This window comes from Schistocerca piceifrons, chromosome 2 (genome assembly GCF_021461385.2).
Source record: "Schistocerca piceifrons isolate TAMUIC-IGC-003096 chromosome 2, iqSchPice1.1, whole genome shotgun sequence".
In the NCBI taxonomy this organism is placed as follows: domain Eukaryota; kingdom Metazoa; phylum Arthropoda; class Insecta; order Orthoptera; family Acrididae; genus Schistocerca; species Schistocerca piceifrons.
This window is the reverse complement of record NC_060139.1, coordinates 142,583,719-142,727,897: the sequence shown is the minus strand read 5'-3', so window position 1 is coordinate 142,727,897 and position 144,179 is coordinate 142,583,719. Positions and strand designations below refer to the sequence as shown.

At 41.7% G+C, this 144,179-nt stretch overlaps 1 protein-coding gene across 1 annotated transcript; it reads right to left on the bottom strand.

Annotated features, from left to right (window-relative positions):
• Positions 1-52,122: 52,122 nt before the first annotated feature.
• Positions 52,123-143,867, bottom strand: LOC124775200 (glutamate receptor 1-like). Its single transcript, XM_047250039.1, has 7 exons — positions 143,476-143,867; positions 130,970-131,261; positions 124,710-125,052; positions 107,200-107,410; positions 101,162-101,373; positions 93,416-93,603; positions 52,123-52,398 (listed from the first exon to the last, which is right to left on the bottom strand). Exons 1-7 carry the CDS (start codon positions 143,865-143,867, stop codon positions 52,123-52,125), a joined length of 1,914 nt encoding a protein of 637 aa, XP_047105995.1.
• Positions 143,868-144,179: the final 312 nt, after the last annotated feature.

Sequence of the window (144,179 nt, the reverse complement as noted above, 5' to 3'; positions counted from 1 at the left end):
AACTGTCTCAATTCTGAGTGGTTAACCACACTCGCTGCCAGTCGTAATGCTCGCTCGTGATCATACTCGCGCCAAAACTGACCTTCACCAATTCTTAGATACAGACGCATCTACGTCATTCTGATATACAAATAATAAAGTAATGTTTAATAAATGAAAACGAAAAGGCAATAAATCTAGAAATATCCTTTAGATACAGATAATACTCAAGCTGACATTCTGTCTGCTCTGTTACAATAGCAGTCACACCTAGACATATGTCATCAGCAAAGTGGGTAAATTCCCTATGAACATTTTCCCACGACAGGCTTGCGTAACTCTTGCAGGATACTTAAGACGGTATATAATGCAACATTAAAATTTGAGGAATGTTCCGTGTACACGCTCTCATTCACTCACATACACCCCCACAAAAGTCTTAGACACGAATAATGGTTTTGTCTGATTTTTATATAACAAAAACGAAAAATAGTTAAAGTTTTAATATGAAAATCTCAATTAATTAATTGTGCACCCTGCGAGTTCTGTTTATGTTTTTAGATAATACCAAAGGATAAATTATTGTATTCCCTAACTGAATTTAGTTTCCTAAGTGTCAGTTTTTGACTTTTTTTAGCAATTCTTTCTTATCTCTGCAACTGTGATAGTTATGAAGCTGAAATTTGGGTACAATCTTCTCCTGAAAGTCAAATGGTAGTGTACTGATTCGGAAAATGAATGAATAATATTTAATATTATTTATTTAGATTCTTATAGGTGGTGAATGTTCACATCCAGTAAGAGACATTGGATAGCTTTCCCACGGCAAATAGTGACGGATGAGGGTGTGTCTCCCGGTTAGGCCGACAGACGCCAACCCCTGAAGTTACATGCAACTAGCTATCCTAAAACAAACGTTCGTTCGGAACAACTTGCGACGCTACAGAGGGTGCCACAACACAATTTTTCAGGAACATGTTAAGTGGTCGATAAGAAATGACCGAGTGGACAATAGCTATCTGCACACAAATCGTAAAGGACAACCTGAGGGGAAGTCAAAAGTGAAGCCGAAAGAATCGTCAAAAGCATACAAACGAACAAACGAAACCTAAATTGCGAACTTGGAGATTAACGTAGAACAATTGCGTCACAGTGTGCGAATAGTAACGTAGGGAACCGGAAAGCTGCAGAAATACGTATTAACTCAAGTGGGCAAAGAGTAAGCCCTTACTTTCCTTTCTTGTTAAATCACATGCCGTCCGTTCCGCCCGTTGTGTCGCCATGAAATCTAATAACTCTGACTGGCCAGCTCTGGTGCATTCATCTGAGATTCGGTGTCCGAATCTATCGGGAATATTAAATCCCTCCTGACTTTAATAGGCATGTGTCATAGGAAATTACCTTACCTGTGCTTCGCCAATCAGGGCAAGGGGGAACATTGTAGGGGTAGCCCTGTCAGTGGCTTCAACGCCATCTCAATTTCTGCTGTTTCCCCTCCTGCGGCGTCTTGTTCATCCGTTGGCCCATTGTTGCTGCTCAGGCATTGCGACCGCAGTTTTGCAGGAAGTGACTCAATCTCAATAAGTTGCCAGCCTTGCGCAAGATCGATCTTCGGCTGCTGCCTCTGCTGACAGTGGTGACGTAGCCACAAATTGCAACTGTGTTGCGGCCATGTTCGGCCTGTGAACTTAGGAGCACTGGGAGTCAGCGGGGATGGCCTGGATGGTGGGGCAAGAGGTCCCTTGCGCTAGCTCGAGGAGTGGGGATGGCTCATGAAAATGGGCGCAATTGTTATCGTTGACGGAGCGGGTGCTATTGCCAAGCTGTAACGGCATTTAATGCCCTTGGTGGCGGAGAAAGGTGCCAACTGCCCTATCCGGCTTTCAGCCAAATGTGTGAATCCAAATGATGGCTCCCTGCTGATAGCAGGGCTCAGGGACTGGGAGGAAGGACACAACAGATCTTGCTGTGTGTATGGGTGGCGACCATCCAGCACTTCAGCTGGGTCTTATCCACTGACTGTGACGGACTGATAGGTCCCGAGGAATGCTCTTAAGACCACATCAGTGGTTATCGACGCAAGTGGCTTCCTCCTCTGTGCTGTGTAGTTTCTGTCTAACCACTCCATTTCAGAGTTAGAAACTGGGTGGAAAGCTAATGCGGTCAGGTGCTGTATTTCATGTATTGGCAGAGAGCATCAAATTCTGTTGAAACACACTGGAGTCTTTGTCAGGTATTAAGGCATGGAGGCTCCCTCAACGTTGAAAATGGTTGCGAGTGCTCTGATCATGGTGTGTACAGATGTTCAGGAGGAGACGTCATGTATAAAAAAATGCAGATTGCACCAACCTCCTGAAACCATACTTCACCTTGAAAAAGCGTCTCCCAAACATACTTATGTTAAGGCCACTGGGAAAAAAGCTTTTCTGGGATGGCTTGGTTGCAAGCGCAAACCTGACGTGTGCACTCTGTATGTTCCAGTGTACCGTCTATCCCACGCCAATACAAGTAACTCCAAGCTACAACTTTCGTCCTATGCTTCCCCCATCAGGTTATAAATATAAAAGCATGGGCACCACCAGAGAATGGGGGTCGAATAATGATGTGGCATGCAGACAATAATACTGCTTCCTCAACAACATCCTGCCTACTTCATAGAAAAATAACATTGGAATGCTGGGTCTGTTCTCTTATGGAGGCTCTCTGGCCAATCACTTTGCACTGCGTACATGAGTCAATGAAGCAGACAGTCCTGGCTAGTAGCCAGAGACATTTCGCGATCAGTGACTGGGAAATCTTACAAAGAGTGACATATAGCCTCGCCTAGGACAAATGGACAGACTCAACGTTAAAAACAATGCGTAATTGTGATAAAGCCTTTGCGTTTACATGCTGTGCACAGGACGAAAATGAATACGATAATGATAACTCCTCAACAACTGAGGCCAATGCTGCGAACGCTGCACCGTTTTGTCTGGAAGATAAGATCATGGACCAATACATGGGGTTTTAGGTTTGTCGGTAACAGCTAGAACTTATTCCCAAATAGAAAAACGAGGAATTTTTTAATGCAATACACAATGGCTAACGCCTCGTTTTCAATTTGCGAATAATTTTGCTGTGCCTGTGAGAGTGTTTTAGAGGCAAGAGCAGTTGTTAGCTCTGTACCATTAGCGTACGTATGTGAGGGAAGGGCTCTTGAGTTGCAAGGGTCAATAGATATCCTAGTGAGAAAGTCACTAAGCATGGGGTGATACCAGTTTATACTTTTTTTTTCAACTCAAGAATGCTTTGTAACACTGAGGCTAGGAAATGAACTGAACATCTTTCTTCTTCAGATTGTTCAATGAATGTGTGACGTAATTTCCCCAGAAAGTAAAACCTGTGATGGCTTAACGTGGTTTCAGGCTAACATCTTCTCAATTTCATGAACATGCGCTGCCATCTGTGTGATCTCTTTGCTGCTCAACGTAAGCCTCAGATACTGAACAGATGATGCAGAAAACTAGAATTTGTCCAGTTGCAACAGATTCAATTCCTCAGTAATTGCTGAATTATTAAATTTTGATTGCTCTTGCCTAGTAGCACCCAACACCCAAATGTCATCCAAATAGTTCACACAAGTCGGAATATCATGCATATCTTTGGAAAATTCTGATGCTCAGGCAGACTCTTCTACCGACACATTCCTAAAGGTGCATTTACTACCAGGATTATTTGAAAGTCTGCATATAGAGATAACTCCAAGTATGCGTGCTTCAAGTCAATCTTTGAAAATTTCTGCTCCTTTGCTGTCTTTGGTAAATTGTCCTTTGGCCATAAATGTCTGTCTCATTTTCTGCGTTAATCGGGCCGTAAAATATCCGCAAATTCTGAGGGTCCCTTTTGCTTTCTACACGAAGACCAAAAGAACTGTCCACTTGTTACAGTTTAATACATATACCCACTAGGATAATGAACATCCAGTCTCCTAAGGAAGGTAATGATAAAGAAAATTAAGGATATAATCACTGGCGTGGCAACAGAAAGTTGTTACGCTTTTCCACAACACAATAGTTCACGAGAAAATAAATGAATCAGAAGGTCATGAGTTTGCAGTTATTTATTCTCAAATTAAAAATTTTGAAAGTAAAATTAAATGACGGTACTGGCTAAATAAACGTAATTAAGACTTCGTTCTGTAAAAAAAGCTACTTTCGCTAACCTCAGTGTAACGTAATGCAAAATTTATAAAAATGCAAGCAATTTACATTTGATTATTGAAACACTGAATTGAATTCACTATAATAAATGAGCAACTGATTTTACTTTCAATATAACAACAATAATATACATAACAAGTCAGCAGAAGTCACTCGCTAAGGTGAACACAGAATAAATACGAGTAAAATTGCGCACTCTTAATTTGTGCTGTATCTTTGGTTTCTAGTTTTGCCATTGAATGTTTAGTTAACTTTAAGTGAATTAAGTTAATACTCAAAATGGCTAATTAGTGAAGTCTCTGTTAAACAATACAAGAATGAACAGTTTATGAGGCAGCAAAATTTTGACTGAAACTGGTCATCAGCAAACAAACAAAATTGGCAGTAAATAGCTAATCAATTTTCATAATTTTACGACGCTTGCTGATTGCATGTAAAGGAAGGTGACTCTGCTTGGTAATAATGTCTGAGGACAACGACAACACAGGTGTCCTACAAGTTTTAACCACAGCAGGTTATTACTCAAGAATGTAAGTCAGAACTTGTGAAAGGAATACCACTGCGTAATGCCTGTACAGTATTAATTATACTCTGTCAGTTAACAGCCTTACGATGTTGTAGCTGTGCGAACGACGAAGAATGTAGCCGACGACCACGCTGAGCTACTGCAGTTGCTGCTGCAGGTTGAGAATCACGAGTCGTCTCCAGAGCCACGGATAATTATGAGACAGGTAATCATTAGAATTGTAGCTTGCTCCACCTGCCCAGTCCTAAAGTGGTCTCAATCGAATTAGGTGTGCCCGTACTGGCGCGATCGTAGCTGCTCACCACATCTGCGGGAGCTCCCAACAAACACTTCCACACTGTTTCATGACTCTATGCTTCCTCTCTGGTTGTAGAGCAAAGACAAACAACGCCACAGCCACTGCCATTTCGTCGTTTCTATGAATACATTTAAATGAAATTCCCTTGACCATTACCCAGCAATTTACAATATTGACATCATAATTACCATCAATTATATACCTTAAGAAATAAATACACCATTACACCCCTGCGTAGTAAATATGGTTTCTGTAATAAAGCTTACAGATTCAGAATTAGAATTACAGTACGAGTTACTAACTCAAATTAAACGGCGAAATTTATTTGGTTGTGTAGAAGGTATTTTATCCGCATTTTCGATGTGACAACACTATAAAAATTGTATTTCAGTTTACATCTAAGCCTTAAAAAAAATTTATATGTGTAAAGAATGTTTATAGATCTGTGTAAGTAATGCTGTAAAAACTGTACTTTACACTCGGTTAATACTGGTTAAAGAAATGTTACGGACATGTATCAAGAAGTGAAGACGCACTGTACAGCGGCGTTTCTGGACGCGAGTGGAGTGACGTCAGAACGCGCTGCACAGGCACTTTGCTGAAGGCTCTGTGATTAGACGCGCGAGTTAAGTGCTGAGCTAGTGTGACGAAAAGTTTTAATTAGCGGCACGATAGCAACTCATGAGCTCGGGCAAATGAAAAGGCAGCTCCATTCGCATCAAGATCCTGCTCCGCCAGTGGTCATTGCTAAGTAAATGTGTGGTCCCACATTTTCTCTGGAGCTACCGCAGCAGTGTCGACGACAGCTGCTGCTTCATCTCTTCGACAACGAAGGACGTAGGACTGTATTACTTATTTCACCTTTTTAGAACTCTAACGGCATTACTCAATGATACTGGCGAAATTTTACTTCTAATAATAATGACTGCAAAAACTTAGGATCTTTAACCTAATAGTTATCGCAAGTCAATATTACCAAGTGGGTCCCGTGCCAAATTCTGTTACTGAAAAACACCGCATATCGTTTATTTGAAAAGAAAGAAATATATAAAAAAGAATTTGAGTGGCATTCATTTCTATATTTTTCAATAATTTTGGAAACAGAAGTAGAAGTATTTCTCATGCGAAGTATTTTTAATGCGCCTGAGTAACTTCACTGTTGAGATAAATATTGTTTAGAGGCAAAGCTATTCTTTCAGATCAAAAGTAATTTCAACTATCGAAAAGTAAATAAATTCCCGACTTTTCATACTAAAGATTGTATTTAAAAGAACACATTATTCATGCTTGCTAATTTTAGGTAAACTTGTGATGCTGTTTTGTGTGATGACTTGTTGTAGTTGTGTTAATATTCGGTGGTAGTTCTTTCATTTAAGTATTTCTAAAGTCAACTGAAGATTTTTTGTGTTTTATTGCCAATTCTCAAGTTAGCAAAAGTGAGTGAAAGCTACTGTGAGTTGCGAAACTACCTGGCATGAAAGTAGGTAGCCTTCAGTTAGTCAAGTGAGATTTATTTATTCCAAATTCATTTCATTGTGTTTATTAACGAGGGTAGGAATAAAGGAAATCCTTCATCATTATTACTTCTTCACATGTTTTGCTACTGCTAACTTGTGTGTAGCTTTCTATTGCAGCACATATCCAAATTATTCCTTACTGATTGCTGTCCGCAACTTTAATTACTCAGTGCACGGACAGTACCCAACTGGGCTGCTGACCGTTTTCTCCTTTATATGAAAAGTACCGGTAATAGTAAAATTTGTTGTTTTATACCCCTTTTCGTTGGAACAATACGTGAATGATTTCACAATTTTTAATAACTGAACTAAATTTAACTGAAAATAGAGTAGGCGGAATAAGTTGTCCTCAGAGATAGCTTATTGTAAGCTTCTCTCTTGCTAGGTGGTGTTACGTTTTCATCGGAAAGGACAGACATGCCAAATTTACTTCTGTTAGGCACTCACGAACACGATCAATCACATTTCCGCAAAAGGTAGGTACGTGTGGGGGGGACGATATACGTAGCGACGCCGATGTCAATCTTGCGATAGTCTAGTAACCGAATTTTGCACTATGAGGAAATTTCGTGTGGTCATGAAGCCTCTTTTCACTACGAACAAAGAGTCGTGCACGTACTGTTACCGCCAGTGCAGAGAAGATATCACACAGGTGTGGGATGATAAAATTTTGTTTCATTAGCAAAAGAAATTTAAATGATTCAGAATACTGAAAAACGGAATTTGGTCTACTTTAATTATGACCAGGCGGTCGAACAAAGGATGCCGGGTGAGTCGGAATCCATAGCTTAGGAGCGGTCGGCAGCCGTCCCAAACGCTGACACGGGAATGCGAACACTTACGGCAGAGGAATTTCACTCTACTGAATACGCCGCCGAATGCAGTACATTTTTTAAAACTGAACCAGCTGACGATTTATACGAAAAAATAAAAAGGAACCGAAATTAGAGGCACAACAAAGCTCTCTGGGAAAAGTAAATGGATTCCCAAGTATTTCGCTTGTTAAATTGGAGATACAGGAAAAGAAAATAGATGCCCAGAATACATAGGTCAAAAGTGATATGGAGTAAATGGAGACACAATGAAAGAAATTATGTGAATGGATTACTACTATCGATAACAGTGTTATCGCAGTGAACAAGAAAGAACATTCCATAAATAAGGATATGGAAACAATCAATACCGAAATTGGTAGTCTTAAACGCGACATGACGACATGCAGTCGCAAGGTCAGGATGTAAATGGTCGATTTGACTGAGATTAAGATAATGTTGAACCTATTGTCGAAGGCACAGTAGGAATGTTGAGGGATGGATTTAACTAACAGGTAGCTACAGTAAAACAGGGACAAATGAATGAAATCTCAAATTTGACAAATTTTGTATCGACAGATGATACGAAAGTTAAGGAGCAGAGGGGTTTCGCAACACAAAATGTTGGAGGTGGAAGCGTTGGCCACGACCACCACCGAAATAGCGAGTAAAGTCTCGGACCCTCAACTAACAGTTGAGGGTAAATACACTCCTGGAAATGGAAAAAAGAACACATTGACACCGGTGTGTCAGACCCACCATACCTGCTCCGGACACTGTGAGAGGGCTGTACAAGCAATGATCACACGCACGGCACAGCGGACACACCAGGAACCGCGGTGTTGGCCGTCGAATGGCGCTAGCTGCGCAGCATTTGTGCACCGCCGCCGTCAGTGTCAGCCAGTTTGCCGTGGCATACGGAGCTCCATCGCAGTCTTTAACACTGGTAGCATGCCGCGACAGCGTGGACGTGAACCGTATGTGCAGTTGACGGACTTTGAGCGAGGGCGTATAGTGGGCATGCGGGAGGCCGGGTGGACGTACCGCCGAATTGCTCAACACGTGGGGCGTGAGGTCTCCACAGTACATCGATGTTGTCGCCAGTGGTCGGCGGAAGGTGCACGTGCCCGTCGACCTGGGACCGGACCGCAGCGACGCACGGATGCACGCCAAGACCGTAGGATCCTACGCAGTGCCGTAGGGAACCGCACCGCCACTTCCCAGCAAATTAGGGACACTGTTGCTCCTGGGGTATCGGCGAGGACCATTCGCAACCGTCTCCATGAAGCTGGGCTACGGTCCCGCACACCGTTAGGACATCTTCCGCTCACGCCCCAACATCGTGCAGCCCGCCTCCAGTGGTGTCGCGACAGGCGTGAATGGAGGGACGAATGGAGACGTGTCGTCTTCAGCGATGAGAGTCGCTTCTGCCTTGGTGCCAATGATGGTCGTATGCGTGTTTGGCGCCGTGCAGGTGAGCGCCACAATGAGGACTGCATACGACCGAGGCACACAGGGCCAACACCCGGCATCATGGTGTGGGGAGCGATCTCCTACACTGGCCGTACACCACTGGTGATCGTCGAGGGGACACTGAATAGTGCACGGTACATCCAAACCGTCATCGAACCCATCGTTCTACCATTCCTAGACCGGCAAGGGAACTTGCTGTTCCAACAGGACAATGCACGTCCGCATGTATCCCGTGCCACCCAACGTGCTCTAGAAGGTGTAAGTCAACTACCCTGGCCAGCAAGAACTCCGGATCTGTCCCCCATTGAGCATGTTTGGGACTGGATGAAGCGTCGTCTCACGCGGTCTGCACGTCCAGCACGAACGCTGGTCCAACTGAGGCGCCAGGTGGAAATGGCATGGCAAGCCGTTCCACAGGACTACATCCAGCATCTCTACGATCGTCTCCATGGGAGAATAGCAGCCTGCATTGCTGCGAAAGGTGGATATACACTGTACTAGTGCCGACATTGTGCATGCTCTGTTGCCTGTGTCTATGTGCCTGTGGTTCTGTCAGTGTGATCATGTGATGTATCTGACCCCAGGAATGTGTCAATAAAGTTTCCCCTCCTGGGACAATGAATTCACGGTGTTCTTATTTCAATTTCCAGGAGTGTAAATTTTCGTATCCTGTCGTGTACAGAGTACGGATTTATCAGTGAAGGACGAAAGTTTTGACACACTTAGAAAGTCGGGTGGAGTTCACTCAACAGATTTAATTAAAAATTGTGGAAGGGCATTGCCAACAACGTGGCAGACGAAAGATACGCTGATGAGCCCATACATTATCACCACTTTCCAACGCGAGGCTGAATGCCTCCTGGTGGTGTTGCGGGTACGGGACACAGTAAGGAAAGAATGTAATTGGAAGAGAGACGGAGGGGCAGGCTTTAGAAAGCATCGCTCCAGCGAAACGCAACTCGCCCTTTTTTCACATGGTATCCTGCGAACCATGGATGAAGGGTATCAGCCGGATGCCATATTCCTTGACTTGCGGAAAGCGTTTGACTCGGTGCCCCACTGCAGACTCCTAAGGTACTAGCATATGGGATTGGTTCCCAAGAATGTGAGTGGCTCGGAGGCTTCTAAAGTAATAGAACCCAGTACGTTGTCCTCGATGGTGAATGTTCATCGGAGGTGAGTTCAAAATGGTTCAAATGGCTCTGAGCACTGTGGGACCTACCTTCTGAGGTCATCGGTCCCCTAGAACTTAGAACTACTTAAACCTAACTAACCTAAGGACATCACACACAACCATGCCCGAGGCAGGATTCGAACCTGCGACCGTAGCGGTCGCGCGGTTCCAGACTGTAGCGCCTAGAACCGCTCGGCCACCCCGGCCGGCCATCGGAGGTGAGGGTATCATCTGGAGTGCCCAAGGGAAGTGTGGTAGGTCCGCTGTTGTTTTCTATCTACATAAATGATCTTTTGGATAGGGTAGATAGCAATGTGCGGCTGTTTGCTGATGATATCTGTGGTGTACGGGAAGGTGTCATCGTTGAGTGACTGTAGGAGGAAACAAGATGACTTGGAGAGGATTTGTGATTGGTGTAAAGTATGGCAGCTGACTCTAAATATAGATAAATGTAAATTAATGCAGATGAATAGGAAAAAGAACCCTGTAATGCTTGAATACTCCATTAGTAGTGTAGCGCTTGACACAGTCACGTCTATTAAATATTTGGACGTGACATTGCAGAGCGATATGAAGTGGGACAAGCATGTAATGGCAGTTGTGGGGAAGGCGGGTAGTCGTCTTCGGTTCATTGGAAGAATTTTGGGAAGATGTGGTTCATCTGTAAAGGAGACCGCTTATAAAACACTAATACGACCTATTCTTGAGTACTGCCCGAGCGTTTGGGATCCCTATGAGGTCGGATTGAGGGAGGTCATAGAAGCAATTCATAGGCGGGCTTCTAGATTTGTTACTGGTAGGTTTGATCATCACGCGAGTATTATGGAAATGCTTCAGGAACTCGGGTGGGAGTCTCTAGAGGAAAGGAGGCGTTCTTTTCGTGAATCGCTACTGAGGAAACTTAGAGAACCGGCATTTGAGGCAGACGCCGGTACAATTTTACTGCCGCCAACTTATATTTCGCGGAAAGACCACAAAGATAAGATAAGAGAGGTTAGGGCTCGTACAGAGGCATAAAGACAGTCACTTCTCCCTCGTTCTGTTTGGGAGTGGAACAGGGCGAGAAGATGCTAGTTGTGGTACGAGGTGCCCTCCGCCACGCACCGTATGATGGATTGCGGAGTATGTATGTAGATGTAGATTATAGCAAAGATACGGACCGAAAATGTGGATATCCACTGATACAAGCAGTTTTCACAAAGGACGCATTATTGTGGCCATGCGGCTGGATACTAGAATCTCTGAAACGGCAATGCTGTATGAAAGATGGTGAAATAACGAATAGCCATTGTGCTATAAGACGACAATGTCTCATCACAAAACGTAGAGGTCAGCAGATTCCCCACTGTGTAATCCAACTTAGGTAATCCAGCATCGGCTGCAATCTGTCACAGATTTGACGACAGAGTACAATGCTAGTGCAGGCACAGGTATTTCGATGTACACCGTTCAAATGCCATTGTTGGACGTGAAGCTCCACATCAAACGACGTTTTCGAGGTCCTGCGTTGACCTAGCGACGTCATCAGTCATGATTGCAGTGGGCACAGCGTCACTGAGGTTTCATCGTAGATCAACAGAAACGTTTCGCTTGTCGGATGACTCGCATTTCTTGTTACACTAGGTCTCTGGTTGGATCTTTCCACGCCGTCATCCAGGCAAATGGCTGCAGGGAGAAAACACCACGCCACAGTCACAGGCCGGTGAGGGCTTTGTGCTGTGCATTACTCTGAGTCGGGCGTCCATGGGATCTGTATTGGTAATTGAATGCTTCATGAGAGCAATGAACGACATGAACATTGCGGATCACCTGCATCGCCTTCTCTTGTCAGCAGGTCGATAACGTCACAAAATCTCCCCCTATGGCGATGACACCTTCCAGCAGGATAACTGACGGTGCAAGGTCAGAATCTTGGTACAGTGGTTTGAGGGGAATTGTAGTGAACTGACATCGATGTCTCGGCCAGCATATCAGTCAACTCAAGTACACATGTTAATCCAAAAACATTATCGTGGAAGTAGGGGCCAGGAGGTGCTAGTGAAATAACACACACTGCTAAGGTTATCTTTTCATTTTAAAAGGCTTTCTCAATAATAAATTTTTAAGTCTGGCATTAAAAAAAACAATTTCAAAAACAATTTCGAATTTATATATATATATATATATATATATATATATATATATATATATAAAGAACTTTTAAATAGCTGGCAAATTTTCTCTATGTAAAGGATATTGCAAGGTATGACGTTAACAGCTTCCCAATAGTAAGATTTTATGATTTTAACTAGATATATATAAGACAACAATTAAAAGAACTCTTTTAAATAGCTGGCAAATTTTCTCTATGTAAGGATATTGCAAGGTATGACGTTAACAACTTCCCAATGATAAGATTTTAAACTTGTTATATCTATAAGAGAACAATTCCTTCAAATAAACACCTTTAAGTAGATAGTTTGTACTAAGCTAAAATAGTTGTCTCTCGCTGTTTAAATAACTTATATTACACCTGTCAGTTGTAACATGATAAATGTGAATAAGCCAGCACACGAACCTTCACATTAAAGGCAGTTTCCAAAAAAAAAATTCCGTATCTCGGCGAGGGAGTGACACTTGTAAAGGGGCCCAAATCTCAATAGGCGGAATAGTTATTGGTGGTATTGGTGGTCTACAAGGCCACAGCAGATTAGGCCCAAAACTTCCATTACAAGCCACCACCTCCCGTAGTTACCCAAAACCAGAAGATGTAGCAAGGGCGGTGCCTGCACAGACTCCGAACCACAGAGACAGGAGACTCCGGTCCTAAATCATCCAATCGAGGTGTGAATGAAACGGTCTGACCAAGAAGAAATTACCACATTCCTGCGGACAGACAAACGAAAACTGTGGTGGGAAGACCCCAACAAAACCACTGGTGTAGAAACTCATACACTTCACTAGAACTTGAAAAAACCCCTTTTATATATATATAAAAACAGTACTCCACTTCTCACACTCCACAACAGTGCCGGGAACATGTTGCACTTCCAAATGCTCCTCAGAGCCAACCGCTGCCAGTGGTTTCAACGGCCGATAAGAAGACATACGGTCCCACGCGCTGACCACCTGCACCGCGGCTTCTAAGCTTCATAATACACGTATATGCGGGTTAGGCAGACTTAGCACCTGACAGCCAAGAGAAGGCAAGCGATGGGGTCTAGGCTTCGATAATTCCAGAGTGAGTTATCGAGTACTCAAAATCGAATTCTTGAAAAGAATACTGGTCTGACAGAAGCAGGAAAGTGTATCGATGGTCCTTGTAGTGTCAAGATCCTATGACAACAATGAGCGAACCTCAGTACGAGAGTTTTCAGAAAACTGGGTCCACAAGCTGGAGTATTTGCGTGAGCGATGATCAGAATCTGAGATCCTGTGGGAGCTGTGGAAGAAAATTCATGACGCCTCCAAGCGGCGTACTGGCAGTAACTACAGAAAAATTACTGCATTTTGAGGAGAAGTAAAGGACGAAGACAACTGATGGAGTAATCGCGAAAATTTTAGAAATTGCAATCATAATCACGGAGTGGGAAATGACGAAGTACAGTACCAGATAAACTTGGTACGAGGGACATAGAGTGATAATAGAACTAACAGAAACAATCCAAATTATAGCAAAGCCACAGGATCGGTGTTGCCAACACCAATTAAGGAAACCCACTAACAACGTTGGTTAGGGGCTTGACGGGCGTGAGGAGATTTGGCGGCAACGGAAAAATCACAATCTGTATCGCTATGATAAACACAGATGGGAAAATCGGCGATACGAGAAAGATTGCATTAACTCCGACAGTGACGTACATACTGTAACAATTGTTGAGTTAGGAGCAGGTGGTGGAAAAGTGCTTAACTTGCTGAGTAATAGAGAATAAGTAGTACTGGTCGTAAACGAAGAGGCAGACGTTGTTAAGGTAATAGCGGAGCTGCAGGCTCCGGTAAGCAGTGATTCACGGAACAAGGTAAGGAACCAACTGCGAAAAAGCTGTCGTTACTGAGTGCAACAGTGTAAGATAGTACTGAGTGAACAAGAATAAGGGTGGTTTTGGAGTTGTGCTAATTAGGAGAGCTGACAAAAATTGATGCTTCTCTCACACGCAGATACTAGCAAATCTAAGGAATAGTGTTCGGTACAAAAGATACAGGAATGTCCAGAAGAGGGAGACGTTGTGACCAAACGCAGTCTAGTTAATCGTTGCGACTTGAACAGCAATCTGTGTGAGCAGTGGCAAAATGACAAAGCAAACCATGATCCGGAAGCAACGTAGATTGAAACGTTTGTGAGGTAAAGGCAGACGTAGAACAGTCTGACGATAATGGAGCAGGATACGACAGCCCAAAGGGGATGAGACTTTTACCGGCGAGGCACATTTCTCAAAATGAATCGGAAGATGATACCCGTTTTTATCGGCGAGTCACGCTCAGATAGACTGTGACGACCTTGTGTTGAAACAAATACAACAAATTCACGAATTACATGGAATTATTACCTTAAATGTTTACGTTCGATCGGAACATATTCAGAACGAAATGACAGAAATCAAAGATGTAGACGAGACAAGGAGAAAAAAACCACCAGATAAATCTCGTTCGATTCAAATTATTCCTCACTCACTGCTGTTCGCAGATTTTATGACTTACTGAACGGACAGTGTCCAACTGGGCTGCCGAGCGTACCAGAAGTACATACCAGTATCAGTAAAGTTTACTGTTTTGTATCCCGAGGTCCACGATGCTCCTTCTCGTTAAAAAATACTTGAATGGTTGCACGGACAGTGTCCAACTGGGCCGCCGAGCGTACCAGAAGTACATACTAGTATCTGTAAAGTTTACTGTTTTGTATCCCGAGGTCCACGATGCTCCTTCTCGTTAAAAAATACTTGAATGGTTGCACAGTTTTTGGTAACTTAACTACATTTAACAACGTAGAGTAGGCGGAATAGGTAGTCCTCAGAGATAACTTAAAGCAGACCTCTCCCTCACTAATCGGTGTTACAGCTTCCATCAAAACCGCTAGCCCACCCCAATTTTACTCTCTGTTAGGCACATGCGAACGCAGAAGGTGGTTGTGTAAAAGGAGACGTTAGACACTGGCTATCTGAGATCGGCGCAATTATCCTGCAATCTGTTTAACTGGGCATTTATGGTTGGTGCACTGTATGGGGACTGGCTGTGCACGACAAAATTTGGACATAGCGAACCGCTTGAGAGAAATATGTGCTTTAAACTATTTAGCTCGAAACAATGTTGGTTGGAATAACTGTTCATACTTCTCTAGTAACGGTTATAAATATTGGAACGGTACTGAGCCGGATACCACTTTCGTCTCATTAAAGATTTAAAAACCAAATGCAACGAACGCATCTACACCAATAATTTTTACATCACCTGACTACAAACGTATGGCCAACACAGTGATTTGCTGTTCCACATTCTTGTGAATTGACAAAACGAACTGTGGCAATTGCTGTTTACATCACTTTGTGAAAATAGACATGTACAGTTCCGGTATCCTACTTACCCTTTCTTTTGCTGGCTCTATGATACAACATGCAGCGGTGACGCCGGCATACGGAAGTGCGTCGAAACACTGATAGGTTTCGTGCATCATTAGTGTAACTACATCCCCTATATCCAACTGGAACTGGACTGTAATACCATTGATATCCAAGTCAATTAATAATTTACTAGGTACTTGGTCGGGTTCAGCCGAGACTGGGCCGGCCGAAGTGGCCGTGCGGTTAAAGGCGCTGCAGTTTGAACCATCAGTCGAGACTGGAGTTACAGCGAACACTTCTGTTTGGTCAAGTCCTGCTGCCCACAGTGTAACTGCGAACCCCGGCTAATCGGCCTGCAGCGCTGTTTTCCAAGCCAGTCACGCTATTGCTAGGCATCCTTGTATGCGGCTGGAGTAACTCGCGATAAAACGTGTCCACTTGTGACACTAGAGGCGCGTTCAACAGTTAGGACAAAACTTAAGCATCAGTGGGGGTGAGTCCAACAGTGAGGTGGAACTTTTCTTATCATCATAATAGAGTGACCTACGTAGAGACGCCTGGCTAGGTTGCATCTGTTTACTAGGGCCACTGAATCCTATTTGGGAGCAATAGATTTTTCAAATGGTTCAAATGGCTCTGAGCACTATGGGACTCAACAGTTATGGTCATTAGTCCCCTAGAACTTAGAACTACTTAAATCTAACTAACCTAAGGACATCACTCAACACCCAGTCATCACGAGGCAGAGAAAATCCCTGACCCCGCAGGGAATCGAACCCGGGAACCCGGGCGCGGGAAGCGAGAATGCTACCGCACGACCAAGAGCTGCGGACAATAGATTTTTCCCTGAGTGTCATCTAGTGGAGAAATATGACGACGGGGTGTGAAGAACTGAGCTATTTGGCAATTACCAGAAAACGCGGTTGAGCTGCTGCCTGCAACTCAAACCTTTTAGCAATACTTGCAATTGTGCTTAATAGGGGGTGTTGGCCGGACCTCAGTGTCCAAAATTAATTTGATTACTACGATTCCAGTAAAAGAATTAACGAACGAGAACCTACAATTCGTACCTGCCAACTTTCATTTAAGGACGAGGGCTTGTAAAAGCGCCTTGCATGACACGTGAGACTTATCGATATCCACCAGTATTGTTGCTATAATGTGCTCATTCAGCAGACTGCACTGTTCAGTAAATGCCAGGGCTTCAGGGTGAGGGTACAGACACAGATTTCGCACGGTTTCCTAAAGGCTTATGTTGCTGGCCAGTAACAAAGCGCTCAAGACTCTGGCGCCCGTTATGTTACTCACCGTGCAATACAGAATAAATCTACACTGGTAGTTTTCGCACTATGTCGTCGAACGCATGAAACGGCGGGAACTGGGTGAGAAGGTCGCCCCAAAGGTCGTCAACTCGCAGGTTGCATACCCATGTTTTAGACAAGCTCCAAATTCACATTGAGGTCTCCTGCATCTGGTCATGCTGTAGTTGCTGCTGCAACAACTTCTCTTCCTGCTGTGGTTCCTGCAGCGTTATTTGACGCTCCTAAGGCTCCATAAACTCTTGAACCATCGTCACGAGCTATTTCGCACGTGAGAGACAGCCTCGTCTTCACTTTTGTGGCGCACTACCCCAGTAGGGGAGTGCCACGACCTAATATCTCAGGAGGACGTCATGCACACGAAAAAAAAAATACCGGGTTGAAGACCGCCAGCCTTACACAGATCCGAAAGGACAAACCGAGTGGAAGTCAAACGTGAAGTGGAAAGGATTATCGACAGCGAATAAACTAAATCTGCATAGAAAACTGAGGGAATATCGTAGAACAAGCGTGTCACTACGTGAAAACAGTAATATTTTGAAAGTCACTTTCGTTTTGAAGCCAATAATCATCTGACCGGTTTGATAAGCCCGACCATAGATTCATATCTTGTTAGTCCCTTCATTTTAGAGTAGGACTTGCATCCTACGTCCTCAGTTTTTGTTGAATGTACTTAAATTTTTCTCTTCACCTTCATTCTTCACCATCTGCAGCACTGTCTAGTACCAAGGAAACTATTGCGTGATGTCTTAACACTTGACCCATTTCCAGGCCCCTCTTCTTGGCAGTGATTTCCATACGTTCCTGTTTTTAACCACGTCTATGTAGAGCCTTCTCAAACCTTATTTTTTCAGTCCATATAGTTTTCAACAACCTTCTAGAGCACCACATCTCAATCACTTCGATTTTCTCAACTTCTCGTTAAGGATAAAGATCGAAAGAAAAGACTGTGATCACATGTTTCTAATTTAAGTCTTACAGAGATGGCCAAAACTAAAAGCTGGAAGAAAAATGTGGTTGGAAAAATGTTGATTGTAACCATCTATTTCTATCACAGTTAACAGTGCGTGACATACATTAACTTTTCCCGCAATTCTGCGAAGGGAATTATACCTTATGTGGGCCAGTGTAGACGTTTGTTAATCGTAACGAATGAATATGTCTCCCACCGGCTTTCAGTCCATCGTGAATTCGTGCGTTATTAAAGGCGAAAACAATGGCGACTTCTCTCGCACTGGTGTCTGCATAACGGAAGCACGGACACGGACAAGGTATTTCCCAATCGTCTGGACACGCTCTCACCGTTTAATCATAAGCAAGTATGCGTCGCATTTTCTGTTACAACATGCTTTTAAAATTAATGCGGCAACTGCCCACAGTTTATGAACGGGTTCTTCAAATGGGCTTCTGTCATGACTCCTGTCCATTGCTGTCATTCTTCTTTGGTTTAGCCTCTTTGCCACCCACGCCCCACCTTCTTGTACACTGTTGGTTGGTTGGATGGTTGGTTTTTGGGGGAGGAGACCAGACAGCGAGGTCATCGGTCTCACCGGATCAAGGGCGAATGGGGAAGGAAGTCGGCCGTGCCCTTTGAAAGGAACCATCCCGGCATTTCCTTGGAGCGATTTAGGGAAATCACGGAAAACCTACATCAGGATGGCCGGACGCGGAATTGAACCGTCGTCCTCCCGAATGCGAGTCCAGTGTGCTAACCACTGCGCCACCTCGCTCGGTACACTGTTGATAGCTTGGTATGGACGAAGAACTGTCTCATGTACCGGTCCTTTCAGAAATCGGACATTCTCAGTAATCGCATGAATGTTCAGATGTGTTTGACTTCCTAAGGGATCAAACTGCTAAGGTCATCGGTCCCTAGACTACACATCACTTAAACTAACTTACGCTAAGGACAATACACACACCCATGCCCGATGGAGGACTCGAACCTCCTTCAAGAGAAGCCGTGTAATCCGTGACATGGCGCCTCAAACGGCGTGGCCACTCCGCACGGCTAGTAATCGCATAGCTCAGCTTTCAGTGGCGAGTATATTACGTCTGTAGGAAGGACATAAGCAGATATGCTTGAAATGACTCTGAGCACTATGGGACTCAACTGCTGTTGTCATCAGTCCCCTAGAACTTAGAACTACTTAAACCTAACGAGCCTAAGGACATCACACAATCCATGCCCGAGGCAGGATTCGAACCTGCGACCGTAGCGGTCGCGTGGTTCCAGACTATAGCGCCTAGAACCGGCCGGCATAAGCAGACAAAACGTGACCAGATGCTTACTAGTTAGCAAATGGAACTGTCTGAGACAGTTTAATTTATCCTCTCTCGTCATTTCTACTGAAATTGGACACGTATTACGAAGAAATTTATTCAATATTATTACGATATTGCTTACACTCATTCATACACTCGGGTTAACCTACTTTGTTACTAATAGAAATTGAGTTAACTCACTGCGTGTTCATATCACACATCGCTCATACATATCAAGGATATAACTTTCAGCTTAGTTCTGATGAACTCACCGGACGAAATACTGTTCACCCCGTGAAAAAGTGCAAGGAATGTCATACTGTAGAACAGTTGGCAGGCGCTCATGTGAGCCTCCACTGTTGGCGTTACTATGGCACTGAAGTGTTGTGTATGTGGTAGTTCGTTGCATGAAAACAGCTCCACAATCAGTGGAACGATAAAGGGGGTGTAACAGAATGGTAGAAAGAATCTATGTGTTTGAACATATTCATGACTAGGCCATGAGCGAGGTTGCCCAATTTCTTTATGTACTGACCTGGACTGACCAACGTGCCTAGGAGGAATAGTGTCTAGAAGGAATAACTGACCACCAGCTGACATGAATAATGAGCAAGCACTGTGTTTGTAAAAATATATGTGGGAACACGTGAGGCAATACTGACCCTACGACTTATCTTAGAACAAGGATTAAGGAAAGGCAAACCTACGTTTCTAGCATTTGTGGACTCAGAGAAAGCTTTTGACAATTTTGACTGGAATACTCTCTATGAAATTCTGAAGGTAACAGGGGTAAAATACAGGGAGCGAAAGGCTATTTATAATTTGTACAGAGAGCAGCTGGCAGTTAGAAGAGTCGAGGGGCACGAAAGGGAAGCAGTGGTTAGGAAGGGAGTGAGACAGGGTTGTAGCCAATCCCCGATGTTATTCAATCTGTATATTGAGCAAGCAGTAAAGGAAACAAAAGAAAAGTTAGGAGTAGGTATTAAAAGCCCAGGAGAAGAAATATAAACTTTGAGGTTCGCCGATGACATTGTAATTCTGTCTGAGACAGCAAAGGACTTGGAAGAGCAGTTGAACGGAATGGACAGTGTCTTGAAAGGAGGATATAAGATGAACATCAACAAAAGCAAAACGAGGGTATTGGAGTGTAGTCGAGTTGGATCGGGTGATGCTGAGGGAATTAGATTAGGAAATGAGACACTTAAAGTAGTAAAGGAGTTTTGCTATTAGGGGAGCAAAATAACTGATGATGGTCGAAGTAGAGAGGATATAAAATGTAGACTGGCAATGGCAAGGAAAGCGTTTCTGAAGAAGAGAAATTTGTTAACATTGAGTATTGATTTAAGTGTTAGGAAGTCGTTTCTGAAAGTAATTGTAAGAAATGTAGCCACGTATGGAACTGAAACATGGACGATAAATAGTTTGGACAAGAAGATAATAGAAGCTTTCGAAATGTGGTGCTACAGAAGAATGCTGAAGATTAGATGGTTAGATCACATAACTAATGAGGAGCTATTGAATAGAATTGGGGAGAAGTGGAGTTTGTGGCACAACTTGACAAGAAGAAGAGATCAGTTGGTAGGACATGTTCTGAGGCATCAAGGGATCACCAATTTAGTACTGGAGGGCAGTGTGGAGGGTAAAAATCGTAGAGGGAGACCAAGAGATGAGTACACGAAGCAGATTGCAGTAGATACTGGGAGATGAAGAAGCTTGCACAGGATAGAGGAGCATGGAGAGCTGCATCAAACCAGTCTCAGGACTGAAGATCACAACAACAAGAACAATATGTAACGTCCGTCTCCGCAGCGCAGCGGTAGCGTTACCACCTACTACAAAAGGGGGCCCGGGTTCGATTCCCGGCAGGGGACTGGGTGTTGTGTGTCCTTTCTCATCATTGACACGCAAGTAGCCGAAGTGGCGTCAACTAACAAGACTTGCAATACGGTGACCGAACCCCGAAGGAGATATCCCGGACAATAAATGCCATACGATTGTTTCATTTGTAATATGTGACAAGGACTGGAGAAGAGAGTCAATCGTTGCCAACGACGGTTTCAAACCTGACAGGAAATGTTGTTGTCAGTGAATATAGGTCCATTTCAAACGGATTAGGAGCGAAAATTACGAAAGGAACTGCATGAAATGGACGTTTAGGGTCGTGTATCTGTGGGATCCTGCTCACTCGTCTCTTATAAGGTGGCTAGGACTATTAGACAATTAGACAACATACAAGCAAATCATATTATTGGAGTTCATTACAGTAACTGAACTGACGACACTTAACTTTCTACATGATAGGTCGCAAGCCCTTTGCCACATGCAAATAATCAATGTCCTTTGATATATACAATTTCCATGCAAGCTTATCACTCAAGTTCATAAGTCACTGCTATCATTAATACCACTGCGGCTTTTCTATGGTGCCTCTTTTGCTGTCCGGCCGCGGCTAGATGGCGCGTCGCTTTTACTCTCTTCGTGTAGAGGCCGCTCCAGTCGTGGTGACGTTCTAGTCAGCGTGGTATTTGCTGACGTCGTCTCACAGCCCTCTCTGATGTATCGTTCTTGATCTCCTTGCCGGCGCTTGTCTTTACGCCGCAACAGTATCTCGCAGCAATCTATTGCTGAAATCGTCCATACAACACAGATACTGAACAGTAACTGACTGAAGAGAAGTACTGTGGTATGAGAAATCGTGACTTGTCTATTTCGCAGTAACGGAAGAGGCTAAATGCAATGACGGTGTTTAGTCGGCAGTGTAATGAGGGTGTGGTTCAGGTCACAAGTGGTTCTGCAACGTTTCGTGAGCGTTTCCGGTACCTTGGCTTCAGTTTAAATAGTGGAGGCTACCATTAAATACAACCAAGATGTTTATTTCAAAGTGTTTTATGGCCAAGTGATGCCCACACATTCACGTCTTCAGGATAAATTTCTGTAAACGCTCCTGTCCTCCAACACAACAGCCACGTTCGTAGAGTTAAGTTCTAGTTTCCTAGCACACCTCGACTGGCCCGCTCAATCATCATATGTTAATTACATTCAAAATATCTAAAACTAAATCAAACAGCAAATTCAGCAAACCAGTTAATAACCCAGCATTTTGGTAGCTGTAGAATGTCTGATTATCAATGAGTGAACTTATCTGGACACACCTTATCTCAAGGAATTTATATATTCCCCTCCTCGGAAAATTTACTCCGTTATCAAGGCTAGAGGCGGTGTTACACACATTAGAACAATATCCATTGCGAGTTGTAAGGGTACAGACATCGTTATCCTTTCTCAGATGGCGGAAAGCCCTACCCTCCTTAGCAATGACATTATCATTGTTGGACAAGTAACACTCTCTCTCTCCCTCTCCTACCCTTTCCATCTCGTAACAGTATAATATTAGACGAGGTAACCAATCACTTGAATTGCGGAAAAGTCGCAAAAATTTCAAAGGTATGCAGTATTTCTGAAAAAATAATTTCTTAAGATTCATCTGAAGTGGCCTCATGTTCAAACATATTCGGTTCAAATTTTCATATTTTTAAAATTATTTTTCTCTAAAACGCGTAAATTGGTGCCAAAACACACACACACACGTGCCTCTGTATCTCATACATCAAATACTGTATGCATTACACATGTGCTATCTCTCTCCCTACCTCCCTCCCTCCCTCTCACTCTCTCTCTCTCTCTCTCTTTCTCTTTCTCTCTCTTTCTCGCATACTAATCGAGGAGCAGATATCATGTGGGTGTGTGTATCCTTACAAAAGTTTATTTTCTATTATTCTAATACAGGAACACACACAAGCTAACATTTTGCCTCTACGAATACCGTACTGTACTGCCTCATCATTAAATTTCACCTAAGACTTGTGTACACTATATGTCCACATCTGCCTCATCATCATTTCTCTGATTTATAGACCTCTCTGTATTTCCTATTCTCTTCCATCCACTTTTGCCTTTTCATTAAAATTAACCTCATAGTAGTGCTTACTTTGATGAAGCAACAAAATTATAACATATTAAATAGTGAACGAAAGGAAAATCAAACAAAAATGCTATGGATATAAATTTTACCACAAAAATTTGCTTACGTTTTCGAGCAACAATTCATGGGTAACATTGACTTGCAGCACAGATCGTTTGACATGTTATAATGTCAAGGCAGTGGAAACGTATGAGCTTATTATGCAGGGTGACTATAATTAGAGTTCTAGTTTCAAAACGTTGTACAATAAGAGGTACCACTTGACGTCAAATTTGAAAGAACTGTTATGACAGACGAGGAAACGATATGGGAACAAAAAATATTCAAGGAAAATATTATTATTATATGGCGCTCTAAGCAGCAGAATATACAGAATGAAAGACCTAGGCCACATGGCTGCTCCCCAGCTTACATCTGAGATGTTCGGCATGACTGTCTCAAGCTGGATCGCAGGCTGATGTTAAACCTCTTTGGAAGAATGGTGTCTGTGCGCAGTAGCCCTGCAGAAGCTTCGGATGTTCAAGGGTATTAAAAAAGGCGTCGATCCGATGTCTGGCAAGTGTCTCGAGAAAATAATTACTAATCTCGAAAAGACAGGTTCTTTTGAACTGAAATGTAGCAGAGGTAAGAAAACAAATGATCCGATGTCAGTAGAGAATGTGGCCACAGCATTGCAGGAGGGGTCGAGAAGTGGTGTGCAGAGATGCAGTTCATAAGGAATTCACAGGGAGTGCCCGTTCACAAAATCATAAAATTCTACGAAACATCCAGCATTGCTAACCATACAAAATTACCCACACTCAGTAGATGTTTTACGCTGACCTGCCAATATGCCAAACGTTTGAGCTAGAACTTGTTGCTTGCATGGAAGAGGATAATGAATGACCATGAAACAAGCTGTCGGCAGACAAAGCCCATTTCCATCTGCAAGAACATGGAAATACACAGAATTGCAGAATATGGGAAACGGAAAATTCGCTAGCACATCAATCGGTAGAGCTTCGTTCTGCAACGGTAAATGTGTCGTGAGCATTGGTGGCATATTTTATCGTAGGGTTATTTTTCTCAAGGAAGGGTCCCGTTACCTGTGCTGTTACTGGTGAATGCCACAAGAGTGTTTTGCCCACCAACGTCATCCCAACCCTCCAAGGGTATGCATGTGTGGGTAGGATCATTTTTATGCAGGATGGCGCTACTCTGACAGTGAAACAGCTACTACAGAGGCGTTCTGGAAATTTTATGTTTATCAGATGCCATTTCCCTACAGCCGCACCATACAGATCAGCTTATCTTCATCCGTGTGACTTCTGTCTGTGGCCTCCAAGATACTTAAGTCTGCCGTCGAAAATACTGTTTCCCAATTTCAATTTGTGGCAGAAAACATTGGACAACATACTGAGCACATCTGGCACCACGAAAATTAAAAAAATATTTGGCTTTTGCTTTTTATGCGGTTTTTGCCCTCATGGCAAATAAAAACCGATTGATCATTGCTTCCTTGCAATTTTTTGCTTCAAGACACTTAATAATCGGTTTCTCGCATTCGATGTGGTATGGCCCTGTCGTGCAGGATGGACTTATCTAACTAACAGACCCACATTTGTTTAATGGCAAACTTTTACAGTCATGCACAGTGCACAGTATGATTGCTTTAATACGCAGCTCACACCATAGGTGTCGTTCTGCGAGTAATCTTTTACTGTAGCCGAACCCATTTACGTTATGACTCTTACAAAAATATCTAGTGGAAAAATGTTCGCTAAATTTTTCTTTTTCATAACATCTCCCCTTTCCTCGCTAATATTGCATTCATATTCGAGGTCTCTCTGACCAGCGTTTTGAATCACTAACTTTAATTATAATCAACCTATACATTGTACATTGTCTTCAACACTTTTTAGAATATCACCTATTGCAAACAATAGGTTGTTACAATTTGACTAATTATTGGAGGCAACTCCACTATACAACCAAGTTTTCGCTGCTGTATCCTTCTTAAAAAAGGCGAAATGACGCTTCCAGGCATTTTGTGGGAAAATTACCTACAATGTGAATAACATATCCTCAACCTAACAATCAACCTGTTTTTATACTGAAACAAAAACAATTCAGTGTTTTAAATACACCTGCACTTTAGAAGGAACAGAGTTCAGGATTTGTATACCAATACCAATAAATTTTTCATAGCGTGTAATAAAAAGGGGGCGGCGGCGGAGTACTTATGCCCACCACAAAAAGGTAAATATTGTTAACCTTCATTAAGAGCATACTTATTAAGTTGGCACTGATGTACACGTAGGACCCAGAACATAAAAATATCTTTTGGCACAGTCTTAGCAATACCAACGCATTTTCTGTAATGTGTGCACAGAGGGGAGGGGTACTTTAAGAAGAAGCGGAATTCATGCGGCTACACCCCCGAAATTTAAGGAAGCACTTATTGCACCGCGAAAACATGAACATCAAGCATTGCCACATTCGTTGCTACACAAAACATTTCAACAATGTAAAATTAATTTAGGGATGTGTCCACTCTTCGCCTTTAATAGGGTTTGAACTCTGCTGTGAATACTTTAAATGAGCTGTCCGAATGTCTGTAGGGGAAGGGCAGCCCATTCTTCCTCAAGGGCCGAAATGACAGATGTAGTGATGTTGATCGCTGAGATCTGGAGTGAAGTCAACCTAACTCATGCCAAAGGTGTCCCATCAGCTTCACGTCCAGACCCTAGGCGGGCCAGTCAATTTCGGGAATGTTGTGCACAAACCATTGCCTCGCAGACGTTTCTTTATGACATGGTACGTTGTCATGTTGATATAAAGAGTCTCTGAAATCTTGTTTTGATGTAAATAGAACACAATGATTCTGATTCCCGTCCCATTTAGCTTTTCTTAAGATCAGTAGGAGGACTGCACCCTAATCCCGAAAAACATCCCCTTATCGTAATATCGTTATCTTCGTACTTTATTGACTGCAGATAACGGCCATCATACAAAATCATTCCATTATACAGTGACATCCACTGTCCAATGGCATCCCGCTTTACACCACGGCAAGTGTAGCTTAGTATGGACTTCACAATTAACTGGCATACGAGGACCTGCTTAACCTTCGCCGCTCATTCTTTTCAATTTTTTATCCATAATCATTGTGAAAACTGGACTACTTGTAGCACTTTTGAGCTCAGGAATGATTCCTGCTGCTGATTTCATGCAATTCTCTAGATCCAGTGTCAACGGTCCTTCACGAAACTTCTGTTTCAGTACATGAAGTCTAACTGGTACTGTGTGTGGTTGTTGCTCCTTCGTGTTTCACTTCACATCGCGAACAGTAGAACGGGACAGCTTAGAAAGGGTTTAAATACCCTTCTTACTGAGGTTACAAACAGTGATAAGTTCACGTTGGAAGGTACAGTCCAGGCAACTCTGCTCCTAGTGCTTCTCTACTGACAAAGCAGCACTCATCCTTCCCCCCCCCCCCCCCTTACCAGTTTTATACGATAGCCTGAAATGTGCTGCCAAATGCTTTTGGTTAACACATTTTTTGGACAGATAGTTATATATTGGCGTAAGCATACACCTGCTGCACTCACTCATATTATAGCTGAGGATATTGTGTTTTCGCCAGACATGTAATACATCATCTAGGCCACACAAACATCGATGTTTTGGAACTCGTTTTATCCGGTTCCCCTAGATTTCCCCTGGGGTGACAGGCGGCTGACAGTTAACGGTGATTGACGGGCAACTGTACATGAAAGGACTTATCGGTGCTTCTAAGGTTCACTCTCGTCCTAGCGAGAATTAGAGCTGATTAGGGAATAATAAAACTAGCAGACCAGGAACAAAATTCTCGGATAAAAAGAGTGTGTGACAGGGATGTAGTCTTTCACCCATACTGTACTATCTGTACGTCGAAGAAGCATTGATGGAATTAAAAGAAAGGTTTTAGATCGAATTAAAATTCAAGGTTAAAGTATATCAATGACAATACTCGGTGATGGCATTATTATCATCAGTGAACCTGAAGAGGAATTATACGATCTGCTGAACTGAACTCGCTGATGGCATTATTATCATCAGTGAAACTGAAGAAGAATTATGCGATCTGCTGAATGGAATGAACTGTCTAACGATTAGAGTACATGGTTGAGAGTAAATCGACGAGAACAGAAGTAACTCGTGGTAGCAGAAATGAGAACAGCTAGAAACTTCACATTCGGACTGGTTATCATGAAGTAGATGAAGTTAGGGAATTCTGCTACCTAGGCCGCAATATAACCTATGACAGACGCAGCAAGAAGGATATAAAAAGCTGACTAGAACTGGCTAAAAGGGAAGTATACTAATACTAAACATAGGCTTTAATTTAGGGAAGAAATTGCCGGCCGAAGTGGCCGAGCGGTTTTAGGCGCTACAGTCTGGAACCGTGCGACCGCTACGGTCGCAGGTTCGAATCCTGCCTCGGGCATGGATGTGTGTGATGTCCTTGGGCTAGATAGGTTTAAGTAGTTCTATGTTCTAGGCGACTGATGGCCTCTGCAGTTAAGTCCCATAGTGCTCAGAGCCATTTGAACCATTTTTAGGGAAGAAATATCGGAGCAAGTACTTCATGAGTACAGCATTGTGTGGCAGTGAAACATGGCCGGTGGGAAAACCAAAACAGAAGAAAATCGAAGCATTAGAGACGTGGTGCTACAGGAGAATTTGAAAATTAGGTGGACTCTTAACGTAAGGAATTGCAATGTTCTCCAAAGAATCGAAGATTAAAGAGTACATATGAAACACTGACATGAAGTGAAAGAATAACTGTAGAGGAAGACAGAAATTGAAATACACCCAGCAAATAATCGAGGCCATAGGTTACAAGTGCCACACCCTGAAGAGGTGGCCACGGGAGAGGAATTCGCGCTAGAACACATGAAACCAGTCAGAGGACTGGTGAGTCGAAAAGAAACTGAGGGAAGAACTTTGTTATTCTATTAAAAGACACTTACATCGCTGATTGGAACTTATTAATATTCGTGTGTTATGATATGTGCTAAGACAATGAACAATGAAGATTAACTTTTCTAGTCACTGTTAGGCATTGTCTTTCCTGATTCATGTTTTAATTTTTCAATATGTCATTCGTAAAAGAAGTATGTCAGGAAAAAGTACTAATAATAGTTTTTCTTACCTTTGACGCTATGTAATTATGGTATTTTGATTTTGTTGTTCAACAAATCGAGCATTAATATAATTTTGGAAGTACTTTATATACATGTATATATATATATACTTGTACAAGGTACTAATGAATACTAGCACCATAGGTTATGGAAGGAGGAAGGTTGTGTTCAGTGAGAAGGGTGTAGTTTGAATTTCCTCGTTTTCAATAATAATTAATGACTTTCATTAATCATCGTTATGATGAATCAGAAATAACGTCTAATGTTATGAAACAACTTTAATGCACAATACAGTTGTCTAAATGTATCTCATTTGTATTTTGAGATATTAACCATTAAGTACTGAAAGAGGAGACAAGTTTTAAAAAAATGTCCAATTGTGTGTGAAATCTTATGGGACTTAATTGCTAATGTCATCAGTCCCTAAGCTTACACACTACTTAACCTAAATTATCCTAAGGACAAACACACACACCCATGCCCGAGAGTAGACTCGAACCTCTGCAGGGACCAGCCGCACAGTCCATGACTGCAGCGCCCAAGACCACTCGGCTAATCCCACGCGGCAGACAAGTTTTAATTTATAACCATGTGCAGATGAGAATCTTATGAAATACACTGTTAATGATGTTGAAAGCTTTCAGTCCGGGGTGCGATTTTCATAGAATGAATAATGATGCACTACTTCCATGATGTAGCAGTATATCTACATCTACATACATACTCCACAATCCACCATATTGTGCGTGGCGGAGGGTACCTCATACCACAACTAGCATCTTCTCTCCCTGTTCCACTCCCAAACAGAACGAGGGAAAAATTACTGCCTATATGCCTCTGTACGAGCCCTAATCTCTCTTATCTTATCTTTGTGGTCTTTCCGCGAAATATAAGCTGGCGATAGTAAAATTGTACAGCAGTCAGCCTCAAATGCTGGTTCTCTAAATTTCCTCAGTAGGGATTCACTAAAATAACGCCTCCTTTCCTCCAGAGAATCCCACCCGAGTTCCTGAAGCATTTCCGTAACACCCGAGTGATGATCAAACCTACCAGTAACAAATCTAGAAGCCCGCCTCTGAATTTCTTCTATGTCCTCCCTCAATCCGACCAGATAGGGATCCCAAACGCTCGAGCAGTACTCAAGAATAGGTCGTATTAGTGTTTTATAAGCGGTCTCCATTACAGATAAACCACATCTACCCAAAATTCTGCCAATGAACCGAAGACGACTATCCGCCTTCCCCACAACTTCCATTACATGCTTCTCCCATTTCATATACATTTGCAATGTTACTCTCAAATATTTAATGAACGTAACTGTCTCAAGCGCTACACTACTAATGGAGTATTCAAACATTACGGGATTCTTTTTCCTATTGATCTGAATTAATTTACATTTATCTAGAGTTAGCTGCCATTCTTTATACCAATCACAAATCCTGTCCAAGTCATCCTGTATCCTCCTACAGTCATTCAACGACGAAACCTTCCCGTACACCACAGCATCATGAGCAAACAGCCGCACATTGCTATCCACCCTATCCAAAAGATGATTTATGTAGATAGAAAACAACATCGGACCTACCACACTTCCCTGGGGCACTCCAGATGATACCCTCACCTCCGATGAACACTCACCATCGAGGACAACGTACTGGGTTCTATTACTTAAGAGATAGCTTGGAACTGATGTAATGATATTTACATTGAGATGGTATAACTACAGTGTGCTAGGTTTCTTTGTGGAGTGTTTTGCTGATCTTAGCGATGCTGATGATGTTGATAATGAAGTTGATTATTGAGCATCATTGGAGTCTATGAAGTATTACGTAAGGGGTGTGGTGTGGTGGCTAGTGACTAATTCGCTTGGGGCATATGGGAACTGTGTTCATGGAATCATGTGGATCATACATGCAATGAAGTGTAAGTTATCCTGAAGAGTAATTGAATGTGAAGTCAACAAGGATGAAATATTAGAAAATGTAACAGGCACACTAAGGAGACTACCTACACTACACTTGTCTGTCTTCTTTCAGAATACTGCTGCACTGTGTGGGATCCTTACCAGATAGGACTGACTGAGTACATGCAAAAGTTTAAAGAAAGGTAGCACGTTTTGTATTATCGCGAAATATGGGAGAGAGTGTCACAGAAATGATACAGGATTTGGGCTGGACATCATTAAAAGAAAGGCGTTTTTCGTTTCGACGGAATCTTCTCACGAAATTCCAATCACCAACTTTCTCCTCCGAATGCGAAAATATTTTGTTGACACCGACCTACACAGGTAGGAACGATCACCAAGATAAAACAGGGGAAATCAGAGCTCGTACGGAAAGATATAGGTGTTCATTCTTTCCGCGCGCTATACGGGATTGGAGTAATAGAGAATTGTGAAGGTGATTCGATGAACCCTCTGCCAGGCACTTAAATGTGATTTGCAGAGTATTCATGTAGATGTAGAGGTAGAAGTAGATGTAGATATAGATTGTATTTGTGATCGATTCGTTTTGTGAATTGGGGAAGGGTAGAAACGGTTGTTTGAATTCACTGATATTATTTCAGCGACAAATACATAAACAACTAAATATTTAGTTTGCCAATGAGATTTCATTACTGTTCTTTGTAATGTGTACCATACTGTATTATGTGAAAACACACTGAACCATGAAATGAGGCCTACAGTCAATTAAGTTGTGTCTGCTAAGGTAATGGCTTTTGATACGTTGGAGGGTTAACACTTATGTGCAGTATTTGACTTGATTAGTGAAAATATGAACTGTTTATTATTTTTCAGAACTGGTTATAACTTTGGATTACACGTATCTCACGTAGAATTTTTACGGAAATAGCATTTTTCCTGCAGTTTGAATCATATGTTGAAATTGTGTTTTTGAAATAATTTTCAGGTGTAATAATGTCTCTGAACTTTTCACTGCTTACGTAAAACTCGCTCAGAAACCTGTCAAGATATAGTTTTAACTCTACATGTGATAATTTCAAGCGAGAAATTCTTCATCCTCTAATTACTGACCACTGTTATGAAAACTAATTTAATGATGGGTTCTTGTAGACAAGTACACGAGGTAAGGGAAATGTGACATACACTGTGCTTCAACTTGAGATATGTTGGTTTATCATGCAAGATGTGCTGGATGCTACCGTAAGGGATGATGGGCTTGCTGGAAAAATATATCGACAAAACAAAATTGATATTGAGGGAACTGTGATGCTAAGATTAAAAATGTAGAAAGGAATGGAACATGTATTCCATAAGGGAATGGTGAATTGTGTCATTCGTCACATTTTAGCAAGTAATATGAAGTTTTTTTTACTAACGGTACTGTATGAGGGATATATATTACAGTAGCTGTGGAGCTTTATTTCACCTGATTGTTCCTGGATTACAAAATACACATGCATTAACAAAGAATATTTTCCTTTCAGTAAATAATTTATTTCATAAAAACGTTTACTTCCATTTCTTTTCAACTAACCATGGGGCTGTAACACTGACTGGATGACAGAATTTTGATCACATTTCACGTCTGCAAAATTCTTGGGAGATTTCATAAATGGAACTGGCCAGTGACACAGTTTTATTTTATAATATATGGCGTGACACATTTACATACGAACAGTTGTTCAATCAAAATTTTTCTATATCAGTGCAAAGGTATGTGCAGAAGATTTCTTTTGGAAGAAACCCCATTATACTTAAAATGTGTCTAAGTTATTTTGCAGTCTTGGAAACAACGATATGTGCTATTTTTGCTAATACTGACAGCATTAATTATTTTTGTAAAAGTAGCAAAATCTAAGTATGGAACAGTAAATGTACAGCATTCGAAGACAACTTTATCTGATTATAAATTAAGAACTTTGAATAATTAAGTAAATCTTTGTTTACTGTGCATTTGGTCGAAGGCAGTAGCTGTGAGTTGAATATGGACAGGTTGTTTTGGATTTGAGGTGGACCTATTTGCCTGGAACATGTTTGGGGAGAAATTCATTATATAATGAATTTTAATTTTCTGTTCACATTGTTAATATGTAACCACAAATACTATCCAATATTTCTTTTCCTTAAGCTGCAAATATTGCCGAATACACAATGTGAAAACGAGGAAAGTCAAATAAAATACAAAAAAGTGAATGAGACAAGTAAAAACGGACTATTATTAATTTCGAGGTTTCTTGAGCAAGAAACGACTCAATTGTTGTAATAACGTTATTAAATCATATTATATTTATAGTAATACAGAAGAAAATGGTATTGTGATCAGAGCTGGGAGCCAATGATTCGAAATTATTTTGCTTTGATTTAAATACTTAAAGTACACCCAAATCAATATTAAACTCCCAACCAGTATTTCAAGTCAAAGAAACCGTAAATAATTATAATCACATTAAATAAATGATTTCGAAACTTTAGCCAGTGTCTGAGATGGCAATATAGACATTGGGCACCTATTTCAGTTAGCTGTGTTTCTTCGTCCTTGCCACACAGATTTCAGCTTCTTTTTAGTAATTGTATCTGTGACATGTGTATAGCATATTATGGACACTTTCGTAGCTATTGCTGATGTCGTTTTCTGCTTACCAATGAAGTTCCATAAGCTGTGAACGTCCCACACTATTTTTTCCGTTGAAATAATATGTAATTCTAAGACATGGCCGGATTGATAAGTTATGTTTCTGAATTCCAGCAACGAAACAATCAACCATTGCTACATTTCACTTTATTAGCTGTAGATTCTCTCTTTCTGTAGAAAAAAAAGTCTTTATAACTGTTAAAGAAACGAAGCAAAACAAGTTACGGATCCAGCATTTACGATGTGAAGCAGATTATAAATAAACCCTAAATATAGACATATGCCAAGCAATGTTAATTTACTGATGACTCAATATTTAAACTAATGACAGAATTGTAATTTCTTGATTGAATTAGAAAGCGAATATTAAACCTTGTTCTGCTACAGTGAGGTAAATTGAGTATTACGCGCTAAGATTCTTAAGCAATTCTACGTCTTGAAAGGAGAAATAAGAGTTGCTATTTTTTCTTGACTACCTCAAATGTAACCTTCTTTCCAAAGGAAAAGTGAAAAATGTGTCAAGCAAAAGTTTTCCTACAAGTGTCATCCATCTTCCCCCCTAGTCTTTCATGTTTCCAAAGCCTTACATATACGTTCTAGCATCATACTGGTTACGCCACTTAGTATTTTTTGTCAGTCTCATTCTTAGACCTCTGTGTTCACTTTATCCAGCTTGAGCTGCTGCATTCTTACATTTTGTCACTTCCTCAGCTGAATTCAGTATGTCCTAGTCACCCTAGGATTTATACCTGATTTATGTTTTTGCTATGTGTTCCTTTGCTGATATCCCTAGTTAATTTCTAATAGCCATCCTTTCGTCAGTCCATTATTGCCTCATGCTTCCTCTGAAACGATGAAGAACATCTACCCCCTTCAGTTTATCCCTTCAGTTTATCGAGGTCCCATTCCCCTGGTTTCTAAAATTGCTTCACTTGAAATCTGCTGCTAATATGCAATTAATTATGGTCAGAGCACACATCAAATATCTCACAGTTAAACTCTTTTCGGGGATACCTGTCATGTTATTATGAAATCAATCTGAAACCTTCCTGTGTCCCTTGGTCTCTACTGTGTATACACTCACCTTTCACAATTAGTAAATAATGACGATTAAATAACTCTCTGAGCAAAATTAAGTCATATGGCTGTCTCTTTAATTCCAGTTTCCCAATTCCACGCCTTCCAACTAATTTTCCTTCTCTTTCTTTTCCTCCTATCCAACTACAGTCACACATCACAACGAATGCAGTCAGCCACGAAATACCCTCATGTGCCAATCTCTTCATCCCAGACAAGCACTTGCATCAAATGTCCGCAATTATTTGTTGGATGTATTTCTATCTCTTTCATCCCCTACAGCTTTTTATCCACTACTGATCCCTCTAATGTGATGGACTTTATTCCCTGACGTCCTAACACGTATCCTATCATCTTCTTGTCAATGTTCTCCATAAGCGCCTCTCATCGCCGATCTGCGGTGATCCGTTATCACATAGTATCTTGTCAGTCCACCTGATTTTCATCCTTTTTTGTTTCTCCCACAGTACACCATTCACTATCACACAGTGCCCTACTTGCATCGTTCATCATATGTTACATCGTATCCAGTGAAGAGGATTTCCTCTGCTTCATCTCATTCTTCGTCCCTATTTTGATGTTATCACTAATCTAATGTCTGCTACACTTCACTTTCGTCTTTCTTCAATTTTCTCCTAGTCTATATTCTTTGCTCATTAGAATTATCATTCTAACCGACAGGTAATGTAATTCTTCTTCACATTCACTGAAGGTAGCAATGTCATCAACAAATCTTTCATTGAAATCACATCATTATGAATTTTAATTCCACTAATGAACGTGTTTTTTATTTCCATCATTGCTTCTTCGATGTATAGACGGAACAGTGGGAGTAAGAAATGATCAAATTCGTTGCCACGTATTTCAATCAGTTAACGTTGAAGTTGGCTAATCCGAGCGTTGCGCGCTCAAATTCAAGTGGCCTGCAAGTGACAGTAGATTCATAAAGCCGAACGACTGAGTGATATAGAATTCGACATGGGACAGTAATAAGGATCAAATTCGAGCCAAAGACTAGGCGGTCTCGTGCGCTATCATCTAAACTTTGAGATCAACTGATTGTTCAAAAATGGTTCAAATGGCTCTGAGCGCTATGGGACTTAACATCGATGGTCATCAGTCCCCTAGAACTTAGAACTACTTAAACCTAACTAACCTAAGGACAGTACACAACACCCAGTCATCCAACTGATTGTACCTGGCATCGTGAATTTGCCTGTGTGAAATAACCACTGGCTATCTTCAACGCTAACTAACTCCGAAATTTAGAAACGCATCGAATTTCTTCTTAACATTTATATCTCCACACGACCTACCCTAAAACAACTTTACTGTTTCTGACCACTGTCTCTACAGCATGCTCCTATTTTTCTCAAAATTTCGAACATCTATTATTTTACAATATCAAACGGTTTTCCAACTACATCTTGATTTTTCTGAAGTCTTACACAGAGAGGCATTAAGCAGATTGTGCAATAGTTCTCGCACGGTTCTGCTTTGGCTGTCTTAGTAATTGTGTCAGTGATATCTTTTTGAAAGTCTGATGTTATGTCTAGGAGACTTGTGGATTCTACGCAACTTGAATAGTCGCCCTGTTGCCACTTCCCACAAAGATTTCCGACTGTCCCTTGTACCTAAGTTAACTGAAGTCACTCAAAACTATTAAACTGTGACTCTAATACTCGATCTCCATATGTTCCATGTCAGCTGCAATTTCCTTCTCAATCTGGACGTCCAATGCACTGTTTTCATGTAGCCGCTCTCTCGTCTGCACTGAACAGTGGAGTTTCATCTGATGACCTCGCTTTCCATAGCACGGAAGGTCGTCCCTCGAACGACCATTTCTCTTTCGATCTCAAGAAATTTGTCCTGCAGCCATTTTCCCTTGGATTCTTTGCTCTTGTTATTTCCTTCATTCTTAAGTGACGTTGTGTATCTGTATTGTTGCAATTAAAAGAACTTTTTTGTACCTTTTCCTTTTGCCAATCAATATTAGGTTTTCTTTTGTTACCAAAGTATCTACGTAGTTATCTTCTTTATACATATATTTCTCTGTCCGACATCTGTAACTGATCTTTTTGGAGTAGTAAGTTCCTCTCGAACTGAACTGCTTTAACTACCTGAATAATTTCCTTAACCTCATAACTCAATTTTTCAGTTCCTTATCACTTGCGTAACTATTTGGCACCTCAATTCTTACTACGTTGGCGGTGTAGTCATGGTTCCTAATTTGGGTGTGACAAGCCATTCACTATGTGGTACACAGTGGCTTACGCGTATGCTAATTTTCTTATTCATTATGAAACCATCTCCCGCACTAGCCCTATTTGATTTTACGTAGCCAATACTGTAATAACCTGACAATATGTCCTGTTCTTTCTAACACAGACTTCACCAATTCTCACTGTACCTAACTTCAACCTATCTATGTCCCATTTAAAATTCTCTAAGCTACTTGCCCTATTACGGGATCTAAGATTCCACCCTCTGACCAGTAAAGTAACAGTTTAGTTGTTTTGCTGACGAATACATCGTCCTGGACATGCGAATGGGGAATATTTTATCCCCGGATTGGGAGTACGTTACTAAAGAAGATCCCACGGTCGTTCACCCATACAGTAGAGAAACGTGCCCTCGGGAAAAAATAGCGCCTCTGTCCCTTGTACGAATAGACGACCTCATAGAGTGGTCGACGGGAATAGTAGCTATGCCTGTCGTCACCTTCATGAGGTTGCCGTTTAGTACGTTTCATGCGGTATAGTGCCTTGTTGACGGTTCTTTTTAGCAGAAAATTTCTGATTCTTTAACATAACCTGAAATTACCCCGTCAGGGCGAAAATCGTCGTTCGTAAGTTAATAAAGAACATTCTGCAACCTACGACTTTTTCTTTTAGATTGTTGGCTAAGATGGGTTATTTTTGCCCTCTACTGACACGGCTGCTGCCCTTCCTCATGATCCACAGATTGGTCTGGCCTCTTCACACGTGCCCTTCTGTTGTGGTTACACCTACGGTAAGGCAATATGGGTACATGAGGCATGGCCTCCCTTCTGTTGTGGTTACACCAACGGTAAGGCAATATGGGTACATGAGGCACGCAGGCCACGCCACCTCGACAAGGTCCATGATTAATTGGAAGGGTGGGGGGCGGAGAGAAGGAGGAGGCAGAGGGAGGAATGTAGCAGCAAATATTGCATAATTTAAATAAACCTCAAATACTTAAAAAGGCAAATAATTAACGAAAAAGTATTTTACAAATGGAAGTGACCGAAAGATGTTAACCGGTAAATTTATGATTTGTAGAAAAGAAGCTGTATCATCATACACCCTTCTTAAGATCCTTAGGACTTGCACTAAATTGTCAGTACCAGGTATATTTTTCGTGGCGAAGAAGTAACTCTGTTACTTAAAGTCAGGATGTTCAGACTTATGTATGAAACTTTCTATTGCAAAAATCTACACGGCGTCAAGCGAGCCCCTTGTCCATTTAGACCACCGAGGAACTAAATATTACAAAGGAAAAAAATCTTTAAGATAATGCAACTGAATGTGAATTCAGTCAGTGTGCAGGTTTCGAGCATTCTTCCTCTGTGTTACCATACATGACACCTGACTGTTTCCACTGGAACTGGAGTAGCAGGACGTCTGAGAGGCATGTAAGTGTCTTGTTGCATCAGAGCAGATCACAGAAATTCTGGAAATACGAGTACCCACCCACCTGGCGTCTTCAAATGATGTTCTCGTCCCAGCACAGATGTTGAATTCAGGTCGGGGGTCCGGTGCTCTAGAGCTGACCCTAAAACGAAATTGCTGTTAATTGGGCTAAGGTTCCCATGTCACTGGTTGAACATATTGTCGCGAAGATGAAGAAACACGAGTTGTTTCATCTGCAATTCGTTATTCTAAAATTATTAAAAGTGTAATAATACCGGACATTATCAGCTGCAGAGCGATTGTGAATTCAATGCATAGATAGCTTCAGATATGAAGTTATTATTGCCTTGAGCCCATGTACAGTACATACATTGGATTCCTAGTTTCGACAGGGCTAAGCTACCATCTTCAGATCTGCTAGTTACTAAAATTTCAAATGGATTACACCATTGTAGCTGTAATTGTAAATTAACGTTTTTTCGTACGTTCTTTTGGACATATCCTCAGTTTACAGGTTGTGAAATCCGGCAGTGCGATAAAGCTAATGTTTGTTTTTGTACCGACTTAACGAACTGTGAATTTGAACTAAAAAAATAAAAACTAAAATTCCCTTTACGTACGTTATTACGATAAATACACAACTTGCAATAAATGCCTTACCTCATGTAGAAAAGAGAGTAAAATAAAAAATGTAACTGTGTAGTCATCGTACATAGAATCATACAAATATGACACATTAGCAGGTGCCGCATGTGTCTGAGATGACTGCCGGCTACATACTACCGGATACCTGTTGGGCTAATAGAGTAATACAGAGGAGTGCCGTCAAATGGCAGCAGTCTCGTGAATAATAATAAATATTTTCTAGGTTCTTCTCACAATATATATGTACATGCAACAGTATATCGTTACAGAAAACATGGCGTATCAGTGATAGCACTATTACAATAATGGTGGACACTTACGTTTTTCACAAAGAGCACACACATAATACGTTTTCTTATGCAGTTATAATAACATGAGGTCTAGAGCAAGGAGACAATGGAAGATAATTTTCAACAGGTAAATTTTTGTTTATCGAGCACTACGATGTCACTCGAAGTCTAGGTAACAACTGAACACTGTGATTATCGAGAAGTGATACTATACAGCTTTAGAGAGAAACGATGGAATTTGCTGGAATTATAGGGAAATACACAGATCAAGCATTTACAAATATAAGGAATTACAAGTGAGAAGAGTTGCAGTTACAGAACTCCTAACTTACAATATAAGTTTCTATTTCAATAATATAAGGAAAACACAAAATTATCACCAACATTTGGTAAGATATAAGGACATTCTCCAACACAGACTGTAGCTTTTTGTTCACTTAGCTAGATTAAGGCACTTATGGCGGTGGACCTTATAGTTACAGTGTAAGACAATTGTTATCAATAGCAAGTGCCTGACGTATTGGTGAAAAGCAATAAAGTATTATCAGACAGTGATAAGCTATACTAATCAAAAGAATAATGTGCTGTAATTCGAGTATGTATTATGGAAACAAACCATGACCCAAAATATCCTATAAACATTTACGAGCGCTTTTTCTAACCAAGATAGCCAGATTACATGGCATAACTTTGTGAATAGCTTCATTTTATAGCTACACTGACTATTGTTTTACTATTTCTCATCTAGACCTAGAGCACTATATTAAATTTTCCACAGCTTAACTCTAAGGTGTGGAGGATATCCTATGTCATATTTAGTTTCCATGATAGATAGATGAATTACAGGACACCACTGTTTTGATGATTGTGCCTTATCACTGCCTCCACAATACTGTTTCTCACCGAGACGTCGGGCACTGAGAAGATGACAATTTAGCTCTGAGGAAACTAGTAATCCAGTATACCTACATGTGATAAAGACACTGTAATCTTCATATCTGAAGCTTTCTCTACTTTATTAAAAGTGGTTATTAAAATGAAATCTAGAGTGAATGGTGAATAACTTGCTATTGAGATAATGTCATTTATTGTTATCTGTGTGCTGAATTATACTTTTAACGGTAAACCCTGTATCTTCTGTCTTGATAGCCTGTCAGTTAATATGACTGCAAGACTGTCGCTGTTTCCCTGTAACCCTAGTACTAGTTTAAAAATTGTTGTTGGTACCTCACTTCATATTCTTACGTCATACATCAACTAAAGCACGTACTCTCAAGTACAAAGTGAAACCTGTGACTGAAATTTTGGCTTTCAGAACTGCAAGCCTCCCCACTGTAAGATTTCTGAAATTTGAGTAGCCTCACAGACAATTGTAGAGGAATATTGGACGAGGATAAAAACTGTCAGGATGTGCCGTATTAAAACTCTTCCGAGTTTCCCAAAGGATTGACTATTTCCAGCTACAGTGTCCCCCTTCCTCTCGATCTGCATCACCGGATCCCGCAATGCTGAGGACACCGCTTCATTGTCTGTGAAAGAGTTTGGTGTGGAATGGCTGCCTCGTCGACCCATGCACTGCGCTGCTGTGTGTCAGCCTTGTACAGCCGTGGAGTTGTAACGACGTCAGGATGTGCCGGCAGTCGACTCAGTGGTCTCTGTCCCTGCTGCATCAGTGCTGCCCACTAGGAGCTGCAGGGTGGCCCGTGGCATGCTTCTTCGCTGACGTGGCTAGGATCGCAGCAACAACAAGCGCCAGTGATCTGGCCTCAAAAGCTGCAGCCCTTGCCCTGTGATGCCTCTGACGTGTGTTGGGAGCCAACAAGGCTTCCCACAGTAGCAAGCCATGGCGTGGCCCGCCACTGGCTGGTTGCAGACACCGCATTGGCCTCAGAGAGTGGAACCAGCAACCTGCCATGGACTGCAACACTGGGGCCCAATTTGCTGCTGTGCGTAGCCAGTGGTGTGACACACCCTGCTGTCGAGGAGAGCTGTCACACTTGAATGCCTTGTTAGTGAACCGGCGCCTCTTCATACGCAACTGTGAGCCTGTGTTTTGCTAACGCGCTGCTCCGAGTCATGTACTCATAACACCTGGGTTGGGCAACTGGGGCCCTCCTGCCTGTAACTTGCGCCATGCAAACCGCTGCATTTACTCTTTTCAGCAGGTCTACGGCCCTGTTGTCTCCCTTCTACTTTGCGACTGCTGGTAGAGTAACTTACAGACAACAGTCCGGTGTCTGGCTGTAACTTGCGCACACAGAAATATTGAACCAAAGCTAACCTTTTCTCATCTTAAACGGTGGTGTCGCTACACAATGGGCAGTTTAGACATCGAGTTTACATAGATCATTATGACTCAAAATGATTACGAAAACATAAATTTGTTATTGCTGGGGCAAGATTTCTCATACTAGTTTTTAAACATAGTGCAGAATTAGTGCAATTAATTCAATGAAATATAAGTAATGACTAGTTCTAAAATCTCAACAGTCTGAATTTACACAACTGAGCAACATCAAGTTTCCAATTTTGTTTATAGTAATAAATCATGCTAAAGAAAGTCTGGAATGCTTCATAAGCCAGGTCATTCGCATCAAGAAACCTCAACTAATATCTGATCACAATGTGCTTCTGTTGGAATTTTGCCCTCAGTTACAATGATAAACTTAAAACTGAAACAAACATTTTTGTTATTCAGTAAATTAGGCCACTACATGTAGCATTTGATCTCCACCTGTAATACTACAGTGGCGCAGAACTGCCATGGCTTGCGATTACTTGCGTTATTAAGAGGAGTCTCCCACATCAGAGGAACTGTGTTACTTCATTCTGTGATGTTGATCAGCATATGATGTAACAGGTTCCATTACACCTTCTGAAAAAGACAATTTTAAAATTGTCAAAACCTAGGTCATGCAGCTTCTGAAGTTACAACCATGTTTAAAATTTTGAAATCGTTTCCTTGGTTCAGTGCCACCCAGTTACATACGTTCTTTTACCACATTACTCGACATATAAATAATTTTCACAGCATTTACACTCATCAGACTGATGTTCTATCTCAACACTAGAACAGCTATAACGACTTTCCATACACGTGGAAATGAACAAATTCCTTAAATTTCAAAATAATTCGATTGTGGATTAGATGTGCCAGCTATATGCAGACGTGATGCTGCCATTTTTAGCTGTCACACTACATAGACAAATGGCAGAGAGTCTCATATTGCGCCTGGACTGATATCCCTTCACCCCTCTCCGTGTCTCCCCCGCTCCCCCCCCCCCCCCCATCCCCACCACTTCTTGACTACATCTTTTGCATACAGGACAGGTACATCTTTGTTTGAAACAGAAAAATAACATTAATCTTCAAGCTACTATAAATGACAAGAACATGAAATAAATAACAAAAATCCATAGACCACATCATTACGTGAGAAATCCCGGCAAATACATTTTTTATATAATTTTTAATACAAATACTGACAGTGTCTTTCATTTATTTTCTTTTAGTTTGTTGTAAAAGCTGAAACTGTAGTGTTTTTTTTGTGTATGCTACTCCTGTGCTTAAAGCACATTGCTCCGCCCTAAGCTCAGCCAGTGTCGTTTATTCGCCTTGTCAGCAGCTCAGCAGCTCAGCAGGACAGCTAACGCTAATGGCCTACCCTATCTCTGAGTCATGCAGACACACAGGTCTGTCCCTGCACCGAGTGTGCTTTAAATTCTCTTTACAGTCTGCTGCCGTGCTGTTTGCCTTACATTACGTGGCGCCGCTTGGCTGGTCCTCTCTTCTCATACATAAAACACAATGTTAAAAGAGGTAGAAAATTACCGTAATCTTATGGTAACTACTTATAAAGTGTCATGTTTCGATACATATTGGAGTTTTACAGAAATTCTTCTGCCTAGTCTGAAAACATTTTACTTCCACTGTAGCACGTAGTCTTACTATATAGACATACATTTCTGATTCGTAGTTTTTAAGAGAACACTTTGGTCTGTAGGCATGCCATAGAGAAAATGAGTAGAATGCAAATACTAAGTGTTGCTTCCGCTCGATAATCAGACACTCATTCCTGTTGCTGTATTGTTACCCGTCATCTACTGTTACTGTGTCCAAATCTATAATGTAGATGCTGTCTTATCTTTATTTCAAGAAGTGTAAGAAAATGTTTGTGAATCATATTATGTACACACGGATCAGTGTCCTCAGACATCAGCTATTCGCAGACAGAACATACTTTAAAATGTGGCTATAAATTTTTACAAATACAGAAGAAGAATGTGGACTGTTAATGTATCCACATAAGGCAAAACGAGGTAAGTTCCTAAACTCAGATAAATAACAAAATTAATTATTTTTCTTGAAATGTCCCCAGTAACAAACTGCAACACAAAATTAAAATTTGCGAATTTAAACGTATGTGTGGTCCAACTGACGGAACTCTGAGGTAGAAAACCAGATAGGAAACTAAACTGAAGCTTTACAGTACTTGCCAGAACTGTTAACATTACATGGAAGTGGGTTGTACGTAATCTCGGAGGAAGCCATGAGATGAAATTCCTCAGGGCAGTCAAGGGTTGCAGACTGGCAAAGTATGAAACACAGAAATAGGACAAGAGAGTCTAATTTTTGATTTGAAAAGCAAAATTAGAAAAAGATTATCTGTTGTAGCCATTTAGAACTAATTTAGCAGGAACATCTTCCTAGACGTGTCATAAACTACAAGCTTACTGGACACCGAAGTGTTGATATCTGAGGTAAAGCATGGTCTTTGGAACATGCTGCTCAATTTACACGATGAAGTGAAGAAAAAGAAAAATCAGAAGAAGATGTAGATGATGATAATGATGGTGATTACGCTTCCTGAACTTTTCAGCCCGAGAGGCTAATTAATACCTGGCCTTTAAACCTACGCCTATTTAACGGCGTTAACTATCTGCCCAAAGTCTTCTAACACTTCTGACCCATTCACTTGTGTTTTTGTTGTTTGGTCATTGGCTCTTGGTTTTCATCAGTCCCTCTTTCTTCGCTATTAAGAGAATGGGATCACAGCAATTACTTTGTGAAAGTTCAATTAGTTCACATTCTAGTATCTTGTTTATTTCTTGCAAAGGGAATGGGTTACGTTTTAACTCTGAACTTGTCATATAGCTTCACTTGGAAGCGATAATCATAGTTTTTCATACACTATGGTGTCCAGAGGAACGCTTTTTGATGTTTAAGCAGTATCTTCTTCAATTCATGAAGTTCATCTTCACTTAATCTTTCAATACCTCCAATATTTTTTCAAAATATTTACATCCATTCTGACCTCATCAGACTCTGCCAACCTCGCTTGAGGATGAAGTTGTGTATTCCAAATCAAGATTCTAGTACATTTGTTCCCTCGTTATGCTTGTTGTGGCATTGCCGGTACTGACTTGAGCTGACACATTTCATTGCAGTGTAAACACTTTTTCTTCTTCATCTTCCTTTACATTCATTAAACCTTCAACAACATCTAGCATTGCGCTGTTTGCTGTCAGGTAGTCCATACATAATTTTAAATTGACACACAGCCCTGGCACTACCTCAGATTTCACAGGGAACATCGTATCTTGCAGTTTAAGTTAGTAGAGATATCGTTTCTTCAATATCTCACTTCCTATTCAATGAGCTGTAATTACTATGATAATAAGCTGTAACTACTTGCACTGATAAATTATCTTTTATCTTTGCATATAAGTCATTACATGCAGATCGAACCTCACTACAGGACTCGAAGATTGCTATTGTTTTCATATTTTATACGATAGCCTAAGTTGTCTGAAGGCGCACTTACTTTACTTGTTTTGTTTCGTCTTCCATAAGTGATTCCTTTTCAAATCATTTTCATAATAAGCCAGAAATTACACAAGTGCTCTGTTGCGTTCACAGTTGGACTAAGTCTTAGAGTCTTATAATTTTTCTGCATTTCTCTTTCTCTTGTCCGAACGTGCCCCAGAATTTGGCTATTTTCTTATCCTCAGGAGTTTCCGTAATAACTCTCTCTGTTCATGCCCCTCTGAGACGTGCGCCTTCCCTTCTAGACGTTTTACAGGCAATTTTCGTTCAAGCCACAATGCATATTATGCCTGTCAACAAGTGATCCCCTGTTTTACTCGATGTCATTACGCCTCTCTTTTCTCCATCCACTCCTTGTCCACTCTTCCTGCCCTTGTCTGTTGCCCGACAGCGAATCTGCTCAAGTACATCTGTTAAATTACTGACATTATGTTTGTTGATAAGTTTTTACAGCGCTGACACAGTTTCAGTATTATCATAGCAATTAGACTGGATTCCTTGAATGGGTCGGTTAAGGAGATGTTTTTCTCCCTGTTGGAAAAAAATTCTGTAGCTTTCGCAAAGACACCTAACTAAGCTTCGACCTTCGAAAATTTGGCTTTAGACACTGTTGTGTCTTCCGCTAGACCAGTATTGATTCAAAAACGAACCAATGGATTCTTCATATTGAATTATCTCATTTTGAGAAGACCGAAGGAGCACTCTCTTTTATTTGTCAAAAACACTAAGCAGCCTAGATTATACAACCTATGTCGTTGAGTGTTTTCAGCAAGAAGTCTTCATATGCTTTACGTGTAATAGTTCCTTTTCTGGGAAATAATGGAAATTACATTCAAAAATGTAATTTACTCTATCGCTTACTGCTTTCATCTTTTCTTGTCTCTTCCATGTTAATTTCCCTTCTGTCTCGTAATACCATTAGTTACAATCTTGGTCTCTATTTTAGGGAATTTTTCAATATTTACTTCTATTTGGGTCAACTCTACTCACCATTCATTATTCTTTACAACTTGTTTCTACATTGAAATTTTATTCATAAGTTGACATTTTTCGTTTGATACAAATTCTGTTTAGGTGTTTTACTTTTGGTGTTATGATTTACTAGTCACAATAGATTCAGTTTGTGTATCAGAAATTTCTCTAACCTTGGAGTCTTATTAAAGTTTTTAAAGTCTTTTCTCAACTTATTTTCCATTTTTTCTTGATAATCATTCAAAGTTCCAATCAGATCTTTTGTTTTCCCCGTCTTTCTTCCCTAAGGGTTGCTATTTTATTACAAATTGCAATGTCCATTCCATTTTGCCCTGGTAGTAGTTTCATTATCCTTCTTTATTAAGTTTACATAAATCAGTTTTAATACCCATCTGATCTGCTTTGATATCCTACCTGTTGTTTGTTGTTGTGGTCTTCAGTCCAGAGACTGGATTCATGCAGCTCTCCATGCTACTCTATCATTTGCAAGCTTCTTCATCTCCCAGTTCCTACAGCAACCTACATAAGTTCATTTAATTCATCCCTCTGCCCTTTCTTTTAAGTTTTTAAAAGTATTCTTTATTGCCTTCTGGAAATCTTGCAGCGTTTATATTTAGGAAAACTTGATGTATTTCTCCCACAGTTTTATTTCCTCTATTGTCATCCTCATTTGTCAAGGTACCACCAGATACCATACCAGAGCTTTACATAAGCAAATCTTCTGTTGATTGTTTTGAAATGACACATCAGATTCTGCATCACTTTCTCATTCACAACAGTCACGTTAATGTGGTCAGACACGACAGATTTTACATGATCATGAACACTATCAAACTTCTTTATGTTTCATTTGTAGCTGATATGAAGGATAATCGTTACCATAATCAGCTTGCACACATTCCTCCTTCTAAAAAAATGTCTCGTTTCCACATTCACTTGCAATTTTACATTTAAAAAAGCTTTAGAAAAAAATTACACACTTTCCTTAACACAGCAACGATGACTGCATACGCATTAATATTATTCAGGCCACTCACCTCTTACTAACAGTAACTCCATACACTGAACAAGTTTATGCTAGCTTAATTAACAGTTACTCTGGTTTCCAGTTCTCTGTGAGCTGTCACCAAGAGAGTCTCTGCCGCTGTTAGCTGTGTGCTGCCAACCTGGTATTGTACCACTAACATTGCTCAATTTGACTACACCACATCTCTCATTCGCTTTTCCTTGCTAGTGCAGCTGCTTGGACTAGGGGTTTCTTCTTTGTGTAGCCTGCTCTACTGTCTTCTCCTTTGCGTGGTTCCTTCTTGCTTTGAAACCTTCCCAATGTTACAGCTCACGTAATCCATGGACCACACACGCAAACATATATATTACCGTAATACAGTGACATATAGCTGCAGTCTTTAGGCTCTTTTTACACACTGTAAACACAATGATTTAACAGTAATTTGTTTGTAGCAGAATTCTTAAAGTTCTATGTAGATCAAGCCCGATTCTTGACAGTTCAGTACCAACTTTCCTACTGCACACTACTCTCGCTTGTAATTTCAAGTCTGAGTCTTTCAGAAATTCTCTTCATCAAAATAATATAACAACTAGGTATGCTATGAATGGCGGTAAAGAATCCCCAACAAAATGCCACTGAATGTGTTACAGTCTGTGAAAAATTCGACTTGCAGTTCCCTCCTCTGTGTTACCACACATAACGCGTTTCCACTTTTACTGGAATAGCAGGACGATAACGAGCCAGCGGTCTGTTTGTGTTTTGCAGCATCAGAGCAGACTTCTGAAACCCCGAAAACACCTACGTGGCGTCTTCGAATTTTGTTCTAGTTCCTGTAGATAAGTAGAACTCAGGTTGCTGATACGGAGCTCTTAAGATGCCGTTGAAAGGAAAGTGACAATGATTAGCTAAGGATCACCATGCTACTGAATAAAAATCCGGCGTTTGTTGGGTGTCAATGGTTATTTGACCATATTTTCATCAATGAAGCCAAAAACTGATTACGAATGTCGCATGTGAAATAAATCAAATCAAATATATTGTTAAACTTGTAGTAACACATCAAATCATATATCATAGTCTCTGTTACTTTCTGCTTAACATGCAGACTCATCGACAGCGGCCCTATAGAACTGTATTGTAAAGCCCTCATCTAGAAGTGCAGTGAGCAGCCGTAATCACGTTGCTGGTCTTTCGTTTTGTCGAGAAGACGAAGATACGAACTTATTCATCAGCGAGCTGCTATCGTAATGTAAAAGTGGCGGTTACAATGATACCTGAACTAATATGTATAATTCTCTGCTGATAGGACATCTCCGATGGTTATCAATCTTGTATGAACTATATATTAACGAAGATTATAAATCAAAATGTGGGAGTTGGCGCGCAGGCCCAAGGGTAATCCCTAGACTTGCCATGACAAACAATCAGATTATACTGCTGTTAAAGTGGTACAGTGACTGATGATATAGGTATTTGATGCAGCATCTGTAGTCAGAATTTCACCCTATTTTCTTGCATTACACATCAACCAATGCATATTCTCCCTACTACAAAGTGAAGTCTGGAACCGAAGATTGTAACTCCCAGAACCAGGTATGTTAGAATGTTATTAAGCACATTGTAACTGAGTGCCAGACTAATATCCCAGTACACACTAACTGATCTAAGTAAGTCAAAGAATGGGATTTACACCATTCTGTTTTACTATCAATACCAGAGCTAAAAACAAGCTTTACCCGGAAACGAGTTGCTTTATGGCTGAGGTTCTAGCAAGAAAAGAGGCACTGAGATATGCACTGCATACTATCAACAATATCTGAATAATAATAGACTTCCGTAGTTGCCTTGAAATAGTAGAAAATCCATCCTCGAACTTGTAAACGACCTATTAGATCTTCGAGGTGCATGAACTAATTTCTCAGTGTAAGAGCAAAATATAAGAGTGCAAATTCTGTGAGTCGAAGGGCGCTGCGGAATCAGAGATAACGAAATGGTTGGGCGTTTAGGTAGGAGTGGCATCGTGGAATGAACACTTTTCTTTGTAAGTCCGCCTTACATTGACTTCATAAAAACTGTAACTCAGGGGAAATCAGATGATTGTTAATTCTGGCAAACCACTTAGATAATGCAAGGTCTAAAATGGGCACAGATTCGACAAAATTCCCAAAAAAACTTTCAAGCCGACATACATCAATCATAATATGTGAAATGAACATGGGCGTGACCGTGGACATCTCTACACCTTGTTATTGTGAAAGTCGCGCCTCTAGAATAGCAGATCGAAATCACCTTCCGCTCAGGTCTTCTCATTACGCTAGTCAATAGACCGAACCTTATAAGGCAGTCTTCCAGTTGGTAATTCCCCTAAATGCCAGTGCCCGCAGTAATCTACGTCCAAATAGCAAGATCTTTCAAGAGATGTCTGTTATCTCTCAATTCTAAACAGTGCAGACAGGATGATGATGATGATTTGGCCTGTAGAGCGCTGAACGGCGTAGGCGTGGTTGTCAGAGCCTGTTCATATTCACAAACGTTTCACTGGCAGTCTCGAATTCCCTGGCTCGGCCGGGAATCGAACCTAGGACCCTGTGATCAAGGGGCAGCAACTGTAGCCACTAGACCACGAGCGTAAAGATAGAACGCCACAGCAACTGCGATACTTCATTGGCTCCACAGGTGCACTCCAGTAACTGTTGGTAGAATAAGAAATCTTATGCAGACATTTTATAATTGGTTATTTGTTTTTGCCATTTGACTACTGTACAGTCAATTACTTAATTTCAATGATGTATACCAACGAGATTATTACAGTAAAAAATTCTTGGCAGTTGTTAACATCCCCAACCAACTAATAAGAAATTTTACCTAACTTCGGTACTTCATTGGCTCCACAGGTACACACCAGTAACTGTTGCCAGAATAAGAAATCTTATGCAGTCATTTTATAATTGGTTGTTTGTTTTTGCCATTTGACTACTGCACAGTCCATTACTTAATTTCAATGATGATTACCAAAGAGATTATTCCAGTAAAAAATTCTTGGCAGTTGTTGACATCCCCAACCAACTATTAAGAAATTCTACATTTTGGTGTTATTTGTAATGACGATTTTCAATTAAATAATAGTGACAATTATCAAAAATTCGTTATTATCTTAACAAATTATACGATATAGTGAAACGTCTTAAATAACAATGTAATTGGCTAAATAGGTAGGTAGCAAAAAGCTAAATAAATGCAATACGAAAGAGAACACTTGTGCTTTAGATCTGCACTCATAATTAATAGAAATGTGTACACCTGGATTTTAAAAATATTTACTTGTTGGAGTTAATAAAATTCGCTTATGAAATTGTGTCATTGTTTGAAACTGCTTATCGGTATGAGCAGTTATTTACAGTCGTAAGTGCCCTTTGAATCCAGACTTACTGAGACATGGGTCCGTTTTGAATGGAATCACTGTAGACAGAATATCATCTGAAGTAGAACAGGTATCACCAGAGAAGAGGTATCAGATATCAGAATCAAAATATTATTCCTTATAGTTGTTACTCAAATTTTTTAAGTATGCTCAAAATATACTAGCATTTGTATTAAAATGTTTTAGGGCTTAAGTTATTTTCATAACAGGATGGAAATTCAGTTTGTCGCTGTTATTACTCTGCTAGGTACTATTCCTAATTTCAAAGTAAATATTCATTTATATAGTAGTTAAAGGTTTTTGTTTCAATAAACATAAATTGCACTTTATTTATTTGACCTGAATAAGCCTTCAAGTCTGACATGCCACCTCAACATAAGTTATCATGTTAAGTATGAGCTCAATATATAAACTAAAGTGTGAGAAACGATTGTTTACTAGGCAAAACTAATAAACTGATTCTCTCCTAAAAGGAATATTTTGAGGATGGACTGCCTGAGAGATTTATAAGCAATCTCGTGTGCAAAGTGATTGCATTGTCCTAGCATCTAACAAAATGAAGCCTACCACCCGCTTTACAACGACAGAGCCTAAGTCGCATTCCACTTCATACCACTTCAAATATTTCGAGTTGACTGCAGACAACTGTGACTCTGACAGTATAGTCACATGACACTAGCAATGTGCACAATTTTTAGCATCTGAAGTTTGAAACAATTTCCAAGACTTAGTATCACTTGGAAACCTTACCAATATTTGACTTAATATTTCGTTTTTGATAACATCAACAACTGGTATATGTCTGTGGTTACTGTTAGTTAATATTGTTAACCAGGTCGGGTGCTTGGTGAGGAAATGTAACTGAAATCCTTATGACGTTAAAAAAAATGGAGAAAAAATGGTGGCGTTTCTGATTATTTTATGAAAAATATACACTACGGTGGTCTCTGTTGCAATGTTTACGGAAGTTTATTTGTTGTAACATAAAATGTGCAGTATATGCTCCTAAATATCGCTGCCAAACCAAAACGGAGAAGAAAGTTATGCAAGTTCCAATGAGGTACAAAGTTTCTGTGTGTTGTTGTCAGCTTGTCTTGCAGGATTTTCCGTATCTTCCACATATGCAGTTGTCTGCGTTGGACTCAGATGAAATATTTAGCTTTGAAATGCAAATTAGCAGGGACCTGGAAGTAAAAAGCAACAATTACTAACACTACATAAGCTAGTTGATCACACAGGATGGGTTTGGAACACAAAATTTTATTGTTGATTATGACGCGTTTTGATGCCAACTATCATTAGACAAAACCAAAATAATGTAAAAAGATGTTTTGTGTTGTGATTACTCTCAATGCAAGAAATTAGAGTAGAAGGTTTTTCCGCATCTCATTTTCTATACATCGCTTCGAACGTGAAGCAAAACTCTCTAATCTAGTTTACATCTTAGTTATACATAAATCATATCACAAAATTGTGGTCAACTTTTACCAATTTTTTAAATTTTATTTTCTATTTCTGTTTCGAAATCATTGTGTTACTGACACCTCATTTTCTTTCTCATCGTCTTCTGTTCTCGAAATGTCCTTAACTTAGAGCTTGATTCCAAGGAAACCATTTTGACAATTACATACCACAGCAATAAAACTTTGTATGCATAAGTAGCTAAGCTTCGAAGATATGAACTTATTCATACTTCGTTTACTTAGCTAGAAGCAGCTGTTGGAGAAGTATTTAGTTTTTCTCTCAAATCACTAGGTTTTCTGAACTGCTCTCAAGCAATAATTTTTCTTTTGCAAAACTATACTTCATATTGGTCGGTTTGATACTCCATACGCCAATGTCCCACTCTTCGTTAGGCTATGCAAATTTGGAGAAAAAATCTTTCTGCAAGTTTCCCTCAAATATGTTTTCCTTGATTGTCATGACTACTTTAAACCAATTAAATATTTCTTTTACTAATTTAGATTCCACGCCGGTCCATTTTGTATTCCTTTTGTCCGTTCCCCACATTAATTTTAGGTGTAAGAATGCAATCAAACTTGTTCCCTAAAATAACTAATTTTTTTTTCTGAATTACTCCAGATACGTTCAAACAAGAAGAAATTTTGACATTGCACTGGTTTGTTTGATATCTCATTTGCCCATTTCCAGCTCATCGTTGGGTTATGAGAATTCGCAGAAGAACCCAAAGGTGTCTGGCTTTTTTTTCCTCTCTCTCTTTAAGGCTGAAGATGAGTATGACCAAAATGTGTAGTAAGTGATAATAAATACCTGATGGTGCAAACAATTGCAGTGCATAAGCATTTGTTATATTGGTAGATTATCTTTGTTATCAGTCCTCGGTGTAGTGAACAACAGTTTGGTAGAAGCATGGTCGAAGTTCTCTAGGGTAGGTTGCGTTCTTCCCAACAGTGCCGCCTCATCGTCGGTGTAGTGACAGATGGACCCCTCAGTTCTGCGATGGTTTTAGTCCTCCGGTGGACGGCGATCTCCACCAGCAGCAGGGCCAGCGACACGCAGAGACCGAGCACCAGCAGCGCGAACTCTCCCTGCACGTGCGTCAGCTGCAGCTTCACCGGGCCGTCCGGCGCCTGGGCGTAAGACCGAAGGCCCGTCTGTGCAGCCAGCTGCACGCGCGGTGCCATCCACTTGCGTGCCACCTGCAGAGGGCGTATACAGCAATGAGACCATGGTGTACCGTCCTTTATCTTCCAAGCTGATTTTTGGCACACTAAAAAGGAGTCACACAGACTATATGCAGAGTATAGTATACGCAATATAAAATGTTACTAACGACCAACTAAAACTTTTATGAAAACTATCAACTTTGGAGACGTCGGTACGAGGTCCTCCGGTCTGTCATCTACATCTACATCTACATAATTACTCTGCAATTCACATTTAAGTGCTTGGCAGAGGGTTCATCGGACCACAATCATACTGCCTCTCAACCATTCCACTCCCGAACAGCGCGCGGGAAAAACGAACACCTAAACCTTTCTGTTCGAGCTCTGATTTCTCTTATTTTATTTTGATGATCATTCCTACATATGTAGGTTGGGCTCAACAAAATATTTTCGCATTCGGAAGAGAAAGTTGGTGACTGAAATTTCGTAAATAGATCTCGCCGCGACGAAAAACGTCTTCGCTTTAATGACTTCCATCACAACTCGCGTATCATATCTGCCACACTCTCTCCCCTTTTAAGTGATAATACAAAACGAGCTGCCCTTTTTTGCACCATTTCGATGTCCTCCGTCAATCCCACCTGGTAAGGATCCCACACCGCGCAGCTATATTCTGACAGAGAACGAACGAGTGTTGTGTAAGCTGTCTCTTTAGTGGACTTGTTGCATCTTCTAAGTGTCCTGCCAATGAAACGCAACCTTTGGCTCGCCTTCCCCACAATATTATCTATGTGGTCTTTCCAACTGAAGTTGTTCGTAATTTTAACACCAGGTACTTAGTTGAATTGTCAGCTTTGAGAAATGTAGTATTTATCGAGTAATCGAATTCCAACGGATTTCTTTTGGCACTCATGTGGATCACCTCACACTTTTCGTTATTTAGCGTCAACTGCCACCTGCCACACCATACAGCAATCTTTTCTAAATCGCTTTGCAACTGATACTGTTGTCATCGTGTATGACATTGTTCTGTGGCATGTCTGATGGTCTGCGGTCCTATACAATTACAAAACGAGAATGGCTGCATTTCTGTTAAAAACTTTTGCAACTGCTATTTTAGGTTCTAATTCTGTTTAAGGGGAGTTGGAATGCCGGAAAATGGAAAAAATTCACATTTTCAGTTTTTAACCTTATAACTTAATTTGAAATTTTCTGCTTAAAATGGTGCAAAATTTGTTAAGAAATTCCAATTGGAAGTATTTTTATTTAATTTTTCAAAATTACATGTGCGCCCAGCAAAGTTACCCATCTTGTGATTTGTACACATTTAAATCTTCGCATTTCCGAAAACATTACATATAGAAGGCTGTGGATTTCACTCTTCAGTTGTAGAATCTTTGATCCTTCCATAGGTACCATTGTTTTTACGACTAGCTGTGTTTATTGTTCAGTTTTTGATCTGTGAGTGTTTGTTTTGAGCCTCGAGTTTAGTTTGTCGCTCATTTGGAGTTTGTTATCTGTCTTGTTTTGACTTTCAGTGGTGAGTGCGTAGTTTCTACGATGCCTAGGAGTGCATCATTATTTAAAAAGCGAAAGTTTCGCGGTAATAGATTTACAAATAACGTTTGTTCAAGTGATTCTGCTTCAGCACCTGTTGATGCTGGTGAAAGTTCTGACGTTTGTACAGCTGAGATGTGTGAAGGAGACACGCCCACCAGTGCATCAAAAAAGAAGTTATCAAACTGTGCAAGTGAAATTACAGATGAAGCTTCTAATGAACAATATGTTTTAGTCGACTTTCCTGTTTTTACTGAGTTTATGAAGAAATGTTTGTGTTGTAATCTTTGTGGAGGTTCTTTTGATATGAACATAACAAAATCTATAGGACTTTCCTGCAAAATTGCTATAGTTTGTGCCAGTTGTGAAAATGAGACCTGTTTTTGGAGCTCTAAAACATGCAGTAGCAATTTGTTTGAGAGTAATATCAGGCTAATGTATGCAATGAGAGCAATTGGTAAAGGACATACTGCTGCTCAAACATTTTGTGCCATAATGAATCTTCCACCTCCACCTGCTAAAATTGACAATTACACTGAAGTGATAGGAGATGCTGTTCAGTCTGTAGCAGATTTATCAATGAAAGCTGCTGCCAGTGAAGCAAAATATATAAATGAAGGAAACCCAGATATCCCTGTTGCTTTTGATGGAACCTGGCAGAAAAGGGGTCACACATCCAAAAATGCTGTTGCTACTGTTACTAGTGTGGACAGCGGTAAAGTTTTGGACTATGAAGTGCTCACTAAACATTGTTACCATTGTGCATCTGGTAAGATAGAAGCAGCTCACATATGTAGCAAGAATTATGAAGGTACGAGTGGAGGCATGGAGGCTGCCGCTGCTGTGAAAATGTTTAGCAGATCAGAAAAAGAACGGGGAGTATTTTACACAAAATTCCTTGGAGATGGGGACTCCAAGGCATACAAAAGTGTTACAGAATCCATGCCATATGTCAATAAGACAATAACTAAACTAGAATGTGTCGGTCATGTTCAGAAACGAATGGGCACTCGTCTAAGGAAACTGAAACAGAATCTGAAGGACAAAATTTTGTCAGATGGTAAAACCATTAGAGGTCGCCTGTCAGATAAAATTATAAATGAATTACAACAATACTATGGTATGGCAATAAGAAATAATGCAAATAATTTGCAGGAAATGAGACAAGCTGTATGGGCCACATATTTACATCGATCATCAACTGATGATAATCCTCAACATTTTGCTTGTCCAGATGGTCCTCAGTCATGGTGCAATTATAGAAAATCTCAAGCTACTGGGGATCCTTATCACCATAAAAATTATATTCCATTGGCTGTTATGGAAGTAATTAAACCAATATATAGAGACTTGGGGCATCCTGATCTTCTGCGAAAATGTCTTCATGGTTGTACCCAGAATCAAAACGAGTCGTTCAACAACCTCATTTGGACTCGTGTACCTAAGAATGTATTTGTTGGGATAAAAACATTGAAATGGGGAGTCAGTGATGCTGTTATTTCATTCAATGATGGTCATATGGGTAGGCTAAAGGTCATGGCAAGGCTCGGCATTGCTCCTGGTATCAACACCATCAGAGGTCTTCAGCTTCTGGACAGCGTGCGAGTAAGGAAGGCTCAGTATGCAGCTGAATTTAATACAAAAAAAGCAAGGGCAGCAAGGAGAAGAAAGCTTCTAGGTGAAGAAGAAGAACTAGAAGATGACCCTGATTACTCTGCTGGACACTTTTGATAATAGAATAAAAGGTATTTGTGAATTTTCATAATAAATTACTTTAATCGCATTTTCTGGCATTTGACATTTTTAGTGTTACATGTACCTTTATCTCATAAACCACTCAACCAACAACATTCAAATTTTCAGAAATGCTGCAAAACAGTTCAAAGAGGCCACTGAACTAGAATCATGACAAGAACTGGCTTATTCTCTGAACTAGGGAAGTTTATGTTATACTTTTTCCAATAAAAAATGGCTTAATGGTAAAAAATTCATAAATACTATACCAACAAAAAGAAAACATTGGTTCTAGTTCAGTGGGCTCACAATATATGCTGAAAACCTCTGCCAGAATTTCAAAGTTCTGAAGATAATAGTTCCAAAGAAAAAGGTACACAAAGTTAGCAAATTTAACATTGGCGAGATAGGGCATTCCAACTCCCCTTAAATTCTAATCAAGAGTGGTATCGGGTGTGGATTACATCATTGATATCTAGATGTATTTGCAGGTATTTATTATTAACGATCCATCCTCACTCGCTCGTAGCAGCATTACTACACTGTGGTTGAGGGTGTTGAATGTGTCTTAGCTGTGCCAATGTTTTGTCTGGGCGACTTGATAAAACATGCAATCATTCTCATGATGTTATTAAGTTGGATGTCTGTTTATGGTGAAGTTAGGCAGTTTAAACTAAATGGTACACAGTATTCAGCGGATGAGAACACAAATCCCAGAGCACATGAACGACGGTTGTCTGCTGATGTTCCCCACGTTGTACCACATAGCTTGTGGTTGATGTTGTTTCCTGTTCAAATTTTTCTCTAGTTTTTGTTAGGTGCTCTCAATCAAGTAGAATTCTCTCAGGGGCGAGATGCAGATGCTGATACTGAGTAAGTGATAATATCAAACTGCATGTTGAATTTTCTTCCGGCACGTTTGTTATTTAGGCTGAAGCAGGAGACTTCCGTTTTAGAGGAGTTTGGTTGGAGTCACGATTTACGAATTACGCTACACATTGTTAGAAGTAACTAGTCATTGGTGTAACCAAACTTCCTTCATTTTGATTTTGACGTGTCTGTAGTGTACAAATTGAAGAGAAATGGAGCAAGAACAGATCACTATGGAAGGCCGTATTGTTGTGGATTTGACGATGTATCTCATGAATCCTTGGAACACTCTATTATTTCGCATATCGAGAATGAGTCGATAGGCTTCTCTGCAAGGAAATTACCGGAAAAATATTCGTCACCCACTTAAACGCTAAAATGGCTATGAATTGCTCTCGATTTTACAGGAGTCGTACCAGCCGGTCATATGACCCTCCACTGCCAACAAAAGTCATATCGGTGAAGTGGTCTGATTGACGTAATCCATTGTATGAAATCAGTGCAATAACGTGTGTCAACGAGGAGACGTGACAGAAAAGAGCTATTCTATTTGGACGTCTCCAGACAACAGTGTGGATATAGTCAACGATTTGTTAATGTATCAGAGCGTGCTATTCAGCTACCCTAAAAGTAATTCTGTACCACTTGCACTTAAGTAACACGATGTAATAGTGATCGTTGCCGACAGGGACCGCCGAGACGAGTGTCATACATTCTTAGTGACAAACGTTTTCAAACGAGACATGGAATGCTTCTGTCAATGAATTCAGGTCCTTGTCAACCAGTTCCCGAGCGAAAATAGCGAAGGCAACCGCAGGTAATTGACATCTGCTGTCAAGTACCTCACAAAAGTCCGTTTCTAACGGTGACACATAAAGCCGAACGTCTTCGGTCGGCAAGACAAAACGTAAACGGGACAGTAAGTGGCTACTTGGACGTGTCTCACGAGATCTGGGGAGAAGTGATTTTGTCTTGTTTATAAGTACTGAAGGCGTCGAGTGCACCGACACCCGGTGTGGTATTTAACCTGCTATGTGCGATGTGTGTGGGTACGGCTGGATGTGGTTCTATGTCTATTAGAGGGTATTTTCCGTAGAAGCACTTGTGCCCACTCATCTTGGTTACCGTAAACTTGGACCGTGACCTTTATGTCTACATTCTATAGGTAATGGGCTGTCTTCCATATATGGAAGAACAATATGTTGTGGATAAACCTGTCCACCAAAACTACAACAATGGTGTTCATGCCTACATTCCTGGTTCGACTAGCAATCATCAACCCCTAGATTTGGTAGCCCTAAGTGATCTGACCGTCAACGAATGACTTCATCTGGATATGGAAATCCAGATGAAACCAATGTACTCTCACCCCCGTCGAACTGAGCCCACTATCAAGGCTAAAGTCGGTGTTACACGGAATTAGTGTGATATTCCTTAGTGATGAATAACTTTTGTCTGGTGTTCTTATTTTCCTCAATGCAATAGCCTGAACACTAATGTATCCCGAAAGCTCAAAAGTCACTGCCACAAGAGTAGAGACTTATTTAACTCTGCCTCTGCAGTTCAATCAATTATGGTAACCTATATTAAAATTGTTTTGTGAGGACGTGAGACACATCTGGGAGCAGTATATTTTCATTTCCTACCGTGCGGGAAATGTATGCATCGTGCGCTTGAGCAACTGGAGCAACGCCGAGTTGTTGCGCTACAGTCGACAAAAGGAGGTCCGACATTACATTATAAGGAATCCCATGAGTTTTGTCACCTCGGTGTGTTGGTCAGTCAGTGAAAAAGTGCAGTAGTATGTGATGAAATACACATGTTTTTCTATTTTTTATCTCTACATGTTTGCACATACAGTGGGAACACACCCACAGTATATTCTGTGTCATTTGATCAGGTTTCTTCCCACTTAATTGTGCCGCAAAACTGTTTCTTTTGTTCAGTGTGTTCCAATGAACCCGCTCCGAAAAATTTTTTAAGTTACATTAGAAGTTTTAATATTTCTTTGGCAGTTTTGATATCAGCAGGTGTTTTGCTACCTCGTGCATCTGGTCACAAGATCCGTTGGTAGTCATTGCTTTTCTAGCCAGACAGTGTGTACAATTTTTGAAATAAGTTCCATGTAGGAGTAGTAACATTGTTGTGAAATCCTATTGTGTTCTTCAGTGTACGCTCCGTGTGTAACTAGGCTTAGTTTTTACTGTCTGCCCTTCGAAATACTTTATGATTCAAGAGTTTGTAGAAACGTTGTAAGAATTTGTTGCTGTTGTGTTTTAAGATTTTTGGGATCCAGGCAGGTATTGCTGTTTTTTCAAACAAAGGAATTTTGATATTATTTTTTAAATTGTTAAATTTAATTGTGCCTCTCCTCAGTTTTGAAGTGTTAAAGATGTTAGGTTTGTAAAAGCCCAATCGATTGTGGGCAATCGGTACAGTTCAACTTTATTTAAGAAGTGTTTACTCGTTACTAGTTAGGTTCTTTGGATCACTGTAGGAAGGTGGTACTGTATGATGTATAAATTATTTAACGTAATAGTGTGATTAAATAATGGAATTTTATTAAATACGTTTGTTTATGTATGAGAAACTGCAATGTAAAAACTGGTTCATACTTAGGAATTTTGTATTGCATAATACAAAAGACATAGTGATTCCCCTCCGCCACGGAAGTGGTTTGGCGCGCAAAGAAAAGGTGGAAGTGGCGATCAGGATGACCGGAAAGCGAGAGAGCACAAGAGGTAGTCATTAACCAGCAGCCGACTAGTCAACAGCGCAGGTCCCGAGTGAGGCATCCAGTAATCAATTTGAAATGAAATGGCGTAAGGTGTGATTGCGGGTGTGAAATGGTGCTCTCGCATTGGAAATGGCTCTAAAAATGATATTCACGTCGCCAAGAAGAACTAATTAGAGCTTTTTACTGTGAAAGGAGAGGTCAGGTAGCCGCCACGTGATCGCCTTCACTATTGCGCCACTACTTCACCAGATTCAAAAGGTTAGAACTGTGTAACTTATGAACCAGAGTGTTTGTGAGAATATATTGCAATAATAATTCAAATATTGCAAAAACTGTGTTTAAACTTTGAGTCTGCCCTGTGCATATAACGAAGTTGGGTCGTAACCTTAACATGATAAAGTCCGAGTGTCCCCTGTATAAAGAACTGGGTATGTAAGATCTATTTATATGTGCCTAAATTCAATGATAAGGTATTAATATGTAGCTAATTAAATTAATTGTTGCATAGACAAAGAGGGGCACATGATGCCAAATTTAAAAACGGCTCCAGTCTACTTTGGTTTGCTTCTACTTTTCAAGTGTCTTTGCTTTAATGTTAAGAAGCATAAATGTTGTCTGTGAAAACTAATTGCTTCACATGTTAGAGTTTTTCTACCTAAGGAAATCTGAAGTATTTATATAAAAGAGTCTATAGAAAAGAGATGTGTATAGTGTTAGCTTATTGCATTTGTGCTGTGTAAATGCGTGTTGTCCTAACTTGAACTCTGGTCAGGTGTCATTTAGTCTCGAGTTGTTATGATAACATCCCGTGTGATAAATTAGTACAAGGTTGAAGTGATGATTGTTGTTAACAGGGATAAAAATCTTTTCCATTACAGTGATTACTAAACTATGCTGTAGATAATTACTACTACTCACCATGTAGTCCGTTTGGTTGTAATAGGTGTTCACTGCACTTTACAAAGAAAGTAATTATGAGAATCTCCTTTTACAAGATTAAAGATAGATACAATGAGATTAACGTTTTCATATTATTTTGCCTAATTAGGTTGGCGACCGAATTTTGTTTCAATTACAGGAACTTTGTTACTATTATTTATTACAAAATTTTAGACTTTCTTTTGTCTACCAACTGCTCCCCCTACCGAATTTCATGTTCTATACCCTCTATCAGTTAGGTAACACTCGGTCAGATTAAAAAAATCTCCCAGAGGATAACACTATAATGTGCAGGTTTAAACCAATTTTTATCCAAGAATAGTTCTAAGCACTATGGGACTTAACATCTGAGGTCATCAGTGAAGTGTTGGCAGAAGAGCCAACACCGTGTTGCTAGAGGAGGCCGAAATGCACGCGTTTAATTACACGCAGACTGGCGTGAGGTCTGGAACAGTTTAATGTAATCAATATAGCCAATACGGTACGCTGTTTCTGGAATACTTAACTTTAATCCATAATCGGTGTACATCGCTCTTGACGGTACATTAATAATAATATCAATATAAACTGGTAATGGCGCCTTGCTAGGTCGTAGCAAATGACGTAGCTGAAGTCTATGCTAACTATCGTCTCGGCAAATGAGAGCGTATTTGTCAGTGTAGCATCGCTAGCAAAGTCGGCTGTACAACTGGGGTGAGTGCTAGGAAGTCTCTCTAGACCTGCCGTGTGGCGGCGCTCGGTCTGCAATCACTGACAGTGGCGACACGCGGGTCCGACGTATACTAACGGACCGCGGCCGATTTAAAGGCTACCACCTAGCAAGTGTGGTGTCTGGCGGTGACACCACAATCAGTCCCCTAGACTTAGAACTACTTAAACCTAACTAACTTAAGGACATCACACACATCCACGCCCGAGGCAGGATTGAACCTGCGACCATAGCAGCAGCGTGGTTCCGGAATGAAGCGTCTACAACCGCTCGGCCACAGCAGCCTGCACCAGTTTTGGTAATCACTACTACGCGAAATAGTGTTATAGGTTGTATAACGCTAATTTAACTGTGCTATATAAATCCACTGAATGTTCGTTGTAAATCTGATGTTGGGAATTTACAGAATAAAAAATTAATGGGTAAGAGACCACTCACAGCTCAACCCAGTCCCACCATTTACTTAGCTTTATTTGCTAGTAGCAGTGCGTGGTTATGGGTATGACGAGACTTGGATAGGAAATAGGATAATTTTGTACCTTGTTAGCTCAGTATTTTAGTGCTTAGGTGTCGGTTCCTTACCACGTCGTATACTACTCTGTTTACTGTTCTGTTTCAATATATCTACAAAGTAGATGACCCGAATGTTGGAATTGCAAATGGTTTAGCTGAACTACGGATCAGAAATCAGGGGTGCGGAAACCACTAGAGGTGCAACGAGAATGGGACAGTGTATTCGCAAGGTGCTGGACCACCCACTGGCCCTACCGGACGTTCAGCCAGCACAGGTGAGTGGGACTATCTCCAGTATCATTCTGCTCTGGCTGATCTAGCTTCAGTGATAGGAGTATTTGAAGTTGGTGAAATCTCATGGTCTCAAGTTGATAAGAGTTCGATCGCGAACGTTACATTATACGAACAGACTCAAGGATTTTAAAAGAAAGAAGGGTGTAGAACAATTTCGAAGACCTATCACTCCATTGTAGACCCAGATGAAATGTTTGCAAGATTGAACTCGCATACTGTTAGATAAAAACCGAATGTATTGATAGTGAAAGCTAAGCTAGTGAGGCAAAAAATAACAAGGATGGGATTGGAACAAAAGAACGTTACGGCTCTATCATTTGCCACGATGCCTAATTTTTTAGTATAATAGTTGTGAAAAGATAGTATCAACATTAGCAAGGATATCAAACATACGGGACAGTTCCACTAGGATTTAAAGGACTAGGGAGTGGTGTTGAGATTGAAAGATTTTCAGTTTTGTCCGTTCTTGTCGCCAGTGATTTCTGACAATTTAGTACAGGTGTTACAGGAAGCTTTGAAGAGAAAGTTAGCACCTGTGCACCTCTATGAACTTTTTTGCAGGTGTCAGCTCCCTGGTTGAACACGCCGTGGGCAAGTTGGTAAATTATACCTTCGGGTACAACTTTCTGACGGGGGGCTAGAAGATACTGTTAGCAGAATGAAAATAGGTGCTCGATGTATGTCTCTCCGTATCAAAATAATAGGTTGTTAACAAGTTCTCAGAAGATATATTTCCTGAAGATAGGATGTGAATCATATTTAGTAACCTACCAAGGAATTTTGTGGAGTTGAAACAGCTCTTGTCGCAGTTTCAAGCAATTAGGACGGCTGATACGAATCGTTTCGAGGAAAATAATGTAGTAATGGTAAAGGAGAAGAATAAACAGTTTTCAGTTATGACAAGCAGGAAAATACAACTAGGTGCCGTCAGAGGAAGGGTTTGCCGCGACACTTGTCAGGTTGCGAAAAGATATTTGTGGCCCTCGCAGTTCAGATTCCAGTTTTAAGCTTGGAGATTAATGGAGAACCATTCTGTGTACTGCTGGATACGGGAAGTTCCTCGATGTTAATCAGTAAGCAATTTTGAAACGCACATAAAGACGCTGGTAAATATGAATCGCTATCACGGAAAAATGTAATGTGCAAATTAGCCAATATTAATTGACCTTTTTTTACTGGGCGAGTTGGGCATAAGATTATGAATTAACATTTTACATGACCCTTTCAGAGCAAAGTTGCGGAAGAATTATTAGTATCAATGATTCTAGGAGCGGATTTTGTTTACAGGATGGGTTATACCCTAATTAGCATTACAAGAAGTCTTTCTTCAATTTTGAACCACATTTGGTCTTTAATTCTATAAGCTTGTTGTACAAGTTGGTGTTCACTTGATAGTTAACTGTAGTGATGGCAATTCCGGTCCTGTCTTCGAATTCAACCATTTAAGCCACGAACAGCGGGAGGAGTCGGAGCAATTATGTCGGGAATTAATTAATCGGCTAGGCCTGGTCAAGCATGGCGAGTATAAAATAGAACAGAGTGATAACATTCCAGAGGCACACCCCCGATATTAGCTATCTTCATTGCACATGAAATAATTAAAGATGCAGTGGATGAAATGTTGAGGTCTGGTGTGATTAGACCATCTAAGTCACCGTATTCGTCTCCCATTTTCTTAGTCCCAAGGTAAGGTTAGTGCAATACCCACGACTACATTTTACTCAGAATACTTTTCAAGACAGAATTGTGTGTGGAATTTGATCGAACATTATCGTGTTATCAGTGAAAAGAACTTCATTGACACTAAAAGATATTAATAAATAATTATTACTTGTGTAACAATTTAATTTTCTCTGTCAATAATATCTCAGGCAATGTTCATGGAAAACAGACAATGAAAATCATCTTTGGTTATCTGGGATAATTGTAAATCAAGGCGGCTTCTTCTTCGTACCATTGAACTGACTGGATGCGATTGACGTAACACTGAGGTCTGTAAGAAACTGTAATGGGTGTTGTTAATTAATACTTGCAAAATAGAGTTACTTTGGATGTGAAATGATTTTTATTTATTTCAAAGTTTAGTTCATTGTAATTCTCATCCTATATAATTGTTAATCTTTCCGCTCCGCTACTATGAAGCGCAGCCATTAGCGTTAGTGATTTACAGCGCAGTTTATTAGCAAATGGTAGAAAAGTAATAAGTAATTTTCATTGAGAATATTTTTAAATGTTAATCCATAATGAGCCTAAAGCAAAATGATTTAATATATATTATTTGTTTGTGGTACAATAGGATCTGAAGCGACAATCGATGTGATCCACCATCTTAGTAAAATATTGCAGCGACAGTTTTCAAAAGAAATTTTTATCAGACACAAATGTTGTTGGTTATAAATAATTACTATAATAATTGTTGATTGGTGGCCCAGAACCTACTTTGAAAAGACAAATTCAACTTAGTTTGAATCTTTAAATACAGTGCAGACAGCACGCTACGTTATATAAATTCTTATCCGCTGATGTATGAAGCCTGATTATTTCGCGCTACTTTCTTGAAAAATTTAACAGGAAAAATACGTCAGTGTTGTGCGCGTGTAGTATTCTGTGCAAACTGTTCATTTTGCTAAAGGGAAGTGCTTCCACCTCATATAACAGTAGTATTAAATTTGATAAACGATCTGCAATTTAGTGCCATTTACACTACTTTACAAACAACATTGCTACACAAATCTCAGCTGGAGATTTCTTTAGCAAAGTGCCGATTATTAGCCGGGAATACCAATGTTCAGATGAAACGACTTATAAATTGATAATAAGTTACTGGTTTTATTGGTGATCTTGCTGAAATAGCACAAAACATAATCAAGCCACGAATGCTGCACACGCCACATTAGGTAGATGGTTGATTATCATGGAAATCATATTGGGATCCACTCCTTTGGTGGATTTACATTCTTGCTTTGCATGGTTCCAGAGAGCTAAGGTGTTTATAACATTTGATGAAATGCCTCTGAGCACTATGGGACTTAACTTCTGAGGTCATCAGTCCCCTAGAACTTAGAACTACTTAAACCTAACTAGCCTAAGGACATCACACACATCCAAGCCCAAGGCAGGATTCGAACCCGCGACCGTAGCGGTCGCGCGGTTCCAGACTGTAGCGCCTAGAACCGCTCGGCCACCCCGGCCGGCTAACATTTGATCTTAACCACGCATATTTTCAGTTGCTATTAGCGGAAGAATCTATGTCATTAACTGTCTTTTCGACCAACGGGATTTTTTGGAGTGCAATTGGGTTCCATTGGGTCTCTCAGCGGTGTTGTCGCGCATTTCGACAATGTTTTCCCTGATCTGAAGTTCAGTTGCGCGTACAGCAACTTGGACAATTTAATCATTTGAAGGCTGGGATTTCAAGAGCTCCTAGGGCAAGTTAGAGAAGACTCTAACCATCTGAAAGAGGTTACATCTACGGTCAAACACTGCAAGGTGAAATTTGCGCAGCCAGAGATTTCCTTTCTGGGACTTACAGTAACCTCTGCTGGCGTCACTACTGATCAAACTAGAACAGAATAAATCCACAGCTGCCCGCCATCTAAAAGCATGAAACGGGTTGCACGTTTTGTAGGTATGGCAATTTCTTTCGTAAATTCGTCTCCAGTTTTGCGCAGTTATCTGCTCCTCTTAAAGAGTTAAGGTAAAAGGGACAAATGTTATTTTGGGGTCCCTCCTAGCGGGCCCCTGTGGAAGGTATAAAGACCATGTGGCATGTGTGCCTGTACTGTCGATTCCATATTTTGAAAGGGAATTCATTGTCTAAAATGATGTTGGCATTTGTCACCGTTTAGATACAACAATATCAAATCGATAGGAAGAAGGAAGGAAGATTGGATTTAACGCCATTAGAGGCGAAACATGAGTTCAGATTTTATAGGATGGGGAAGTAAATCGGGCGTGCTCTTTCAGAGGAACCATCTCGGCATTCGCCTGGAGCGATTTAGGGAAATCACGGTAAACGTAAACCTGCAAGGCCGGGGACGTTTTTGAACCGTCGTCCCCCTAAAGCGAGTCCAGTGCGCTAACCCCGACTCCATCTCGTTCGCTAATTGGTGGGTGGCCGGTGGTGTAATCCTATTGTGGTCCCACGCCACTGTAAGTTAAGTGCGTAGTGTACGAACTTGAGGCCTTGGCCATTTCATTTGCTTTGGAGAAATGTAAAATGTATGTGGAGTACCAGACGTTTCAGTTAGAGACAGATAACCAGGCTCTCAGCTGGCTGCTTGTGCGGCCGAGGCAGACTGGGCAGATAGCCTGATGGATGGTGAGGATATCCGATTTTCAATTTACGGTTAAGCATACCTGAGGGACGAAGAACGTTGTTGCATACGGCCTATGCCAAATGTGTGACGATGAAAGCGAAGAAACGGTAAACAAGTGCAAGCCATTCGAACTGAATGAGGGGACGTAGTGACCAGTTGCGACGAGGGTACGACTCCCTCTTATGGACATTGCTCAACAACAAGAAGAAGGCCCAGAACTGATTAAGGAATTTTTGAGAAATGGGGAGACTGTTAAGCCGTGTCTGATAAGCGGTAATGTTTTACGCGGCGCAGTTCGAGGACGTCAAGGCGACAAATTTGTCTTGTCATCGGACCTTGTGTCATGCTTATTTAAGTGTTTTCATGAAACACCGGTGGAAGGAGACTTAAGTAATTTTATGCGTAGATTGGAGGTTTGTGAGAGATTCATTTGGCAAGCATGGGCAAGCAGAATCAGAATTTTGCACAGATGTATAAAACCTGATGTCTTACAAAACCTGCATTGAACGACCGGCATCTGATGCCTTTTTCCGAAGACGAGTTAGCTCCCTTGAGCAATATTATTATGCACTATGTCGGCCCATTTCCTAGATCAAAGGACGGAAACGGTTCGCACTTGTGTGCAGAGATACGTGTGCTTGATTCTGCTGGTTACTCCCTGTATGGAACGTCAACGCAGTGGCAACCACGATGTGTTTGAAGGGGGTCTATGGAATATTTGGACCGCGTAGGACCATTGTATCAGATAATGCGACAGCCTTATTTTCGCTGCGTTTAGAAACTTCTGTTTTGAAATGAGGATAGCCTATACTTCAACAACCTTTACTATTAAACCCCTCGTTTGCAGAGAGAGTTAACAGAAATTTGCGGGCAGCCCTGATCGCCTTCCACCATGATGAACACACTAAGTGGGACATGTCCTTGTGCTGATTCAGTTGTGAGTTCATTACCGCTATTCACGATGTGCACAAGGAAACCTCGATTACACTTACGTTTCCTTTCCAGCTAAATCCCCCCGCTACCGATCTGTGTGCTAAATTGATGCGTTACCAAACAGCACTGACACTGTGCAAAATTCAAGAAACGTGGGACAACCAAGGTAAAACAAACATGAGAGCGTTTCTGAGTATTATAACCAGGGGAGACGGCCCACCTCCAAGAAATCTGGAGATCAAATATTTGTCAAGGAATTGGGGGCGGCAAGTACAGTCACCGAGATGTTCATGGGCAAGCTGTTGCCTCGCTTTATGGAGCTCTTTGAAATTACAAGGTTGTCGTTAAATCTTGCTGTGTTTAACGCTGTGATCCTTACGGAAGGACAATCTTCACGATTAAATAATTTGCGGAACTCTTCAAAGAATTTGTTGCTACTGTCTGCTATGATTGTTTTGGGATATCAGGCACGTATTACTTTCTTAAAAACTGTTAATTTGATCTTACAATTTTTTAAATTTTGAAACATGATTGTGGCTCTCCTCAGTCCTGAACTGTTAAAGAGATAACCTTGTACAATGCACATTTACAATGTGCCACATAAATTTTCGGAATATTTGTTGTAAAATATACGTTGGAAATTTGTAGAACAAAACTTTTATGGGTAAGCGACCACTCATAGCTCAACCCAGTCCCATCACTCCCTCTAGCGGCACACGGTGTGAACTAGTAAGTCCTTTTACTATGCTTATATGTGCCCCACCGATGAGGGTTGGTTTGGTTGTCTTGTGAGTCGCATGTCGTATTGTGTCTCGTATTGTCTCGTATCGTACCCTCCTAGTGAGAACCGCTCCTAGATTCAACCACTGCTGTAGGATTATCTACCACGTTTCAACACAGTTCTCTCATCTTTTCATGTTTTAATGTTTAAATTACTCATATTCGCCCGTGCATTCATTCACAGGTACCGAGTGTATTCACTTTCCACCACAACATCCCAGCTGGTGCGTCGTGCAGTTTTACTTAGTGGCACAGTCATATACAGTATTACTTTATATGATAAGAAACATTTTATTTTGTAAGATAATATCTAGTGATTTATGATCAATTTTAAGACAGTTTGAGGAAGATAGTCCCTGTAGCAGCGGGAGAGAGCGGATGACTGCTCGCCGGTAGTTCCAGAAATGCTAAAAACTTGGAATAGCGCTGAACTTACTCTTTTCACTCACTGAAAGCAAGAACAAGAACACATCCGTTAGTTACTGTCGTAGTAGTCACGCCTCAAGAAGGTGGTAGTCCAAAAACTATAACTGAGTTTCATGATTGACAAACTTCTTATTACTAAGAGGCAAGCTAGTACTCAAAATAGTGAAACTGATTTTTACGATGAACCGGAACGCTAGGTCAGCAGAATCTGCTTATTAGTACAAAGAAAAAACAGCCAAAGTTGCCAATTTCACTTTTTTTATTCACTTGATGGCTAGTTTCTGGCCGGGACCCATTCTCAAATCATCCTACAGGGCACTTGCCAAAAATATAGAACATATCGTATCAAGAATTACGTGACATACACTAGTGTCCAAAATTAAAGCAACTAACCGCTGTTTCTCCGTTTTGTGTCTAATTCTCGATGTGATTCTACAAACTGTCAACAGATGTCAGTACGATTGTGTTGTGCACGGAAGGTGGCATTTTGGTCAACGGCGACCACGCCAACGACGGCCTCAGGGCATCTATCATACGGGATAGTGTTTGTCAGGTACTCCCTCATCCACAACTGCTTTGTACGCAGTCACTGATGGTGCAATATGGCTCGGAGAAGACGCCTACCACAATCTCTGCGATTGAGGCCATAGGAAAAATGGAAGCAGGCGGCTGCAAACTGATGTGGCCGATGGCTTAATGTGAATCGTTCTGCTGTGTCTCGGATGTGGCGACAATTTATAGAGACCGAAACTGTATCTCGAAGACCAGGACAGGTCCCATCGTTCGTGACATCAGAAACAGAGGACTGCTATTTGTCAATAAGGGCATGACGGTACCGTCTTAGAACTGCACGGCAACTGACATCTGACCACGCAGCATCCACTGGACGTGTTGCAGCGAGGGATACTGTGTACTGAAGGCTTCGGCAGAGTGGCCTTTATCGTCGGACACCTGCTGTTTGTGAACCTCTGACGCGTCTTCACAGAAGGGACTGTCTAAATTGGAGCCATCAACGTGCCACCTGGACGATCGAAAAGTGGGCCAATGTTATTTCATAGATGAGTCCCGATTTGGTGTGGAGAGTGATTCCCGAATTCGCATCTCGAGGGAACGTGGAACTCGATTTCGGGACCCAAACACTGTGGAAACAGACCAATACAGAGGAGGATCCCTAATGGTATGGACAGGGGGTCTATGTTAAACAGACGAACACCTCTTCACGAAATTGTACTGGTGATTCGCAAGGTTTAACTGCTGTCGGGTACTGTGACGAGATCTTGGAATCACATGTGCTGTTGTTGTGAGGTGATGCGGGCCCAGTGTTCGTATTGTTCTTCATGTACATCTACACAGATACTCTGCAAATCACATTTAAATGCGTGGCAGAGGGTTCATCGAACCACCTTTACAATTCTCTATTATTCCAGTCTCGTATAGAGAGTGGAAAGAACGAACACCTATATCTATCCGTATGAGCTCTCATTTGGCTTATTTTATTGTGGCGATGGTTCCTCCCTATGTAGGTTTGTGCCAAGAATATGTTTTCGCATTCGGAGGAGAAAGTTGGTGATTGGAATTTCGTGAGAAGATTCCGTCGCAACGATAACGCCTTCTTTCAGTGATGTCCAGCCCAAATCCTGTATCATTTCAGTGACACTCTCTCCCATATGTCGCGATAATACAAAACGCGCTGCCCTTCTTTGAACTTTTTCGGTATACTCAGTCAGTCCCATCGGGTAAGGATCCCACAGCGCGAAGCAGTATTGTAAAACAGGACGGACAAGCGTAGTGCAGGCAGCCTCTTAAGTAAGTCTGTTACATTTTCTAAGTGTCCTGCCAATAAAACGCAGTCTTTGGTTAGCCTTCCCCACAACATTTTCTATGTGTTTCTCCCAATTTAAGTTGTTCGTAATTGTAATTCCTAGGTATTTAGTAGAATCTACGGCTTTTATATTTGACTGATTTCTCGTGTAAACGAAGTTTCACAGATTCCGTTTAGCACTCATGTGGATGACCTCACACTTCTCGTTATTTAGGGTGAACTGCCAATTTTGGCACCATTCAGCCATCTTTTCTAAATTGCTTTGCTGTTTCTTTTGATCTTCTGATGACTTTATTAGTCGATAAACGACAGCGTCATCTGCCAACTACCTAAGACGGCTGCTCATATTATCTCCCAAACCGTTTATATAGATAAGCAACAGCAAAGGGCATATAGCACTACCTTGGGGAAGCCAGAAATCACTTCTGTTTTACTCGGTGACTTTCCGTCGATTACTACCAACTGTGACATCTCCGACAGGAGATCCCAAATTCGGTCACACAACTGAGACGATATTCCATAAGCACGCAAATTCATCTTTTTGATTTGCAGCTTCTTGTGTTGACCGTGTTTTCAGTTAAAATTGTAGGATGCGAGGTCCGTTATGAAAAACATTGTTTTTTCTCAGCATCCAAACATATTTCAACACCACTGCGTCATCATCAGTGGATATACGTATTATTTATTCCGTAATGTGAACATTTTTGTTAAATGATTACAAAATTACTTGGATGTTTATTTCAGACAATAGTTCGTTTCTTTCTGTTAATACCTTTACACTTGGTGTGTATGAATTTTTCGGATCGCTTGTGTATTATTTAATACAGGTAGCTTGTCATCTGCAACCAAACGATGTTAATGAGAAAATTTTGCTGGGAGTAAATTTATTATTCTAGAATGTAATTTGGTTTGCCGCGATGTTTTCCGCTCCTGTATTCGTTTTTACTTACGTTTTCGTGTGGCAAACCCTTTTATTCTTCGCATCATGGTGACCTGAGCATCAAGACACTTGCAGTAATTCTTTTCTTATTTGGAAGATACTATGATGTTTGCTAACTGTAAAAGGGCTCTCAACAGAAGTTGGAAATAATTAAGATAAATAAAGTTGTTTTGCTTCTAACGCGATGCTCGTATTCGTAAGTGATGATTGAGACAATGTATAGCACTCACATCCAATGATATTTTACAGTTAATTGTTAATATATAATAACCTTATTGAGTGGTTTAATTACGAGCATTATTAATTTTCAAAGAGTCAAAATACAAGGTCTAAAGTTACTGTCGTATTGTGACTTAACCCAAGTCAATACGAGTTTCCAGATCCATGTCTTACAGATTAACTAATTTTCTCAAGAAGCTATTGTCTTAGTTATAATCGATTTAATTAAAATGTATGCTAAGCAACAGCCTTACACAACAGCTGTTTGCTAACTATACAATTTAAAGTGCTAACAGAGAGAAGTGCGAAGGGCGTTACCATTACGCACATAAAAGTAAGATATTTTATTATTTCAGGGATAGACTTCATTAAGCACATGGACCATTATTTTCAAACCGATCAAGTTTTATTTTATTATGAGAGCCAACAGATCAATAGTGTTGAATCAGACTTAGTTTTTGGGTTACGTAAATTCATTCAGTTTTGGTTTGGCTTAGAGTTATCGACAGTCTACATTCTCACAGCTAAATAAAATTTACATTCTCGCAGCCAGAAAGGATCAGTACAGGACAAAGCGCATACGGGACGAGATACAATACATGTTTACATGCCACTTCCATATAAACAGTTATGTTTCAGATCACTGTGAGTCACGTAAATTCAATCATATTTAAAATGCACATGTTTCACTTATTACAAACGCGCATGCTTCAGTGTGAAAATTCGCCTATTTTTCCAAACCAGAGCTGAGTTTACGCATGGCCGCGTAAGTCAGGTCAATACTTTATGAAAAGGCGTGACTACGGTACAAAAACAATCGTGTAATTTTTTCCCGTATGTCATTGCGAAGCCACGCTAATGCTAATTTCACCAGCTATAGTGATCGATAGAAAATTACATCATTCCATCTATAAAATCATTATTTACTTAAATATAGCAGGAAATAATGAAATTCAACAAGTTAACTGTGCAGCAAAATATTCTCCCCTTCGCGTGCTATAATTTACCGGGCCCTCTTTTCAGTGGATGACAAATATTTCATTATAGCTATGTTGTTAGCGTGTGCGAGAGCAAGTGAACCACAAAATAAAATTAATTTTCTCGAGTTTGGAAGTACATATAGGTCTCATACCTAGTTTAAAGGAAAATTCGAGATATTGCCTGAATTTCACATACAAGAATGTTTCATCTAATGCACAAAAACGTAATTTTTTCTCCTAATTTAGCCCAGTGTGATACCTGAATGCGAATAACAGAGTGAACATGACCAATAAAGAAATGATGGGCACTACACCATAGAGCTAACAAATGAAGCTGTTACGTAAAAGTCAATTTTTTTACTGAATAGTTTCTGTAAAATCGTGTGAAAAAACTGCAAGGCTAGCGGATCGTACGGCATGTTCTATGCGCTAGGGCACTGCCGCATGTTGAATAGCGGGTGAAAAGAGTTCTCAGTGTGTAACCGTAGACGCGTACAGTTACACTAGATAGAGCGGCGGGTCGGCACGTGATCTAGCGGCTTTGTGTCTTCCCACACCTACTTGGGCCAGAGTCCTTGGCTGGCGACAAGCAATAAGGTAACACCAGTGGTTTTTCGACTATGTGGAAGGATGGTCACATCGGCAATGAATTCTGTTTCATTCAGACCTGTCTGACGTCGAGTTTCGTACTATGAGGTGGTCGACATTCTGAGGGTTCCAGCATGTTACGCCATACTGGTTGGGTGAGATCACAACACGCTCTTAGATATAGCAACGATTTTCACGCGTGTCCTCATAAATTCATGTGGAAGCATTTGTTTTTGGAGTAACAGGTAGTAGGAGCAATTTCTCATGAGCTGCGCTTGATGGTATTAAAGACGGAACTTCGCTTCCCCTTCGGATCTGAATCCCATGTCCACCTGCAGAGTGGTATCTAGTCGTTCGTGATTCATTTACGAGCATTCATGGCATTGATTCCCTCTGCCATTCCCTTAAACCAAAATGAAACCATTTTTGTGAACATCGTAAAAACTTGACATATTATGCCCCTTTGTTTGATACAAGAAGGTGCTTGTAGTCACCCGTGTAAAGCTGTTTGTTAGGTGTCACTAATAATGAACATTATGTAAGGTTGGGCCAGGGGATTCTATTTCTATTTTATTTCAAGAGGTTTATTTCATTTTCTTGTTACGGTCATGCATTAACAGGTAGTAGCTTCAGCTTCCTGTAATTTTCTCGTCGCAAGATCTGGTGTAAGCATGTCAGCACTGAGGTGGGCAATTGCGAACACGTGCCTCCCTGTAACGCCGCTTACGCGAAGCTGACCAGGTCACGCTTCGGAACTTTCCATGCCGCCCCCAAGGTTTTCTCGGCTCATGACCAGTCAGGGTGGAGGAAGCTGCCTGGCAGAAAATCCAAAGCGATTCTGGTACTATGTGAAGTATGTTAGCGGCAAGAAACAATCAATGCATTCTCTGCACGATAGCAATGGAGATACCATCGAAGACCGGGTTGCCAAAGCAGGGTTACTAAACACAGCCTTCCGAAATGCCTTCACAAAAGAAGACGAAGTAAATATTCCAGAATTCGAATCCAGAACAGCTGCCAACATCACTAACATAGAAGTAAATATCCTCGGAGTAGTGAAGCAACTTAAATCACTTAATAAAAACAAGTCTTCTGGTCTTGACTGTACACCAATTAGGTGCCTTTCGGAGTATGCTGATGCTTTAGCTCCATACTTAACAATCATGTACAACCGTTCGCTCGACGAAAGATCCGTACCCAAAGACTGGAAAGTTGCACAGGTCACACCAATATTCAAGAAAGGTAGTAAGAGTAACCACTACATTACAGGCCCATATTGTTAACGCCGATATGCTGCAGGATTTTAGAACGTATATTGTGTTCGAACATAATGAATTACCTCGAAGGAAACAGTCTATTGACACTCCGTCAACTCGGGTTTAGAAAAAAACGTTCCTGTGAAACACAACTAGCTCTTTATTCACGTGAAGTGCTGAGTGCTATTGACAAGGGATTTCAGATCGATTCCGTATTTCTGGATTTCCAGAAGGCTTTTGACACTATAGCAGACAAGCGGTTCGTAGTGAAATTGGGTGCTTATGGAATATCGTTTCCAATATGTGACTGGATCTGTGATTTCCTGTCAGAGAGGTCAGAGTGCGTTGTAATTGACGGAAAATCACCGAGTAAAACAGCAGTGATTTCTGGCGTTCCCCAAGGTAGTGTTATAGGCCCTTTGCTGTTCCTTATCTATATAAACGATTTAGGAGACAATCTGAGCAGCCATCTTCTGTTGTTTGCAGACGACGCTGTCGTTTATAGACTAATAAAGTCATCAGAAGATCAAAACAAACTGCAAAATGATTTAGAAGAAATATCGGAATAGTGCGAAAAGTGGCAGTTGACCTTATATAATGAAAAGTGGGAGGTCATCCACGTGCGTGCTAAAAGGAACGCGTTAAACTTCGGTTACACTATAAATCAGTCTAATCTAAAAGCCATAATGCTACTAAATACCTAAGAATTACAATTACGAACAATTTAAATGGGAGGGAACACACAGAAAATGTTGTGGGGAAGGCTAACCAAAAACTGCGTTTTATTGGCAGGACACTTAGAAAATGTAACAGACCTACAAAGGAGACTGCCTACATTACCCATGTCCGTCCACTTTTAGAATACTGTTGTGCGGTGTGGGATCCTTACCAGATAGGACTGACTGAATACATCGAAAAGTTCAAAGAAAGGCACCACGTTTTCAATTATCGTGAAGTATGGGAGAGAGTGTTTCAGAAATGATACAGGATTTGGAATGGACATCATTAAAAGAAAGGCGTTTTTCGTTGGGGCGGAATATTCTCACGAAATTCCAATCACCAACTTTGTCCTCCGAATGCGAAAAATATTTTGTTGACACCAACTTACATAGGGAGGAACGATCACCAAGATAAAATAAGGGAAATCAGAGCTTGTATGGAAAGATACAGGTGTTCATTCTTCCCACGCGCTATACGAGATTTGAATAATAGATAATTGTGAAGGTGGTTCTATAAAATCTCTGCCATGCACATAAATGTGATTTGCAGAGTATCCATGTAGATGTAGTTGTAGATATAGATGTAGATGGCCACGCTGGAGATGCCCTGCCGGCAAATGGCCGAAACGCTCTCTCTGCTGCGCACCCTGCAGCTGGGAACATCTTCTTCCCCTCCTGGTACTGCGGTGCCGAGGACTTTGTTTCTGTAGCTGCCACGCCATTCGGACTAGTCCGAATGGCAGCCACCACTTTTCTTTACCTTCGCCCACGTTTGCTGCAAACTATGTTTCGCCCACCACTACGTCTTGGTCACCCCAGTCCTTACTCATGTTGCCCATTAAAATTTTTGGTCTCTCTGCTAATAAATGGCCTCATTTCAAGAAAAGAACACTGTCTTTCAATATGCCTTGGCTGATCGCAACAGAGCCGTTCTTTACAAAGTTTGACTGAATCTACAGCAGCATCAGCATTCCTCTGTTTACTATGTAGAACCTCTTCGAACCACATGGCCCTTCATATTCAGAACCAGCAATGGTCATTTCCTGACTCCTTGGTAAATTCAACGGCTCTGTTTAAACAAACAATGCACCGTTCATATTTCCCGTTCTATTTCACCTGTCCTGTAAGTACTTGTATCACAGTTTGCTGGTGCCTGCAGAACCATCGGCAGCCTCACTTGTGATATGTTCTCTTAATCAGCTTGTTGAAAGTCATTACAGTTCAGGAGCTGGTATTTTGGAAGTGTACTCTCAGGTTTCACTGCGAGTCCATATCTCACAAATGGCATATACGAAAGCATTGCTTATAAACAGGACCTCTTTACACTCGGAAACCATTAGATTTGAACATTTCCCGCACCAATATTACCTAAACTACTTCCTTCTAAGGCACAGAACGAATATTTCTTGGCACTGAGTATTTTTGAAACAGATTGATTCATCTCATAGGTCTGACTGAATATAGCCATAAAATCAGTTAAAATTGTGTTCCCGAATTGTAGTTATACATTCAAGTTAAAGTTTCAGGACAACGGTTAGCTTTGAGTGTGGTAGGTCAGACCATTCCTCAGTGCTGCTTTAGTATCTAGTATTCTTGTTGCCTAGCAGCCATTACCCTCTGCATCTTCATACATGAGTAACTGACTGTATGCACACGTCAGTGGAGTCAGAACAGGGGCCGGAGCACTGTGTGCTGTAAGCTTCTTCGTGTTTAGCAGTGACTAGTCTGATGTTGGCACAAATCCGTCCGGCAGACTTGTGGCACAGTACGGTGAGCCAGCCAGTCTGTGGATGGTTTTTAGGCAGTTTTCCATCTGCCTCAGCGAACGCAGGCTCGTTCCCCTTACTCCGCCTCAGCTACACTATGTCGACGATTGCTGCGCAAACAAGTTCTCCACGTACGAGTGCACCATTCCACGCAAAATAGGGGTTACTCTAGTCTGGTGTGAGGCGTTCGCTGCCGGGAGGGGGGAGGGGGGGGGTCCACCGGTGGCGGAACCGCACAATAACCCTGAAAGAGTGGTTCGGTGTGGGGCGGCGCGGCGGAGGGGTGAAGTGGACTGCAGTACTCGTCGTGGGGTTGTGGACCAATGCGGCTGTGGTGGCAACGGAGCCTCTCCCCAGTTAACATACAATACAGTACAATACATACAATACAATCTGATGTTGCCTGATATTTTTAAAACTACGTGAAAAACCATTTGTTGTGACTCGTGAAACTGCCTCTGGGTGTTGAGCCGCCCAGAGTGGTCGAGCGGTTCTACGCACTTCAGTCTGGAACTGCGCGACCGCCACGGTAGCAGGTTCGAATCCTGCCTCGGGCATGGATGTGTGTGGTGTCCTTAGGTTAGTTAGGTGTAAGTAGTTCTAAGTTCTAGGGGACTAATGACCTCAGAGTCCCATAGTGCTGAGAGCCATTTTTTCTGGGTGTTGAGCACTGTTTTATATACATCGAATAGTTACAAAGTAGCAACGTTACGTCAACATGTTGGTTGAAAAGTATCGCAAATAATTTTAGATTTTTCCGCTCCACCACTATCCAAGCTTAAAGGGAGGCCCTGACTCCGCACTGGGCGGAGTCACAGTTATAGTGATATGGCCTTGTTCCTAGGTGGCTTAACAGGAGGTCTGGAAACGTTGTTTTCTGCTCGCGCCTTTCACCCGTTTTTCCAGTCCTGATGAGATAGGCTTTCCTTTTGTGCAGTAAACTCGCAGTGGATTCGAATAAATAGCAAATGTTTTTCGCAAATGGAACGTGATTGGAGCTTGCAATCCTGCACTGCAGCCTGACGTTAACATGCGGGTTGCCGACTTAGAGATGTTTGACGCAGCGCCAGAGTTTTGATGGCACGCTTCCCAATCTGTTCGGAAAATATAAGGGCTGGTTTGTAGAGGAGCCAAGAGTGTGGCTAATGTGAAGTTGGCACCATGTGCTCAGATTCGAGCAACAAACTCATAACAGTTATGTAGAGACAAAACACACCTCATATACGCAAGCTTCGTAGACAGCAGACTCATAGCGCTTTGATACAGTAATTTCGGCGTTCATTTGACTTAATGAAACGAAATAATGAAAAACAAAGTAAACGTTATTTTGTCCAAGTAGAGCAGAATAAAGCTGAAAATTGGATTGAACTCTGCTGCGATTAGCCAGAAACAGAGCTTTAAATTAATAATGTGTAAGCGAAACCCGTCGGTTTACACAGTACTGTTTAGAATAATTTCGTTGTAGCAGTATACGAAACCTGGGTCTGACAGGTGCGAGAATTATCGAACAGTCAGCTTAACAGATCATGGAACCACTTGTAAGAATAATGTGGAGATGGATGGAGAAGAAAATTAAGGATCTGTTAGATGACGGTCAGTTCTTGTTTAGGAAAGATAAAGCCACTACAGTGGTTTTTCTTACGTTGTACATGATAAGGGGAGCGTGTCTTAAGAAAATTCAAAGGTAAGTTCATAGGATCCGTCCACCGACTTAAAACGTTCGGTAAAGTAAAATGGTGTAAGATTTTGGAAAAAGCTCCAGTAAACTCGTATACATAAGCTATTGGTAAATACGGGTAACATACAACACGTACAAGAACCAGAAAGGACAAATGAAGATGGAAGACTAAGTGCTCGGATTAGAAGGGGAATGTTTATTCATAACTGTTCATCTTGATCGCAAAATGGTTCAAATGGCTCTGAGCACTATGGGACTTAACATCTTAGGTCATCAGTCCCATAGAACTTAGAACTACTTAAACCTAACTAACCTAAGGACATCACACACATCCATTCCTGAGGCAGGATTCGAACCTGCGACCGTAGCGGTCACGCGGTTCCAGACTGAAGCGCCTAGAACCGCACAGCCACACCGGCCGGCTTGTTACTGTCCTTTCTCTCATTTCTATTCATTATTTTATGATAAATTCTACGTAGTTTTTGAACTTTTTCATCCTTGTCTCAAAATAATCTAATGAGAATACGCTGTAAACTGAAAGTGAACCGAAGAAAGAAGAATGTCATGAGAAGTAGAGGAAATATGAATAGCGATAAACTTGACATCAAAATTGGTAATCGCTATATGACCAGTATTAAGGAATTACGTTAACCTGGAAGCAACCCGCCAGGGTAGCCGAGAGAGCACCGAGCGGGAAGGTTCTCGTTTATTTCACTTGCCGCAGCGTTGCTTATGTGGGGTTTTCCTCGTTAGTGTTGTTCTGTCTGCCGAGTGAGTTGTAGCGCCTCCGCTCCACATTTACTGTCTGTTTGTGTTCGTCTACTTGCAGCGGCGTCGTCCGCTCCGCTATGGCTACCATGGTTTCCACGTGTGTTCGACGAAAAGGCAGTGTGAGCTTTACTTTCGATAAAACAACGCGACATATGCAGCCCGGGACTCTAGAAATACACGATTGACTTGTCGATACAATTCATGTGAACTCTGATCGGGTCCACACCGCTTATTTTGATGCAGACGTGTTTAACGTGAAATTTGTATGGATCCCATTCACGTTAAAAGATTACTGTCGCGACATGGTTCTCAAGTCGCGTTCAAGCATCGCGGTAATTCCGATAGTATAGAGTCATTCGCTGATGCTGAAATCGAATATGCCAGTTTTCGAGTGTTCAACCTCCCGCCAGGAGTTTATGACAACTTTCGGAAGGACATACTGACTCCTTGTAGTAACGTAAAAAACGTCCGTGGTGAGCGCTGGTCTACTCAACACAGATTACAGTGTTATAGTGGAATTACTTCCGTTGAAATGCATGTCAAACGCAATATTTCACCACATTTACAAGTGTGTTGTTACCTCGTCGGTGTCATGTATTCTGGTCAAGAGGCAACCTGCTTCCTATGTAATGAAAGTGAACGCGTTCGATCTAGTTATCAGCGGCGGGTTTTTGTATTAAAGCAGTGTCGCAAAGTGACGGGTGCTAATCTTGTTCCTTTCACTCCCGACGTCAGAGTCAGACCTACTTCTGCTTCGGATTATAATGAACGAACAGTCAGTTCTGATAATCGTGTCAATTAATTTCCGCCTTTACTTCCACGATCGGTTCAGAGTCCTATTGGCCCCAGGATAGAACCTATAACGGCAAGAAACATGCGACGTTGTACTAAGGATGGTGATGGTGAGGATTTGGCTGTGTCTTCTGCCCAAACCTCCTCCGCGTCGATTGCGTCCCCTGCTCCTCTCAATTCTACGATACCTACCGTCCGTGGTACCGTGAGTGGCGAAGAATTTATCTCGAGCATCCCTCCTGCTTGCGAAGCGGCTCCTTCTGCGCTGCCTGTGTGTGGAGAGGGAGCGGAGTCCCCCCCCCCCCCCCCCCCCCCCCCTATGTCTTTGTCTTCTCCATTACAGTCTGAGACATTGCAGTGTCCTCTTATTCCTTCATCTTCAGCCGCCAACGGTTTCCCAAATTTTCCGACTACAGCAACTCCCGAGGAGAATAAAATTAGCGACCAAGTATCACCTGTAATATTAGTAGTTTCACAGAATGCTTCCGCCTTAGTAACTGGAACTGCATTACCGGACCATAGTTAAGGGGGGGGGGGGGAGGGGGGGGATGAAGCTGTGCCTGAGACCCCGCCCACACCTCCGTCTACAGAGGCCTCAATCCCACGTAGCCGACAGAAACATCATATACAACTATACCGTGCGATGGCACATAAGGAATCTAACAAAAAAGGTTTGCAATGACAAGGGTCTTGGTTCCATCATGTCTGATTCCTCTGTGGATTCCGCAATGGACCTTGATTCTCAGCTGTCTACCTAATTCTAGTCGGAGGTTCCGTATATCCCTGCCCAGCTGTGATCCATGACCCAAGCCTGCACTTCCCTTTCCTTAAACGTTAATCGTTTGGAATCAGAATTACCGTACGATTGGCTTCGCTGCGTCAGTTCATTTATGATGTGCGGACATAGTTTTCTTACAGGAGATGTTATTTAGTAATTTCTCCTTACCCGGTTTTCGATGTGTCGTCGAATGTAATAAGACCTGCACGAAGGCAGCCGGACCTGCCCCGCGAAACGCTCATTGACGCCAAACGCTCATTTCCATTTTAGCCTGGTTTTCCTATTATCTTTAATAAAGCACATGAATATTCTACAGGGACCGCCTTATTCCTTCGCGAAGGCATGCCTATTGCTGAGGTGGAAATGTTGGATTCTGGCAGGGGCATAGGTTGTCAACTTTTTAATCTTACCTTGGTTCTGCCGGCGTGTGAGGCCGAGCGGTTCTAGGCGCTACAGTCTGGAACCGCATGACCTCTACGGTCGCAGGTTCGAATCCTGCCTCGGGCCAGGATGTATGTGATGTCCTTAGGTTAATTAGGTTTAAGTAGTTCTAAGTTCTATGGGACTGATCACCTCAGAGTTTAAGTCCCGTAGTGTTCAGAGACATTTGAACCATTTTTACCTTGGTTCTTTTACATGCCTCTCCTGGCACTGGTCGCGAAGTGGATCGTTCGCCTTTTTATAAAGAGGATATTGTTTATCTGTTGCATAAGAATACTCCGGGTATTCTGTTGGTTGGTGATTTTAACTGTGTATTGTGTCCTGCAGGTCAATCTCCTCATTTTCATTTCTCTCGTGAATTACATGAATTGGTCCGCTGCTTACACCTAAAAGACGTATAGATAAGTAAATACCCGACGTTAATTAAATTTAGCCACTTTACAGCGAATTCTAGTAGCAGGTTAGATAGGTTTTACTTATCTGACTGCCTGAGCGGTACTATTCTTAACGTTGAAGTCATCCCAGCTTCCTTCACGGATCACTGTGCTGTGGCCACAACTCTCAATCTTGAACGGCTACCAGTCAAATTGTTTCGACCTCCGTGGATGTTAAACGTCGCCCACCTATCTGACCATCTCTCAATGACGTGATGTGAGTGATGTGGGAGCGTACTCTACGGCCCACAGGGAATATACTCTTCCACCCTTGACTGGTGATACAGCTAGCAAAACAAAGGCCGAAGTAAACTTTGATACCTTTCTGTGCTGCCAGAGCGCGAGACTTTCGGAAAATTTATGAATATTACTCTTCCATCCTGAGTGAACTTTAAGCTGCTTCGGATCACGCCCCTCTGCCAATTGCGGATGTTAGGCATGTAAAAGCAATATTTTTGACCTTTAAGAGAATATAAATGGAAGGTTTGAAAATCCGATCGATGCCGCGTTCATTGGTGGCGGAATAACCGACTTCCTTATATGATTTACTTCGGCATTTGACCCGTCAGCGACGAGCTTGTATTCATTCTCTCACTACATATGATGGACGTTTAGTAACGGCGAAAGCTGATATAGTGCGCATCTTACACCAGTACTATGTAGACATCTAAGACTTCGATGAATCAAATGAAACCTTTTACGATCCACTTGTCAGCACCTTGGAAACGACAGTTACACCTGAACACAATGCTACGCTTTTAGCTGCCTTTCAGCCTGAGGAAATTTACAAACGTATTGTGGGATCGCCTTCTCAAAAGTCCCCGGATCTAGATGAACTTCAAATGGTTGAAATGCCTCTGAGCACTATGGGAATCAACTTCTGAGGTCATCAGTCCCCTAGAACTTTGAACTACTTAAACGTAACTAATTTAAGGACATCACATACATCCATGCCCGAGGCAAGATTCGAACCTGCGAACGAACCTGCGATCGTAGCGGTCGCGCGGTACCAGACTGTAGCGCCTACAACCGCTCGGCCACAGCGGCCGGCAGATGAACTTCCCAAGGAACTTTACGTGCGCTTTTTGCCGTTTTTCTGTGCTACCTTTACCTCCCTTTTGAATGAAACGTTACAGGGTAGAGTAGTGCCGACCACGTTCAAAGTGGGACAAATGGTTTTAATCCCGAAACGCACTGGACCGGCTGCCCCTGATAGCTTTCGCCTACTTACTTTGTTAAACTTTGATTATAAGACTGTGACGAGGGCAGTTAATAGTACGATGTCGGCTCTGACGGAGACGGTTGTTGTAAAACATCAAGCTGCGTACCAGGTCGTACCATTCTTACCCCTATAGTCGAGTGTCGTGACGTGGTTTCGGTTGCTGCTGTAACGCCCGTTCCTTGTGCCCTTGCTTTTCTAGACTTCGATAAGGCATTTGATAGTGTTAATCACGACTTTCTGCTTCGGATTCTCGAGGCAGTCGGTTTCACTGTTGACACACGGCGAGTTCTCTCAAATCTATTTACGGGTATTTCGGATCCGGTGGTTGTTACTGGCCAACTGACGTCCCCAATAAATATCCGTATGGGAATGCCTCAAGGAAGCCCACTGTTAATGACTTCGTTTGTGTTGTCTCTGGAGCCCCTACTTCGGTTGCTAGAATCCCAACCGACAGGTTGGACGCTTTCCGGCGGAACTATAGCTGTTCGTGCATACGCGGACGACGTGATGGTTCCACTTCGCAATCCTCCTGAGACACCTCGACTGCAGGCTGTAATCGATGATTTTTGTCGGTGTTCAGGCGCAAAACTTAATGAAGGTAAATGAAATCTTATCCCCTTTCGAGGTTTTGTGACGCAGTTATTCCATGGGCTACTGCGGTGCATCGCCATACATCTCTCTGTGTCATCATTGATCGTTGTCCACTCAAAATGGCGGTGCTCAACTGGAAGTCCGTTATGGAAAAAATTCAGGGAGCGGCACTAGAGCATGAAAGGCAGTCTCTTACTCGGCTCCAGAGAGTCCGAATACTGCATTCATATGTATTATACAAAGCTTGTTACATGGCCCAAGTTTATCCGCTTCTCTCGACGATGGCGAAGAAACTACAACAATTGCTTGGTCTTTTCTTATGGGATAGACATACATCTAGCTTACGGTGTGAGGTGACAGGTGACGACGAAGCCTCGTTCCTTTGAGGAGGGGGACGGGGGGGGGGGGGGGGGGGGGTTGGAACTTGACTGATATACGAAGGATCAAGCAGATGGTATATGTGCGACGTACTGTTTTGACGCTGACTCAAGAAATGTCCATTATAATTATCCGGGCTGTTATGCCGTGGTCGGTTGATGAATTCTGTGGTGATTCCCAACGTTTCGTCTCCGACTGCGGGAGACATCTTCAAGGGGTCCGTAGCTTGATGGAAGATCCAACACACACACTGGCTCGCTACTGACTGCCGCTAAATTCCGTGTCCGCGCGCCCCCGCGCCGCGGCGTGACGTCACGTGTTTTGAAAACGTCAGTACAGTTGGCCGCTGTCCGTCGCCGTCGATCGCCGTTGGCATCACCCAGTAGTGGACGGGTGGTACACATCTTCTTTAACACCGGCATCCATGTACCGTTTAATTTGACGCCCTCCTCCTTTCGGTTGAAATTATTTGGGTGTTTAGCGATTTCGATTGCCTCCCTGTAGAGCCTTTCGTAGTATCCGCTCGTGGCCGCTAATACTTGCGTCTCCTCGGAACGAATATTGTGGTTCCATGGCTGGAAAGCATGTTCCGCAACAGCTGATCGTTCCGTTTCTCCGCTTCTACAGTTTCCCTTGTGCTCTTCCAAACGTTTAGAAACAGTCCTTTTGGTGGTACCCACATAAACATCACCACAGCTGCATGGCATCCTATACACTCCAGATTTTTCCAATGGTTTGCGAGCGTCCTTGGCAGGCCTAAGGTATTCCTGTATCTTCCTGGTGGGCTTGTAAATTACGGTAATATTCCGCTTCGTCAGGATCCTCCCTATTCTTTCCGTTACATATTTAACAAACGGCAGGAAAACCTTAGATTTTGCAGTAGCCTCTACGCCAGTATGATTTCTGCGTGGCTGCCTCAACGCACGTTTAATTTCGGCGGACGAATATCCGTCCTTCGTTAGTGCATTGTGGAGATGTTCCATCTCAGAGTCGAGCAACTCAGGTTCACAAATATTTCTAGCTCTGTCCGCTAATTTCTTGATAACACCCCGCTTCTGTTGTGGGTGGTGGTTCGAATCCCGGTGCAAATAACGGTCCGTGTGCGTGGGTTTGCGGTACACTGAGTGGCCCAAACTACCATTTTCGTTTCTGAACACAAGCACATCGAGGAAATGTAGTTTGCCGTCTACATCCTCCTCAATGGTAAAGTGAATTCTTGAGTTTATACTGTTCATATGTTCGTGGAACCGGCTTAGTTCCTCCCTACCATGTCTCCACAACACAAACGTGTCATCCACGTATCGGAACCATACATTTGGTTTCTTGCTGGCAGTACCTAAGGCCTGTTCTTCGAATTTCTCCATAAAGAAGTTAGCAATTACGGGACTTAGGGGGCTTCCCACAGCCACGCCATCCGTTTGCTCATAAAACTATTCATTCCACTTGAAGTATGTGGTCGTCAAACAACACTTAAACAGCTCTAAAATATCGGCAGGAAAAATTCGATCCAGCTGTTCCAATACATCATTAAGTGGAACCTTGGTAAACAGCGATACCACATCGAAGCTGACCAATATGTTCCGCGGCTGGACCACTATGCCATTCAATCTGCTGATGAAATGTGTCGAATTCTTTATATACGAGTCCGAACGGCCCACATGTGGTTTTAACAGCGTAGTCAAAAACTTGGCTAACGAATAGGTGGGCGTACCAATGGCACTTAGTATCGGTCTCAACGGAACATTTTCTTTATGAATTTTGGGCAATCCATAAAGCCTCAGTGGTAGCGCAACCGAACTGCAGAGACCTTTCTGCACACTCTCTTCAATGGAGGACTTTTTCATTAACCGCGACACAGTTCTGAGAACGTTGTTAGTGGGGTCCTTATTCAGCTTCCTATATGCTTGCGGATCCAATACACCCGTAATTTTTCTCCGATAGTCGGCCAAATCCATAACCACCGTTGCGCTTCCTTTGTCAGCTGGGAGAACCAAAATACTATCGTCATCATTCAGGAGTTTTAAAGCTCTTCTCTCACCCACAGTTATATTACTTTTCGGCGGTCTTGCATTGGCTAATATTCTCACTGTTTCTATACGGATTTCGTCAGCTCTTACAGAATCTACACTGCGAATTCCTGCTTCTACATTGGCTATAATTTCTTCCGTGGGCACAAAACGCGGACTAACAGCAAAATTTCCTCCCTTGGCAAGCACAGATGTCTCATCGTCAGATAACGAACGTTTGGACAAATTGATAACGGTCCGGGAATCGTCTAAATGCCTGGGTACCACCAAAAGAACTGTTTCTAAACGTTTGGAAGAGAACAAGGGAAATGGTAGAAGAGGAGAAACGGAACGATCAGCTGTTGCGGAGCATGCTTTCCAGCCAGGGAACCACAATATTCGTATCGAGGAGACGCAAGTACTAGCGGCCACGAGCGGATACTACGAAAGGCTCTACAGGGAGGCAATCGAAATCGTTAAACACCCAAATAATTTCAACCGAAAGGAGGAAGGTGTGAAATTAAACGGTACATGGATGCCGGTGTTCAAGAAGATGTGTACCACCCATGCACTACTGGGTGATGGCAACGGCGATCGAAGGCGACGGACAGCGGCCAATTGCACTGACGTTTTCAAAACACGAGACGTCACGCCGCGGCGCGGGGGCGCGCGGACACGTAATTTAGCGGCAGTCACTAGCGAGCCAGTGTGTGTGTTGGATCTTCCATCAAGCTACGGACCCCCTTGAAGATGTCTCCCGCAGTCGGAGACGAAACGTTGGGAATCACCACAGAATTCATCAACCGACCACGGCATAACAGCCCGGTAAATTTTAATGGACATAATATTTTCGGCCGTGAAAGTTTGCATTTTAGTATCAGACGCCTCTACGGGGAGGAGATGTCAAGAGAAGTGCGACGCCTGGAAGGACTCCAGAAGAAGAGAGTGCAGCTTTGGTGTTCCCTCACATTCCTGTCTCGTTGCAGAGCCGTCGGCGTTGTACCGAAGTATCTGAAGATAAAGCGACTGTTCTATTCGGGAAAGGCACAACGCATTTTCAAACGGACTGAGGAGGCCTTACTACGAGAGCGCATTCAGCAGACCCGACGGGACTTGGCAAGCACAAACTGTAAGTTGATGTCTCTCCATATTACGATCAGTAATAAACTGTGCAGCGGTGACTGGGATAAAATTGATAGACTAATGCATGATACCATGGGGAAGCGTATGTTGACGACGTCTAGTAGACAGAAGAAGAAGTTTGATAATTTGCTACCTAATCAGACTGTTCGGCATTTAGACGTTTCCCGGACCGTTATCAATTTGTCCAAACGTTCGTTATCTGACGATGAGACATCTGTGCTTGCCAAGGGAGGAAATTTTGCTGTTAGTCCGCGTTTTGTGCCCACGGAAGAAATTACAGCCAATGTAGAAGCAGGAATTCGCAGTGTAGATTCTGTAACAGCTGACGAAATCCGTATAGAAACAGCGAGAATATTAGCCAATGCAAGACCGCCGAAAAGTAATATAACTGTGGGTGAGAGAAGAGCTTTAAAACTCCTGATTGACGAAGATAGTAGTTTGGTTCTCCCAGCCGACAAAGGAAGCGCAACGGTGGTTATGGATGGGGCCGACTATCAGAGAAAAATTACGGATCTACTGGATCCGCAAGCATATAGGAAGCTGAATAAGGACCCCACTAACAACGTTCTCAGAACTGTGTCGCGGTTAATAAAATAGTCCTCCATTGAAGAGAGTGTGCAGAAAGGTCTCTGCAGTTCGGTTGCGCTACCACCGAGGCTTTATGGATTGCCCAAAATTCATAAAGAAAATGTTCCGTTAAGACCGATACTAAGTGCCATTGGTTCGCCCACCTACTCGTTAGCCAAGTTTTTGACTACGCTGTTAAAACAACATGTGGGCCGTTCGGACTCGTATATAAAGAATTCGACACATTTCATCAGCAGATTGAATGGCATGGTGGTCCAGCCGGAGGACATATTGGTCAGCTTCGATGTGGTATCGCTGTTTACCAAGGTTCCACTTAATGATGTATTGGAACAGCTGGATCGAATTTTTCCTGCCGATATTTTAGAGCTGTTTAAGTGTTGTTTGACGACCACATACTTCAGGTGAACAGTTTTATGAGCAAACGGATGGCGTGGCTATGGGAAGCCCCCTAAGTCCCGTAATTGCTAACTTCTTTATGGAGAAATTCGAAGAACAGGCCTTAGGTACTGCCAGCAAGAAACCAAATGTATGGTTCCGACACGTGGGTGACACGTTTGTGTTGTGGAGACATGGTATGGAGGAACTAAGCCGGTTCCACGAACATCTGAACAGTATAAACTCAAGAATTCAGTTTACAACGGAGGAGGAGGTAGACGGCAAACTATATTTTCCTCGATGTGCTTGTGTTCAGAAACGAAAATGGTAGTTTGGGCCACTCAGTGTACCGCAAACCCACGCACACGGACCGTTATTTGCACCGGGATTCGAACCACCACCCACAACAGAAGCGGGGTGTTATCAAGACGTTAGCGGACAGAGCTAGAAATATTTGTGAACCTGAGTTGCTCGACGCTGAGATGGAACATCTCCACAATGCACTAACGAAGAACGGATATTCGTCCGCCGAAATATAACGTGCGTTGAGGCAGCGACGCAGAAAGCATACTGACGTACAGGCTACTGCAAAATCTAAGGTTTTCCTGCCGTTTGTTAAAAATGTAACGGAAAGAATAGGGAGGATCTTAACGAAGCGGAATATTACCGTAATTTACAAGCCCACCAGGAAGATACAGGAATACCTTAGGCCTGCCAAGGACGCTCGCAAACCATTGGAAAAATCTGGAGTGTATAGGATCCCATGCAGCTGTGGTGATGCTTATGTGGGTACCACCAAAAGAACTGTTGCTAAACGATTGGAAGAGCACAAGGGAAATTGTAGAAGAGGAGAAACGGAACGATCAGCTGTTGTGGAGCATGCTTTCCAGCCAGGGAACCACAATATTCGTTCCGAGGAGACGCAAGTACTAGCGGCCACGAGCGGATACTACGAAAGGCTCTACAGGGAGGCAATCGAAATCGCTAAACACCCAAATAATTTCAACCGAAAGGAGGAGGGCGTCAAATTAAACGGTATATGGATGCCGGTGTTAAAGAAGATGTGCACCACCCGTCCACTACTGGGTGATGGCAACGGCGATCGACGGCGACGGACAGCGGCCAATTGCACTAACGTTTTCAAAACACGTGACGTCACGCCGCGGCGCGGGGGCGCGCGGACACGGAATTTAGCGGCAGTCAGTAGCGAGCCAGTGTGTGTGTTGGATCTTCCATCAATCTACGGACCCCCTTGAAGATGTCTCCCGCAGTCGGAGACGAAACGTTGGGAATCACCACAGAATTCATTAACCGACCACGGCATAACAGCCCGGATAATTATAATGGACATGATATTTCCGGCCGTGAAAGTTTACATTTTTGTATCATGACTCAAGAAACTCATACATTCACGTCTTTTTTCTTTCTTTGTGTCAGTCCTGCTAGTTTAGAATTCCCTATTGATGTTGGTTTAATAAATTATAAGTTAAAAAACATTCGTGACTTCTATCTTGCGGTGAGCTATTTAGGGGCCGACATCTTATGGAGACCTGTCCTCATCATCAATTTCCTAAAGACTCGATGGGAACCAGTCCATTGCCTGATCCTCGTTGAAAGAGAATCTCTGCATACGATCTGCATGACAGTTTGGTTCAAAATCAGTCTTCCGATTTTGCCAATGCGTGTGGCGTCCTCGTTTTATGAGGTAGTAAATAACTTGATTCCAATAAACGAACGACTTTTCTGTATTGGCTTTAGTGCGATTTATGTAGTCGTTGTTTGTCTCCAGATATGAAACATCATCGCTTTACTTGTGGAGGTCGTATGGCAAACTGGTCTAGGATCAGACATAATTGCCCTTCGTTGCTCGATCTACTGAGGCTGCATACTCTACTGACATCATATTGCGCCCAGATTCTTCTTTCTTTCCACGGTCGAAAACCCATACCGCTACGTGGTTGCTGGGACACTTCGTTCATTATGTTCTAGAAGGTGAGGGGAAGATAACATGAACTTCATGCAGTACTTTATCACTGCCTATTGGACACGCTTGCGAATGTCTCAATATCGAGAAGTGTTCGCCAACATGTTGAATATTATATTCCGTCGACAAGGTGTTGGTTAATGTATTTTTTCTGATAAGTGTTTTTCCTTGTTATATATGTTCCCATCTGATTTGTTTCGGCTTGTCCTCTCCTGGTTTCCCTGCTCATTTTGTTTTGTGTATTGACTCAGCTTCGCTCCAGTTCTATTGTAAAATGTGTATACCATAGAAATATAGTTATACATGAGCGTCTACAATCCTTGCAGTCAAATTGAGATTTTTCTTAATTTGCTACTTCGAATATAATCTGGTTTCGTTTTCCCTCTACTTTTGGATTCTATAACAAACTTTAAACATAAATAACTATACAAAATTTAAAAAAATACTAAAACATATAAAAATAATCGTTGATACATATTATGTGAGGTTTGTGGTGGTTTTGTCGGCTATGTTCTTGTTTTTTTCCAACTCTGTTATCCTAATTAATTTTTCCTCCCATTTGCAGCGTATATTACGTGATGATCTGACTATGGTCTACTGAAGTGTCATAATAGTACCAAGTCATTCTGATAATAATGAAAAATAGAGCGCTAATCAGCTACTTCCTGGACTCGCGCGCTGGCCCCTGATCGAATCCGCCCGGCGGTTGAACGACGAAGGCCAGTATGCCAACCAGCCTGGATGTGGTTTTTAGGCGGTTTTCCACCTCCTGGTACGTGAATACCGGGATGGTCCCCACGTTCCGCCTCAGGTACACGACTCGCAGCCATTTGAAAACGTTCGCACCATGTCATGGCTTACACTAGACACAGACAGCTGTGGGTACACTAACTCTGTCCCGGAGGGCGCTGAGTTGCGACAGGAAGGTCACCCCCAACTCCGCCTCGGGCCACCCCCCGACACCAACATCGCCAAATCCATAGCAACAAGGCCAAGCCCGCGTGGAAGCGAGACAAAGGCCCAAAGAAAATGATGATAATGCTACCTTGGAAACAAAACGATACGTAGCGAACTAAACATGGAGCATGTAAGAAGAGAGCACCACAGTAAAAGTTGGAATTCCTGGACTAAATAAGTGTATTAGTATTAAATATCGATCTTAATTTGAGGACAAAAACTCTTGTAGCTGTACATTTGAAGCAGAGCATTGTATGAAAGTGAACCATGGTCAGGAAAAGAAGAGATTCGTGTAGTTTTGTATTCGATACTACAGCCGAATGTTAAAAATTAGTGAAACGTTCTTCTACTAGGGAATGGGGGAACAATATGAAGGACTGGACCCCTTACATTTATCAATCATATCAAAAAATTCCTTTAAACCAACAATATCTTAATCTTGATTACTTTAAGTAATAAGAATAGTAAGTCACAAATTTAGTGAATCTGCTACGAATGACTTTTTATGAACAAGTTCTATCTCATATACAAGAAAATCTTAAAACCATTGACAATTATACGCCCGACGGCTTACATTAAGACACACAATGTTTCTGACTAGCCTTCGGACACTGAAAACTGATGTTCTCAAAAATATTTACCTAAATAACAACATGCCAGAGATGCACCCAGTAAATAGCAGGATGAAGTTAATACAAAGGCACTGGTTTCACACTCAGGAGTCAGTCAATATCACTAAGGCTTACTAAAGTTTCAGACTTCGGCTCCAAGGCCCAGTAACACAATTAGTCAGCGCAAAGTTTTACTAAGAGTAGCACAGCAACAACCTTTCACAACTGTATGTTGCTCTTGAGATAAAGTTTAATAAATGTAATAAATACCCAAGTAAATATAATTAGCGCCAGGATTAATTAGCGAGGAATGACGCCAGGTTGCTCGAAGGCAGAACGAAAACTTAACTTAGAGAAGCCAAGGCGGAAGGCTGCAGTTCGTACAAGACCTACTTCTCGAGCTTCGACCCGGAGTCACCTCCCGCTACCCAGAATTCCACAGCCCCGGTGGCCATAGGTGGAAACGTAACGCGTACTCCAAAACACCAGCTAGCCAGCTGTAACATTTAACAGGCGCACAGAACAGGTCCGCAAGGACAATGTAAGCAACAACAAAACATATTAAATAACTGGTTAAATTATTCACTAATAAAACGGCACACTGCCTTTGCCACGCTACGAATGAGCTACACAGGCAAGGTACAACCAACAGGGCAAATCTTATCAACAACCTTAAGGAGAATCGCCAGCTATTAAGATATATAAAAGAAACTTACAATTACTAGCAAGGCCAGCGGGCACTCCAATCTCAGTCCCAATTAAACTACGTGAACTCATACGCCCCACTGTTCAGTGAGAACCATAACGAGCACAATTCTGAGAATTTCATTATAACTTTACTGGGGCTCACTGGGCTAAGGCTACCAAACACTCGAATACACTTCTTTTGCCCGCATCTCGTGGTCGTGCGGTAGCGTTCTCGCTTCCCACGCCCGGGTTCCCGGGTTCGCTTCCCGGCGGGGTCAGGGATTTTCTCTGCCTCGTGATGGCTGGGTGTTGTGTGCTGTCCTTTGGTTAGTTAGGTTTAATTAGTTCTAAGTTCTAGGGGACTTATGACCACAGCAGTTGAGTCCCATAGTGCTCAGAGCCATTTCAACCATTTTTTTTGAACACTTCTTTTGTTAAAAGTGCAAGATGTTTCAGAACTAGGTTCAAATTTATGTTAGTCATCAAAAATAGATGAATATGTATTAATCAAGTAAGAATCGTGTACAACATTCAACATGAAGACGAACAACTTGAGACTACTATGTCCATTAAAAATAATTGTTAATAAGACAACTTTGTAATTTAGAGATGGAAACAAAAGAACATTTGGAGTAGAAATTAAAATCCATGGAGAAAAAATTAAATTTTTCAGATCGTTGTAATCCTTCAGAGACAACAAAAGACTTGGAAGAGCAGCTGAACGATAAGGACAGTGTGTTGAAAGGAGGGTATAAGATTGATATCAATAGAAGCAAACAAAGATAAGGGATTGTAGTCGAATTAAATAAGGTGATGCTAAAGGAATTATATTAGGAATTGAGACACTTAAAGGAGTGGTTAAGTTATGCTGCTTGGGCAGCAGAATAACTGATGATGGTCGAAGTAGAGGGGATATAAAATGCAGAATGGCAATGGCAAGAAAATTGTTTTTCAAGAAAAGAAGTTTGTTAACAATGAGTATAGATTTAAGTGTCAGGAAGTCTTTTCTGAAAATATTTGTGTAGAATATAGCCACATATAGAAGTGAAACACGGACAATAAACATTTTAGACAAGAGGTGAGTAGAAGCTTTGAAATGTGGTGCTACAGAAAAATGTTGAAGGTTAGATTGGTAGATCACGTAATTAATGTGGAGGTACTGAACAGTATTGGCGAGAAGAGAAATTTGTGGCACAATCTGATTAAAAGAAGGGTTAGGTTGGTAGGACACATTCTGAGAGATCAAGGGATTGTCAATTTAGTGGTGGAGGGACACATGGAGAGTAATAGTGGTATAGGGAGACCAAGAAATGAATACAGTAAGCAGATTCAGAAAGACGTAGGTTACAGTAGTTACTTGGAGACGAAGAGGTTTGCACAGGTAAAATTAGCACGGAGAACTGTATCAAACGAGTCCTCGGACTGAAAATCACAACAACAACAAAAAGATGGATTCTGCTCATGCTCCGTAATATTAACAGTAAGGTGTCAGCAAACGGATCAGAACACTGACCTGTCCTTCCCATGCGTGCATGATTCCTGCTTCGAACAATCTGTCGATGAGTTCATCTAGTTGCTGTATGTACGGCCAGCCCTTTGGCACTGCGAGAACCACGTATTCCCAGTAAATATCCTCGCGCATTGGGCGTAGGTATCTGCTTGCAGCCTCCTCGTCGATGTAGTCACCAATGGTAAAATAACCTGTTACGGTACATCAACCCAAGTGTTATTAATCTTGATTTTGATCTTGCGTAGTCAGTGGTCGTAGTCTAACACAGAAATACATGGAAATATAAATCAAACATTTTACCGGCATAATTTTGTAGAGGCTGACAGCTACGTGTAGTCCATGATGCGAGAAACGACCAGAAAGTAAGTGTACAAGATTTCTATATACTCCCAGACTAATTGTAATTGAGAGAAAATTACAGGAGTGGTTAAGTTATGCTGCTTGGGCAGCAGAATAACTGATGATGGTCGAAGTAGAGGGGATATAAAATGCAGAATGGCAATGGCAAGAAAATTGTTTTTCAAGAAAAGAAGTTTGTTAACAATGAGTATAGATTTAAGTGTCAGGAAGTCTTTTCTGAAAATATTTGTGTAGAATATAGCCACATATAGAAGTGAAACACGGACCATAAACATTTTACACTGATTTTTTCACATAATCGCCATTCCTTTCAATGCATGTGGTGAACCATGGCACATGCTTCTTTATGCACTACTCAAAGAACTCTCCCGCTAGCTCATTTCCCGATTTCAGAACCGCTTTTGCACCTGCTCGACAGTTAGAAATTTAATTCCACTCGTGTTTGCCTTCATGGAGGTCAAGAGATGGTACGCTGTAGGCGCAGTGTCAGGGGAATACGTGTGACTAGGGCTGTTTGAAACATCTCATCCAAATGAGCCCAAGAACACCTTGGTGGCTAGGACTGTGTGAGGACGGACGTTTCATGCCAAAACACACTCCTCTCGTCACCATTCCCCTTATTTTAGTTTGAATGCTTCCTCTGAGATTTTCAGGGTCTCACAATATCATTGTTCATTGATGGAGTAACCATAAGGCAGAACGTCACCAAAATGATTTCTTTTCGGTCCAGAAACAATGTGACCATTATTTTCCTACTAGGAAACATAGTTTTGACTTTTTCGGCAGATGGAGAACTGGTGTGCCGCCACTGTGACGAAAGTGTTTTTCTCTCAGGTGCGTAATGAGCTACCCACGTTTCACCTCCAGTCGCAACAGAGCTCAGAAAAAACTCGACTTCCAATTCAAGTCACTCAACAGACTTTCGGGCGCTATTGGCCCGACCTTTCTTGTGCGAAAAAGCTGTGTTTTGGGACTCATCTTGCACACAGTTTTCGATATCCCATGTTTCTGTGAGTGTCTCGAATAAGAGAGTTAGTCCTGGGAACAACTCACACATTTCGTCCAGTGTCAGTCGGCGGTTTCCTCTATTTTTTGCACCAACACACCATCACAATAGAAGGTCTTCCACTCATCTGTTTATTGTGAACATTTGTTCTTCCCCCACTAAACTTCCTACGACACCTAAATACGCTTGTTCTGTCCAGATCACCTTCACTGTAGACCGTTTTGATTCGCGAAAAATATCGGAAGCTGTTATTCGTTCCGTGAATAGGATTACAGCAGGTGGCTCGCAGTTGGCGGGATTTCCTACCTGCGTCTTCCACGTGACTGGACAGTACGACGTGAGTTTACATTCTACCGTGTTCCTGCGACGATCGCACCGATCAAAATCCCTCCCTCTACCGCTCAGTGTTGCCAAACCTCGAAAAACATAACAAAAAACAACAAAAAAAGAAAACACAGCCTGTCATATTCACAGCACACTTACTGTCTGAAAATGCCTCGTATTAACTTTCCTTACAGTTTCCTTCTTTTGTTCATACTTTTGTATATCTTTTTTACTATCTTTTAGTGTTTCTTGATGGCGGGTTCAAATTGCTGTTAAGCTCTAAAATTAAACAGCAGTGATTACATTTTGCATGATATATGAAGAAAGAGTCATCTGATTGCACTACAGCCGGCCGGAGTGGCCGAGCGGTTCTAGGCGCTACAGTCTGGAACCGCACGCCCGCTGCGTTCGCAGGTTCGAATCCTGCCTCGGGCATGGTTGTGTGTGATGTTCTTAGGTCAGTTAGGTTTAAGTAGTTCTAAGTTTTAGGGGACTGATGGCCACAGCAGTTAAGTCCCATAGTGCTCAGAGCCATTTGAACCATTTGATTGCACTACAGTACAACTTTTACATGAAAGTAGATAAAAATTTTGGACGAATTTAAACTTACGTATCGGAAGTAAACATCACATTGACACGAATTGTGATTAGCTGATTAATATGGTTGCCGATGAAGGTCTCCGTGGAGGAGCTTAGCCGATCACCCTTTTGCTTGCTCGTTTATTACCCACGAAATGGCGTTTTGTTTCCACCGTTTCAACAGGTGCGTCTCCATTCTATGAGGTTTCGGGATTGCGCCGCATCATGCTGACTTCTTGCGACAGTATTGTGGCAAGTAGTTAACATGGTCCGACTGCAATCCCGAAACCTCAGAATATTCAGTACGCCGGGAGAACTTCAAGAATCACAGGTGCTTATCTGCCGCTACACTGCGGCGTGTTTTTTCGTCGAGATTACAGCACAGTGAGCTGCCTCAACGGTGGATAGGTCGGCCATAATGTGCGTACGATTCCCGCACTCTACTTCTACCCTGATATTACAGCATGTCGCTTTCTTTGACGTTTTGTGAAAAACTTCACGTAGTTCCACTTCCAACGACATTAAGCGAAGTGCGGCGTCGTATGGCTGCAGCAGTAAATCTAACTCGAGACGTTACCGCGCGTTATGTAATTACTGCTGTTTGAAATCAGAGCTTAACAGCAGTTTGAATCTGCCATCATAAAACAGTAAAATATAGTAAAATAGATACACAAATGTAAAAAAACGAAAGAAATTCTAAGAAAATTTAATGACAGGTATGTTCAGAATGTAAGTGTGCTGTGACCATGATGGACTACACTTTTTTGTTTTCTTTCTGCTTTTTATTGTGTTTTTTTTCTTTAAGGGTTGGCAACACTGAGTTTGACAACTGTTCAGGTGCCACGTGGCCGGTAAAGGACACACAACGTTTATGGATGGTACATTAAATCCTTAACCCAAGACGTGATTGTAAAATTGCCACAGGGCACTATGTAGGTGCATCCTTGTAAACACGGATCGTTCTTTTGAAAATAACCAAAACTTTATAGTCCTATGTGTAAGTTAATATCCATCTCAACTTCCAACCTTGATCTTGTTGACAATATACTCTTGTGAAACCGCCTAAATCTTTTCGAAACACCCTCTAAGGCATCATTTTCTTTTGATAGCACTTTTGTGTTTCCCAAAAATTCTTCAGTTTTTGCAGATATAAAAGCGGTTGCTACTAAATGAAACTGTTGATCATGTAGCAAAAATGGTTTCTATGGTAATCTGTATTTCGTAAACAAGTAAGCTCATATTACGTCCATATATTGTAATTCCACCTGTTCCGGATATATTTGCATATCATATAACGCAGTCACTCATATACTTCATGCCAGCTAGACAGCTACACTCGTCTAAATACAGTTTAAACTGAGCTTAATTCAATGACTATGACTACGTTTTCTGGTGGATCGTAACAGACTGTTCCTCACGCGGACCATGCAGCCATACTGCAAAGCGTTTACAGTTGGCTGAACGTGACAGTATACCAAAATGCCAAAATTATTCGGTGCACATACGAAACCCTTCAATATATCGATATCTGTGTATGGCGTCCACGCATAGATAGTTTCCCTACAGTGAGATGACTGAATGGTAAGACAGGAGAAAATCTATTTGCTTACCGATCTCTAGACTGTGCCTGAATAATCGATCCAGAAGTAGCTTATATTGTTTGTTACCTTTAGTTCAAGTATTATCTCAGAATTTACTCGCCGTAGCCGGCCGGCGTGGCCGTGCTGTTCTAGGCGCTAGAGTATGGAGCCGCGTGACCGCTACGGTCGCAGGTTCGAATCCTGCCTCGGGCATGGATGTGTGTGATGTCCTTAGGTTAGTTAGGTTTAAGTAGTTGTAAGTTCTAGGGGACTGATGACCACAGCACTTAAGTCCCATAGTGCTCAGAGCCATTTGAACCATTCTTTTACTCGCCGTTGTCGACTAGTTTGTTTTTGCTAATGAACGTGTATGTGTGTTGCACAAAATAAAAAGTAGCTTTGTTCACATCTGTCCAATGTACTTTGTTTTATGAGGTATGCAAGCTACCTTATTTTTTGAGGAATAAAAGCCTTACCCAGATAATTAGTGACGCTCACGACGAATATACATTTTATTTTTTGCGTGATTTGATATGGCATCATTGCAATGGAAGACACTCGCAATCAGACAAGATTATATCCCGGTTTGGGAGGTCTCCCTTTCAGCAAGAGATAAAGTAAGCACAGTGGGAAGAACCGAACACTAAAACAGTTCACAGTACCATGTCGGTTCAGCGAGTACATGCAACTATACCAACTACACTCCGCCGTTTATTTGATCTTTCTCCGATGTCTGGAGGTGATGGAAGGCCTGATTTGAAAATATTGTCTATTCTGTTGAATTCTATTGCGACACTACCGCGCCCAGGAACAAATACGAGTACCAAGTTACTGACAGATCGTTTCACGTGGCCACTGCTTAAAAAGATGCCAGTACCTGAGCACGTTTATTTATTCAATGCCACCAATGCAAAGTGAGATGACCCGAGCAAGCCGAAATCGGGAAACTTGAAGCGTCTACAGCGAGATTCGTCCACCTCCACATCGATCTCGTAGGACCACTTCCACCTGCCATCGGGTATACGTACCGTCTCACAACGCGCCGCAGAGGTCTGATGGGTAAAATCTACACCCAAAACGCCAAACGTGGGCGGCACCCCGCACTATCATAGAATAAGCTACTAATCTGACCACAGTGGGATCGAGCGCCAAAGACAGCTCTGATGTGCCACTGCTGTAGATGAATAGAGGCCTTTCCCTTGGGCATCGCACAGCGTAAAAGTAAGACATAGAAGTATTGGTAGCAGAAACGACATATAGGGAGCCACTACACATTCCTGCAGAATATCTGAATGCACTGCTACCGTCCCCAGCGGAATGGCCATAGCTGGAGCAACAACTCCGAGACCATGTAGCCAAGATCCGACGCCCGCCTGGTTTGCTCCACACGAACACCCTGTTTTCGCCGAAATAGCTTAGGACGATCGCACTGCCATTATCTTCCCCACAGCTCTCATCTAGCCACTCGACACAAAAAGAAAAACATCCGTCCGAACAGGCCATGGAGGTCGGACAGTACCGACCGTCCGCCGTGTCATCCTGAACCCACAGGCATCACTGGATGCGGATATGGAGGGGCATGTGGTCAGCACACCGCTCTCCCGGCCGTACGTCAGCTGCCGAGACCGGAGCCGCAACTTCTCAATCAAGTAGCTTCTCAGTTTACTTCACAAGGGCAGAGTGCACCCCGCTTGCCAACAGCGCACGGCAGACCGGATGGTCACCCATCCAAGTGCTAACCTAGCCCGACAGCTCTTCACTTCTGTGATCTGACGGGAACCGGTGTTACCACTGCGGCAAAGCCGATGCGAACGGCAAGTCAAGTTTAAATTTCCCTGTATTCTGGGTGCTCCGCTCAATAGGAATGGTGGAGCTGTGTGGTAGTAATCGGGCCAGCAATCAACGGTGTTGTGTGTTATGTTTCGTGCAACAGTTACTTTTAAAGCTACTCTAGGTTATCAAGTTATCTGTTTTCTCTTATGAACGAGTATGTCTGATACTAGAAATAAAAATTAATTTTGTACACTTCAGTTCTACGTAGTTTATTTTATGTCGAGCATAAGCCTTAACCCCAACCAGTCCCAGGTTACAAGACAAGCCGTTTTTATCAACTCGTCAGGTGCCCTGATGGTAGCAGCGTGCACTTTGCAATGAGGCATCTGCTTTCTCGTCGTGTTTTGTGACCTGTCGGACTCTGTTCGTAAGCCTTGTCTCTCTCCGAAAGTTTTTTCCGCAACTCGTAGCCTGGAATGGTATTAACATTCCGCATTAGGAATGTGCAACCAACCTAATTAGCGATGGAGGACACTCGAATTCCGTGACTTGGCAGTGTAGTACGACTTAACATCTACGCCGCTCTTATGTCCCCTATGCTACGATTTCCTTTGCAGATGACGAAACACTGTGTCATGCAATCCCCAAACGACCAAAGAAACTTGACAGCACAAAGACCCTGCAAGGGTTTCTATTACGGTTTGTGCTTCCACAAAGTGGCTTTGCTTTCACTTGGTTCTACATTTCTAATGAAAGGAGAAGTAAATCGTGATGTCCATGAAACAACACTGGTTACTATTCTAATGCACTGGTGCTAATATTTTCCTCTTCATCCTGAAAGAGATAAACTCACACTGCTACAAATATCGAGAAATAATTTAAAGTGCCTTCCCTGGTATAAATAGTCAAATAGTCACCAGACTGGTATTTTATCGAACCACTGTCGTCAATTTTCGGAGAACATCAACGCGGCTTTACCAATGTCTTTGAAAAACAACAGAACTCTCATCTTCTCTGACAAACACTTTAATTCAGTACCAGAATGAAATAAACTAGAACATGTAATGGATATTTTCTACCAGCAAGTTTATCCAGGGCCTGTCCTGAAAGATCAAAATTATATCATTATTCACCATGAAAATAACATAAGTTATCCCCCCCACCATCATCACCACTCACTCTTCCACCGCCTCCGTATCCCCGACTCACTACCACAGGGACTGAAACACGAGCTGTCCACATCATCATCAACACTACAAATTCTCCTCCGTTCACCCTCATATCCCCAGGACTGTGCTCCTCTTGTCCTCTACTCTCATTTGCACTGTTCATTTGAACATTGCCCGATGAACAGTACACAAGAATGCTGACCATCATACAGCAAATATGCTGCAGTCGCCAAAACGAATGAGGGCGAAGGTGGTGATACACAGTATTTTCGACTGACAATTAAAAAATGATTGTAGAACCTACGTACGTCTCACACTAATTTAAAGTATTTTCTTCTTATTATATCATTTATTACAACACTTTTGTAACTTGTGTCAGTTGAATAGTATATTGATTGAATAAGAGACAAATAAGTTTCTGAAGGCGTGTAAAACCCCCATTTGCATGTAATGCATTTGTTCTTAGTTTCTAAAGGCGTCTCGAAGTAATTTGTTTTTCACGAGCAGTTACAGACAAAATATGTGTGACTTTAACCTGAGGAATAGGCCTTGAAGACGGACACTGTGAGCAAGTTCTGAGAATGCGATTTTTGTTAGTATTTGAGAGGAGGAGAAAGGCTTCCTTGGTAACATCTAAGACTTTTTTCGGCTTTATGGTAGTAAAATACTAATCCCTTTTAAATAACTCGAAGAAAGATGTCTTGAGATTGACTAAATGCTGATATGCACTTGTTAGTGCTACGGGTACCAGGGAACAAGTTAGAAAGAATCCACATCTTGATAAGACTATTCGGGTGAGGTACGATTTCGGAATTTGCCTCATATACTGAAACATTTATAATTATCTAATTTCAGTAAAGCGACTGCTTTAATTGGAGTCATAGATAAATTTGCTATAACCAGCACATGGTTTGGACAACGTAGCAGCAATAAAAGCAGTGCTAGCGCATTCTAGTACCTCCAGGAAGTCTCTCGATAATGAAGGCCAAATCACGTGTGGTGGTCCTGGACTTCAGAATATCCACTGTAAGCACCCGGTATTGGTTGATGAGGTCCAAATACACCTGCTCAGTACGACCTCTCAGCGAGTTTAGAAACGCAATGTGCGTTTCAGCCCATTCCAAACCACTGTCGCGCAAGTCGACGACGCTGTCGATTGGTGGCTCGTATCTGCGGAGAAAAGGAGATTCATTAGGCTGTTGGCTTGATAAATAGCGAGAACTTTTTGATTCGAAATGATTACTATTTTCAGTGAGGTCGTTGTTTTTATAGCCAGATATAACACTGCTTGTCGGCGAGAAGGAGAACCAAATTGTTGTGCTGTAGCAAAAGGTGACGGAGCGTGCAAGTCAAATGCAGATATTGAGTACGTGGATAGTGTGCAAATTAAAGAAGTAGCAAATCGACATCGAAAGGGATGAGATTCAAACAGCGAGAGGAAGAACAAAAGTACACACAATATACATCCCTCTGACGACATTCGAGGTGTGTCGATGTTTCGACTCGTACAGGACACCCTGCCATGGCTATGATGCTTGTATCGAACCAGTTGACTAAAGTGAGATATATACGCTACCAAGCCATGCATTGTGACATCAAGACAATGCCACTACATGGCAGTAGCGCTGGCCAGCAGGTTCGACTAACTGGGCAGTAAATTGCAGTTCCCACAAGTGCGCATGCTTCAGTTGCAATAATTAGTTCTTCGTTTGCGACGCATTTCGCTTGTATTGAAAAGAATCTTCAAACAATCGAACTATAGGTAAGTAATCATCTCATGAAATGAGGGGTCAAACACATAAGATTACACCCAGGAAAGAATGGACCAAGTGCATGTATAACTCCAAAATACGGAACAATGCTGATGGTCGCCATTTTTAGTTTGTGGAGGTTTATAGTAATGTGGTATCACACCACAAGCCAATAATGGTAATAAAGGAGCACTCTGATATGATAAGATCAAAAGTCAGTTTTCTGAAATACAGATTCTGTCAATAGCATAAAAAAACCGTCATACGGAGACGACGCCTATTAAACACAAAATATGGCCTGTTTACATCTGTCATATATGCTCAACGTTACGTTCCAGCACTACACCATTGACACACATGCACTTGGCCCATTCATTCATGGGTAGAATTTTACGCGTCTCACTCCTCATTTCATGAGATGATTTTTTACCTGTAGCTAAACTCTCTGAAGCTGTCTTTCAGTACAGGTGAAAAGCGTCGCAAATGAAGAACAAATAAATCCATATTTATGGCAACCACTACTGAAATGTATCTATAAGTACGTAAGTAGAACAGAGACGATTGGGGAATAGTTACAGCGACGGGACAAGTAGTAAATGGATAAATCGATTCGCATTAGCGATTCTGAGAAACAAGCAGATTGCTATGGCCATGGAAGGAGCGTGTAGGAAACGGTGAAACCGGTTAGCTATTTGCGTGCTATTGTCGTATCTGTGGAAAATGGTTCCAGAAAGGCGAAGTCTCGAATAAGCCTCATCACACAACTTGCAGGTCGGAGTCTTGGCCGCGGAGAATAGCTGAATAGGAGGCGATCAGTGACAGACTTGTTGACAGATTAAAAAAATGGCTCTGAGCATTATGGGACTTAGCATCTGAGGTCATCAGTCTCACAGAACTTTGAACTACTTAAACCTAACTAGCCTGAGGACATCACATACATCCATGCTCGAAGCAGGATTCGACCCTGCTACCGTAGCGGTCGCGCGGTTCCGGACTGAAGCACCTAGAACCACTCGGCCACATTGGCCGGCTGACGACAGATTACATTTCCAGTGAAGGCGCAAGTGTTTCGGAGCACACCGTTAAGTGCACATTGTTGAACATGGGGCTCCGCTGCAATTGACCCCTCATGTTGATTTGACGATATGGTCGGTTACCGTGGCTGTAGGCTCGGTGCCATCCAGACGGGACCGTGAATCAGTGGAAAACGGTCGGATTGTCAAATGAATTACATTTCTTGTTACATCAACTGCCTGTGACGGTACGCAGACATCCAAGTGAACGGCTGCTAGAAGCATGCAACTTGATGCTATTGTGTCAAAAACTGATATTTTGGGCCCATGGCTGCGTACAAAATATGGGTTGACTCTTACATAGAAGAGAACAGTAACCGGACACTTTTTACAATGCTATTTATTTGATTTAAATAGCACCGTTACCAGTTTCGAACAGACAGCTTCATCTTCAGACGGATTGTTCACGTTTTACATTATTTTTAGCCTTTCGTTTTCCCCAACTGATGAAATTTCCTTTGGGTGACATTATCTATTTAACTGTAATTGTGACTCACAACGACTTTAAGTGATGTACACAAATTACCACTGTTACAGGCCCGTGGGGGGCAGACTTTTCTAATGGAGACATTCACCTGATCTTTCTTGGGACCTGTGGTAGTAATCAGCTTTGGAATACGTGAAAACTATTGCGGACCGACAGTATTCCTAAATCCTTGATGGCTTTCTCGGGTGCGATGACATCTTCCAAAAGACCAGAATGATGTTACACTATGAAACTTCCTGGCAGATTAAAACTGTGTGCCAAACCGAGACTCGAACTCGGCTCCCGAGTTCGAGTCTCGGTCCGGCACACAGTTTTAATCTGCCAGGAAGTTTCATATCAGCGCACACTCCGCTGCAGAGTGAAAATCTCATTCTGGATATTACACTAGTTGGAGAGGAATGATAGTGAAGTAACGGTCTATTGACACACAGTCAACATGGGTTTAGAAAACATCGTTCCTGTGAAACACAACTAGCTCTTTATTCACATGAAGTGTTGGGTGCTACTGACAATGGATTTCAGTTTGATTCCGTATTTATGGATTTCCGGAAGGCTTTTGACACTGTACCACCCAAGCGGCTCGTAGTGAAATTGCGTGCTTACGGAATATTGTCTGTCATGTGACTGGATTTGTGATTTACTGTCAGAGAGGTAACAATTCGTAGTAGTTGACGGAAAGTCATCGAATAAAACAGATGTGATTTCTGGCGTTCCCCAAGGTAGTGTTATAGGCCCTTTGCTGTTCCTTATCTATATACACGATTTGGGAGACAATCTGAGCAGCCATCTTCGGTTACTTGCAGATGACGCTGTCGTTTATCAGATATTAAAGTCATCAGATGTTCAAAACACACTGCAAAACGATTTAGAAAACAATATTTGAATGCTGCAAAAAGTGGCAGCTGACCCTAAATAATGAAAAGTGTTAGGTCATCCACATGAGTGCTAAAAGGAATTGGTTAAACTTAGGATACACGATAAATCATTCTAATCTAAAAGCCGTAAATTCAACTAAATACCTAGGTATTACAATTACGAACACGTAGAAAATGTTGTGGGGAAGGGCTAATGAAAGACTGCGTTTTATTGGCAGGACACTTAGAAAATGTAACAGACCTACTAAGGAGACTGCTTACACTACGCTTGTCCGTCCTCTTTTAGAATACTGCTGAGCGGTGTGGGATCCTTACCAGATAGGACTTACGGAGAACATCAAAAAAGTTCAAAGAAAGGCAGCACGTTTTGCATTATCGCGAAATATGGGAGAGAGTGTCACAGAAATGATAAAGGCTTTGGGCTGGAAATCATTAGAAGAAAGGCGTTTTTCTTTGCGACGAAATCTTTTCACGAAATCCGAATCACCAACTTTCTCCACCGAATGCGAAAATATTTTGTTGACGCCGAACTACATAGGGAGGAACGATTACCAAGATAAAATAAGATAAATTAGAGCTCGTACGGAAAGATATAGGTGTTCATTCTTTCCGCGCGCTATACGAGATTGGAATAATAGAGAATCGTGAAGGTGGTACGATGAAACCTCTGCCAGACACTTGAATGTGATTTGCTGAGTATCCATATAGATGTAGATGTAACGTTGAGGTCTGTGCCACCATATTCCCCTGATCTGAACCAGATGGTACAAATTCGTGGGGCTATCTGGAGCCACGTCCGTACCCACAAAACAGCGCCATGTAATTTATGGGAATTGCGTTTCCTGTGCGTGTTCATATGGAGGGATGTGCCTCAGGAGACCTACTAAAGATCATGGCATCCAGAATTGCTGTTGTATTGGGAATTAATCGTATATAAAAAAGCTATTAAGCTAGCAGTCTTAATTATTTGGCTTATCATAATAATTTATTTTTACAAACATATCAAGAGCTCAAATGGAAACCCAGTTCTAAGCAAAGAAGGGAAATCAGAAAGGTGGAAGGATTATATAGAGGGTGTACACAAGGGCGATGACCTTAAGGACAATATTATAAAAAAGAAAGAGAATGTAGATGAAGATGAAATGGGAGATATGATACTGCTTGACGAGTTTGACAGAGCACTGAAAGACCTAAGTCGAAACAAGCCCCCGGGAGTAGACAACATTCCATTAGAACTACTGACAGCCTTGGGAGAGCCAGGCCTAGCAAAACTCTACCATGTAGTGAGCAAGATGTATGAGACAGGCGAAATACCCTCAGACTTCTAGAAGAATATAATAATTCCAATCCCAAAGAATGCAGATGTTGACAGATGTGAAAATTACCGAACTATCAGTTTAATAAGCCACGGCTGCAAAATACTAACACGAATTATTTACAGACGAATGGAAAAACTGGTAGAAGCCGACCTCGGCGAAGATCAGTTTGGATTCCGTAGAAATGTTGGAATACGTGAGGCAATACTGACCCTACGACTTGTCTTAGAAAACAGATTAAGGAAAGGCAAGCCTACGTTTCTAGCGTCTGTAGACTTAGAGAAAGCATTTGACAATATTGACAGGAATACTCCCTTTCAAATTCTGAAGGTGGCAGGGGTAAAATACAGGGAGCGAAAGGCTATTTACAATTTGTACAGAAACCAGATGGTAGTTATAAGAGTCGAGCGGCATGAAAGGGAAGCAGTGGTTGGGAAGGGAGTGAGACAGGGTTGTAGCCTATCCTCGATGTTATTCAATCTGTATATTGAGCAAGCAGCAAAGGAAACGAAAGAAAAATTCGGAGTAGGTATTAAAATCCATGGAGAAGATATAAAAACTTTGAGGTTCGCCGATGATATTGTAATTATGTCAGTGACAGCAAAGGACCTGGAAGAGCTGCTGAACGGATTGGACAGTGTCTTGAAAGGAGGGTATAAGATGAAAATCAACAAAAGCAAAACGAGGATATCGAATGTAGTCGAATTAAATCGGGTGATTCTGAGGGAATTAGATTAGGAAATGAGACGCTTAAAGTAGTAAAGGAGTTATGCTATTTGGGGATCAAAATAACCGACGATGGTCGAAGTAGAGAGGATATATAATGTAAAGTGGCAATGGCAAGGAAAGCATTTCTGAAGAAGAGAAATTTGTTAACATCGAGTATAGATTTAAGCGTTAGGAAGTCGTTTCTGAAAGTATTTGTATGGAGTGTAGCCATGTATGGAAGTGAAAGGTGGACGACAAATAATTTAGACAAGAAGAGAATAGAAGCTTTCGAAATGTAGTGCTAGAGAAGAATGCTGAAGATTAGATGGGTAGATCACACAACTAATGAGGAGGTATGTAATAGAATTGGAGAGAAGAGAAATTTGTGGCACAACTTGACTAGAAGAGGGGATCGGTTGGTAGGGGTTATTCTGAAGCATCAACAGATCACCAATTTAGTATTGGAGGGCCGCGTGGAGGGTAAAAATCGCAGAGGGAGACCAAGAGATGAACACACTAAGCAGATTCAGAAGGATGTAGGTTGCAATAGACACTGGGGGATGAAGAAGCTTACATGGGATAGAGTAGCATTGAGAGCAGCATCAAACCAGTCTCTGGACTGAAGACCACAACAAAACATTGTAACCGTATATGGGTCCTTATGCAAAGCCAACAGTACACTAGGAGCTACATCTATTTTAGCCTGAAATGCAGCACTTCAGTGCATAGTGCTGGCAACGAATACTCTCTACACACTGCTAGAAATGGCATATTCCTGACCGCTACCGAGGTATGGTGAGCACGGAGGAGAGTCCGCTGCCGTAGCTGGCGGTGACGAGCAGGTAGGCGATCAGCAGCCAGGACAGCACGTGGCGCGTGGGGCCCACGACACGTGTGTGACGCCGCTCCACGTCCGGCGTCTGCAGCACCAGCAGGCCCACCGACCGGAAGAAGCAGTCTTCCACCGTGGCGTATCGCCCGACTGCCCGCCCATCCTCTGCAACAAGCAGATACACTAGCATAAAATGAATTTTACGAACTACTGTAGACGTCCAGATGACGGCAGACACCACCAGCTTACATAACGCAACTGACTATTTTTGTATCTGATTGATAGCTTTCTTTCTTTTAACTTCAAGTTACAATTTTATTGATAATATTTAAAGTATATTCCTAAACAGCATCAGGGAATGGAGAAATGCTGATCACTTGTAGCTTCTCCGCAGGACCAAGTATAGCTAGAGAGTACTGGGATGAGCGACAAGCAAAATGTGGCTTCAGGACGAGAATCTAAGACAGGACACGCAGTCTAAGCCCGGGCGCGCATAATGCGTGAGTGAAGCCCACAGACATAAATAGATAACGCGCTGTCCTCGGTGCATTGGTCTACTGACGTACCTGATGATAACAACTTGTCCAAATATTTTGCACATTAGCCACGTCAACCCGGCCAATAACCCTAAGAAATTTTCATTCGTGATATATGAGAAATTGCCATACAGTTTTAGTTATCATCAGTAGACAGTCAAGCTCTGAAGATTAAATTTGGTGTTGATCTCTTGCTACATAGTTATGCGCGAACGCGATACATTTTTCTCAATGATGGACGGGACATATATTTACTGTAGAAGTCTTCAGTTCAAGGGACGTTCCACCTCGAGAAACATCCTCGTAGCCATTCTGTAAATGCCTACCACACAAAGGTTTCTTCATCCAAGAAAGAAGGAAGACCTCGCTGGGTGCCACGTCGAAAGGATATGGGGAGGAACAAAATTTGATGTGCCAAAGAAACGGCATATGTGACAGTGCCGGAGGGCAGAAACAGCTGCGAGAATGTTGTGGAGCACGGACAACCCGCTGGATAACTTAAACCGTAACGCTTCGTCTCGATGGTCTTCCATAACCATGAAGTGAGATACGGTAGTACGTTCCTGTGACGGTTAGTCCCTTACGATTATTCTCCTCTAAACAAACCCTAGATACTAGAGCTATTCGTAAAGTAAGGCCCGACCGGGCGCGGAATGGAAACCGCACTGAAAATCCGATGATCGGGCACGAAATGAAAGCCACAGTGAAAGTCGGATGAATCTTTGCGCAGATGCGTTGGGCAGTGTCTCTAGTGTGCCCGTCATTCGCATTACGTCGCTCTTTTCAGTTCTGAGCGCGTAGTGAGCACCTAAAGATGCCTAAATAAATAGTGTCTCGCGCCACGTGTGAGCGCCTGGTGAGAGAGTTCACTTGATCTCATGCGGCACACGTGACTATCATGTGTTTCCTTCTTCACGACAATTCTCTTCGTGACTGCTCAGCCGCACTCTGCAGGGTCAGTGAAGATGCGCCTGCAGGGTTTTCGTTGGGAAGTGTTTGATCACTTACAATACAGCCCGTATTTGTCTCCCTCTGAGTTTCATCACTGCCCACATGAACCGCAGGCTATGTGGACAACATTTTGGCACAGACATTGAGCGGTAGACTGGCCTAGAGAAGTGGCGGAAAGCCTAGCCGACCGCCTTCTGTGATGAGGGTGTAGTAAAGTCAGTACAACGTTACGACAGATGTCCAGTTGGAGCGCCGACTTTGAAGAGCGGTAGCTGGAAGTTGTAGCTAACTGTTGCAAATAAAACGTTTTTGATTTTCACAGTGTTCACAGTGTTAGCCCTCGTACATTCAGGGTCGTATACGCAAACAACTTTCCGACTGAAGCTTCTGATGACATAGTGCTACACTACGGTCGTTCGGCTCTCAGCATCACGCGGACGCAGACCAGTCAAAGAAAAAGCACGAAGGCTATTTTCCACCATGAAAACAGCATTTTTGGAGTACCGTAACAACTCCAAATTACATCAGCTGTCCAATGCATATTACTACCTAAATGTCCTGACACGCCGGCCGGATTGGCCGAGCAGTTCTAGGTGCTTCAGTCTGGAACCGATCGATCGCTCCGGTCGCAGGTTCGAATTCTGCCTCGGCCATGGTTGTGTGTGATGTCCTTAGGGTAGTTACGTTTAAGCAATTCTAAGTTACAGGGGACTGATGACCTGAGATGTTAAGTCCCATAGTGCTCAGAGCCATTTCAACCATTTTTCCTGAAACACTACTACTGTTTGCCGGACTGGGACTCCAATAGCGACCTTTATCTTTCGTAGTTAATGTCCATTCCTAATGAACTGTCATTGTTATTTTAGTTATTGTTAGATTAAAATTATCTAGACAGTTGTTACCACAGTTTTTGATATCTCAATACTGTTTTGCGCCTCCAACTTAGGAATACATACATCCTCACCTACTATTTTAAAGATATTTTCGTCAATGACGTGTATAGGAGAGGTTTAATTTATTCCCTCGGTGTTCATTTGTCTCCGTCTTTATGAAGATGTAGACGACGCCACAGAAAATCAGTACACGTGGAAAAGTGGGAAGGAACAATCACTATTATTGCGAATCCCGCCATTTATCATCATCCGCCATTACCTGAGTCTTATAACTGTTGGATAATACTTGAAATAATTTCATTGAGCATGTACGAAGAGTGCACGCTCTGGGTATTATCAAATGTCTTGCTCGAAGCAAAGAATAAATAACAAAATGCAACTAAGACTCTAATTCTGTATCTTATGTCATTATTATTAATCTGATAGATTTTCATGTTCCCAGAACATTATTCACGGAGGACGAAAATCAAAAGAAATTATTTAATGGCGACCTCTCAGCCATATATAAGACGCGACGGGGTTAGTTATTAAAATACTAAATGTACGACTCGGTAGGCAAGGAAAAAATAATTCAGTATACTCCAGAAATGTAAATATACTGCGGAGAGAGGAGATCATGCTACAAGTGCTGAAGCTGAGGCTTTGGAAATCCCACAAAAGTTTATCTGCAGTAATAGCGGCTGTTCATAGTACTGTAATGGTTCATATTTTACTTACAGCTGCTGTGTATATTAGTGATGGTACAACCGACAGTTTTTAATAATCGATTGGCCAGTTGATTGTTTCTTCATTCAGTCGTTTTTTTTTCAGTCGAATGACGCAAGCGAATGAAACTAGAGTCAGCGGCATTGTCAGCCATAGGAATGTTTTCACTTACCGTGTTTGAGTGGTTTCATTCAGTGTGAGACAACCGACTGTAACAAGTCTCCATCGGTTGCGGCCGTTATATCAATGTTTCTACTCATCGGGTTTGAGTGGTTTCACTCAATTTACACACTTTTTCAGTCTTTTCAGCTGTGCGTGAAGCATGACTAGGATTTCCAAAGTTTGTAGGTACAAATAAAGTATCTTATTTCAAAGAGATGTGATTAAAAAGTAGATTTCTAAAACTAAAGTACATTCAAAATGTATGTACTTACGTATATCGACCTGAAACTGCTGCTACTGGTATGCGACCGTTATTATTAATATAACTGATGGATTTTAGAAAAGCAGAGTAGTGGCAAACGAACAGGTACTAGTTTTTAGGTGCCTTTATCCCAAATGACATGCTTCGGGCTCTACCGATCATCAGATTTCCATTTCATAGAAAAATGACTTTGGAACTTTGTTCCTTACTCATACAACCACGAACCAAAAGGTGTTACATATAATTTAAACTTGGAGAATGGGAATGTTTCTGAAATCCACTGTCTTATATATCTATTTACTTACTGAAATACGAATATTGGCACTTAATGGCATTAAATATTAATTTTTGTTTGTTTCAAAAGTTTAATATCTGGTTCTGCACTGTAAATTAGTGTACATATAAATCAACAATCACTTTTGAACGTTTTCATTAGGTCGGTTTCTTGTCTGTTTTTGTCGGTACAAATTTTGTAATTGATTTTTAACTAGTTTCCCGATAAGCTAGAGTCTTGAAACTTTCAACATGGCTCAGAACTGGATGATACTGTAAGACTAACTCGCTTTTGAGTCTGGTGTGTGGCAGACAGTACTTTTGCTTTTCGATCTATTGGTTTCTGTTTGTTCGGTACAAATTTCGCATTTGATTGTAAACTAACGTCCCGATAATCTAGAGACTTGAAACTTCCAATTTAGCTCATAAATGGATAACAATGTAATATTAACTCGTTTTCTTGGCTGGTGTGTGACGGAGAGCAGGTAATTGGTGTACCATTGCTAATTTCCCTGTCTTCTCTTTCCAGTTGCGAACGTTTCGCACTTCAGAACGATTGCTTCTAAGCTTTCTTGTCAGTTCGATTCTCTAGTTTTTACATTCGCTGTCTTCTCGCGAGATACGCCTACGAGGAAACAATATATTGGATGACTCATTTTAAGAGAAACTGAAATAAACTTAAAGTTTACAGTCACCAATTCGGATCTCCGGGAGTGGACTGCCAAGGCAAAGGTGACCATGAGGAAAAGATTGAATAATCAGCGAAATAATAACTTTCTACGAATCAGGGCGTGGAGTGTCAGAAGCTTGAACGTGGTAGGGAAGTTAGAAAATCTGAAAAGGGAAATGCAAAGGCTCCATGCAGATATAGTTAGGGCCAGTGAAAAGAAATGGAAAGAAAACAAGGATTTCGGATCAGATAAGTACAGGGTAATATCAACAGCAGCAGAAAATCGTATAACTGGAGTTGGACTCATTGTGTACAGGAAGATAGGGCAGAGAGTATGTAACTGTGAACAGTTCAGTGATACGGTTGTTCTTATCAGAACCGACAGATAACCAATACCAACAACGATAGTTCAGGTATACATGCCGACGTTGCAAGCAGAAAATGAAGAGGTAGAGGAAGTATGTGAGGATATTGAGCGGGTAACACAGTACGTAAAGGTTGATCAAAATCTAATAGTCACTGGGGACTAGAATGCAGTTGTAGGGGAAGGACTAGAACAAAAGTTTGCAGGACAATATGGGCTTGGGGCAAAGAATGAGAGAAGAGAAAGACATATTCAATTCTCTAATAAATTTCAGCTAGTAATAGCGAATACTCTGTTCAAGAATCAGAAGTGGAGGAGATATACTTAGAAAAGGCCGGGTGATACGGGAAGGTTTCAGTTAGATTACTTCATGGTCAGACAGAGATACCGAAATCAGATACTTGACTGTAACGCATACTCAACAGCACATATACACGCAGATCACAGGATAGTAGTGATGAAGAGTAAGCTGAAGGTTAAGACATTAGTCAGGAATAATCAGTACTCAAAGAAGTGGGATACGGAAGTCCTAAGTAATGTCGAGATACGCTTGAAGTTCTCTAAGGCTGTAGATAAAAAAATAAGGAATAGCTCAGTAGGCAATACAGTTGAAGAGGAATGGACATCTCTAAAAAGGACCACCAAACAAATTGGAAAAAAGAACATAGGTACAAAGAAGTTTTCTGCAAAAAAACCATCGGTAACAGAAGAGATACTTCAACTGATCGATGAAAGGAGGAAGTAAAAAAATCTCCCAGGAAACGCGCTGAGGAATTAAATAAATAGGAAGTGTCGCTGCATGAAAGTGTGAAGATATCGAAAGGAAAATGGTTCTCGGAAGGATAGACTCAGCATAGAGGAAAGTTAAAACAACCTTCGCTAACATTAAAAGCAAGGGTTTTAACATTAAGAGGGCAATGACAACTCCACTGTTAAATGCAGAAGAGAGAGCGGATGGGTGGAAAGGATACATTGAAAACCTTTATGAGGAGGAAGAGTTATCTGATGTGATACGCGAAGAAACATTAATCGATTTAGAAGGGGTAGGGGATCCAGTTTTAGAATCAGAATTTAAAAGAGCTTTGGAGGACATACCATCTGACTTTTGGAAAAATATCGTCCACACAAGTCCGAAGACTGCGAGAGCCGACAAGCGTGAGATTTACCGCACAATCAGCTAAACAGCTCATCTATCAAGGTTGCTGACAAGAATGATATACAGAAGAATTGATGATGTACTAGATGACAATCAGTTTGGCTTTAGTAAAGGTAAAAGCACGAGAGAGACAATTCTGACGTTGCGGTTGATAACGGAAGCAAGACTAAACAAGGGGGTAAGCTATCGGTAGACACGGGTAATGTACAGTTTGTACAAGAGCCAAGAGGGAATAATAAGAGTGGATGACCAAGAACGAAGAGCTCCCATTAAAATCGGCGTAAGACAGGATTGTAGTCTTCCGCCCATAATGTTCGATCTGTACATTGAAGAAGCAATGATGGAAATAAAAGAAAGGTTTTGGAATGGAACTAAAATTCAAGGTGAAAGGATCTCAATGATACGATTCGCTGACGATGATGCTATCCTCAGCAAAAGTGAAGAACAATTACATGATCTGCTGAATGGAATGAACAATCTAATGAGGGCAGAATATGGATTTTGAGTAATTCGAAGAACATCTTCATCTACAATGGATACTCTGCAAATCACATTTAAGTGCCTGGCAGAGGGTTCATGGAACCACTTGCACAATTCTCTATTATTCCAATCTCGTATAGCGCGCGGAAAGAATGAACGCCTATATCTTTCCATACGAACTCTGATTTCTCTTATTTTATCGTGGTGATCGTTCCGCCCTATGCAGGTTGGTCTCAACCAAATATTTTCGCATTCGGAGGAGAAATTTAGTGATGGGAATTTCGTGAGAAGATACCGTCGCAACGAAAAACGCTTTTTTTTTAACGATTTCCAGCCCAAATCCTGTATCATTTTTGTGACACTCTCTCCCATATTTCGCGATAATACAAAACGTGCTACCTTTCTTTGAACTTTTTCGATCTACTCCGTCAGTACTATCTGGTAAGGATCCCACACCACGCAGCAGTATTCTAAAAGAGGACGAACAAGCGTAGTGTAGGTAGTCTCCTTAGTAGATCTGTTACATTTTCTAAGTGTCCTGTCAATAAAACGCAGCCTTTGGTTAGCTTTCCCCACAATATTTCCTGTGTGTTCTTTCCAATTTCAGTTGTTCGTAATTGTAATACTTAGGTATTTAATTGAGTTTACGGCTTTTAGATTAGACTGATTTATCGTGTAACCGTAGTTTAACGAGTTCCTTTTAGCACTCAAGTGGATGACCTCACACTTTTCGTTATTTAGGGTCAACTGCCAGTTTTCGCACAAAAAAAATGTTCAAATTTGTGTGAAATCTTATGGGACTTAGCTGCTAAGGTCATCAGTCCCTAAGCTTACACACTACTTAACCTAAATTATCCTAAGGACAAACACACACACCCATGCCTGAGGGAGGACTGGAACCTCCACCGGGACCAGCCGCACAGTACATGCCTGCAGCGCCCTAGACCGCTCGACTAATCCCGCGCAGCTTTTTCGCACCATTCAGATATTTTTTCTAAATCGTTTTAAGTTTTGTTTTGACGTTCTGATGACTTTATTAGTCGATAAACGACAGTGTCATCTGCAAACAACCGAAGACACCTGCTTAGATTGTCTCCTAAATCGTTTCTATAGATAAGGAACAGCAAAGGGCCTATAACACTACCTTGGGGAACGGCTGAAGTTACTTTTGTTTTACTCGATGACTTTCTGTCAGTTACTACGAACTGTGACCTCTCTGACAGGAAATCGCAAATCCAGTCACATAACTGAGACGATATTCCATAAGCACGCATTTTCTCTACGAGCCGCTTATGTGGAACAGTGTGAGAAGCCTTCCGGAAATCCAGGAATACGGATTCGATCTGAAATCCCTTCTCAATAGCACTCAGCATGAAACGTCCTCTTAGAAAAATTAGTTAATTACTGTGCTGGTAAACCTCTTACATTATATGATTTTCAAGCAGCTGAGCAAAACTGAACGTACTCAGACATTTCGCTCTTTACCGATTCTGATCAACACTAAACTGACACACAATATTTTTCTTTAGCGCAACGCAATCTGACTTTCAATAATCCCTGCAAAAGAATGGCCCTGACTAATATTAACCTATACCTTTCACAAATCACTTACCTCACAAAAATCTTCGTTACTCGAACTACCGCAATACAGCGAGCGCCAGTACTGCCAGCTAAATAAAAGATTCTAACTACTGAAGTCACTAACTACTGATAGGCGTAGTTAGCAAATGAAAGATTTTGATAATGAACAAACAATGTATTTACCTTAATAGTGTTCATAAGTCATTATATATATATCAGTTCGTGACATCCAGTGTTACAAATTCACTGTCTCTTTCCAGATCATCCACTCTCAAAACTCCGCCATCTCACTCCCCACATCCACCACTGCTGGCGGCTCACCTCCAACTGTGCAACGCTAAGCCCTGTTAACATCCAGCTGCCCAACACTACAATGGCGAGTATTACAACAATGCCAACCAGCCACTGACTGCACACAGCACAGCCAGTGATTTTCATACAGAGCGATACGTGGCGTTACCAATATAAAAAACCTAAACAGCCTACTTAAAAGCATTTCATGCGGGAACGATGTTTTCTAAACCCATGTTGACTGTGTGTCAATATACCGTTTCCTTCGAGGTAATTCATAATGTTCGAACACAACATATGTTGTAAAATCCTGCTGCATATCGACGTTAACGATATGCGCCTGTAATTTAGTGGATTACTCCTACTACCTTTCTTGAATATTGGTGTGACCTGTGCAAATTTCCAGTCTCTGGGTGCGGATCTTTCGTCAAGCGAGCGGTTGTATATGATTGTTAAGTATGCAGCTAATGCATTAGCATACTCCGAGGGAACCTGATTGGTATACAGTCTGGACCAAAAGACTTGCTTTTATTAAGCGATTTGAGTTGTTTCACTACTTCGAGGATATTTGCTTCTACGTCACACATGTTGGCAGCCGTTCTCGAATCGAATTCTGGAATACGAAAAGAAAGACGAAAGTAATGAGAAGTAGCAGGAATAAGAACAGCGAGAAACTTAACATCAGGACTAATGGTCACGAAGTAGCAGAAGTTAACGAATTCTTCTACATAGGCAGTAAAAGAATCAGTGACGGACGGAGTCAGGAGGACATCAAAAGCAGACTTGCAATGGCAAAAATGCCATTCCTGGCCAGGAGAAATCTGCTAGTACCAAACACAGGCCTTAAGTTGAGGAAGAAATTTCTGTGAAAATACGTTTGAAGCACAGCAGTGTACGGTAGTGAAACGTGGACATCTGGAAAACCTAAACAGAAGAGAATCGAAGCATCTGAGATGTGGTGCTACAGACCAATGTTGAAAATTAGGTGGACTGAAAAGGTAAGGAATGAGGAGTTTCTGCACAGAATTGGACAGAATGATACGATATCTGTTAAGACTTGAGAGAAAGACTTCCATGGAACTAGAGGAATCTGTAGAGTTTAAAAATTGTAAAGGAAGACACAGGTTGGAATACATCCAGCAAATAATAGAGGACGTAGATTGCAAGAGCTTCTCTGAGAAGAAGAGGTTGGCACAGGAGAGGAGTTCGTGGCGGGCCGCATCAAACCATTTAACGTGACCATCGCCCCCTTTTACGTGATTGTAACGATTTTTCTATATCAGTCCCGCAAGTTTTCGAAAGTAATTCGGGACAACTATTTGTTCCGGACTTAGCAATTATGAAACGATTTATTCTGAATCGTTTGTTCGTTTCAACTGTGTCGCTATGCTGTTACTGAAAGGATATTTTCCCAAATGAGTAATGCATGGAGCAGTGACAAAACAGCTTTTGTAGAAACTAGAGTGAACTACTATAAAACTTGAGTTGACTTGTTTTCGTAAGACTATTGAAGAATACAGACATGCTGAAGAAAATTTACAGCCGGCCGTTGTGGCCGAGCGGTTCTAGGTGCTTCAATCTGGAACCGCGAGACCGCTACGGTCGCGCGGTTCCAGTCCTGCTTCGGGCATGGATGTGAGTGATGTCCTTAGGTTAGTTAGGTTTAAGCAGTTCTAAGCTCTATGGGACTGATGACTTCAGATGTTAAGTCCCATAGTGCTCAGAGCCATTTGAACCATTTGTCTATTCGCACTCCTTCATCGTAGAAGGTACTAACAAACTATAAGTTAATGTCCTTTTGGTAACAGATTAAAGTGATAGTTTGCATGTCTAGTTCAGACATTTTGTGTTATATCAAAAATTTTTAATGTGTCCCGAATGTGGCCTTAGAACCTTAGGTGTATTTGAACATTATACCACAAAAATCGCTTTTCTACCCATCCTCATTTCTGAAATATGTGATCAAAATTACAAAGAAAATATTGAAACCACCTTTATTATTCATACTTCTTTATTGAGACAATGAGAATCTGCCGACAATGGGTAGTCACCTACACCGCTACTTGCCCCCATAGCCGGCCAACTGAATGTCTTAAATGTCATTTGCCTTCTACTCTTTGAGCTATTCATTCATTTTCCTTACTGCAAAATAGTACTGCTTCTGAATATGAACTTCTCTACAATGAGCTTTCTCTAATCCTTGTTACTCTCTTGTGCTATTTATATCTGCTGATCGGTAGGAGGCCCCCTCCCCCCCTTCCCGCCCCCCCCCCCCCTTATTCTTTGGGTAACATTTTGTCCGACCGCCAACTTATCGTCTACAAACTGTTTGCGTCTGGGAGAATAATCCTATTTCACCCATATGTCCGGGGTTTCCAAAGTTTTTTCTGAGGTCGGCAATATAAGTGATGGTAGGCCTACCCCAGGGATGGGTCAGGTTAATTACTTACGTGTTAGTAGCACTTGGAGCAATTTAATCCTGAACCGCATATGAATCAGTTTAAAATTATGAAAAGAAAAACTACTCCAATCAGTTCATAATTGACTGAAATTGTTTACTGCGTATGTTACCTTTGGCATACCCTAAACACACTCTTAGGTAGGACCATCCCCCGACAGTACAATGTTTCACTGCTTTAGTTCCGCTAATTAAAGTATTGCAGGCCCGTTTCACTCAGAAGAAGGAGTGAATATCTCGGTCAGCTGAAACAACGAAGAGCAGTTTCAGCTAAAAGAATGAATACGTGGTTCAACAGACAAAGAAACTACTTATTCTTTTCACAGTCAATACCCAAAGCTACAGCGGTGTCGAATCCCTTTACATTCGACTGCTCCCACTGACTGTTTTCATTCGTAAAAAGTAAATGAATAATAATTCTACAACGACTGAAAAGATTGTTTTAATTCGGTTGCTCTTCCACTACTAGTTTCATCCACAAGAATGAATGAGTAGTCCGACCAACTAAACGATATTTTTCTTTCGCTTGCTCCCACAGACTTCTTTCACTCGAAACGGTGAATGAGTAGTCCAGCCGACTGAATCGATTCCTTTCACTCGGTTGTTTTCACAGACTAGTATCTCTCAAAAGAATGAATGACTACTTCAAGCAATACGTATTATTACAACCAAATGAGTCGACTGTTTTCATTCGGTTGTTCCTATCACTAGCGTATATAGAGGCATTTCAAGTACAGGGTTATTACAAATGATTGAAGCGATTTCACAGCTCTACAACAACTGTATTATTTGAGATACTTTCACAATGCTTTGCACACACATATAAAAACTCAAAAAGTTTTTTTAGGCATTCACAAATGTTCGATATGTGCCCCTTTAATGATTTGGCAGACATCAAGCCGATACTCAAGTTCCTTCCACACTCGGCGCAGTATGTCCCCATCAATGAGTTCGAAAGCATCGTTGATGCGGGCTCGCAGTTCTGGCACGTTTCTTGGTGGAAGAGGTTTAAACACTGAATCTTTCACATAACCCCACAGAAAGAAATCGCATGGGGTTAAGTCGGGAGAGCGTGGAGGCCATGACATGATTTGCTGATCATGATCTCCACCACGACCGATCCATCGGTTTTCCAATCTCCTGTTTAAGAAATGCCGAACATCATGATGGAAGTGCGGTGGACCACCATCCTGTTGAAAGATGAAGTCGGCGCTGTCGGTCTCCAGTTGTGGCATGAGCCAATTTTCCAGCATGTCCAGACACACGTGTCCTGTAACGTTTATTTCGCAGAAGAAAAAGGGGCCGTAAACTTTAAACCGTGAGATTGCACAAAACACGTTGATGAATTGCGAATTTGCACGAATGCGTGAGGATTCTCTACCGCCCAGATTCGCAAATTGTGTCTGTTCACTTCACCATTAAGAAAAAATGTTACTTCATCATTGAAAACAAGTTTCGCACTGAACGCATCCTCTTCCATGAGCTGTTGCAACCGCGCCGAAAATTCAAAGCGTTTTACTTTGTCATCGGGTGTCAGGGCTTGTAGCAATTGTAAACGATAAGGCTTCTGCTTTAGCCTTTTCCGTAAGATTTTCCAAACCGTCGGCTGTGGTACGTTTAGCTCCCTGCTTGCTTTATTCGTCGACTTCCGCGGGCTACGCGTGAAACTTGCCCGCAGGCGTTCAACCGTTTCTTCGCTCACTGCAGGCCGACCCGTTGATTTCCCCTTACAGACGTATCCAGAAGCCTTAAACTGCGCGTACCATCGCCGAATGGAGTTAGCAATTGGCGGATCTTCGTTGAACTTCGTCCTGAAGTGTCGTTGCACTGTTATGACTGACAAATGTGAGTGCATTTCTAGCTCGACATACGCTTTCTCGGCCGCTGTCGCCATTTTGTCTCATTGCGCTCACGAGCGCTCTGGCGGCAGAAACCTGAAGTGTGGCTTCAGCCGAACAAAACTTTATGAGTTTTTCTACGTATCTGTAGTGTGTCGTGACCATATGTCAATGAATGTAGCTACAGTGAATTTATGAAAGAGCTTCAATCATTTGTAATAGCCCTGTAGTTTGAGAGATTTGGCAATCGGTAGCTATCAGGGAGGGCGTTGCTGTTATTCCATGTCGCTTGTATTTGCTTGTTTGTTGAAGCTGAACTGAACCAGTGCGGTGTCTATTGCTCTGACACATACAGTTGAATTTTTATTACAGGTATTTAAAATACGTTCGTGCATTTAATAAAAATTCTTATTTAGTATACCATTAGCGTTTTGGTTTAGTCACTGTAAACACCGTCAGTGACCCATAAGGAAACATATTTGTAATTTTTGATACGTCAAGTTCAAAAATGACTTCAGCTGAAAACATACTGAATTGTGAAATTTTGATTACGCCATTATGTTAGAATTCGGCTCACACATAGAAGTCTCATCTGATGTATATTCTAGCTGTATTTTCGCGTTTGGCACTGACGTTTCTGATATAACGTCACGATGGCTTTCAGCAATTCTTATTTGTTGCCGTGAAGCTCAACAAACTAATGAACCAGTAGTGTTTACTTAAGTGCTCCAGGCTATACGTATCTCTGAGCGTTTTTTTTTTTTTTTTTTAGTCTTTCGAAACAATTTGTTGGTCCTGTTTTTCAGTTTATGTAAAAAAATCCTGTTTTTATCTTTTGTTTCCCAAATATATTTGTTTTAAGTTCATTTCCACTTATTTAAATATGCAAGTATGATGATGTTGTAGTGTTGAAGGGGAAGTGTCGAAGATTGTGCATTGATGTGGACAGTGAATGGAAACAAGCAACATCTTGAATACAACACGAGATGCTCAGATTAGCCAGTATCATATGAGAATGTCACCAGCATTAAGACACACAATGATCACAAAGAGGTATTTTCAAATAATCGACAATAGAGAATTCAAAAGGTAAATTACACAACAGGCACACAATTAACCACATTAATCTCTGCACTGCATGGTTCTAGATCCGTGAATATACTTATGAGTATCTTTAAGCATGTGTCTCAATAGAAAGAAACAATATTTAAAACAACTCTCATTTTTTGTTCGATCTCAGTTGCACATTTTTACTTATATCACATGTTGCGGTCACTCATGGTCATATTCAGATCTAAAACAAAGTAAAATTAAATATGTACCATCAAATATTTTACGGATAAGTATGAAATAGAATAACTGTACATAAATGTAGACTTTAGCTAGACATTTGCTTCAGCAACCCGTCTTGTCTGCTTAGAACCATACATCAGAGCACTGTTCTTTGTAGGTGCGGTCAGTGTTTTGAATAGGTATATGTTGGAGTTAGGGAGAGGGGGAGGTGGGAGGAGAGGAAGGGGAAATGGAGTGAGTAAATGAGGGAGCGGGTGATGGGAATGTCATGAGCTCAACAACAGTGGCCATGTTAAAATTATATAATGTATAATTAGTAAAAATTCTCTTTGGAAAACTAATAGTGTAGAACACTAAACGGCATCAGATAGTAAAATTACAAATTCTGGAAGTAATTAGTCTAAATGTTTTTCGTTCAAGTAGAAAAGGTGTACTCCTAAACAATGGATGGGTAAATAGTGAAAGACAAAATGATCGTAATATTACAGATTTATTATATTCGCCGCAGCTGCAAAGCATAGTAATCTGATACCTGGTTCTGAGAAGGCAAGGCTGGCTTCAGACTCAAGAACTCAGGTAATTTCTACATTTATGTAAAATTCTCTTCACTTCTACTTCTGTCTAAATATTAGATTGTTCTCATTTAGTTTTACTTTGTTTTAGATCTGAAGGTGATCGCGAGTGATCGAAACATTTAATAAGGGGAGACAGTGGCAGAAATTTACAAATTATTTTTATTTGCTAATTTGATAGTAAATATAATTGAGATTATTATCCCAAATTTTTTCCTTGAAATTCGAACTACAAATGGCATAAAAAAATTAAAACCCTAAGCACTGTAATTCGCCAAGCCCGCTTTTCAATGTACCAAATGGAGGAAAAATTTTATTGCAGAATTTGGCCTGTGAACTTAGAAAATATAGATTTACAAGGCTGTGATTTTTTGTATACATAACAGCAGTGTTGTAAAGAAGGCTGTGGAGCCTTTTTCCGGTTCAATCATTGTCGTATGGAAGGCTGTGGAGTGTTGTAAACAAGTTTTGTGCTGTTCAGTGGAATTCGAGTGACGTTCGATTTATTGTGCCATTCTTTGTGCGAAGTTGAATCTGTCGATCCCTTTTTGCAATGCCTAGGCCTGGGGAAGTATTTAGAAAATATAGTAAGTCCCATATTTCCAATATAAAGCGAAAAGCTGACATTGAGGTTGGGTCGGGCCTGCAGATGCAAGCATTAGCTTGTGTCCAAGTGCATCTAAAATAAAACCTAGGATAGAGATTGTGTCAGAAGAAACAAATCATGAAAGAAACACAGTTTTCAGAATTGTGGATCTGGAAATGGTGGCAGAAGCACTTAGAAAAGCCTGCAAGTGCTCTGTTTGTGGAGGAAATGTGGATTTGGTTGATGATGGAAAGAGAGAGGGTTTGGTTTGCACAAACTGTGATGCTGACAGACCATTCAAGACATCAAAGGTCAGTAATAGAATCTATGAAGCCAATATGAGATTTGCTTATGGACTAAGATGTATAGTGATTGGAAGAGATGGTGGAAACCTTTTACGTGGTATTATGAACATTGCCCGGTCCTCCCCTAAAATTTTCTGCAATGAATACTGCTCTCCTCAATGCAGTTGCAGAAGTAAGTGAAGAGAGCATGAAAATGGCAGTCCTGGGGGCAATTCAAGATAATTGTGAAGCAACTAATAGCAACGATACAGCAGTTTCCTGTGACGGTTCTTGGATGAAGAGGGGGCATACCTCACTGCATGGAGTTTTAAGAATCATTAGTGTCGAGACTGGAAAAGTATTAGACTTATAGGTGATGTCTAAATATTGTTCTGCATGTTCCTTGCACAAAAATATATTGATGCAGGTAAAGAAACAGAATGGCAAGAAGCCCATAAAGCTGTTTGTAGTAGAAATTATGCAGGCTCCAGTGACGGGATGGAAGCTGCAGGTATGAAATTCATTTCCCATAGATCTCTGCCAAAGTATGGAGTGAGATACGTACAGTATTTAGGAGATAGAGACTCTAGTGCTTTCAAGAATGTAGTTGAAAGTCAGCCCTATGGAAAAGATTACACTATTGAGAAACAGGAGTGCTTAGGCCATATTCAGAAGAGGATGCGTGGACGACACACCAGACTTGTTGCAGACAATAAAGGCAAGCTACCAGAGGATGGAAAGCCACTGGGAGGTAAAAACAGACTAACAAAGAAGAGAACTGACAGCCTACAAGTCTATTATGGTGCTACAATTAGAAGTAACCTCACAAGCTTGGACAGTATGAGGAAAGAAGTATGGGCCATTTGGTTTCATTACTTTTCGACAGACACTACACCTCAACATGGCCTCTGTTCTAATGAATGGTGCAAACTTTTGAAAAGTAAGGAATGTGGGGAAGGTTATACCCATAAAAATAACTTTCCTTATGGGGTTTCAATGGCCATTAAACCAACTTTTAGAGCACTGGCTTCACCAGAACTGCTAGAAAAATGTCTGAGTGGGAAAACACAGAACCCAAATGAAAGTTTCAGTGCTCTTGTTTCGAAAAGATGTCCAAAGACTGTGTTTGGTTCCAATTTGATTGTGAAGATTTTTGCTTTGGAAGCTGCAGCAGTGTTTAATGATGGGAATGTGGCAAGACTTAACATCCTGAGCAAGTTGGGCTTTACACCTGGAGTCTTCACTGAGCAGATACAGCAGATCATCGATAAGCAAAGAATCTCGAAGGCGGAAACTTCAGTCCAGAACATACAAAAAATTGCTATGCAAAGGAACAGAGAAGCTTAAAGAGCTATAGAGGATGATGAGGAAGAAATAGATTATGGATATGGGCAGTTTTAGCTAAGGTACGATAGATTTTTTTTTTTACATTTTATCCAAACTTTAAAATGATTTTTCTGCAACTTAAGGTTTTCTACTTACAATAACTCATATACCAGAAACTACTGGAAGGACTGCAATGAAATTTGGCACACCTATTCTTTTACTTTGAAGCTGTATTTATGTGGAACAAAATTTTAATCGAGACATTATACACAGTTTTGTGGTTGATAATATATTGAAAAGTTTGATTGTAAAAAATGTTCTAGTCCAAAATATCACAGAAAATAATAGCATTAATTTACGAAAAAGTTACTGCACTTAATTATACATCTGTTATTGTAGATTATTTTACCATTAAAAAATTTGGAAAATTTGCCTCTAAATTATGAAAAAGTGTACCTTAAAATAAAGATGTAATAAAAAATTCAAAATTATCTCACTGCAATAAAAAATTCTGAATTTTTAAAAAAAAAAGCATATTAGATCTCTATACATAAGCGTGCTAAATTTCAATGAGATTGAACAAAAATTGGAAAAGATATAGGTTTGCAAAAATATCAGTGCAAGACTGCCCCCTAATTTAATAAATATGCGCAACTGATACGGAGCAATAAGCGAGAATTATCTTAAATATTAATACAGGAGCTGAATCTCCCAAGAGGATTATATTAGCTACCGAAAAAAAAATCTAGTTTATCGGAAAATCGAAGAGGAACTGGAGCTCACCAAGCAGCCAGCTGGAGACCATCCTGGCTGAGTAGAGGGCGACGGTGGCGAGTATGACGGAGGCCCAGACGGCCGCCCAGAGGAGGGGCGAGAAGGGCAGCACGGGCACCTGCCAGCCGGGCTGCAGCAGCGGGCGCGGCGCCATGCACGTGAGGCCGGCGCGTACGTAGGGCCGCGTGTACTCCACGAAGTGGTACTCGGGGTACCAGTGGTACACCGCCGCGTACCCCGCGTCCGCCTCGTCCATCGCCACGGCGCCCAGCAGGCCGTTCCCGGAGCCGTTCGGCCAGATCGCGCCCCACTTGTCCTCCTCGCAGTCCACCACGCGCCACGTCGCATTCTTCTGCCGATGGACCACAAGAGACTGTTGGAAGCTTATGCGGCTACAGTGATTCACAGTTCCGATAATTACAAAAAAAAAAAAAAAAAAAAAAAAAGGTTCAAATGGCTCTGAGCACTATGGGACTCAACATCTGAGGTCATCAGTCCCCTAGAACTTAGAACTCCTTAAAGCTAACTAACCTAAGGACATCACACACATCCATGCCCGAGGCAGGATTCGAACCTGCGACCGTAGCGGTCGCGCGGTTCCAAACTGAAGCGCCTAGAACCGCAGGGCCACACCGGCCGGCTCCGATATTTACAGTTTTCTGGTAACTCGGTACGCATATATGTAATGTACCACAGAGTTATCTCTCATTATGAGGATGCCCATAAGCAATCAGGACTATAATCATAAAATATTTGATTTCATTTAGAAATTATTACAAAGAAACCAGTTATACACGCCAGCTCATTAAGCTTATCAATTACATCTACATCTACATTTATACTCCGCAAGCCACACAACGGTGTATGGCGGAGCGCACCCTAAGTGCCACTGTCATTGCCTCCCTTTCCTGTTCCACTCGCGTATGGTTCCCAGGAACGACAGCCGGAAAGCCTCCGTGCGCGCTCGAATCTCTCTAATTTTACATTCTTGATCTCCTCGGGAGCTATAAGTAGGGGCAAGCAATATATTCGATACCTCATCCAGAAACGCACCCCTCGAAACCTGTACTAGAAGCTACACCGCGATGCAGAGAGCCTATCTTGCAGAGTCTGCCACTTGAGCTTGCTAAACATCTCCGTAGCGCTATCACAGTTACCAAATAACCCTGTGACGAAACGCGCCGCTCTTCTTTGGATCCTCTCTATCTCCTCTGTCAACCCGACCTGGTGCCGATCCCACACTGATGAGCAATGCTCAAGTATAGGTCGAACGAGTGTTTTGTAAGCCACCTCCTTTGTTGATGGACTACATTTTCTAAGGACTCTCCCTATGAATCTCAACCTAGCACCCGCCTTACTAACAATTAATTTTATATGATCATTCCACTTCAAATCGTTCCGTACGCATAGTCCCAGATATTTTACAGAAGTAACAGCTACCAGTGTTTGTTCCGCTGTCATATAATCATACAATAAAGGATCCTTCTTTCTATGTATTCGCAACAAGTGCCTATCCGCTGCAGATCTTCCTGCATTTCGCTGGAATTTTCTAATGCTACCAACTTCTCTGAATACTACAGCACCATCCGCGAAAAGCCGCATGGAACTTCCGACTCTATCTACTAGGTCGTTTATATATATTGTGAAAAGCAATGGTCCCATAACACTCCCCTGTGGCATGCCAGAGGTTACTTTAACGTCTCTAGACGTCTCTCCACTGAGAACAACACGCTGTGTTCTGGTTGCTTAAAACTCTTCAATCCAGCCACACAGCTGGTCTGATATTCCGTAGGCTCTTACATTGTTTATCAGGCGACATTGCGGAACTGTATCGATCGCCTTCCGGAAGTCAACGAAAATGGCATCTACCTGGGAGCCTGTACCTAATATTTTCTGGGTCTCATGAACAAATAAAGAGAGCTGTGTCTCACACGTTCGCTGTTTCCGGAATCCATCTTGAATCCTATAGAGTCGATTCTGGGTTTCCAGAAATGACATGATACGCGAGCTAGAAACATGTTCTAAAACTCTACAAGAGATCGATGTCAGAGATATAGGCCTATAGTTTTTCGCATCTGCTCGACGAACCTTCCTGAAAACTGGAACTACCTGTGCTCTTTTCCTATCATTATGAACCTTCCGTTCCTCTAGAGACTTGCAGTACACGGCTGTTAGAAGGGGGGCACGTTTTTTTGTGTACTCTGTGTAAAAGCTGTGCTTAACCAGCTTTCGCTTCCACAGGATAACATAGGAATTATTATTACTCAATATAATTTCATGATCGTCTCTTTTTGTACTTTGTGATCCAATGTTCTGCTAATGGTTTATTACATGTTACACACATGATCTGAAAGATTCTTTTAAGCAAATGATGTGGAACGATTCAGTTTACAGGTAGAAATGAAGTGATCGTATGGCACTGTTGACCGGGATGTACTAGTCGGGTTCGGCCGCCAAGTGCAAGTCTTATTTCATTCGGCACCTCATTGGGCGACCTGCGGCCTTCGGCACCTCATTGGGCGACCTGCGGCCGGTGATGAGGATGAAATGATGATGAGGACAACACCACGCCCAGACCCCGAGCGGAGAAAATCTACAACCTGGCCGGGAATCGAACCCGCACACAGTGCATGGGAGGCAAGCACGTTACCTCCCAGCTAAGCCGGCGGACTGTTTACAGGTTATGTAAACATGACTAGGGTTAAAATTACTGAAAGTTGTTTGGGAATCTAATTAAAAGAAGCGAAAAATACGCTCGCTTAAGATATGACAAAGAATCTGAGCAATATATTCAGTTGGATTTCAGACTTATCTGTTATTCTTAACACCTTTTATTCGCAGGTAATGAATAAATGTTTTTATTCATATAAGTAAATAACGTTTCCAATAATATTTGTCATTCACAGATAACGAATAGTAATTTATGATAATATTCTTCTCGGGTGTGCAGCCGGATCATAACGTCATCTTGACACAATATTTCAGCGGCAGAGATCGTGTACCAGCACTATCACCTGAGGATGGCGGCCAGGTAGACCGCTGAAATATTGTGTCAAGATGACGTTATGATCCGGCTGCACACCCCAGGAGAATATTATCAATTAATACGCTGGGAAAGCCTTCGTGATTAGAATAGTAATTTATGTCTGTTTTCCTTATTTGTCATTCGCACAAATTTCGCCTAAGTTTGCTGCCAGACAAAACTAGCATCTGCGCACTGTGGATTATCAACTTATGTGCAAATGATGGTGATGATGATTGGTTCCTGGGGCTCTCAACTTCCCCGTCATCACCTCCCATGCTAAGTTACAATTTTTACACAGTCCAATTTTTTTACTAAGTCCAGTCTAGCAACTGTCACGGATGATGATGACATCACAAAAACCCAGTGCCCGGGCAGAGAAACTCTCCTATCAGACCGGGACCCGTCTTATTGAGTTTTTTTTTTCAAGTAGTCAACAGAAAATTTAATGGTGCACAAAGGACTATCACTTCATTGTTGAAGGAAAGTTGCTTCGCTGCTCTGTGTGAGAAGGAAAATGTTAAAACAAAAATGGGAAAGAAAAAATGCCTTCTGCATTGGTAAGCGTCTGGATATTATCTTAAAATTCCGATAAGAACTAAAGTCCCAGGAAGCAACTAGGTTTCATACATACAGATCACTGGCAATCTCTGCTATCCGAAATATTGGATTTGATGTATTTAACCGTTAATTATGATTTTCAGCATATTTCCAAATATCCTCCTGAAGTCCCAATGTTGACTCACTTTAAGGTGCTGAATTTCGATGTTAGAATAATAATCTAGGAAACTAGCATGCTTATTCTTCATAATTAACGATGCTGTGTGGTCCATGATCCACGTTGCAGCGTTGTTTTTTGCTCGGTATATCTTAGTTTTCGTGGCTGAATGATCTTTAAAAGGTCTACATCACTGGGCGTCGTACGGTTTATCACCGACAATCGTTGACGAAGAGATGTAATTTCTTCTGCATGTCCGAACGTGAGCCTATGAATAAGCGTATCGACTCTTCTGCATGCGTCACAGTTTGCCGTGGATGAAGGCCTATCTTATGTAGCTTTTCATTCGTTGCTACTTTATCGTTGACTGTTAGATACCAGTCGCCTATGAGGCGTGAGGGTAATATGTCGCTGTGCACATTCCGCCATACTATACTCCAATGTGTATGTAGATGTTTTTCCTCGAGACGATTTCTGTGGTTTGTTGTCATGAGAAGGTCATAAAGTTTCCTGTTCGTCAGGCTTCCGTTATCGGCGATGTTGTATCGAATGTAGCTCATTTCCATGTAGTACAGTCGCACATACCTGTAAGAAAGTGGAATGCAGGTGATATTAACGGGTGGGTCAAGGCTATGAGGCTTTCACCGCTGAATGAGGTTTGCGATGATACTGGTCCTCCGGGTACGAAACTCCTTCCTGATGCGATTTAGGAGCAGGGTGACACACCTTTTGTGTACCGTAATAGGGTTAAGGCCACCTTTGGACGAAAGTAAGGTTAAAGTATCGAACTGAACTTTGAAAATGTGCCCTTTAAAAAGAAACCAACATAACGTTCGTTGTATACTCTTGGCTAGATGGTCGGAGATTGGAAGAATTTGCGCCAAATAATTCATCTTGCTTGTAATGGCGATCTCTATGGTCTTAACTTTCAGTAGTATGTTCAAGTCACAGTCCTTGTGAAGTATCAAAGCAGAACGTAATATATTAAGCTTGTGTGACCAGTTCTTCGTCAGGAATTTGTCTGGTTTGGCCTCAAAGGTAACACCGAGAGTTGTGTGATAATCCTTGACAACTGAGTACTGTCGGGAAGGCTTCGCAAGAGAGATCGAGGCGTGGTATTTGCTATGCATTATCTTTGGTTGAAGGTTAGTAATACTTACACAATTTTGCTATGGATAAATACGTAAGAAATGTGGTGGGAATACATATCTACAAGGCGCCTCGAATCAAGTAATTTGTTACAGACACAACCTTAATCTCTCTCCCCTATGCCGTCCAGCTCTAACACACACACACACACACACACACACACACACACACACACACGCACGTGCGGTGGAAAATGTCCTATAATGTCGCACTCGTATTGTGTTAACTCGCTTATAAAGTTTTTTCGGCCGATACCACTTTGAGTGGCCGTTACTGCTCACGACACGTAGACTGCCATACAGAAAGCATATAAATTTTTCCAACAACGTGCCCATAATAATGTCGCATTATCACAGACAAGGGAATATAACTTAAAATTTTCAACTATCTGCCCATGCCACTGGGTGCTGACGTGGAAGTAAACTGCAGGCACTGCAACTCGTTACAAATTTTGCTACACTGTCAATGCTCCATGCCATAACGTTGCGCTGCTGCTATTGGAAGCAACGTTGCTGAAATACACATTTATAGCAGGGATATAAATCAATGCCAAAAATTATAAACCATTTTAATAGCAGCAATGTCACTAACATATTTGGCAGATCCTTACTGGCTGCCTTCTGCTGCTATTTAAAATGACTTTTTGGCAATATTGTGAATGTAAGTGGCTACTACTATTGCTGCTGATGCTTCCGGTGGACTACTGGCACTCTTGCTGCTCAGGCGTTAAAATAGCATTAAATTCACAGGTAATTTCTAAGTACTCTCTTCTGCAGGCACCCTGCTTTCTCCAGTACCCTTCCAAAGAACCAAAATCAGCCATCGTCCTTCTCTATGACTGAGGGTGTGCGATCATTATGCATACTGTGTGTTTCCTGCCAATAAATCCTGAATCAAGTGACAAATTTTTATGAAATCACTTTTAATCGTACTTCGATTAGTAAAATTCTGTTAAGGCAAGAAACATTGCTCCTACCTCTTTTCCTAGGTGCATGGCTTTAAGGACGTCACTATAACTTGTAACCTGCTGTTGTAATAATTGATTTCTTGTTAAAGTAAGCAACAGGTGAAATTTGACCCTAAATTCATAGAGACTCAGTCTGAAATCTTAGACTTGTAATACATTCATGAAAACTAGGACCTTATTTCATAGTGAAGGCAGCGGCAGCTTTTAGCCTCACATTCAAAACTATCTCACAAACGGCTCGTTTGCGGACCCGTGTCTTCTGGAACGTTCTTGCTTCTGTTATGATACACTTTGAAAGGGTGTACTTTTTGCTCTTAATTATGATAACTTCCGCTGTTAGTAAATTAATAGATAAATTGTTAACTTTCATAGCTAAGTAAGCTTAGCGCCACGTCTAGTGGCTAGCAAGTTACCTTTTTGGTGAACTCAATTAGGATGCGAGTTTCGGTGCCATCCGCGGGGAGGGAACCTGTCTTGAGTACGACGTACGGAGGGTAATTGATTGTTGCGAAAACCATCTGTCGGCCCTGCAGGTCTGCAGTCCTGTCGGCGAAGAGGTCTGCTGACGGCGGCTCAAATCCACTTCCCGGCCGCCACCGCGCCACCACCACCTCGTGTCGCCACGTCTCTTCTCCTGTGAAGTTCAGGGTCACCAGCTCGAAGCTGGCGATCGACGTCGATTTGAAATGGTAAAGTATGCCTGTACTATCAGAATTATGTGAGTCGGAGGCCAACCGAAAAACATATTTTATCTCTAAGTTACTGTCTAAGTGTCCGAAGTGGAAGGTGGTTCGCTGAACTTAATTGATAGGATTATTCACTCTAAATATTAATTTATCGGTATTTCAGCTTGTGAAGATGTAGCCGTTAGTAATAGGCAATTTTTTCTGTAACTTCTCTCGCTTTCTTAGTTTATATACCTTTGATGCTGTAGCAAGCAGTAGTTGGCAATATTGTTAAAACGTAACTAAAATTCGTTTATTTTTCTCTAATGGCTTAATAGGTACTTTTAGTACCTGCATTACTTATTGGTGTACAATTTTAATGGCGAGTAGTGTATAATATTAACTGTTATGTAAAGAACTCCTATGTAAATCGTAGAGATGAAAGCACAGAGGGCGATAGCGAAAGCACTATTGAACAGTGTTATACGATGAGGGAATGTTAGTTATTGTGTGTGTATGTGCGTGTGTATGTGTGTGTGTGTTTGCGGTAGTATGACGGGACGTGCGGTGTTTATGTGATATGCAAAAGCTTGCCGAAACAGTGACTCGTGGAACTCATCAACTTACGATTCGGATTACCGTCGCAGTGCGTAATGAAAGTTGAAGTGACCATTATGAACAGGAAGATCTTACGGTTTGAGTATTACTAAGTGGATTATTTCTCAACCGGTAATGATATGCCTACGCGAATAGGCATTGTAGTTGGTGCTACCATACGAGCGAAACTGTTTTTACATCTAACTTCTTTGCGGGAGCCGCGGTTCCATAAAACTGTGTATTGTGTGTGTCTTATTAATGAACAATCGAGTGTTTGAAGCCGTAACTGTCGCGGTGAACATAATTACTACTGCCCGTCAGGCGAGAGAACTTTCTTTTTTTGGGTCATGAGTATTCTGATAGGTCTGACGCGGCTGCCACTTATTCCTCTTCTGTGTCAACCTCTTCATATTATAGTAGTACTTGCAACTTACGTCCTCAATCATTTGCTAGGTGTTTTCCAATCTCTGTCTTCCTTTACAGTTTTTACCCTCTACGGATACCTTGGAGGTCATTTCCTGAAGTCTTAACAAACATCCTATCATCCTGTCCCTTCTCCTTGTCAGTATTTCTTCTCCGACTCTGTGCAGAACCTCTTCACTCTATAATTCACCGTCCACACAATTTTCAACATTCGCCTATAGCACCACACCGCAAATGCTTAGATTATCTTCTGTTAAGGTTTTCCAACAGGCTATGTTTTACTACCGTACAACGCTTTGCTCCAAACGTACATTATCAGACATTTCTTCCTCAAGTTAAGGCCTATTTTTGATACTAGTAGAACTTCTCTTGGCCACGAATGCCCTCTTTGTCAGTACTCTTCTGCTTTTGATGTCTTCCTTGCTCCGTCCATCATTGGTTATTTAGCTGCCTAGGTTGCAGAATTCCGTAAATTCATCTACTTCGTTTCCAACTAACCTGTTGTTAAGTTTCTCGCTGTTCTCATTTCGCCTGCCGGGGTCGCAGGTTCGAATCCTGCCTCGGGCATGGATGTATGTGATGTCCTTAGGTTAGTTAGGTTTAAGTAGTTCTAAGTCTAGGGGACTGATGGCCCCAGATGATAAATCCCATAGTGCTCAGAGACATTTGAACCATTTGTTCTCATTTCATCTACTTCTCATTACTTTCGTCTTTCGTCGAGATTCTCTCAGTCAATGTGTACTCATTACACTCTTCACTCCATTCAGCAGGTCTCGTAGCTGTTGATCACTTTCACTGAGAATAGCAATGTTATCAGCGAATCTTACCATTAATATTTCTTCACCTTCAATTGTAATTCCACTTTTGAACCTTTCTTTTATTTCCATCATTGCTTCTTTAATGTATGCATCGAAGAGCAGGAGGGAAAGACTACATCCCCGTCTTACACCCTTTTTAATCAGACCTTTTCGTTCGTGGTCGTCCACTCTTATTATTCGCTATTGGCTCTTGTACATATTGTATATTACCCTTCACTCCCTATAGCTTTCCCCCAAATTTACTCCTAATTTCGAATGTCATGCACCATTTGACATTATCAAACGCTTTTTCCAGGTCGGCGAATCCTATGAACGTGTCTTGATTTTTCTTTAGTCTTGCTCCCATTTTCAACCACAGCGTCAGAAATTCCTCTCTGCTGCCTTTACCTTTTCTAAAGCCAAACTGATCATCATTTATCACATTTTCTTTTCCATTCTTCTGTTTGTTATTCTAGTAAGCAACCTGGATGCATGAGCTGTTAAGCTGATTGTGCGGTAGCTCTCGCACTTGTCAGCGGTTTTACTGACTGCGAATTTGCGACTGGGGTAGTTATATGCAAACGTGGTGAACAGTAACATAGCGGGCGGAAATTGTCACGAACAGTGGGTGTATAACGTACTGAAACGAGAGCTAGACGTGTACGTGCTAGACCTGTAGATTATCACCAACAATTACGTCTATTCAGGCAGTCGCCTGTTCAGCGCCAGTGCGGTTGACTTTGCAGCGTAACTGAGAATAGGCTTCGCAAGCATAATTCGTCGTGTAAATGCGACAAATGGAGTTGCCGTAGTAACTTTGTCTGCAACATTGCGAGCTGCCGCCGTCGTCGCAAAACGCCGTTACGCCTCTGCAAAAAACAAATGTTTTAACTGCATTTCCGTGCGCTCTCTCCAGTTAGAAGTTAACAGAATTCAGCAGTTCAGGTTGTAAACTGTTTGTTTCATCATGGAACGACTTTTTTCTTTTTCTTTTCTTAATTTTTATTCCAAAAATGACTTTGCGTGAAGTGAACTATTGACTTTCAATGTATCTCTGTTGACCTACCATTAGTTATAACTATATTTCTTTTGAGATATTGAACATGGCTGCTCCTCAGCAAGTGTGCATACAAGAGCTTCAGTGCTTTAGAAATAACAGCCAACCAGTTCCAAAGTACAGGTTTAATTAATCTTGACTATGGTTTCGACGGTTTCAAGACCGTCTTATTATCTGTAGTCTTTGTGGGAGTCGTTTACTCTAGCATACGTCATCCACTCAACCATAACTTAAATAAGTTATGTAAAATTAGCAGCCGTCCATTGACATAAACAAAGTGCGTACTTATTTCACTAGTCACAGAGAGAGACAATAAACTTATCATTAATTATGGTGGATGATTATGTGATTATGTAATAAACATTCAGGGATGGTGGAGAAGGGTAAATGTACTGATTTGACATAACAGACCCTGGCCCTGAAACGATCCAGTCGAAAGTTATTAGCGAAAATCGCTATTAACCTGTGTCGGTTACATATTCTGGTACGGTTGTTGCTAAGTTTGTAGTGTACGCAACTTTCAGACATGGTCGCATTGACGAAAACAAGAAAAAAACAGCTAATGAACTTGGGTTTTAAAATGCGGACCTTAACAGCCATGAGAACTTCTTCATCTTCGAAAATGTGAAACACGTCTCTCCTTCAGAAAGCTACTTGGTTTTCATATTGTTGGAGGAGGTTGTGTGGACCAAAACAAGAAAAAAATCCAGTCTATATAGGCTCTAAAACGAATTCCATAAGAGCTACGAGCAGTAGAATTGATGTGTTTCACAATACCGAAGATGAATATTTTCTGGTAGCTCTTAAGGTATGTAGTTTAAGAACCTATGTTTACCAGACACCTTTTCCTAGTTTTACTCCATTCCACCATCTCTGAAAGTTACTTATCCTCCAATGTTAGACGGCCGAGGAGGCCGAGCGGTTCTAGGCGCTACTGTCTGGAACCGCGCGACCACTACGGTCGCAGGTTCGAATCCTGCCTCGGGCACGGATGTATGATGTCCTTAGGTTAGTTAGGTTTAAGTAGTTCTAAGTTCTAAGGGACTGATGACCACAGCAGTTAAGTCCCATAGTGTTCAGCGCCATTTGAACCAATTTACCTTTCTCAATCACCCCTGAAAATTCGTGACGTCATCACGCAATCATCCTGTATGTGTACTATAAGACGGCGCCAATTATTTACGTTTGCCAAAGGCGTAATACTCTAATTGCAATAGCAAAATTAAACATCTGCTGCCCTTTATTCTAATAAAACGTTCTCTCAAAAAGTTACTGTTTACGTTCTTTTCAACAGAGAATGAATCACAACGACTTCTAATCATGCAATTGCGTAACAGATGTTTGTGTTAGTGAGATCGCGATAAAGTCACCAAGGTGACTTGAGTAGTTCGGCCAGCCATGTGGAACGTGAACAAAGTGGGCACTATCAGTATAGTTCGCCATGATCAAATCGTAAATGACCAACTTCAGGAAAGTGCCGTCTCCATTATCTTGAAACCATGGGTTTTCATTTGCCACTGATAAGGTTTTCTCTTTCCTACCGCTGTTGGGGGAAAAACAATGCCGCGGTGTGAAATGGAGTTGGCAACAACATGATAATGTGGGTCACAGCCACTATAACAGGTTGTGTATTATGACCTTTAAATATTAAATCAGCATACCAGCCCACTACTCAGGTATCTGTTTGAACAAAGGTGAAATGTACAATATTTGACGATAAACAATTCTTCCCAAGGACATTTGTCATGAGGGTCTTAAATTTCCTTAGGCGTTCGGCTCATTTCTCTCTGCGTCTGAGAATGTCGGATGTCTCTGCGTTCTCTAGCCTTTAGTAGCATCGTACCGCCCTTTCGATGTGATTTTTCTCGTGTTACAAAATAATATCAAATGCAGCTACAGATGTAAACATAGAAAATATTCACCGTGAACCGGACGCTATCTGTAACACTTCAACATAATTGTACAGATCTCATTCAAACATAATGAGCGTGGAAGGTACTTATTACAAAGCTGAATCTACCTGTTGTAAAGCCGTTACATCAGTACGTTCTTTCGACGTCACTTCATTGTAGACACCTTTCTGTACCAGTAAAAGGAGACAATATATGTACGTATTGGCAGGTTCGGTGATTAATAAACAATTTATTCGTAGTTTTGTATTTTACTTCTTAAGGAATTCTGTTTCATTCACTACACCCGCTCCCTTTGATGAACAGAATTTGAGTTCTTCCCTTCCTCCCCTCTCCTCCCCCTCACCCTTATCAGAGCAAATCCCTTCAGCCCATATAATAATGCATTGAAAATGGATAGACACTAGCCGAAATATGGATTTGCAAAAAAGAAAAACAAAGATGATTGATTTACTGCACTCTATAACAGCAATGGAAAAAGAGGCGTTTTATAAGAAAAGGAGAAACTTCTGCAGCGGTCTGGACAGAGAACTCAGAAAGAGACTCATAAAATGTCTTGTATCGAGTGTTCTTCTATATGGCGCTCAAACATGGACTATGAGGAAAAAAGACAGAGAAAGGCTGGAGGCTTTTGAGATCTAGACATGGCGGAAGATGGAAAGAATAAGTTGGATGGACAGAGTAAAAAATGAAGAAGTACTGAGAAGAGTGGGAGAGAAAAGGCAGTTACTAGATGTAATAAAGAGAAGAAAAAGAGATTGGATTGGGCATATATTAAGAAAGAATGACGGACTGATAAAAACAGTTTTAGAAGGTTATGTAGAAGGGAAAAGGAAGCGAGGAAGGAAGAGATTCCAGATACTGGATGACATGATGGACGGTACAACATACAACAGCCTTAAGAAGGAAGCAATGGATCGCAGAAAATGGAGAGGCAAAGGACCCGCTAATATGGCAGATAACTGATGATGATGATGATGATGATGATAATTTATAAATCAGATCACAGTCGCTGAGTGCACCCACGTTCCTAATGGGAGGTAACCTGACATATGTAATACTTTTCGTTCCTTAAAGTGTGTATACATTTTTCTGGCAGACTCTCCATATTAGGGCTCTGAACAGCGTCAGATGTTTAGTGATCACTATGAAGAACATGGAGGACCCGCGTATTCGTGTGAAAAATTCTGAACGTGGCAGAATTTGAAATTGGCTTCATTTTGTAGTTTGATTTGGCCTCCTGGTCGAACAGGGTAATACTCAGATTAGTGGCGCATTTGCATGTGGCAATGGCCCCTTATTGGGCTTCGTGGGGACGTGAGCATGGGCATAGACATCGTCACGATTCAGGTCTACCACATCTGACCAGCAGAGCGGAGGAATGCCATATCGTGCATCAAGCACGTCGCAAAATCTTCACATGTGTGCTTGCCGTCCGAGAACTAGAAACGGACGCCTTGCAACAATCTTTGTCATCCTGCACTACTGATCGGGGAATAGCACCATCCGGACTAAGAAATTACTGACACATGTTAGCTGTCCTTTTAGTGGTGCCATAAAAAGATAGCATGAACAGCTGATAGATGGGGTCGCATTGTGTTCAGTTGTGAATCGCAGTTTTGCGCTAGTCCAGATGACATCGGTAAGTGTGTTGGTGGGCTATGTAGAGGTCCTTTCGCTCTAACGTTTTCGAGAGGCACAGCGGTGTTATTCCTAGCGTTATGCAGTGGGGAGCCACCAGGTATATTTTCAAATCACGATTGGCAGAGTTTGATGACACTCTGACGCAAGGAAATGTAGAGTCATCTTGAGGCCCCAAGCGTTACCTCACATGCGACCATTTTGTGGTACTCTTTTGCGAGAGAATAATGTTCGCCTAGACATGAAACGTCTCTCTATGAACTGTCTGCATGATGTTGAGGTACTGCCCTGGCAAGCAATATACCTGTGCAGATAGATCATGTGTTGGACCAGCTCGGATGTCTGCTACTTTCCAGTGCCAGAATCCCGGATCCCAACGACCAGTTACAACAGAAGTCAGCAAGTTTGCTTCAGGAGAAGATACAATGGCTTTATGACAGACATCCAAACAGAATAAGTGCATACGTCCAATCCATTTGGGTTACATACCCATACTGATAAGGGGGATCATACTACCAAGTTCCTGTAAATTTTCTTTGGTTTTGTAAGTACTCCAGTGACATCAGATACCCTCTAAACCCCATAAATTTAATTTCGTTCCATTCTCCCCTTTTGCATGATTTATCTTTTTTGCCAGGCACTGCAGCTGGACACTGTCGCTAATATACATTTTGTTCGTAAGTACAGATTTGAAATTGAGTTTTAAGTAAACGAAGAAAGAATCAATAATGGCATTCGATAATTATCTGGGTCCTAAATACACATCTAATTCCCAATCTCCTGGCATATCGATCTTCCCCTTTGACTGTAAAACTCTTAATATTTTGTCTCGGCCAAATGAAGACTGCAATTTAGGATTTGTATGTTTTATTCCCTGTATTTTCAGCTTAATATTCGTTGTTTCTAGGTTCCTGCTTGAATCAATATCTTATAAATAGGAGTTAATAGCGGACACGACATCATATATTGTCTTCTTCTCAGTTATCTTTGCAGTTACTAGGATATTTTTGTAATTTCTTGCGTGTTTGAGTGCTTACTATGAGCAAACTTTCATTTTAAAAACAGTGTAGTGTACAGTACTGCCGTTGCTATCGACCGTTGTCTCGACCCTCGATTTCTTGCGTGTTTGAGTGCTTACTATGAGCAAACTTTCATTTTAAAAACAGTGTAGTGTACAGTACTGCCGTTGCTATCGACCGTTGTCTCGACCCTCGTAACGTATAGGCTTTCGTTTGTTTTTGCTTGGATCAGCTCAGTTCAAAAAAATGGTTCAAATGGCTCTGAGCACTATGGGACTTAACTGCTGAGGTCATTAGCCTCCTAGAACTTAGAACTACTTAAACCTAACTTACCTAAGGACATCACACACAACCATGCCAGAGGCAGGCTTCGAACCTGCGACCGTACTGATCACGTGGGTCCTGACTGTAGCGCCTAGAACCGCTTGGCCACCCCGGCCGGCAGATCAGCTCAGTGTCGGTTGGACTGTCAGTAACAGAGCACCGTGAGTTCCTGCTGCTGACAAGGTGAGTACACTGTTTATCAGATATCTTTGCGAGTTTCAAACAGGAGCGAGTTCAGAAATGGTTAGGCACTGTGATTGCTGTGTACAGATGGGAGCTGTGTTGGTGACCCTTCGTGCACCGCTCCAGGCAGTGTTGGCTTCCGTCACACAGGTTGAGGCTGCTGACAAGGGAATCACTGTGTGGGGTCGGACGTGGGGATGCGATGGGCGTCGAGTACGCCACATGTGCCCCGATCGATCCACTGCTGTGGCCGCCCCAGGAACTGCCTGCACTGAGGTTCACCCCTCACCTGCGGTCGAGTGGGAGATCATTCCAAAGTCTGGCAAGCAGCGAATGACTTTCTATGGATTCCATTGTGGGATCTCCCTGAATCTTTTGGCTGACGATGTCTCTGAGCCTGATGCTGTCGTCCACCCTGAACCAGAGGAAGCTTCTTGGTCCATAAGGTCTGGGCATTCACAGAGGGCGGGTTTGCCGGTAGTTCAGAGCTCCAGCGCTAGGCTGGATGGGGCCCTTAGGAACATGGCTGCCAAGGAGGGGAAGGAAGACAGTGTGGACTCCGTGTGCATACTGGGAGGGAGTCATTCCAGATGTGGAAAGGGTGCTTCCGGATGGCATGTAGAGTACAGGGTGCAGCCAAGAGATGGTGATGGCCCATGTCGGTACCAATGATGTGTGTCACTTTGGATCGGATGAAATTCTCTCTGGTTTCGGGCAGCTAGCGGTAAAGACTGCCAATCTCGCTTCCGAGATTAAGGTGGAGCTCACAATCTGTAGCATCGTCGAAAGCACCGTCTGTGGTCCTTTGGTGCAGAGCTGAGTGGAAGGTCTGATTCATAGGCTCAGGTGGTTCCGTGACCATGTGTGCTGCAGATTTCTTGACTTGTGCCATAGGGTGATGGGTTTCTGAGTTCCGCTTAATAGGTCAGGAGGCCACTACACACAGGAAGCGGCTACACGGGTGGCGGGGGCTCTGTAGAGGGGACTGGGTGTTTTTTTTAGGTTATACGGTCTCAGGAAACCACAGGAATGGCGTCCGTCTAAAAGGGGCAGGTAGAACACAGTAAGGTAGGTGTAGAAACAATCACTATTGTGGTTGTAAGTATTCGTAGATGTGTTGGAACGGAAACGGAACTCCAAGCACTAATAGAAATCACCGAAGCTCAAATAGTTATAGGTACAGAAAGCTGGCTAAAGTAGGATATAAGTTCAGCTGAAATATTTTCAAACGATCTAACGGTGTTAAGAAAGGATACATTAAATACATTTGGTGGTGGAGTATTTATGGCTGTCAGAAGTAGTTTGCCTTATTGTGAAATTGAAGTACATAGTTCCTGCGCAATGGGTGGAGGTTATACTTGACAATCTGACTAAACTATTAATTTGATCGTTTTACCGACCACCAGACTAAGAAGATATAGTTGCTGAACAGTTCAAAGAAAACTTGAGTCTTATTCCAAATAGGTACCCCACTAATACATTTATAGTCGGCGGCGACTACAATCTACCCTCGATATGTTGGAAAATTATACGTTTAAAGCCGGCGGCAAGCATATAACGTCATCCGAAATTGTACTGAAGGCCTTGTCATAAAATTATTTTGAGGAATTGCTTCAGGTGGCTATTCGAAGCGTAAATGGTTGCGAAAGCATACTTTACCTCTTAGCAACAAATAATCCTAGACGAATAGGGAGTACCATGACGAATACAGGGAATAGCAACCACGAGGAAGTTGCGGCTATGCTGAATACCATAACACCCACAACCATCAAAAAGAAACCCGAAGTACATCTATTAAAAAAAAGCTGAAAAAATGCCCTTAACGCTTTTTTAAGAGACAGTCCCCACTCCTTGCGATCCGATCACGTAAGCGTAGGAAAGATGTGGAATGATTTCGAAGTTATACTATCGACGGCAATTGAGAGATATATAATACATAAATTAATAAGTTATGGTACTGATCCCCCATGGTACACAAAACGGATGAGATCACTGTTGCAGAAGCAACGAAAGAAGTATAATAAATTTAAAAAAATAAACGCAAAATCCCGAAGATTGGCAAAGTTTTGCTGAAGTTCGAAGTATAGTGCGTGCTTCAATGCGAGATGCTTTTAATAATTTCGACAACGAAACTCTATCTCGTAATCTGGCAGAAAACCCAAAGAGATTCTGGTCATATATAAAGCAGACCAGTGGCAAGACGCAATCAATACCTTCACTGCGCGATAACAACGGTGAAGTCACAGATGACAGTGCCACTAAAGCAGAGTTATTAAACATGGTTTTCCGAAACTCATTCACCCAAAGAAGACGAAGTAAATGTTCCCGAATTCCAATCAAGAACAACTGCGAAGATGAGAACTATAGAAGCAGATATTCTCGGTGTCGCAAAGCAGCTTAAACCACTTAATAAAGGTCAGGCTTCCGGTGCAGATGGTATACCAGTCAGGTTCCCTTCAGAGTACGCAGTTGCAATAACTCCATATTTAGCAATTATATAAAACCGCTCGCTCACAGAAGGTTCCGTACCTAACGACAGGAAAGTTGCTCGAGTCACACCAATATCCCCAAAGGGAAATAAGAATAGCCCGCTGAATTACAGGCCCATATCACCAACGTCGATTTGCGGTAGTGGTTTGGAAGATACACTGCATGCGAACATTATGAAGTACCTCGACGGAAACGATTTATTGACACATAGTCAGCACGGATTCAGAAAATACCGTTCTTGCGGAACTGAACTATCTCTTTATGCTCATGAGGTAATGAGTTGCTATCGACAGGAGATGTTAAATTGACTCCACATTTTTTGATTTTCAGAAGGCTTTCGACACCGTTCCTCATAAGCGTCTTCTAACCAAACTGTGTGCCTATGGAACATCGCCTCAGTTGTGCGACTGGATTCGTGATTTCCTGTCAGGGGGGTCACAGTTTGTAGTAATAAACAGAAAGTCATGGAATGAAACAGAAGTAATATTCGGCGTTCCCCAAGGAAGCGTCGTAGGCCCTCTATTGTTCCTGATCTATATTAACGACATAGGAGACAATCTGAGTATCCGTCTTAGATTATTTGCAGATGAATTACCATCTTGTTAAGTCATGAGATGACCAAATCTAATTGCAAAATGACTTAGATAATTAGCAATTGACCCTGAATAAAGTAAAGTGTGAAGTTATTTACATGAGTACTAAAAGAAATCCGCAAAATTTCTATTACGCAATAAGTCACACTAGTCTGAAGGCTGTAAATTAAACTAAATACTTAGGGATTACAATTACAAATAACCTAAATTGGAATGATCACATAGATAATGTTGTGGGTAGAGCAAACCAAAGACTGCGATTCAAAGTCAGAACCCTTAGAAGGAGGAATAGTTCTACTAAAGAGAAAGCTTGCAATGCAATTCTCTGTCAAATTGTGGAGTATTCCTGTGTGGTGTGGGATCCGTATTAGATGGGACTGACGGATGATATTGAAGAACTTCCAAGAAGGGCGGATCGTTTTATATTATCGCAAAATAGGGGAGATAGTGCCACAGACATTTTACGTGAATTGGAATGGCTGTCATTAAATCAAAGGCGGTTTTCGTTGCGACGGGATTGCGAAAACGTTCTGTTGGCCCCCACCTATATAGGGATAAATGATCATCACGATAAAATAAGAGAAATCAGGGTTCGCACAAAAAAAATTAAGTGCTCTTTTTTCCCGCACGCCGTTCGTGCGTGGAACGGTAGAGAGACAGCTTGAATGTGGTTCATTGAACCCTCTGCCAGGTACTTAATTGTGAATAGCAGAGTAATAACGTAAATGGCGAGGTTCCTTATGGTCTTATCTTTCTGTAATGCGATTTTTGGAAAATTGTGTCTCCAAGAGGTAGTTGAAATTTAATCTCTGTTCAACTGTTTCTTTGCGTGGGCTATGTATGTCTGTTACTAATAAGTGAAACCTCTTTTACAAATTTGAGCAATTTTATGCTTTTACCCGCACTTCTCAGCAGCTAAGCTACGAAAAGACTAAATGAGTATCCTAGGTCGATTCCTTAAAAGACGCCATAAAATGCACATATTGTCATAACAGTTTCGTGTAAGTGTTTACGCACACATATGACTACACGGTAAGGAAATGCGAGATGAAAGAGTAGCCCGAACTTATGGGGAAACTGTTTTGAGCTTAAGACGGAAATAAATGGCAAACAGTTAATCACAGAATGCAAATCAACATACTTGTCGTATTTGGGACAACATGAGCATATTGAAAGTTGGAGGCTGAAATGACTATACTATTGCAAACGTTGTGTCTTACCTGTCAGCTTCGTCCACAAGCGTTGCAACAAGGATGTCGGGGATATTCCCAATACCGTGGAGATAGAAAATTTCAGATACGTTAGTGGAGGAAGTTCGCCTGTTCGGCAACACCAGTAAGCGGCGTTTTCCCCTCCGGATGGCCAGTTTGGACGCCTTGAGAAAGGAGTCCACAGCCGTGACGGCATCGCCGCAGCGAATCACGACCCCCTGGCAGTCCGCGTCCAGGGCGGACACCAGGAGCCCCTCAACTGAACCGTTGGTGGTGGCCAGTGAAATGCGCACAGTCGTGGTCCCAGAAGGAATGGCATCAAGAGCGGAATCTGGATGATCTGATAACAATAATATACAATTATAGTTGCCAAAGTGTTGCCTGGAAACTTCGGACGCCATTTCACGTATCACGTCGTCAAAAGAGCTGCGAAGATCTTGCAGCAGTGCAATACGTCCTTCGCAATAAGCGAATTCAAATACTGCAATCAGCAACACAATATACATTTCTTGCGGAAAATAAAGTCCCTCAGAATTTGCCCCTCAGAAATACAGTTTATTTTAAAACTAATGATTTTTCGTCCCAATTTGAACCTTAGAACTGAATTGCAAGTACTACACAGCCTTCCCTAGCTGATACTTTCTCACACTTACCAGAACCTACCCCACTTAGCTTGTGCGTGTATGAGGGTGGCAATACTCTTTAGAAGAGAA

Bases quoted from the DNA above. Each gene is read 5' to 3' on its own strand.
- LOC124775200 (XM_047250039.1), bottom strand. From the start codon at position 143,867: ATGGCGTCCGAAGTTTCCAGGCAACACTTTGGCAACTATAATTGTATA. The intron at 101,374-107,199 runs GTAGCGGTCAGG...TTTTCTCCGCAG, and splicing joins TCCGTGCTCACCATACCTCG to ATACGAGCCACCAATCGACA. The intron at 93,604-101,161 runs GTACTAGAATGC...GTACCGTAACAG, and splicing joins TATCGAGAGACTTCCTGGAG to GTTATTTTACCATTGGTGAC.